This window comes from Engystomops pustulosus, chromosome 2, assembly GCF_040894005.1.
Source record: "Engystomops pustulosus chromosome 2, aEngPut4.maternal, whole genome shotgun sequence".
NCBI classification, from domain to species: Eukaryota; Metazoa; Chordata; class Amphibia; order Anura; family Leptodactylidae; genus Engystomops; species Engystomops pustulosus.
The window spans coordinates 178,579,838-178,713,360 of NC_092412.1; the positions used below are offsets into that span (position 1 = coordinate 178,579,838).

Consider the following 133,523-nt stretch of genomic DNA (forward strand, 5'->3'; position numbering starts at 1 on the left):
AGTAGTTGTAGGGAGCTGTGTGATCATTTAGGACGATGGTATGGTCAGCTACATACTCCCTCACCATCTTTCTGTAAAGATCAGCCCTACTCTGCTGAGACTGGGGACAGGTGACAGTGTCTTGCTGGGGTGACATAAAGCTGGCAAAAGCCTTGTAAAGCGTACCCTTGCCAGTGCTGGACAAGCTGCCTGCTCGCCTACTCTCCCTCGCTACTTGTCCCGCAGAACTACGCACTCTGTCGCTAGCGCTGTCAGAAGGGAAATACTGTTTCAGCTTGTGTACCAGGGCCTGCTGGTATTCATGCATTCTCACACTCCTTTCCTCTCCAGGGATGAGAGTGGAAAGATTTTGCTTGTACCGTGGGTCCAGGAGAGTGAATACCCAGTAATCAGTGCTGGAATAAATTCTTTGAACGCGAGGGTCACGGGATAGGCAGCCTAGCATGAAATCTGCCATATGCGCCAGAGTACCAACGCGCAAGAATTCACTCCCCTCACTGGCCTGACTGTCCATTTCCTCCTCCTCCAACTCCTCCAACTCCTCTTCTTCTGCCCATACACGCTGAACAGTGAAGGACTGAACAATGGTCCCCTCTTGTGTCTCGCCAACATTCTCCTCCTCTTTCTCCTCATCCTCCTCCACCTCCTCCGATATGCGCTGAGAAACAGACCTGAGGGTGCTTTGGCTATCAACAAGGGAATCTTCTTCCCCCATCTCTTGTGACGAGCGCAAAGCTTCCGACTTCATGCTGATCAGAGAGTTTTTCAACAGGCCAAGCAGCGGGATGGTGAGGCTGATGATGGCGGCATCGCCACTGACCATCTGTGTTGACTCCTCGAAGTTACTCAGCACCTGACAGATATCAAACATCCACGTCCACTCCTCATTGTAGACTTGAGGAAGCTGACTGACCTGACTACCAGTTCTGGTGGAAGTTGACATCTGGCAGTCTACAATCGCTCTGCGCTGCTGGTAAACTCTGGATAACATGGTTAATGTTGAATTCCACCTCGTGGGCACGTCACACAACAGTCGGTGAGCGGGCAGTTGGAGGCGGCGCTGCACTGCCCTGAGAGTGGCAGCATCTGTGCTGGACTTCCTGAAATGCGCACAGATGCGGCGCACCTTCGTGAGCAAATCAGACAGATTGGGGTATGTCTTGAGGAAACGCTGAACTATCAGATTTAACACATGGGCCAGGCATGGCACATGTGTCAGTCTGCCGAGTTGCAGAGCCGCCACCAGGTTACGGCCGTTGTCACACACAACCATGCCTGGCTTCAGGTTCAGCGGTGCCAGCCACAGATCAGTCTGCGCCGTGATGCCCTGTAATAGTTCTTGGGCGGTGTGCCTTTTATCGCCTAGGCTCAGCAGTTTGAGCACCGCCTGCTGTCGCTTAGCGCCACGTGTCCGTGGTCAGGTGGACCTTGTCAGAAACGGCGTTGGTCAGGGCACGGATGATGTTGTCTGACACGTGCTGGTGCAGGGCTGGGACGGCACATCGGGAAAAGTAGTGGCGGCTGGGGACCGAATACCGAGGGGCAGCCGCCGCCATGAGGTTGCGAAAGGCCTCGGTCTCTACTAGCCTATAGGGCAGCGTCTCCAGGCTAAGCAATCTGGAGATGTGGACATTTAGGGCTTGGGCGTGCGGGTGGGTTGCACTATATTTCCTTTTCCGCTCCAGCGTCTGGGGTATGGAGAGCTGAACGCTGGTGGATGCTGTGGAGGATCGTGGAGGCGACGATGGGGTTTTTGTGCCAGGGTCCTGGGCAGGGGGCTGACTATCAGCTGACACAGGGGAAGGAGCAGTGGTGTGCACGGCCGGAGGTGAACGGGCTTGGTGCCACTGAGTGGGGTGTTTAGCATTCATATGCCTGCGCATACTGGTGGTAGTTAAGCTAGTAGTGGTGGAACCCCTGCTGATCCTGGTTTGGCAAAGGTTGCACACCACAGTCCGTCGGTCATCCGGTGTTTCCTTAAAGAACCTCCAGACTTCTGAAAATCTAGCCCTCGCCGTGGGAGCCCTCGCCACGGGAGCTTCACTACGTGACACATTTGGCGCTGATGCACCAGCTCTGGCCCTGCCTCTCCGTCTGGCCCCACCACTGCCTCTTCCAACCTGTTCTGGTCGAGGACTCGCCTCCGTCTCAGAAGCACTGTGTTCACCCGTCCTCTCAACCCAGCTTGGGTCTGTCACCTCATCATCCTCCAATCCCTCAGTCTGCTCCCCCCTCGGACTTCCTGCCCTGACAACAACTTCACCACTGTCTGACAACTGTGTCTCCTCATCGTCGGACACCTCTTTACACACTTCTTCCACTACGTCAAGAAGGTCATCATCACCCACAGACTGCGACTGGTGGAAAACCTGGGCATCGGAAAATTGCTCAGCAGCAACCGGACAAGTGGTTTGTGACTGTGGGAAGGGTCCAGAAAACAGTTCCTCAGAGTATGCCGGTTCAAATGCCAAATTTTCCTGGGAGGGGGCAGACTGGGGGGGGGGAGGAGGCTGAGGTGCAGGAGCTGGAGGAGTGCCGATTTCGGTGACATGGGTGGACTGCGTGGAAGACTGACTGGTGGACAAATTGCTCGAAGCATTGTCGGCAATCCACGACATCACCTGTTCGCACTGTTCTGGCCTCAACAGTGCTCTACCACGAGTCCCAGTAACTTCAGACATGAACCTAGGGAGTGTAGCTCTGCGGCGTTCCCCTGCTCCCTCATCAGCAGGTGGTGTCTCACCCCGCCCAGGACCACGGCCTCTGACCCCTGCAGTAGTTGGACGCCCACGTCCCCGCCCTCGTCCTCTACCCCTAGCCCTCGGGTTAAACATTTTGAAAATGAAAGTTATAACTTTAATTTTTTTTTTACTTTTTTGTGTTTTTTTTTTTTTTGTGTTTTTTAGTTTTTAAAACCAAACGATGCTATCCTATTGCTATGGCTATTTTCTAGCCAAGTATGAAAGCACACTGCTATGCCAGATGAGATGACGCTGAGTTATGAAAAAATAAACGTAAAATAAAAAGTAAATGGCAGACTGTGCCTAATTGATATCAAACCCCTAATAAATTGTCCCACTTCGGTCTTTGCGATGGATATGTGCGTCACTAAGCGCTAAACACAACGGTCGCAAGTCTCACTACAAATTCCTCACAATATGGTAGTAGATGCACTACAGCAAGGACAGCCACCAGCAGATCAACCAGAAATAAAATATATATAACGCTATTGTAGGCCTAAGTAAGCCGTTTGGATTCTCCTATGGCTATTTTCTAGCCAAGTATGAAAGCACACTGCTATGCCAGATGAGATGACGCTGAGTTATGAAAAAATAAACGTAAAATAAAAAGTAAATGGCAGACTGTGCCTAATTGAAATCCAACCCCTAATAAATTGTCCCACTTCGGTCTTTGCAATGGATATGTGCGTCACTAAGCGCTAAACACAACGGTCGCAAGTCTCACTACAAATTCCTCACAATATGGTAGTAGATGCACTACAGCAAGGACAGCCACCAGCAGATCAACCAGAAATAAAATATATAACGCTATTGTAGGCCTAAGTAAGCCGTTTGGATTCTCCTATGGCTATTTTCTAGCCAAGTATGAAAGCACACTGCTATGCCAGATGAGATGACGCTGAGTTATGAAAAAATAAACGTAAAATAAAAAGTAAATGGCAGACTGTGCCTAATTGAAATCAAACCGCTAATAAATTGTTCCACTTCGGTCTTTGCGATGGATATGTGCGTCACTAAGCGCTAAACACAACGGTCGCAAGTCTCACTACAAATTCCTCACAATATGGTAGTAGATGCACTACAGCAAGGACAGCCACCAGAAGATCAACCAGAAATAAAATATATAACGCTATTGTAGGCCTAAGTAAGCCGTTTGGATTCTCCTATGGCTATTTTCTAGCCAAGTATGAAAGCACACTGCTATGCCAGATGAGATGACGCTGAGTTATTAAAAAAATAAACGTAAAATAAAAAGAAACTGGCAGACTGTGCCTAATTGAAATCAAACCCTAATAAATTGTCCCACTTCGGTCTTTGTGATGGATATGTGCGTCACTAAGCGCTAAACACAACGGTCGCAAGTCTCACTACAAATTCCTCACAATATGGTAGTAGATGCACTACAGCAAGGACAGCCACCAGCAGATCAACCAGAAAAAAAATATATAATGCTATTGTAGGCCTAAGTAAGCCGTTTGGATTCTCCTATGGCTATTTTCTAGCCAAGTATGAAAGCACACTGCTATGCCAGATGAGATGACGCTGAGTTATGAAAAAATAAACGTAAAATAAAAAGAAACTGGCAGACTGTGCCTAATTGAAATCAAACCCCTAATAAATTGTCCCACTTCGGTCTTTGCGATGGATATGTGCGTCACTAAGCGCTAAACACAACGGTCGCAAGTCTCACTACAAATTCCTCACAATATGGTAGTAGATGCACTACAGCAAGGACAGCCACCAGCATATCAACCAGAAATAAAATATATAACGCTATTGTAGGCCTAAGTAAGCCGTTTGGATTCTCCTATGGCTATTTTCTAGCCAAGTATGAAAGCACACTGCTATGCCAGATGAGATGACGCTGAGTTATGAAAAAATAAACGTAAAATAAAAAGAAACTGGCAGACTGTGCCTAATTGAAATCAAACCCCTAATAAATTGTCCCACTTCGGTCTTTGCGATGGATATGTGCGTCACTAAGCGCTAAACACAACGGTCGCAAGTCTCGCTACAAATTCCTCACAATATGGTAGTAGATGCACTACAGCAAGGACAGCCACCAGCAGATCAACCAGAAATAAAATATATAACGCTATTGTAGGCCTAAGTAAGCCGTTTGGATTCTCCTATGGCTATTTTCTAGCCAAGTATGAAAGCACACTGCTATGCCAGATGAGATGACGCTGAGTTATTAAAAAAATAAACGTAAAATAAAAAGAAACTGGCAGACTGTGTCTAATTGAAATCAAACCCCTAATAAATTGTCCCACTTCGGTCTTTGCGATGGATATGTGCGTCACTAAGCGCTAAACACAACGGTCGCAAGTCTCACTACAAATTCCTCACAATATGGTAGTAGATGCACTACAGCAAGGACAGCCACCAGCAGATCAACCAGAAATAAAATATATAACGCTATTGTAGGCCTAAGTAAGCCGTTTGGATTCTCCTATGGCTATTTTCTAGCCAAGTATGAAAGCACACTGCTATGCCAGATGAGATGACGCTGAGTTATTAAAAAAATAAACGTAAAATAAAAAGAAACTGGCAGACTGTGCCTAATTGAAATCAAACCCCTAATAAATTGTCCCACTTCGGTCTTTGCGATGGATATGTGCGTCACTAAGCGCTAAACACAACGGTCGCAAGTCTCACTACAAATTCCTCACAATATGGTAGTAGATGCACTACAGCAAGGACAGCCACCAGCAGATCAACCAGAAATAAAATATATAACGCTATTGTAGGCCTAAGTAAGCCGTTTGGATTCTCCTATGGCTATTTTCTAGCCAAGTATGAAAGCACACTGCTATGCCAGATGAGATGACGCTGAGTTATGAAAAAATAAACGTAAAATAAAAAGTAAATGGCAGACTGTGCCTAATTGAAATCAAACCCCTAATAAATTGTCCCACTTCGGTCTTTGCGATGGATATGTGCGTCACTAAGCGCTAAACACAACGGTCGCAAGTCTCACTACAAATTCTTCACAATATGGTAGTAGATGCACTACAGCAAGGACAGCCACCAGCAGATCAACCAGAAATAAAATATATAACGCTATTGTAGGCCTAAGTAAGCCGTTTGGATTCTCCTATGGCTATTTTCTAGCCAAGTATGAAAGCACACTGCTATGCCAGATGAGATGACGCTGAGTTATTAAAAAAATAAACGTAAAATAAAAAGAAACTGGCAGACTGTGCCTAATTGAAATCAAACCCCTAATAAATTGTCCCACTTCGGTCTTTGCGATGGATATGTGCATCACTAAGCGCTAAACACAACGGTCGCAAGTCTCACTACAAATTCCTCACAATATGGTAGTAGATGCACTACAGCAAGGACAGCCACCAGCAGATCAACCAGAAATAAAATATATAACGCTATTGTAGGCCTAAGTAAGCCGTTTGGATTCTCCTATGGCTATTTTCTAGCCAAGTATGAAAGCACACTGCTATGCCAGATGAGATGACGCTGAGTTATTAAAAAAATAAACGTAAAATAAAAAGAAACTGGCAGACTGTGCCTAATTGAAATCAAACCCCTAATAAATTGTCCCACTTCGGTCTTTGCGATGGATATGTGCGTCACTAAGCGCTAAACACAACGGTCGCAAGTCTCACTACAAATTCCTCACAATATGGTAGTAGATGCACTACAGCAAGGACAGCCACCAGCAGATCAACCAGAAATAAAATATATAACGCTATTGTAGGCCTAAGTAAGCCGTTTGGATTCTCCTATGGCTATTCTCTAGCCAAGTATGAAAGCACACTGCTATGCCAGATGAGATGACGCTGAGTTATGAAAAAATAAACGTAAAATAAAAAGTAAATGGCAGACTGTGCCTAATTGAAATCAAACCCCTAATAAATTGTCCCACTTCGGTCTTTGCGATGGATATGTGCGTCACTAAGCGCTAAACACAACGGTCGCAAGTCTCACTACAAATTCCTCACAATATGGTAGTAGATGCACTACAGCAAGGACAGCCACCAGCAGATCAACCAGAAATAAAATATATAACGCTATTGTAGGCCTAAGTAAGCCGTTTGGATTCTCCTATGGCTATTTTCTAGCCAAGTATGAAAGCACACTGCTATGCCAGATGAGATGACGCTGAGTTATTAAAAAAATAAACGTAAAATAAAAAGAAACTGGCAGACTGTGCCTAATTGAAATCAAACCCCTAATAAATTGTCCCACTTCGGTCTTTGCGATGGATATGTGCGTCACTAAGCGCTAAACACAACGGTCGCAAGTCTCACTACAAATTCCTCACAATATGGTAGTAGATGCACTACAGCAAGGACAGCCACCAGCAGATCAACCAGAAATAAAATATATAACGCTATTGTAGGCCTAAGTAAGCCGTTTGGATTCTCCTATGGCTATTTTCTAGCCAAGTATGAAAGCACACTGCTATGCCAGATGAGATGACGCTGAGTTATGAAAAAATAAACGTAAAATAAAAAGTAAATGGCAGACTGTGCCTAATTGAAATCAAACCCCTAATAAATTGTCCCACTTCGGTCTTTGCGATGGATATGTGCGTCACTAAGCGCTAAACACAACGGTTGCAAGTCTCACTACAAATTCTTCACAATATGGTAGTAGATGCACTACAGCAAGGACAGCCACCAGCAGATCAACCAGAAATAAAATATATAACGCTATTGTAGGCCTAAGTAAGCCGTTTGGATTCTCCTATGGCTATTTTCTAGCCAAGTATGAAAGCACACTGCTATGCCAGATGAGATGACGCTGAGTTATTAAAAAAATAAACGTAAAATAAAAAGAAACTGGCAGACTGTGCCTAATTGAAATCAAACCCCTAATAAATTGTCCCACTTCGGTCTTTGCGATGGATATGTGCATCACTAAGCGCTAAACACAACGGTCGCAAGTCTCACTACAAATTCCTCACAATATGGTAGTAGATGCACTACAGCAAGGACAGCCACCAGCAGATCAACCAGAAATAAAATATATAACGCTATTGTAGGCCTAAGTAAGCCGTTTGGATTCTCCTATGGCTATTTTCTAGCCAAGTATGAAAGCACACTGCTATGCCAGATGAGATGACGCTGAGTTATTAAAAAAATAAACGTAAAATAAAAAGAAACTGGCAGACTGTGCCTAATTGAAATCAAACCCCTAATAAATTGTCCCACTTCGGTCTTTGCGATGGATATGTGCGTCACTAAGCGCTAAACACAACGGTCGCAAGTCTCACTACAAATTCCTCACAATATGGTAGTAGATGCACTACAGCAAGGACAGCCACCAGCAGATCAACCAGAAATAAAATATATAACGCTATTGTAGGCCTAAGTAAGCCGTTTGGATTCTCCTATGGCTATTTTCTAGCCAAGTATGAAAGCACACTGCTATGCCAGATGAGATGACGCTGAGTTATGAAAAAATAAACGTAAAATAAAAAGTAAATGGCAGACTGTGCCTAATTGAAATCAAACCCCTAATAAATTGTCCCACTTCGGTCTTTGCGATGGATATGTGCGTCACTAAGCGCTAAACACAACGGTCGCAAGTCTCACTACAAATTCCTCACGATATGGTAGTAGATGCACTACAGCAAGGACAGCCACCAGCAGATCAACCAGAAATAAAATATATAACGCTATTGTAGGCCTAAGTAAGCCGTTTGGATTCTCCTATGGCTATTTTCTAGCCAAGTATGAAAGCACACTGCTATGCCAGATGAGATGACGCTGAGTTATGAAAAAATAAACGTAAAATAAAAAGAAACTGGCAGACTGTGCCTAATTGAAATCAAACCCCTAATAAATTGTCCCACCTTGGTGTTTGAGGTGGATATGTGTGTCACTAAGAGCTAAACACAACGGTAGCAAGTCCCCCTGCAAATTCCTCACAATATGGTACTAGCTGCAAATAAAATAAAAAAATGTATAACGTTATTGTAGCCCTAAGAAGGGCTGTTGGGTTCTTGTAGAATCACTCCTGCCTAACACTATTCTAATAGAACAGCCTAACGCTTTCCCTGACCAGCAGCAGCTCTCTCCCTAGCGGCATCCAGACACAGAATGATCCGAGCAGCGTAGGCAGGGGCTAGTCTATTCCAGGGTCACCTGATCTGGCCAGCCAACCACTGCTATCGAGGTGTAAGGGTACCACGTCATGCTGGGTGGAGTGCAGAGTCTCCTGGCTTGTGATTGGCTCTGTTTCTGGCCGCCAAAAAGCAAAACGGCGGGAGATGCCATTTTCTCGAGCGGACGAAGTATTCGTCCGAGCAACGAGCAGTTTTGAGTACGCTAATGCTCGAACGAGCATCAAGCTCGGACGAGTATGTTCGCTCATCTCTAGTGGAAACTATTATAGTGCAACAAAGAATTTTTCGTGGTGGTTTTTCTGAATTCAGTAATATGAAAATCCCAATTTTCACTGTCAATTTCACATAAAAAATTGTAAGTTGTTGCCCTCAAATACCAATGTGAATTACTTTGTCCTCTTTGTCTTCATTGATGAGGACCATAGTACACTATCCCCCCTTTGGCATTCGTTTCCTTCAAATATGACAGGATATCTACAAATATAAGATATTTTGAAATGGGTTCTGTAACTGACCCAATATCCACTACTATTGGATCATGGGTGGATAATTCTTTATGTACCTTAGGGAGGAAGTACCGACATGGGTATCTGTATCAATTTCTCTGTCTTTTTTTTAGATAATTTAGATTCTTTAGCTCCATCTCAGCAGTGTTTGCAAGAAGGTATGGAATATAGATGTAGGTACATAAATATCACTCTGTAGTTGTTCAGCTTCCAAAACATAATCATCTCTATACATAAGTACCATATTACCCCCCTTAATGGCAGTTTTATGACAATGTTATCCTGTAATCTCAACCAACTCAAGGGTCTACTTTCACCATGTTCTGGGGCACCATGAATACATCAAGGCTCTTACATCCTCCAGAACACATTGGCGAAACATATCAATATGGGTGCAGCCAATAAGGGGGACATAAGGTAGATCTAATGCCACCTCTAAATTCTTTAACTACATGAGTCCGGGTGGACTCTCTTGTGTCTCTGTATTGGCAATGTCCAGTAGTAAGTCAGTATGATCTGCAGCCGCATGGAAGAACAAAGTGGCAGAAAGGAAACCCAAGGGACGAATGGGACATGGGAGCTCAACCTCTTTGCATACCGCAATAGGGGCTGGGCATTCATGAAACATTTTATGAAGTTTACGAATGCCTTTAAGGTAAAGTAAATAAACCTTAAAATCTACAGGCTCGATGTCACGCCTGCGTCTGCTGTCTCCTCTTTCCGTGATGGTAGGATTAGGAGACAGATTTACTTACCCGGTCCATTCGGGATCCAGCGGCGCGTTCTCTGCGCTGGATTCGGGTGCGGCCGGGATTCATTAAGGTAGTTCCTCCGCCGTCCACCAGGTGGCGCTGCTGTGCTGAAAAGCATCGGAACGTGCTGGAGTTCAATTGACAGTTTTCATGCTGCAACACCCCTAGAGGCCAACCTGATGGTTTTTCTCTTCTGCCAGTATTTGTACCTAAGCTCAGTACACACTCACAAGATATAATGGTAAAACTACTTGGTTGATTTATTGTAAGTGAAGTAAAAAGGGGTGAGTCAAGAGAAAAAAAATGCCAAAATATAAACAGTGATACAGGCACATTCTGGAATAATGAAGTCATAGTAATGGAAAAGGAAATGCTGCATGTACCTGGTCTGGATGGCATAATAGTGCAAAAAGGTCCCTTGATATAATAAGCTATGTGCTACAGCAATGTATGTGACACTCCAACCATTGGAGCCCTGTTGCTGCAGACTATGGTGCGCTTTCTAAAATCATTGGAGCACTGAAAAGAGTTTGACCATGAAAGAAAGTTCTCAAATGTGAATCCCCTTACTTTACAATTTTACTCAGATTTATTGCTGTTTTAACTCCAATAACTCAGTGATAGTCAGTGTAAAATTCCAGTGTGGGAGGGGACTAAGCATGCACCTTATGACCCACCTAGTGCTATGAGATGCTGTGTACTGACAATGGGGCAGATTTACTTACCTGGTCCTGTTGCGATCCCGCGGTGCGTTGTCCCACGAGGATTCGGTTCTGCCGCGATTCACTAACATCGTGCGCCCGAGTTTTTGCATCCGTCGCTTCTGTGCCGAGGTCCGCCAGAGTTCACCTTCTTCTTCCCGAGTGCTGATCTTGCAACACATTTCCTTTTTTAAATTCCGCCATTTGTCCGAATCCTTCGGGTTGCCCGATGGCCACGCCCCCGATTTCTGTCACATGCAGGCCGGCGCTGATGCGCCACAGTCCGAACGCATGCGGCAAAAACCCAGGCAAACCCGGGAAAAACGGAAATAATTGTGAAACCCGACGAAAGTGCGGCGTTCGGACCCTTAGTAAATAAGCCCCAATGTGCTTTATTTAGATCATCAGGTTACACTTTCATTCAGCTTCTGAACATTCACTACTTCTGACACATAGAAAAAGAGAGATGATGAGATCCATGAGATGGATATAAAACACAATGACACTCTCAGCCCTGCTACATCTGAGCTTTAACACACACAGTCAAGACTACTATACCTCCTTCTCCTTCTTTAAAGATCTTATCTGTAGTTTTTAGAGTAAGTCCAGGTGTGGATTAAGACTGGCATGGGCCCTGGGCTGTTTGAATATTATAACCCCTACAACTTCCTACATAAGGTACTAGAATCAAGCTTCTTTGGGAATGGAGGATGTGTCCCTTCTGCCTGCTTTCAATCTGTGGTCTCAGGACCTTTGGAGGACCTTCAAATGGCTCTTGTGTGCAGGATCAGATGTACAAGGATTTCATGGGTGAAGGTCTTTCTCAGTCTTTCTCAAAATTCGGTCTTTCTCAAAATTCGGTGGGTGGTTTGGGTGCTCATGGGCCACCTAGAAGGTTTGGGCTATTGCCCAAACCACCTATATTATAATCCACTACTAAGTCTCTGCACGCCGCTTGCCGGCAGGAATTGTCTTTGTCTGAGCTGGTCTTGTAATGCAGAGGGGAGGGGCTGGAGGCAGAGAGCACAATACATCTTGCAGACAGCAGAAGCTATTCATCAGAAGAATCTGCCCTGCCTGTAACAGTGAATTAGTTCATGTGTTATTTTGTTATCTTGAGTATATTTAAGAATCTGGTCTTCTTGGGAATACCCCTTTAATGCTGTTCATCCTCTAAGGAGCAGTTCTGTTACTGATCCTTCAATGGCAGAGATATTTAACAACCTCATTGCATCAAAGGTGTCTCTACTTGGTTTTGGGTTCATTCACATGTGGCCTTTTGGTATGCTTTTAGGCGCATGTGACAAAACACATGCATTGTACATGTTACTATGCATTTGGCTGCTTTGAAAGCGTTTTGCTTCATTGCTGGAAGTGCAAGCAGCTGTGTTAACATTTTACTAGCTGCATACACTTATAGTAATGAAAGAAAACGCTTTCAAAGTCAGCTAAACGCATGGCAACATGTAAAACTGATAATACCAAAAGACCAGCTGGTAGACCAGCTTTTTGTCTAGGTGGCAGGGACAAGCAAAGCAAATAATACTGGGAAATGTAGTGCACGCTACTCCTGGAGAATAAGTATTGGTTGACTGCTCATTTTATCCTCTGCCTCACATTACCAGCACTGTACATATTATGCAGGGGTTAAAATAAATCAAAATAAATTAAGAAAAGCTCAGGCTTTAGCGCCACCTATAGTACTGATGACAAACTACAACCAAAATCCACTTATTAACAGTGAAGTCCCAACACGGCATAAGCAGTAACTTATTGCTTCCTGTTCTTCCTTATCTTTCAATCATATCGACACCCTCGTAGCTTCTCTCCAGGTTCTCTCTGTAGAAGAATGGTGGGTCCAGCAGGATGACCTCCTAAGATATTGCAGTTCTGTCAACACCTTATTGCTTTTCCCGCAGTTCCAAACAGCCAATGAAATGTTGCTTTAAAATACCGCGAAAAGCAGCATCTCTTAAGTTGCCTGGGACTGCAGGTGGATTTGGTCCTATTTAGTGAACTCTGTCCTGGGGTGATGGTCTGAGTGCCTACAGAAATTGCTCTGAGTGCCACCTGCGGCACTCGTCCCATAGGTCCACCACCACTGGCCTATAGTATAGCATCCACCCTATAATTTGTTGAAAAGAAAGATGCACATTTTGGTAACATATTATTTCTGATTTCTGATAACTTGAGGCTCTTTTATGAATATACTGATATAAAAACATATAAACATATATTGTTGCTATTAAGTCACTGCTGACAAGTTCTCTTTCCTTTGCTGCTGTGTTACAAATGTTCTCTGCATTATAAAGTATTGCAGTATTAGATGATCATTATAAATAAAAAGAAATATTAATAGAGCAACTTCATCTAAGGTAAACCTCATGTTCATCTTCATGGAGGCCTAACATGCCTTCATGTTTTTCATCTGTGTCTGATAGATCCTTCCAGAGCAGTGTGTACATCCCTGTAAAACATAAGCACACAGGAGGTCTAATGATACACTACCAGGTTATGTTATAGTTAGGCTAAGTTCACACTGATTCTATTACATAGTTATTTGTAGCAGAGTAAAATTGTGCAGGCCTGCGTATTTTTCAGCTATCTATAACGGATTCATAACGGAAGTACCATTGCAGTCTTGTATCTAATGAATAACCTTTCAGTGAGGGGAAATTGACTGGTAAGAACAGCATTTGCCAATGCAATTCTAGATTATTTCCCTCCACAACAATGTGGCTGTAATGTATGATCAGTATGAATCACCTTCTGGCCTTGCAATATCATTAGTTTTACTAATATTCCACAGGGGAGGCTTTTCTGGTCATGAATATTAATCCACCTGAATGTTTAGTGACTCCTGAATATAGTGACGTTCAATAACTTCTGTTATTGGCACATAATCCACTGTAATCTATGTCATTTTCACATTTTCAGCTTGTCAGTGTTGTATCATAAACCATTTTTTATGGCTAAGCTCCACCCACTTGTTGAACAACTCTTAACTTGTGTATAAAGTTATTCATAAACATGACACTAGACAAATACTACAGTTTATTGGTGAAAATTGCATGAGTATTCAATTTTTATAATAAATCTATCCCACTCAATATAATGGGATCACTGGTAACAAATGAAGCTGCAAGGTCCAAGGCTGAACACCAACTTTTCTTTGGATGTTTCATGTTATAATGATAAAGTATTATAATATAAGAACATAGCCTTGAGATTCAAGAGCTATAGTGTAATAAATCTTGTATCCTGCAGGTGGCACTGTTAACTAGTAAAATATAAAATTCTGTAGACAAAATGCACATTTTACTAAGGAAATTACTATGAACAACAAAATAGCTAAACTATTTATTATTTCCCAATAATGGGAAAACTGGCCAAAAGGTTCAAAAATTGTATCAAGATTACAGTCTTTTTACAATGCATTTTAATGTATGCAGCATCCCCCACTACTTCATCAGTATTCTTTGCTTGTGGATATAGTCCATAAGTCATTCTGTCAACCTGCCACAAAACGACTGGCTCTGCAGTAATGTACTCATCCAATGCAGTACCATCTGTATGTTTCTTCATATGTATGGAATTTATCAAGTGATATGGGTCAGTACTCTTTTCACATACTTAATTCAAAAGAAACGTAATAGTAATACAAACAGTTAATTATAAAAGAACATTGTGTGATGTTGACTTAATTCTTGTCTCCCTACATAAATTTCAATTACATCTGCCAAATTGTGTCCTGGGGAATGCTAAACATGTGTAACTTGGCAGCCGTCCCTTGCACTGATCACAGGCATGCGAGTCCTGCTTTATCATCGGTAAACACCTGTAACTGGAACATTAGCATGTAGAAAACAATGGCTTCTTTGACAGTCACAATAACATGGGCATTTGTAAGGTGTTCATTGTTACATCTGCTAAATGCACTTGGATGAAACTGTGTTTTACTGAAATTTCTGAGCCACAATTTAGAGTTAAGGGGAAAAATTATGGGGAGTGCTTATGCAACACCCCTGCTGATGCATGGGATAGGTAGGTGTTGCGAAAGTGTCCCTCTCCATGTCAGTAGCTACATGGTAAGACTGATCACCTCACTAGGAGTAGGAATGAGGTGGAGAGACAAGAGGAGACAGAGAGCGCTCCTATGGTGTATTACCCTTGATAATATGGATATCAGTGTTGTGGTATTCCACTCACCTCTGAGAGTTGTGCATCAAGGGCACAACTCTTTTTGATGCCTGTAACAATACTCTAAGCCGCTGCCCATTCCCGCTGTTCACTCTCCTGTAAACAGTACACAGTATTCAAGAGCATCCGAATGGGGTGCGTTGATGTTCTCCCCAAGTTTTGGGACATGAGACAGGCGCTGACTTACTCGGAAGCTTTTCCTTAAAAATGGCTTTTTTTTTAAGGAAAAGCTTCCGAGTAAGTCAGCGCCTGTCTCATGTCCCAAAACTTGAGGAGAACATCAACGCACCCCATTCGGATGCTCTTGAACACCTCACTAGGAGGTCTCTAGCATGAGAAACTTGGTAATTGCTCTAAGATTCTGCCTGGGAGGTCATGAGTTAAATTGTATGCTCTGTACTTGCTGTAAGGAAGGAGTGTGCTGGTTGGACAGTGATTGCGACCTCACAAGGGGAGGTTATAGAGCACAATTGTCAGTCTTAGTCAGTCTGGAAAGGGCTTTCTCAAGTGGAAAGTTCCAGAGGAGTCTGTCTAAGCCCAGGAAGCAGAGGTGTTTCAGTCAAGCTGCCTAATAACTTGGCCAGTCAGAGGAGACTAGGCCCAGAACCAAGGTCCACATCAGGACTCTGTTCCATCTCTGTACCAGCCCAGCCTGAAGCACCTAACCAGGCTGTGTGAGGTCCTGAGGACTTGCTCCAACCAACTTCCTCTAACCAGCTGAACCCTTGCTGCTGTTAAGGCCGTTGCTTGCCGTTTGCTGTTCCAACAAAGAACTGCAAGTTATTCTGCACCAGTGTGCCTCTGAATGATCCCTGGATCCAGCTGATTACCACCAAGGGTGCCCCCATCCTCCATTCCTTCTATACATCGAGGAGAAATCTACTCTGTCAGCCTCTCCCTCCATTTTCTTGGACACACCACCTGCTGGAGACCTGTCAGGCTGTGGACGAGGTCTCCGCTCCTGATACCAAGCCCCATGATCATCGCTTGTGCAACACCCCTGCAGATGCAAAGGGTTAAGTAGGTGTTTCGAAAGTGTCCCTATCCATGTCAGAAGCTGTAACATGGGAAACTTAGTAATTGCAGCTTGAAGATACTGCCTGGCAAGGCAACAGTGTATGTGAATAGCCAATGATCAATGCTACCACCTGACCAGGGGGAGTATATTACCCCCTGCTAGGTGAGAGCATATGATTCAGTCAGAGTGAGAGACTTCATCTTGGAATCAGACTGCAGAGGAGACAGTGTGTGCAGCACACCTTCAGTCCTGCCACAGATACCAATCCCAAAAACTGAGGAGACTCTAGCCCAGAGCTGCAGCTTCCACAACTTGGACACAGCACCACCTCAACTATACCAGTCTGCATCTACTATCAGTCTGGTGCACCATTCCTGCAGACCAGTCTCCATGACCACTCCAGTAACAAGAATTCGATGTTAATCGTGTTTGGGCCGTTGCCTATGGTTTGGAGTTCAATAAAGAACTGCAAGTTGATTTGCACAACGTTGCCTCCGTCTGATCCCTGGATACGGCTGCTTACCACCACAGGCTTCCCCATCCAATACCAAGGGACTCATCCTACATCCTGCCCCTGGGAGAAATCATTGCATCAGCCTCTCCCTCCTTATTTCTTGCACACACCACCTTACCAAGCACTGTGACAGCAGCGTGCCCTAGGCCGTACTAGCCAGCTACTCAGGTATTCTGGACCCCAGCTGCCTCCAGGCCCACAAGAAAAGGTTAGGCTCCTGTGGGGATATGTTGCACTTGGCACTAGGCCACATTGCCAGCCTCTTTGGTATTCAGGACCCCAGCTTTCCCCAACCACCCGAAAGAGATTAGGCCCCTGTTAGGGACGTTGTACTTATTTGGATCAGAAATGTGCTACTACTAGAAAAAGAGACCATTACTTAACCCCTAGGCGCACCACGACGTTATACTACGTCCCCGGGGCTAGATGTTTAGCGCACTGGGACGTAGTATAACGTCCAGCTTCTGGGACCGGCTCACGAACAGAGCCGGTACCAGAAGCAGCGGCTGTCAGCTGTCTATCACAGCTGACACCGCGCTGTAACACCCGCGATCGGAGCCGACTCCGATCGCGGGTGTTAACCCCTTACACGCCGCGGTCAAGCATGACCGCGGCGTGTAAGGGTGTTCCTGCTGTGGATCGGATCCCCCGTGCCGCTTACCGGGGGATCCGATCCTCTTCCGGGCAGCTCCGAGGACTGGCATGTGCCCCGGAGCTGCCCGGTCTCCATGGCAGCCAGACCCCTTCTGCTCAGACAGTTTACACTGCTCTACAATAAAATAGTATTGTAGAGCAGTGTATTGAACTTAAACAAGTGATCAGAGCATCACTGGTTTAAGTTCAAGTATGTATAAGTAAAAATATGCAAAAACACTTAACACTACACATTATAATAAATAAAAAATAAATACATAAAATATAAGCCCCTAAAATGTCACTTTCCCATAAAAAACTTAATAAAGTATAAAAAACATAAAAACACAAAAAAACCCTGCATATTTGGTATTGCCGCGTCCGTAACAATCTGCATAATAAAACAGAATTGTTACTGGACCCGCACGGTACACGCCGGAGGAAAAAAGCGCAAAAAACGTTCCGAAAAAAGATAATTTTTAATTAATACCCTATAAAAAATGCTCTAAAAAGTGATTTTAAAAATTTTATGCACTCTAAAATAAGCCCACTAAAAAGAACAACTGTTCTTGCAAAAAATAAGCCCCTAACAAGATTTGTCAGCCAAAAAATAAAAAAGTTATGCATATAAAAAGATGGTGATGCTAAAATGAATAAGATTTTCTCCAAATTAGTTTTTATTCAGTACAATTGAATAAAATACACACAACCCCCACATATTTGGTATCTCTGCGTCCGTAACAATCTGTATAATAAAACAGAATTGTTATTAGATCCGCAAAGTGAACCCCGTAAAAAACAACCTAAAAAAACTCTCTGTGAAAAAGATGATTTTTTATTAATGCCCTTTAAAAATGCTCTAAAAAAGTGATTTTAAAAAGTTACGCAATCTAAAATAAGACCACTAAAATGAGCTATCATTCTTGCAAAAAATAAGCCCTTAAACAGATTTGTGAGGTGAAAAATAAAAAAGTTATACATATGAAAGACGGTGATGCTAAAATTAACAACAATTTTGCCAAATTACTTTTTATTCAGTAAAAATGGTAAAAAATAAAAAATATATATAAATGAAGTATTTTCATAATTGTGGCGACCCATAGAATAAAAATAATATACTATTTTTATGGTATGGTTAACGGCCAAAAAAAAAAACACATAAAAATTTTCCTAAAAATTGATGATTTTCATTTCCTCCACCAACAAAGAGTTAATTAAATCTCACCAATTAGCTGTAGATGCCCCAAAATTACATACCAGAAAAGTGCATCTCATGTGGCAAAAGAAATAAGCCCCTATAGGTCCTCATTAAAAAAAAGAAGAAAATTATAGCCTGTACAATGTGACATAGCAAATCTGATTTGGATGGCGCCTCCTTCCCTTCTATGCCCGGCCGTGCGCCCATACAGCAGGTTACCAGCACATATGGGGTATCCGTGTACTCGGGAGAAATTGGGTATCAAACTTTGTGGAGCCTTTTTTAATTTAATCCATTTTAAATGTTTAATTTTCCACCCAAAATGAGTGTATTGTGAAAAAATATTACAATTTGCAGACTCCACCTCCGTTTTGTTTTAACCCCTATAAAACACGTAAAGGGTTAACAAACTTCTTAAAAGTGGTTTTTCATACGTTGAGGTGTGTAGTTTCCACAATGGGGTAATTTACGAGTCTCACTATTATTTAGGCCTCTCAGTGTCAATTAGAAGTTGAGCAGGTCCATCTAAGTACGGGTTTTGGCGATTTTACAAAAAATGTGAAAAATGGCACCCAAATTCTGAGCCTCATAACATTCTAGTAAAATATGTGGAATCTTAAAAAACCATGCCAACATAAAGCAGACATTTGGGAAATGTAAGTTATGAATTTATTTGGGTGCTTTGACTATCTGCATCAAAAGTAGAGAATTTAGAACGTTGAAAATAAAGAATTTTTCAAAGTGTTTGCCAAATTTTGTTTTTTTTCATAACTAAACGCAAAAGATTTCATCCAAATTTTTAAACAAATTTGAAGTACAATGTGTCACGAGAAAACAATCTCAAAATCCCCTGGATATCTCATAGCGTTCCCACGCTATAACCACTTATAGTGACACAGGCCAGATTTGAAAAATGGGGCCGCGTCCTTTAGGCCAAAAGATGCTGAGTCCCCTAGGGGTTAATATAATGTTTATAAAAGGGTAATCACAAATAATTCTCTGTAGTAATATCTATAAGTTTAGTAGTGTATATGGTTACCTAGAGTAGAAAGTTTTTGAAAGAGTTGGTGAAGGGGAGCACACATCAAGCAGCTGAACTGCTAGTATAAACAATGGTGTGGAATAAATATTTGAGTAGTTTCCTACAGGTGCTATCCTGGAGTATCTCTCTGGTAATAACCGTATAACACAGCATCAGCATGAATTTATGAGGGATCTATCCTGTAAGACTCATCTTATGTAACAGAACTAGATGTGTCAATGGATGTATGTAGCAAAGCTTTTTGTGTAAATGGGTGTATGTTTTTTGTTTTACAGTCTCAAACAACCCATTTAATTGTAGCTGTTTTTGATTAGCTTTTCTGACTCATGCCTTCTGGCTTTGACTCTTTTCCTCTCCCAGGCTGCCATTGAACCATGCCCCATTATTTGACAGCTTCTGTGGCTCTTGAAATCACTGCTCTGCCTATTTGTGCTTAGGGGTTGTCTGCTAATATTCAATTACAGTTTTATAAAGCTCATTTACTTATAGTAAATATTGTGTCATATTTTTGCGCAATGCCTTGTGTAACATTCATGACACATCATCTAAGGTCCTTTAGCCTCCTAACATTAGCAAACTGTACCCCATGTATGTATCTGATCATCTGAAACCACAGCAGCTTCCATGGAGGATGTAGAGGAATAGAAGTCCATGGAGGCATGTTGTGATTTCATATGATCAGATACATGCATGGGGTACATTTTGCAAAAGTAAAGGGTATATGACCGTAGATCACATCACTCTGGTCACAAAAAACTTCTAAAAAGTAAGGTGTCATAAGGCATAGGGAGCAGTAGATGGGAGTTGTCGGCCGAGCTGGACATGGTCCCTCTGATGCCAGGTAATTTAAGATAAAGTTGATTTATGAGAATGTAATGGAAACCATTTTTAGCTAAAGGAAGGGTGTCAGTTAATAGGGCTCCATGGGAACCTGTCACTAGCTGTACTTGTGAAAATGTGGTAACAGGTTCCCTATAAGCAAACCTGTTAGCAAGAATGTGATTTTTAGCTGGTGACATATTACATTCTCCAATGTGAATGTATAACATTGTTTAATTAGTGTTTTGTAAATATTAAAAACTACAAGCACACAAGTCATAACTACACTAAGCTCAAAGCTATAACACAAAGCTAGCTAGAGACACATCACTAATTTAAGCTAATATAGAGGATCTAACAATCTGGCTCTTTGTCCAGAACTATACCCTCTTACAATCCTTTAATCCCTTAACGACGCAGGGTTTTTTCACTCATTTCTCTCCACCTTCAAAAATCCATAACTTTTTCATTTTTCTGTGTACAGAGCTGTGTGAGCGCTTATTTTGTGTGTAACAAATTTTACTTTCCCTTACAATGCAATTGCATTTATTGTTCAATGCCATGTACTGGGAAGCAGGAAAAAAATTACAAATGTGGAAAAATGCGTCACATTCTTGTGGGCTGTTCTTACGACTTTCACTCTGCGCTCCAAATGCCACCTCTAATTTATTCTTTTGTTCGGTACGATCACAGCGATACCAAATTTATATAGGTTTTATTGCGTTTTAATACATTTTCAAAAATGAACGAAAAATCTTACTCTAATAACTTTTTCATACTTTGGTGTTCGGAGCTGTGTGATGTGTAATTTTTTGTGAAATGAGACGACTTTTTCATAGCTACCATTTTGAGCACTGTGTGACATTTTGAAAACTTTTTATTACATTTTTTATTTCATGTAAAAAGGTAAAAATGTCGCATTTTGGGCATTTGGGCGCCATTTTCCGTTATGAAGGTCAACGCTGGCAATAACCGTTTTTATATTTTGATAGATCAGGCATTTTGGGACGTGGCGATACCTAATGTGTTTGTGATTTTTACTGATTATTATGTTTTATATCAGTTCTAGCCACTGGCTCATTGTAACGGATGTTCAGAAACCATGCAGCCTGGGGTCTGACGAAAACCCAAGGCTGTCATGGCAACCGCCCCCCGATGGCATTTGGGGGAGTGATGATCTGAAGAAAGACGGCGGCGCCCATGTTTTAAGTGCCGCCGGCGACTTTGCCGGTGGCAGACAAGAGGTTAACACCCGTGATCGGTGCAAGCACCGACTGCAGGTGTTAGAGATGGGCCTTTGCTGCAATATGCTCAGCCTCAATACACATGATAGGAAGTGGGGAGGGAGCTGCATAAGGAAAGAAGACTCACACCTGCACAAACAAGCTGCAGCTAACCCCATCCCCTCGGGATTAGCTCCACGCTGCTGGCAGCGAGCCAGGTGATGTGAATTAAATTTATATAAACTACTGAAAAGAGTCAAAATGCTGACAAAGGCAATTTTAAAATCAGCATAGCATAGACTATTGGAACCTGTCACAAGCTAGAAATCACATTCCTGGTGACAGTTTCCCTTTTAGTAGAATAATGTATGCTTAGTACATGATGCAGGGAGTGACCCACCTGGAAGACAGGTGGCAAGACAATTCCAAGAATATAAGATTAAGAGCCACAGAGGTGTAGCAACAGAATAGCGAGAGGTAAGACATCATACTTGCCTGACTTATCCATTCTATTTTTGCTGAATACAAACTGGCTATGGAACATCCATAAGTGGCCATTATTACAAGACAACAGACATGGGTAACATGGAGCCACCACATGGTAGCCGACCTCATTACCACTGCAAAATATAAAAAAGTGTTAGACACATAATAAATGTTCATCATTACTAGCCATGTGCACATATACACATCTTTCCTTTATACTTACCATCTTAGGCAGGCTATATTCTTCAACTTGCATTGGCATGCTTTAAAGTAGTAACAGCTCCCTACAAGATCTACCGAACTGGGGAAAAGGAAGCACATGATCTTTATTAAGTAAATATATATATAAAAAAGGACGGCAATAAGAATATATTTTACCACAGGAAGCAACATGTATTAGACATTTCCCCATAGAGATTCTGTGGTCTAGTTCTAAAAATCTGAGATCTGTCCAGTAGTCATGAATACTAGAACAATCTTTATTGGTTTCAACAAATACATTAAACACTTAGGGTGACGGCAGACTGTCTTTCTACAAGGGATGTCCAACCCCCTAGTACACTCAGCAGTTCAGCTGCATAAATATCTAAAGTGAAAACATAGAACCATGAGGATTTAGCTCCAAAATATTTATCAAAGAGGGCTTGCTTTCAAGCCATGTCATGCCACTCTTGCAGAACCTCAAAGTTACCAATATAGAGGAATACCCTGGAATTTTGGTCCAACAGATGTTGTATTTAATTACTTCCAAATAATTAATGTATAGTTGAATACATAATGCCATTTCACTGCCAAATGTTGTGCCCAGAATAACCCAGATTTTTGGGGTGTGGCACAATTTGACACAAAAATTGGGCAGTGAAATAACATCCTTCTGGAAAAATGCAATTTGTACCTTTTTGGAAGACACTCCCAGGGTCAAAAATATCACAAAATAACATGTCTTAACCTTCTGAAGTGGAAACTGAAATGACTGAAACACTGTAATTTTTACTTTGCACAGCATTTTCACATAGAATTTTTAAAAACTCCTGTAGGGTCAAAACACTCATTACACCCCTTGGTAAATTACTTTAGAAGTGTAGTTTCCAAAATACTGCTGTGTTTATGTTTTTTTTACACTATATTTATTGGAGCCACAAGGCTCCAAGCAACAAGGCGGATTGAATGACTCCTCCTGTCTCTAACATTAAGTTATCACATTTCAGTGGTTAATCTTGTCACCAGATGTTATCATAACTCAGGTGTGGCATGAAATGTTCATTTTATAAAGTAATTAATTCCAAAGTCATATAACTGCCATAAAAGACAGCAGACTGTCATATTTTCCGAGAGTGTCTGGCTGAGAGGCTGGAGAGGGAGCCTCTCAAAATCTTGGGCTCTGATGCAGCTATAACCATAGTTCTGGTATCAGATACAAGACATGAATTTTATGTTTGAAACCATTATGTTGTCAAGCAGTTGAACAGCTTCTAGATCATGTTTGTTTCATGGCCCAGCTTGGTGGCATCATTCAGAAAATCAACTTTAAAAGTGTGATGTAAATTGGTTGTACAAAGTAAGGAAGGCGGAGAGTTTAACACTGGAGTCAAGCTCTCCCTGATTCTGAACACCTCCACCTTGACATCATGCGCCGCACTTCATGAGATCTGGTCAATGATGGACCAGGGAGAGCAGGACTTCAACTCTCAGCCTCCTTGACTTCATAAAACATCTCACTTCAAAGTTGATTTTCTGGATGATGTCACCACACAAGACCATGAAAAGAACATGATCAAGAAGCTGATCATCTGCTTAATAACATACTGGTAGTGGCTTATTAGGCCAATTTCTGATGACAGGTTCCCTTTAATGAAGATATGTGGAAGAATCTGAGAGAGGACTCCGACAGGTATGTATACTTAGCTTTATTACTACCATATAAGTGGTAGATTTCCTATAACTGTATTCTAGGTTATCAAATTGTGTAGTACTTTATCTAGATAGGCCCCTTATGCTTTCATAGTAAATTAGTTAAGGTGTGGGCAGCACTATTTTTTCGAAGGTTTGAGCTGATCTAGGTCTAGGTATTAGAAGAGTAGAATTTAGCATCTTGTATAGAATATTCCAGAACCTTAACCCCTAAACGCAAAAAGACTTTCCTGAACATCCTGTTGCGTAATGGGGGAGTATGAAGCGGGCTCACAGGCTGAGCCCTCTTCATACTCACCAGGTGTTTGCTGCACAATGAAGCAAACACCCATCGCTAACCAGAGGTGTTAACCCTTTTCTCACCGCCAACATTAACGAGCCAGCGGCATGTGGGCGGCGCCATGTTGGCTCGCATCGTTGCTTTCCTTGACTTCATCGGGGAGCAGTGATCTATTGCCATTACAGCCTCCGGTCACCCAAAGATCCGAGGCTATCCTGGTTTAGTTTTGCACAACAAATACCCGATCTATCAAAATATGATAACAGTTTTTCACTGCATTTAACCCCTTAACGGAAAATAGCATCCAAAGTCATTTTTGCCATTTTGAAAAATATAAAAAGTTCAATAAAAGTGATCAAAAGGTCGTAGAGTTCTAAAATGGTAGCATTGAAAACGTCATCAAAATATAGATACGTCATTTGGGGCGCTCAGTGAAAGCCATAAAATCTAAACCCACAAGAAAATGGCTCAAATGCGTTTTTACATCATTTTCACTGAATTCAGAATTTTTTTCCCGCTTCCCAGTACACGGCATGGAATATTAAATACCATCACTATGAATTGCAATTTGTTATGCAGAAAGCAAGCCATCACAGAGCTCTTTACATAAAAATATAAAAAAAGTTATAGATTTTTGAAGGAGGGGAGTGAAAAATGAAAACGCGAAAACAAAAAAGAGCCTGGTCCTAAAGGGTTTAATGCAGGAAGGGTAACAGACTGAGGCACTAATATTAGAGCCGGCTTTGGAAGGTAGAGCTCTGCAGCAGGCCTGATGGGGTTGGATTACCCTCAGGTGTGATAGCAACAGAAGGTTTGCCGTGTGGAGATCTGTGGTATTCCTTAGCACTCACAGAATGATCAGGATACTTCCAGCCAGAGAGAGTAAAAGAGGTACACTTCCCTATGGGAGGAGTTTAGCATCTAACCAAACCTTGAGGCAGATCAGGCCTGAAATGCATCACAACACAACAGTTCTGATTGATTTGTAAAGCGCTACAGATTATGATGGCGCTATATAAATAAAGATTATTAATATTATTATAGAAACTCTCCCTTCCCAGGCAGATAGCTGCATTAACAGTTATAAACAGTAGATTGCGCACAGAGGTGATCCAACTCTACAGACAGATACCAAGCTATAGGAGCAATATTTTGAAATGACTGCTTTGGCAGGGCCGTTACAGATGGACAAAATGTCAAATACTTCAAGGATGTCTCCTGCCACTGATCTGAAATATTGCCTGAGGAGATGGATGGACATTCAGCAGGTATTTTATTTATAAGTATTCATTTTATGTTCTAAGAGTGATATGGAACTTCCTATCGGGACCACCACTCCACTGATATCAGGATGTTGATGAATCGAAGCTGCTAAAGGCTCAATGCAAGCAACAGGAGTGACAAGGGGCAGCCCTGCCTTGTGGCGTGTCTAAGGAAAGCACGCTTTATGTGGCAGACATAAAATTATTTCATATTGATTTATGTTGAGGGTGAGAATATTTGTAAAGTGATCATTATACTAGTGCTTTTTCTATGGGATGTTTAAACTGTTGTTGTGTACACTCACTCAGTAGGAGGGATATCTGTGGAAAACATCTCCTCGTCCGTTCCTCCCAACAGCTCGGCTTTCATTCCACGTGTGCACAGCACCTGCCTACAGAAACTGCAGTGCAAAATAGAGACTTGCCTTTCCTTAAAGACTGACGCCACAAAGGACATGATGCTGCAAGTGGAAAAAATGCTTATTAACACACAGTACTTTGTTGAATATATCAGTATATGCAATTAATATTATATACAGGAAGACAGAATATACTTGGAAACTTTTTCCTTGAATGTTTTCCTTGAATAAAATGGTGATGATAAATGGTCCTCACATTCCAATATTTCCTAAAGCCAATAACAGTCAACATTATTATAGTTTTCTGTAAATATTGGGCACCTAGAACAGTTTTGCTCTTAGACACTTTGATAAATCTCCCCATAGACAAAGTGAAACAAAGTCATGAAACAAAGACTATCTGAGACAGTCGGAGACAGTCGAAGACAGTCAAAGACAAATACAGAGCAGTCAGGGACAAACAGAGACAGTCTGAGACCGAGACACACAGAGAAAGCTGAAGTCAGATACAGTCAGACACATTTGAAGACAGACAGACACAGTCAACGACACACAGAAAGGATTTGAGTCAGAGACAGAGATAATTTTTGTTGATCCATTCAATTTTGTTATTGTTAAACCGTTATTTACTATCCTGGGCAATGCCAGAAACCACAGCTAGTTTCTTCATATAACTGAAACGATGAAACGATATAACTGATAAATCCCTTAACATTCCTATGAAGGAAGTAGATTCACTGCAACAAAAAATGGGAGAGACGGCACGCACGCCCTCGGCAGGCAGCAGGAGCGAGGATGCGGCCTAGTTGAGAAGCAGGAGCGCTGGAGAGGTAAGTCCAGGCCGGGGGTGCCGGGCCACATGGAAGGGCACGGGTGTGCCCGCAATCCGTACCGAGGATCGCGGCTGCGTCCGTGATACAATTTAACTGTACGGTTTTGCCAGAAAGAAATTCTGCATGGCAAATCCACATGTAAAACATACTGTGTATAGTTACCCATATTGCCATTATTTTTTTAAATCTATTAGCCCTATATATAACACCTACTGTGTTATTGTAAATAATTCTAAATAATCTCAATCTCAAATTATCAGGTCAAAGACCTATGGTCTTGGAACCCAAATCCACCTGTCTGGATGCTCTATGAAGGGAATAAATAAAACTAATTTTTATACTTTCCTTGATGTGAGTCCAATAAGGCACATGGGACTCACATCTGCAGATCTCATATTGGCACCTCCTCTAGCAGTGCAGCAAGTGAACCCGGGATAGCAGACCGTCTTCATTGTGTACGCGCCTATGGAGCTTGCACGGTATAGGAGGGCTGTACTACGGCATCTTACCACAACATGCAGGGGCCGGGTGGAGCAAGGAAGGAGGTGTGTATTACATTTTTTTAATATGCCTGTCTAAAAAAAATCATACAGAGCCATTTGGGACATTCAAATGTGGATGTTTCAATGTCCTAAATCCCCCTGATGGATTCCCTTTAAATGGAGTCTATCAACAGATTTCACTGTATAAAGCTGAAGACAATGTTACGTAGCATCCCTGGAGATCTGAGTATCCATAACTTTGTGTGTGTTGTTAGTTGCAACAGAACTGTGAAAAATGCATTTATTTTCCTGGATTGTAGCTGGATTCTGAGCACTGTAGTGCACTGGTATATGAGATCTCTTCACAGAGCACAGCCCTCCTCTCTGCTCTGAGTAAGAGTAGTAGCAGGCTTCTGGTTAGATATTACAGCAGAGAGGAGAGACTGGAGAGGAGTTTGATACAACCAAAAAGTCTTGAGACAACTATTCAATTTTCAACACTTATGCATGTCCAAAAAATTATTACATTGTGTTAGATTAATTAGAGAATTAGAAACAGTAGCAACATACCAATAATAAGAAAATCTATTCCCCAAGTACCACTAAACAAAACCACATTGAGCTAGCACTTCCTTTACTAAAGGAAACTTCCCTCTTCCAAAACAGGAAAGTGACAGCTGACAATAGCACTGCAGGTGTCCATCGCTGACATATACAGTAACTGCTTCATTTCCGGATCACATGGGTTGTATAATGAACGATAAGTGTGACAGCTGTAGCCAGAGCGCTCATGTCAGTGTTACTGCTTACATATAACATTAACCCCTTAGTGACTCGCCTATTTTGGGCCTTATTCAACAAGTAATTTTTTGCACTTTGCTTGTCGCAAGCTAAGGACAATTAGGCGTCACAGCCTTCTATTAGGCATGTTCATGGTATACCACATGAACTATTACTATATCGCAGCTATTCTGCAAGCATCAGAAACAAGCTTTAATCGGCTAGATTCTGATACAGATCCCTCCGCAATTCTGCCACAGCGACATGCAGATGTCAACCTTTATATTGCAAAGGCTGATTTCTGAACAACAACTGTGATAAATCAGAGGGGTGTAACTAGGAGATGGAGGGCCCCATAGCAGACTTCTGAAAGGGGACCTCCTTCTCCCTTAAAAAATGTACATATTTGAAAACGCACACATGTAAGTTACAATCACACACAGTATATACACACTTTATACACATACAGCATATACAAACATGCATACAGTACCATATACACCCATGCATCACATACTCAGACAGGATACAAGATATACATACATAAGCAGTATATACACACCACTCACTGTGGTATATATCAAATACACACCCAAAACCCCAGACCCCTGACAATGGGCGCCATAGCATCTGCTATGGCTGCTACCCCTGTAGTTATGCCCCTGATCAATCCCATATATTACATAGCTACTGTATGAGGATGTCACATAAAAATTCCACATGGTAAATCTGCAGCATTCTGCAATGTATGTGTGCAGATACCCTAAAAGATATAAAAGTGCTGCATTTGGTCAGGCTAGAGGTTTATGATGAATGGTTCCATCATCACTACTTTGTCATGTATGTGACAAACATTCTTTCACTTGTGTGTGGGAAGCAGAGTAATAAAACTAGCCATTGAGAAATGACATGATGCAAAATCTAAGTAAGTATACTGATGATGTTGTTACTCTCCCAGTTGCATCATGATAAACACTATACATGATTCAATCTATTCTAGCACATTCCATTAGACGCAGCAGCATGGAAAGAGTTAATGTACCTGATTAGAAGCCACAGAGCATCCTCTACTTTCACCCTCCGAGTGGCCTCGCTTTGGTTTGAATCTCCCCCATATTATGACCTCTCCTCCCCCACTCACACTTCCTTTCTGATAACCACAATACAAGGAGAAATTCACATACATACACATATTAATATGATAAACCATATAAATATTTATTAAACCATATAACACAATGATAAAAACATTTTTAAAAACACACAACATGATAATGCAGCAGCACAGGTCAGATAAGTATACTGTATACAAAAATGTGCATGAAAGGGAAATACCTCTGTATTACTCAAAACTGCAGAGATAAATGTAGAGCTCAGAAGTAAACAATGTATGAAGGGTTCAATTTCCAAAAGACATAAACGCCAAACTGAGGAGAATAACACGAATCGAGCAAAAAGTGGAATAGAGATGGAAGATACAGACCAAGTTTGCTGGCAGTCCACGTGTTTCACGCCTCAAAGCTTCATCAGGAGTATATATATAACACTGCCGGGAGCGGAATAACTATAGATACTTCACCCTCCCCTTTATAAAGTACATATGAAGCATATGCAAACCTTAGAGTATCTGGCTGTAGAATAAGCTAACTGCAACATCAATCAGCCAGCAGTAAAACACACCACCACTACTCCCAGTGAGCAGAGAGAGGGCAGAAGTAACATTGTGCACCAAGCAGCACTTTCTGTAAGCTTCAAAAAAAGGAAGGTCAAAAATTAAACAACACTGATGTCATTGTTGGTACCGTGAAGCCCAGAACCTAGATGATACCAGAGGTCTGTACAACACATGTACCTAAGGGTACTAGAATACAACCATACATAAATAGTAAAAACATGAAAAATAAATAGAGACTGGGTAGATCAGGCATCTAGTGGTAATAGTTTATAACAAAGCAAAATAAAAAAGTGAAAAAAATTGTGAAGTGATAAGTAAAAGTGACATGCAGCTGACAAGAGAAAATTAAGTGACAAGGCTAACGTAGAACACGTGTAAGTACAATAAAGTGCAAGTGAACTCGAATACCGTATACTCGTGTATAAGTCGAGTTTTTTAAGCACAAAAAATGTGCTGAAAAAACTCACCTCGGCTTATATACGAGTCAATTAAAAATAAAAAAACTTAATACTCACCCTCCGGTGTCTGGATCGTTGGCGCGGGGCCCGATCTTCGGCGCAAGGCTCTGCCGGCTATAGAAGAAAGAAGAGAGAAGAGGAGATCGGGAGCCTTGGGGGCTGGCTTTATACTATATAGGGCTGGCTGTATACTATATTGGGCTGGCTGTATACTACTTGGGGCTGGCTGTATACTACATGGGGGCTGGCTAGCTGTATTCTACACCTTTGGCTTATATTCAAGTCAATATGTTTTCCCAGTTTTTGGTGGTAAAATTGGGGGTCTCGGCTTATACTCGGACCGGCTTATACTTGAGTATATACGGTATATATAAGAGCCAACATTATGTAGAAGAATTATGTAGAGAACAATTATGTAGAGAACATTGAATAAAAATATTACATCTGTAATAAACCAAGGTGGTATATAGTCATATGAACGTAACACAGGTTCTTCTAGTGAGCCACTAGACTCCACTTCAGCCAAACATATACTAAGAAACAGAAAAGGGAGGAGAACAATCAGCTTTGGTGAGTTTCTCCATTGTGGAATTTTCCATGACACACAATTATTTTGTGTTACAGGTAACCTTCTATCTTCAGCTCTAGGGAACCGCTAACGGGTATCTTGTGTGCCCTCATATGCTGATTTGGGAGAGAACGATTTAAATATCAAACTCACCTACATATTTTATTGTTAGAGAATGAATGGATTTACAAGGCTACATCACTTCTAAAACCTCTTCTTACACTCTGTTACATGCGATCCCAGCACACTCCAGAATCTGGTTGAAAATATCCCGAGTGGCCAGTTTTTAAGAATGTGAAGAATTTGTTCAGATGATACCCATTTTGAAAAACAGGCAAAAGATTTGGTGAACAGATTCTTAGATCTATCTAGGTCAGATGTGGGTACATATCTTTGAGATTGAAGTAAATCCTAAAGATACACTGGGATAACCTTCTGCTGGACCCTCTTTTACAGAAATGTTTAATGTTGCAACCAGAAGTCATATATCAGAGGTTGAAAAATCTAAAAGACCTTCTAGTGAGAGCTACTACCATCCTAAGACACCTTGAAAATTCTTTGGATCCAAAGGCCACAGATGGCAATGGTATGTGGTGATTGTGCTGCTTGTCTGAAAATTCTGACTGTCTTTAACTTTGGTAACTGCACAGGCGATCATGAATTTAAAATTACCTGCTCGTCTGGAGTTATTTATTATGCCACATGCCCATGTGGATTGAATTATGCACATTCTTATCTCCAGGCAGTTGAGAAGAAAAGTGCGGGAGCATTTACTTTCCATTGAAGCACCACTCCAGGCAGAATAACTTGAAAACCTGTATGACAGACACCAAATTTTACAAACTTGGGGCCCCAGTTTTAATTTTGACTTGGTCCCATTTTACCCCAAACTGGCCCTCAACGGAAAGAACCTACTAACTGTGGATGAGGAGAGGGCAGAAGAGACATCATTTGCCAAGAAACTCCTTCTACAAGTTACACACAAAGAAAGGACAGAAGCCAGAATTCTTTATCATTGGTAGGAGATCAAACATTTTTTTTACGTAATAAAATGATAATTATTATTCAAAAATCATAGTGTAATTTTTGGGGATTCTTTTAGGTTCTGTCTCTTACAGTTGCAGTGTACCTACAATAAAAATTTCAGACCTCTCCATTCAGAGCGCCGTGGAAAGGCACACAGGGGAGCACGGGTGCGGCTGTGACCCAAGACATGGGTTGCAGGGGCACCCGTGACAGTACCTTCGAACTGAAGAAACCTTTGCCAGGAGAGTACGGTCCAGGATGTTTTCCTCTGGCTCCAATGATCTTTCCTTAGGTCTGAACCCTTTCCAGTCAACAAGGAAGAACCACTTTCCTCTCACTATCTTTATTTCCAGGACCTCTTTGACCATTGGTGAAATCAGCCACAGGACCAGGCGAAGGAGCTTGCTGGGAGAAGTGGTTCAGAGTGACTGGTTTCAGAAGAGAGACATGGAAGGAGTTCGGGATGCGCATGGTGGGAGGAAAACAAGCTTATAGGCCACAGGATTGATGTGCTTCAGTACTACAAAAGGACCCAGGAAACATGGACCAAGCTTGTAGCTGGGGATCTTAGAATGGACATACCAGGAGGAAAGCCAAACATTATCACCCAGAGAGAAGATCGGAGGAGGTCTGCGTTTTTTGTTGGCCTGAGTCTTGGTTCGAACAGATGCCTGTAGCAAGGAGAGTCGAGTCTGTTCCCAGATAGACTGAAGATCCTGGACCAACTCCTCCATGGCAGGAACGACCAAAGGCACAGAAAGAGGAAGAGGAGCTGTCCACAGACGATGAAGAATGGAACAGAGCCAGCAGATTCTGAGTCCAAGAAGTTGAAGGAAATTCTGCCCACGGCAACAGAGTGTACCAGTCGTCCTGACGGGCAGAGACAATGATGGCGACAACAGTCCAGAGTCTCGTTAACTCTCTCTACTTCTCCATTGGATTGCGGATGGTACGCAGAGGAGAAATCCAGCTTCATTTTAAGTTGATAGCACAGAAATCGCCAGAACTTGGAAACAAACTGAACCCCATGGTCTGAAACGATGTGTGGAGGAAGTCCATGAAGCCGGAAGATGTGGAAGAAGAACAGGCTGGCAAGACGTGAAGCTGATGGCAAACCTGGCAGAGGCACAAAGTGGGACATCTTGGAGAACTGGTCTTTTACCACCCAGAAGAGCGTATTAGGGGGAATGATAAAGTCCATGGCCACGTGAGTCCATGGGTAGCTGGGTATTGGTAATGGCAGGAGAAGACCAGCAGGTTTTAGACAACATGGTTTGTTTTGGGCACAGAAAGTGCAGGAACCCACAAAATCCTGTACATCCTTGACCTGATCTGGTCACCAGTAGAAACGGAAAATGAGAGCGACAGAGCATTATACCCCAGGGTGCCCAGCCATACGAGAGCAATGTCCCCAAGTTCATACCCTCTTCTGAAGAGCAGGTCGGATGTCTTACCAAGAGGAAGCTGCCGAAGGTCCAGTGGAGCGGCAACAACCAGGCACGAAAGTGAATACCCAAATTGAAGCGCAAAAAGGAAAGTAACCAGCAAGCTTGTCGTGATTTGAGGCGCTGAGCAGTCTGGAGATATAGGAGGTTCTTGTGATCTGTATGTATGCAAACCGGATGGCGAGCTCCTTCCAGAAGATAACGCCACTATTCCAGGGCAAGTTTTATGGCCAGTAGTTCTCGTCTCCTATGGAGTAATTTCTCTCTGCAGAAGAGACGGTATTAGAGACGAACCCACCGGTTAGAGTTCAGCCTTTGGGCCCCTTTTGGGTGAGCACCGTTCCAACTCCTACTGAGGAGATGTCAACCTTCAGTTGGAATGGAATCTATGTGTAGTACAAAGTCCTACTGGGTGAGGCCACTGGAGTACCGCAGACAACTTGGTAGGATCCATCTGTAGACCCCTGTCAGAGATGATATATGGAACTGGAACTTCTCGAGTTTGGTATATAGGCGATTGGCCCCTAGACACCTGAGAACTTGTGGTATGTGGACCTGATGAGAATCCAGGTCAGAAGAGAACACCAGGATATCGTCCAAGTAGACAACGACACAAAAGTAAAGCAAGTCTCTGAAGATGTTGTTGACAAATTCTTGAAATACTGCAGGCGCATTTCACAGTCCAAAGGGTATGACCAGATACTCCAAGTGACCATCCCAAGTTTTAAAGGCGGTCTTCCACTCGTCACCCTCACAGATACGGATAAGTTATATGCCCCCCAAAGGTCCAATGTAGTGAAGACCTTGGCTCCACGGAGGCTGTCAAAGAGTTCCGTGATTAGGGGTAGTGGGTACCGGTTCTTCACCATAACTTTATTAAGACCTCAATAATCAATGTAGGGACCAGGAAAAACGTCTTTCTTGGCCACAGAGAAGAAACCAGTATCGGCAGAAGGGATAAATCCCTTCTGTAAATTCTCCTTGATGTAGGACGACAGGGCTGCAGTTTCTGGGAACTCGACCCTGCGAGTTTCTCTGAGAAGACATCAGCAAAGTTGATATAAGCAGCTGGAAGACCCACCACAGGCTTGGATGACAAGGAGGATGACATGGAGGAGAGTGGGTGGAGTGGCATGAGACAGTGAGACTGGCACCCGGGATCCCAGCAAAGAACCTCCCCGGTCTGCCGTTCGAGGACAGGTGCATGGTGCTGCAATCATGGAAGGTCCAATAATACAGAGTAAGTGGAACAGGGAAGTAAAGTCTCTCCTTATGAAATACCCCGATTTGCAGGCAGAGGGCCTAGTTGTGGATCGCTGACGATCTGCCCACTGACAGATGAGATAACCAGTGGCTTCTCAAAATTAAAGGTTATGCTGGGAGATCAGGGCAGCATCCTGCAGAGCCGGAATCAAGGCTACCTGTCCTGAAGCTGAGTAGAACAGGTATGTTTAGGCATGGAGAAGCTGTGCTCTCACCTAGGGACCGTGCATTTCCCAGATGCTGAGGACGAACTGGACAAGTTTGCAGAAAGTGTTCTGGACTGGCACAATAGATGCAGAGGTTCTCCTGTCTATGTCTGGAGTGCTCTTGGGAGATTAGCCGGGGTTTATCCACCTGCATGGGTTCCTCGGTAAGAGACATCGAGGGTGGCAGAGTGGGGCCTTTAAAGGACTGGAGCCAAATGGGGTAGTTGTCGGACTCTGGCTTGCATTAGTTCAGCTTGCTGTTCCTCCAAGCGTTCAGAGAAGTGGATGTCAATCCGGCTGGCCAGAGAGATCCGGCCGCTCAAGGAAGATGGCAGGTCCCGTGCAGACAGGGCAGCTTTGATCTGACCAGAAAGACCTTTTTTAAAGGTGGCGACCAAGGCCGCTTCATTCCAGTAGAGTTCGGAAGCAAAAGTGCACAGCATAGTCACCAACTAATGAGTGCCCTGGGTGCAAGTTCAGCAGGGCGGTCTCAGCCAAACAGACCCAGGCTAGTTCCTGAACCTTGGCCGGATCTTACTGTCAGGATTCAGGGGCAGTGGATCCACTGTACCACCGCGGACAATGGTGTAATCGAGATCAAGGGTGAGTGACGTGGAGGGGCACACAGGGGAGCACGGGAGTGCCTGTGATCCGAGACATGGGTTGCAGGGGCATTCGTGACATATATACTTCTGAGATCATAGTATATAAGGCCGGAAAAAGATGCAAGTCCATCAAGTCCAACCTTTAAGAATTAAATACATTTTTTTAACCCCATAACCCGTGATATTTTTTCTCTCCAGAAAGGCATCCAGGCCTCTCTTGAACACGTACATAGAGTCCGCCATAACAACCTCCTGCAGCAGAGGTCCATAGTCTCACTGCTCTTACAGTAAAGAACCTTTGTCTATGTTGATCGCCTCTCCTCTAGGCGTAGAGGATGCCCCCTTGTCCTGGTCACTGGCCTAGGTATAAAAATATATTTGGAAAGATCCTTGTACTATCCGTTCATGTATTTGTACATTGTAATGAGGTCTCCCCTCAGTCGTCTTTTTTCTAAACTGAATAATCCCAAATTTTGTAATCTGTCATTGTATTATAGTCCCCCTATTCCCCTAATAATCTCGGTTGCTCTCTTCTTCACCCGTTCCAGCTCTATTATGTCCTTTTTATACACTAGTGCACAATATTCCAAAACAGTACACAATATTCCATGTGTGGTCTGACCAGGGATTTGTATAAGGGCAAAACTATGGGGCAGATTTACTTACCCGCACTCTGAACAGGATTCGGGTCCGGACGGGATTTATGAAGGTAGTTCCTCCGCCGTCCACCAGGTGGAGCTGCTGCGCTTAAAATCATCTGAACGCACCGGAATACACCGAGCTGGACCAGGTGAAGGTAAGCGCTTCCCAAGCGACACATTTTCGGTTATTAAATGTGGTGGTTTTTCCGAATACGTTGTGTTATCGTTCGGCCTCGCCCTCCTGATTTCCGTCGCGTGCAAAAAACGCGAATCGGGCCCTTAGTAAATGACCCCCTATGTCTTTATCATGAGAATCTATTCCTCTCTTGATACTTCCCATAATTTTATTCGCTTTAGCAGCAGCCGCCTGGCTCTGGTCACTAAAATTAAGTTTACCATCTACCAATACCCCCAAGTCCTTTTCAGCTCCAGTTTTACCAAGTAATTGACTGTTTAGAACATAATTATACTTTTTGTTTCCATGGCCCAAGTGCATAACTTTACATTTATCTAAAAGTACAGATATACAACATCCACAGCGTTCCCTAGATCCAGTCTGGAACTTACCTCGTAGAAACCAATCATATTAGTCTGACAGGACCGATCACTTATAAACCCATGCTGATGATAGGGTTATGTACAGTGAGATACCCCAGAATAGCATCTCTAACAAACCCCTCAAATACACTCACCGGTCACTTTATTAGGTACACCATGCTAGTAATGGGTTGGACCCCCTTTTGCCTTCAGAACTGCCTCAATTCTTTGTGGCATAGATTCAACAAGGTGCTGGAAGCATTCTTCAGAGATTTTGGTCCATATTAACATGATGGCATCACAAAGTTGCCGCAGATTTGTCGGCTGCACATCGATGATGCGAATCTCCCGTTCCACCACATCCCAAAGATGCTCTATTGGATTGAGATCTGGTGACTGTGGAGGCCATTTGAGTACAGTGAACTCATTGTCATGTTCAAGAAACCAGACTGAGATGAATCCAGCTTTATGATATGGCGCATTATCCTGCTGAAAGTAGCCATCAGATGTTGGGTATATTGTGGTCATAAAGGGATGGACATGGTCAGCAACAATACTCAGGTAGGCTGTGGCGTTGCAACAATGCTCAATTGGTACCAAGGGGCCCAAAGAGTGCCAAGAAAATATTCCCCACACCATGACACCACCACCACCAGCCTGAACCGTTGATACAAGGCAGGATGGATGGGCCATGCTTTCATGTTGTTGACGCCAAATTCTGACTCTACCATCCGAATGTCGCAGCAGAAATCGGGACTCATCAGACCAGGCAACGTTTTTCCAATCTTCTACTGTCCAATTTCGATGAGCTTGTGCAAATTGTAGCCTCAGTTTCCTGTTCTTAGCTGAAAGGAGTGGCACCCGGTGTGGTCTTCTGATGCTGTAGCCCATCTGCCTCAAAGTTCGACGTACTGTACGTTCAGAGATGCTCTTCTGCCTACCTTGGTTGTAACGGGTGGCGATTTGAGTCACTGTTGCCTTTCTATCAGCTCAAACCAGTCTGCCCATTCTCCTCTGACATCTGGCATCAACAAGGCATTTCTGCTCACAGAACTGCCGCTCACTGGATGTTTTTTCTTTTTCGGACCATTCTCTGTAAACCCTAGAGATGGTTGTGCGTGAAAATCCCAGTAGATCAGCAGTTTCTGAAATACTCAGACCAGCCCTTCTGGCACCAACAACCATGCCACGTTCAAAGGAACTCAAATCACCTTTCTTCCCCATACTGATGCTCGGTTTGAACTGAAGGAGATTGTCTTGACCATGTCTACATGCCTAAATGCACTGAGTTGCCGCCATGTGATTGGCTGATTAGAAATTAAGTGTTAACGAGCAGTTGGACAGGTGTACCTAATAAAGTGGCCGGTGAGTGTATTTTCCCCACCACAGAAGTTAGACTCACAAGTCTGTAGTTTCCAGGATCACTTTTTGATTCCTTTTTTGTATATTGGTACCACATTTGCTATGTGCCAGTCCTGTGGCACATAACCAGTCCTCAGTGAATCTTCAAATATTAAAAATAACGGTCTGTCTATCACGGTACATAGTTCCTGCAGATCCCGGGGGTGTATGCCATCTGGCCCTGGTGATTTATCTATCTTAGTGGTTGTGAGGTGGCAGAGTACCTTTTCCTGGGTTAAACTTTTGACATTCCAAAGAGATTTTACATTATTCCTCATTGTGTTTTCCACCAGGGGATTTTCCTGGGTAAAGACAGTTGAGAAGGCGACATTCAGTAGATGTGCCCTTTCCTCACTCCTCCCACCATGACCCCCATGTTATTCCTAAGAGGGCCCACACTCTCCGTTTTTAGTTTCTTATCATTTATATACTTGATAAATAATTTGGGATTATTTTTGCTCTCTTTGGCAATATTTCTCTCAGTCTCTATTTTTGCGGCCTTTATCTGCTTTTTACAGGATTTATTTTTTCTCTCATCGCTACCTTCACGTTAGCACCTTAAAAGCCTTATCTTTCTCGCTTATTGCTTTCCTTACAAGACTAGTTAGTCACATTGGCTTTTTCTTGTTCCTCTTATGCTTTTCCCCATAAGGTATGTGTTTCTCACAGCACTTTTTTAGAATATATGAGAAAAAGTCCCATTTTTTTTGGGGGGGTGGGAGCTTTTGTCTTTGAGAATATTGTCCCAGTCTATGCCTATAAGGTCTTCCCTTAGTTGCTGAAAACTTGCCCTCCTGAAGTTTAGAGTGTTGGTTGCCCCTCCACTAAAGCTCTTAGTAAAGCCTAATACAAAATCAATGATATTATTATGATCACTATTACCCAGGTTCCCCACAACCTGTAATTTTGATACCCTATCAGGTCTGTTGATTAGGATAAGGTCCAGCACCCCCCCCCCCTCTTGTTGGCTCCAGGACTAGTTGCGACAGGTAATTGTCTTTTGTTGTTGACAAGAACCTGCTACCTTTGAAGGACCTGCAGGCTTCTGCCCCCCATACAATATCTGGGTAATTAAAGTCCCCATGATAAGTACTTCACCATGCTTTGAAGCCGCATACATTTCAATTATCAGCATTTCCTCTGCTGCCTTCATTATATTTGGAGCCTTATAACAAACCCCTAGTAATAATTTATTATTCTTTTTCCCTCCCCTTATCTACACCCATAGGGACTCTACATTTGCATTTGCGTTACTGATGTCATCTCGCAGGACAGGCTTGAGGCAAGAATTCACATATAAACAAACCCCTCCCCCTTTTTTATTTATATGATCCTTTATAAAAAGACTATAACCATCTATAGTAACAGCCCAGTCATAGCTACTGTCCAGTCATGTCTCGCTGATACCCACTATATCATATTTTCGCTCCAACACTAAGAGTTCCAGTTCCTCCATTTTGTTTGTGAAGCTTCTGGCATTAGTGTACATACACTTTATATGGAGTCCCTGAGGCACCGGAGTGTCTGGCGGAGCGTGGCCTAGCGCTCGTCTCTGGTCATAGTACTGAATAGCTGGGAACAGAGGCCTCGTCCACAGCCTGGCAGGTCTCTGGCAGGTGGAAGCATAAGAAAGGAAGGAGAGGCTGAAGGAATCAGATGTTTCTCCCTGGGGCAACCCCCATGTAGATGTAGGGATCCCTGGTGGTGGAGAATGGGGTGCCCTTGGTGGTATCACCCTTACACAGGGATCACTTGGAGACAATAAGGGGCTTTATATCAATTCCCCTTGTGAGGTGTCAAGCTTCTCATCAAATCTTTTTACCATTTAAAAACAAGGCATCTTATTGGCAGATACTTAACAGCTGCATTACCATTTCCAGACACTAGAAGTCCCCCTAGATTGATCAGGCCTAGAGAAACACTATTGAATAGAGGGAGGTTTGGATTTCGTAATAACACTTTGGCAGGGGTGTTGCATATACAGTTCTCAGTATGTGAAAGTCGGGGACTGTGTGTCAAACACTGTGATTTGTACTACAGGTGCAGTCCTGGCTCCCTTCCTCTTCACATTGCACAAAGCAGACTTCAGGTATAATTCAACCAGCTGCTACCTTCAGAAGTTTTCTGATGACTCTTCTATAGTAGGCCTCATTACAGGTGAGAACGACAGAGAGTACAGAGAATTGATCCAGAAATTTGTGGATTGGTACCAGCAAAACCACCTTAGGATAAATTCTGGGAAGACCAAGGAGATGATGGTGGGCTTCCTGAGCACAGTCCCTCCTTCTCAACCAGTGGTCATCCAAGTGGAGGACATTAAGAAAGTGAAGTCCTATAAGTACTTGGGTGTACTCCTACATAATAAACTGGATTGGGCAGAAAACAAACGCACATGAAGGGTCAGAGCAGGCTATACCTGATGAGGGGTCCTAGGACATTTGGAGGGCAGGGGGCACTTAAGACCATCTTCTTTGGCGTAGTCTGTTGGGGAAGCAGCTTTTCAGCTAGGGAGAGGAGCAGACTGGACAAACTGATTAGGAAAGCCAGCTCTGTCCTGGGGGGGGGGGGGGTCCTCTTGACACAGTGCAGGTGGTAGCTGAGTGAAGGATATTGTGTAACTTGAAATCTATTCTGGAAAATAACTCCCATCCCTCCCATGTGACTGTGGTGGCATTGGGTAGCACCCCCTTCAGTGACCAACTGTTTCACCCAACGTGTGAACCAACAAGGCCTACACGGAAGTAAGCTGTTTCCACCACCTAACCAGTCCCATCCACAGACTGAATACCAAACTGCCGATCATTGCTTGTCTTCCTTTTTTGTCTTTATGTATATTTTTTTTCTTTATTTATCTGTAATATTATTGTTCTGTCATTGTTTATACTGTTCTCTCTCTGCTGCTGTAACGCTGTGAATTACCCCACTAATAAAGAATTATCTTACCTGCTCAGTATATTTACACAGTATGGGAATTTATTAAGACTGGCAAGATGTATTCTAGTCCTTGACGTCTAGAAGTTCTAGACCTCAAGGGTGTAAAAACAGGGGTAGCAGCCATAGGGCCCACAGTGTCAGGGGGCCAAGCCCCCCCCCCCCCCGATCTTTAACACTGGTATGTTGCCCTTTAATATACATATTATGCAGCACATTGTACACTATATATCACTCACAGTAAATGTGTGTGTATGATGCATTTGTGTGTGTTTATGCTGCACGTGTACATGGTGTGTATATACTGTATGTATGTGTGTATATGCTGTAGGTATGTGTGTATATACTGCATGTATGTGTGTATATGCTTTATGTGTGTACATGCTGTATGTGTGTAGGGTGTGTATTTACCATATGTATGTATGTAAAAAAGTACATTAATGTGCGTATATGTGAGTGTAGAACTTTATGTTTGTATATACAGTATATGTGTGTGATTGTGTAAACATGTACATATTCTTAAGGGGAACAGGGGCCACGTGGAGAAGCTTGTAGTCCTTCAATAATTCGGCCACAGCACATATGAGCCATAATGTAATTTTTGCCAGGCCACATTGGGCACAGATTTCAGCCATACCAGCACAGGCGACAGTAAATTCAGCAGCTTGAGAAAGTTCCAAACAGCTCCAATTCCTGGCCATACTCTAGGAATTATGACATCCTTTTATATGCTATAAAACTGGTGTACAAGGCATGGTACCTCTGACCTAACCTGTACAGTAAGAGGACATAGAATATATGCTGTACACACATGTACAGGTGGTGCATACAGTTTATTCACATCACTGTTCTAGGTGTCATGTCCACTGCCTCCTGCTTTTCATTCTGACCCTTCACCAATCCCCCCCCCCCATTCCCAAACTACCTGAGAGAGGAACAGTTCCTTCCCCTGATAACAGCCATCTGCTTCAGAAAGTATAGGGAGATGTGTACATATCCTTCCACAGTAATGGCTCCATGCTGGCTACAGCTCAGGGCAAAGTCTCACATGGTAATATGAATGACACTATTGTGTTTCCCTTTCATGCAGTTTTTATATTATGGTATATGCATCATAATGTTTTATTTATTTTAAAAATGTTTTTATCATGTTTAATCAAGCATGATAAACAAGGGACACTTACACATAGGTCCAGGCACCATGACTGTGATAATCTTCTTTTATTTGTTATCCATTGCCCAATTTCTTCTAAAATTTACTTTAATAATTATGCTAATAAGCCTAAAGGGCTCTGGGTGTGTTTCAGAGTGCCTAAGTACTACAGCTTCACAGGTTGTTAAAATGAGCAGAGAGGTCTCCCCTCCCCCACACTTCCTGCTTATTCTAGATTACATCCGCAGCACTGAGTGTATAATTTTAAAAGTTGATTTTAGAAGGAAGGAGGATAACAAATACAAGAAGATTACCTGGATCTATAAGTAAGGATTTATGATGATGGATTTTGATGGTGAAGTTCCTTTTATAAAGCTTTATACAGCGTATCAGATTTATATGTCTATGTGATATCTGTATGCTAGTGGAAAAAGATGGGCTGGGGTGAGTCCTAGTCCCTTCTTCTGTATATACGGTAGGTGTCACACATCCCTTCACACAACTGTGTCTTCTTCACCGATTCCGCCCCTCCTCCCCCCCCCCCCGTTCTTTGATTGGCAGTCACATAAGCCGCGCCTGCCATTGTAGGCCTTGACTTGTCATTGGCTGAAGGAGATGACAGTCAATTCCTTCAGCACATGCCCCTATCTCTTGAGTGACACACATTTTTTCACTGACGCTATGCCACGCCCATTCGGATTTCAGCGTTCAGTGATTGGTTACAGCACATGCTTTCAGGGGGACGCCTCCAAGAAAAGAGCCATTGGTTTCGCCACCTGTCTGTCAGCATCTTGGAGCATTGCTATTAGTCCGCAGGGCATGAGTGGGCGGGTCTTGGGTGTTCCGTAGGGAATTGTAGTTGCAAACGGAGATCCCTGCCTGCTCTTTTCATGGACTGGACGGGATGTGAGTGAGGATGCAGAAACTGGATTTTGGATCTAGAGAAGATCAACAATAGTAACAAGCAGAGGTAACCAGGAGGGATCGCTAGGGTGAGGTAACATGCTGCACTGCAGACAAAGGGAGTGCAGGGATTTAGCGGGGTGTGTCAGGATCCCTTGTGCATCTCCTTATGTGTGGGAATGCGTGCAGGGGGTGGGGGCTCATCCTGTTGCGCCCGCACTGGACTCCCATGCTGTGCACAGCCACGGTCACTGGTGAGGGAGAACAATGGGGTAACATTGTGATGCCCCCTGGCACAGATTACCCCCATCTTTGGAGCTGCAGTCATGTAGTCGCATTCATTAGGCAGCTCCTAGATGCTTCAATGACTGTAGTGTTACCCCTCCTGGTCTTCCTAGGAGAAGGAATTGCTCATGTCTGGGCTGTCACTCAATACTAGTGATATGTGTTGGACAGTCTGATGATGGGACTGGTTTTTGTGCACAGAATTGTCTCAATAAGCTGATTCTTTCTGGTTGTCACATTATTATGCTACATCTATGGGCAGCCATGTAGTGGTGTGTTTTCACACATTTTGCTTATTGGATGTTGAGTAACAAATACTTTGCTTTGTTGCAAATCCTAAGATCCAATTTCCTGTGCCATTATCTGGTCCCTGTGATGTGTAAAAGGATGGAGCCTTTTCCTTCCTGGCTGATCCTCTCCTCCCCTTTCCTCTTACTTTCTGCCAGCTCTTCTTTTTATAAAGTTTCCCCCCCTCTCTGCTGATTTTAATGATCTCCCTGGCTGGTAATGCCAAAGCCTTGCAGGGGTCACAGCACCCAGTCCTCTCCTGCATAGATCAGAATAAAATAGGAATTTTTTAACATATTGTTCTGTGGGAGACCAAGGCGTGCACCAAGTGCCCTCTTTGTGCGCTCATGTCTTGCATTTAAGGTGGTGCTGCTTGACCGTCTCCAGGCTTTACATGCATTTATTCATGGATACGCTGAGGGAAGCCACAATGCAGATGATATCCAGTGATGGCCAGGGGGAACTGATCCATTGCAGTTGTTTATGTACAATATGCATATGCAATTTTGCATTGTTTGCTAAATGTTTATTAGTTTTTAAAGCTATAAATAGAATACAGTATTTAAAATTTTGTATCGCCCTAAAGGCCACATTATCCATTTTGTCACCTAAATTTGTCAATGTCACATCTTTTCCTATATCCACCTATTATTTGATGAAGAAGAAGCTTTGGCAGCTTTGTTACAAAATTCACTTTTACTGCTCTTTTTAATCTATTGCCCTGTTGCATTTACAGCCCAGAAAAGCCCCCCCCCCCCTCCTGACTCCCTGTCTGTGTGAGATCATTGGTGGAGGTGAAGAAAACCATGCAGTTGATGTGGGGAAGGACTTAACACTCTGTGCTGTTAATGTCTGCATTCAGGAGAGAACTGCAGGAGCCAGGGCTGCTGCTTGGGATTTGGTGCAGGGAATAAGGCCAAGACTGCTGCGTGCTGTTTGAAGGACCCACAGCTCCCGTTGTTCCTTTCAGATCCAGCCTCCAGTCCCGTAACCTCTCCATGGACTGACAGACCAGAGGATTCTACAAGAACCACACTGATTCAATCTACAAGATCTGCTCTTCAAAGCCCGGATTGTAGCAGTAAAGCCAGACAATATGACATCGCCAGCAAAATTTAAAAAGGATAAAGAGATCATTGCAGAGTATGACACCCAAGTCAAAGGTATTGATCATATTTCATTCTGTGCTGAGCTTGACGTTTATGGGGTGGATCTGGAATTTGGTGTGTTTTTCATTTAAAGACGTTGTAGGATGGGGAATTTGCTGGATAATTCTTGTAGGGTTTGGCTGTGGCGTGTTAGTCAGCAGGGCCTGAATGTTTCAAGAAATTCTTAGGCAGTAACTAATGATTCTCGGCTTTTAACCCCTTCTCTCATACAAGGGTTAATAGTGGAAGATCTGTTTTGCAATCCATCTTGTGACTCCAATGACAGCATATTCCGCATAATGCAGTGTGTTTAGCTCTTTGTGACAGGAAGTTAACCCCTTTTTATCTGTCATCCAGAGTTATAGGTTTGCTGGTATCGAGGATATTTCCACTGTGGTTCTGTATAACGAAATTTATATTCATGTGAAGTTCTTTATCAATTTTGTTACCTAAGAGTGATACTCTGTATCCTGAGTTGGTGACACAAGGGGTTGTGATAGCCTAGTAAATAACCACTGCAATAAATACAAATTTCTTATTCAGTCATGTCTATATTTTGTTTTTGTTTTGATGGTTACATTGTATGCACATAGACTGAGCATTCCTTTATAATGTGCATGTACATGTCACTTGAGGTCCTTCAGCTTATTCCATTACAATAATAATGTGATAAAGATAGCTTGGGTCTTGTTGGTAAATTTGGTTTTGACCGACGCTTTGATGGCTACTTCTTATGTATTGCCAGACTGTTATGACACTTTAAATCATTGGATTAGTCACCAATGGCTAGATCTCATTTTACCTGCATCTCTATATTTACCTAACTGCCAGGATCTAATTTAGTTGTTTATTTAAAAAAAAATGAATTTTAGATTATTCCTATCAAATCATTACTTTTATTTATGGCCTTGAGCAGTTTTTCTAGAAGGTGACATTTTCAAGAAATAAAGAAATTATTTTGGTATTCAACATCACTGGTTGCCTTCATTTAGTAGAAACAGTGGAGGTTAGAATTCCACATTAGTGCTTACTTTACTGAGTAAGGACAATGTAACAGTGTAATTTTGATAATTTTTCTATAACCAGTCTTGTTTCCCTCTAAAAGAAATGGTCCAGTGATGAACAAACGGCTATACACAGAGGATAGGGGATAATATGGTGATCGGCAGGATAAAAGTACAAGCATTCCCCCATCAGCTAAGATAAATGGGTGCCCCATTGCCCCGCCCCCTTTTATCTGGGTAGAATGGAGTAAAATACTCTCGGACACCAAGGGGGATGACTTTTCACCCCTTTCCCATGGATGGTGGAAGAGGACACGTTTAGGGAGAAATAGCCATGGCAAACTATCAATATTTTGAAACCCTGGAAAATCATATAACATTATTATAAATATGCAGCGGTAGAGCTCTGTGTGCTGGAATAAGCATTCTCCATAATCTCCCATTGATAATTATGTCTCTCTAATGTACTGTACATTAGCCTAGAGATCAGACATGCTATTTATTTAGAATACCTTTTAAATCTTGTGTAACACATAATCTATGATGAGGATTCTATTTGAAGGAAATTTGGCTATGTACTATGTGCCTGAGTGCAAAAGTGCCAGTTTTATTCCATTGCTCTCTCTGTACTGAAGATCCTACCTTTTCACTTTATTTATCTTTCTTTTTTTTTTTGTTAAGATGGTAAGACCTTTCTAATGATGGCAGTGTGAAGACATGGTTGTCATGGTGGCAGAGGTGGAGGCATTTGTGTCCTGGGAGCTTTGGTGTTGTCCAATCTTAGGTTGCTGTTAATTATTCTGCAGTCGATGCAGTCAGAGATGCACAGCTCTAATGAGTATTGCTGATACAAGCGCTCTTTATTCTCCGCTGTTGTAAGAAGGTAAAATTAGGTTGAGAATCATACTTTAATATTCTGACCTCATGTTTTTTTAACAAGGTTTTACATCGGGACAAAGAAATGATCAGAGATTTGATATGCTTCGTTGAACATTGTTAAAGTCTAAAAATGTTACTTTCTTAAGATGAGGCTTGGCCCACCTGCTTCTGCTGGCCCCCAGGCCCTCCACAATTTTCTCCATAATTACTCCCTTACTATGATTCAATCCTCCTCAACCATGTGAAGCAAACATCAAAGCGTTTCTATTTCCAAGAATTTTAAGGGGTTTCTTTGTATTCTTTGGTTAGTAGAATGCATTGTCTTTTTATGTTATATATATATATTATAATTTATCAGTCGGGTGGATATATGACATGTACTCGGAAAGAAGAATAAACATTTACTACAAAAGTGTCAATATAAAAACAGTGGCGGTTTGATATTGGACAGCCGCTGATATCAGGAATTAGATGCTAAGGGCGTGCTAAGTTCCTGTACCTAGCTCCCGTTTACTTCCCAGAATTTTAACCTGCATGAAAAGCAGGCAGTACATTTCAAATAGTTATTGGCTGAATTTCCTCATACGCATTCGGTTGAGCAGTGCTAATGTCCAAAAAGGTTGAGAGTGGAGCAAGTCGTTACCAGATACCCTTAGTGGGAGATTAACAGGAAGATTTGGCAGTAGGAATCAAGTTTCCTTTTTCTGATTGCCAGGGAAGATTTAGTTGGAACCTATACACATTAGATGGTAGTCAGAGTTGTTGACATTCTGACTGATGTCTGTAGTCCTATTAACTTTACAAGTGACTTAATGACCTGTCACCCACAAAAAGACTACCACCAAACATGCCCCCATAATCCTCTCCCCAGCCCCTTTCTATATATGCTAAATTTATTTTAATGTATGTTGGGAAAGTTGTTCCTAAAAGATCTGACCTCTTACCAAATAATAGCTCGGATCCATATATCTCCTGCGCTGGAAGTCGGGTTTATTCATGAGGGGGCCGGCACTCCACTGTATGGTCTGGCTGACACTCCATTTGGTGGGGTTTTTTTTTTTGGGGGGGGGGGTGATAGGTCCTCTTTAACTAATTTGGGTAGAACTATCTCCAAGTACGACTTTTGGGCGACTTTTCATGACGTCTACGTTCTTTTTCTCTTCTGGGCCTATCCAATTTTAATGTTCAGAATATCCCCACAGACATAGACATAATTTCAATGTAAAAATGTAAAGTTGTAGTGTGTGTGTGTGTGTGTGTGTTGCTACTTAAGTGAGTAAAAACCTTTTAATTCTGTTGCGAAAATAATGTATAGAAACTGGGTGAGTCTCTTCTGGCAGCAAAATTTGTTCGAATAATACTAATACACCCAAGTAAGGACGAGTACAGCCGCACCCACAAGCCTAAACACTGCACCCCATTCAGGATGTCTGGAGGGTGAGGTGCGTGTTCGGGTGTGATAAGAATATTCACTTGTAAAGTGCTATGTCCATCAACCGTGTTATTTTTCTCATTAACGTAGTATCAGGGGAAGACTCTTACATATGTGGGAAGTTCTTGTACGGAATATTTTAGTATTGTTTACCTTCACTTCTGTTTATCTGCGACCAATTGCAAATCTTTTATTGTGAAATATTCTCTCCTCTGGTAAGAGCACAGGAACATCCCCACAGCTGCATGGCTCCTACAAGTGAAAGCCTTAGAATTAGGCTCTGATTTATTTTTTTTGGCAGCGTGCCTAAATGACTGCATCCATTCATTGCCTGCCCTTTCTCTTTCCCCCTTGTGCTTTTTTTTTCAAGCAGTGGTTCCACTGGGATCATTTATAACTCATTCCCTTGTGCAAGATAGGGGCTTGCTGTCTCTACCTTAGCCCCACTAAATCAATACCATTTTACACTTCAGTTTTGCTACTGTGTATGGGTCAAAAAATTATTTTGCTTTAATGCAAACATTTAGTGGTTCGAACTACATCTTTACCATATCAGGGTAGACTTTGGAAAGCAGTGTGCCAGAGATTTCACATGTTAGGGTGCTGTCACAAGGTGCGTTCTTGGACTATTTTTGAACGCACTGAAAACTCATGCATTTTTGTATGGTTACTATGTGTTTGGCTGATTTTCTGAAAGGGTAAGCAGTTGTGATACGGATTAAAACCAGTCATACACGTGGTAAATATACAAAAAAAGCATGTGTTTTTGCAGAGCGTCCAAGAACGCACCGTGTGACAGCCCTCTTACTGTTAAGCCAGTTTTGTAATGTTAGTGCTGTTTGTGGTGGGTGATTGCTTGGGCCTTTCCTGCTAGGCTTAACTGATCAGGTCATGCCAATAGTACGGCGGGCACACAACAGCGCTTGGGGGGAGGAGGAGGAGGTGAGCGTTGCTCACCCCCGCCCTTCTCCATAGGAACATATGGCACACGGCGCCATATGCCTTGAAAAGATAGGACACGACGTGCGCCCATTGCCGTCTATGGGGGACGTATATCGGCCAAATATACGTTGACTGTATATACGTCTCCCATGCGGCAGTGCGAATGTAGTTTTAGACTAGATTTGTACAAGGAACATCCTAAGCACACCCTGTGGTGCATTCTCTATATGTAAACTCGACCTTTTGTTCAACAAGGCAAAGGCCACATTTTCTTGACTGCGGCTCCATTTGAGACTTTGAATGTTTTAGGTTGAGCCAAGTGCACATCGGCATTCGGTTCTGTGATACCCTTGTATTACTTATTTAGACTGGAGAGAGATTTTTTCCCACTATTATTTTTGTTGCCATAAACTCCATCTAAACTGGTCCTTAGGTTTAACGTGTTTTCCTCCAGTTAAAACCAGCATCTATATTCTTTTATACATTCTAATTTTTTATTTATTTTTTTGTAAAATCCACTGCACAAGAGGGCACACACCTGCATGTAAGTGCTTGGTTTACAATCTTTGGTCCTGGTAGCTGTCCTTTTAAAAGGGGCTGGTAGATTCCCTTTAATTGAAATGAACTGCAGCCAAAACTTTGGTACAGTAAACGCAGACATAATTTGATTTAAAATGTAATCCTCATTTTGCTAATACTGTAAAAAGACAGGACTTCTGTGAGCAACTGTGGAGTGTAGTAACTGTGCAATTGCTTAGCAAGTGTGAACATTCTGTGTTACAAAAGGATTCTGCTGTCTGAAGAGAAGCTGTCAAAGACATTCCAATGTCAAATTTATAAGGTAATGGGGAACAAAAGCTTAACCTGAAAACACTGATTTACGGTGGCTACATTTTAGAAGAACTTCGTAGAAAGCTGGGAAGTTCCAGGGAGTGTGTCCCCTTGTGTCTCTCAATAGAAGTGGTGTGTAAAATCCGAATTAGATTATGAACAACTTCCTAGCAGGAAACCGTCAAGTGAAAGCAGGCTGCGTTTTACTGGGCAGTCGTTTTTACAAGTCTTCTGTCAAAATATAAACATCAATGCGTCCGAAGTGGACCTTATCTGTGTACGCAGCAGAGGCCACCATTTTGTGGATTAAACTAGCTTATTTATTTATTTTTATTTATTTAGTTTTTTTAATTAAGTTAATTATTTTGCCTCGTTAGAACTGACTTCATTCACATGAATAATATTACTCCCAGCATTCGGGGAGAGAATACTCTCAGCAGTCTGTTGTAATTGATGTGTTAACCTGGAAGCAAATGTTAATTTTTATCCCGTTGGGGCATATTGGAAAAAGAAGCGTTTGAAGTGATTGGCCTATCTGTATAGTTTTTGGAAATGGCACTCATCCTCTGGCTAATAGAATGAGTTATGATCAGAAGAGGGTGTCCCCCTTGAATGTCCAGGAATAACTATTGATGGCCTATCCTCAGGACCCTTGGTTTCTGCAATGGGCATTCTGCAAGAGGCCGGAAACTGTTGTCCCCATGTTACAGTATGGACCGAAAACTTGTACTATTGCAATGGCACCCATTCACTTTAAATAAATGCCTCACGCCTCACTTCTACAGAGACTATAGAGCTATCTGCTCTATGCTCCGTGCCTTTTACTTACATGGCACTGAACAAGCCCCTACAATTAAATTTTTATGGTCGTTTTATCATAAATGTTAAATGGGTAGCGGCCAGATTCTGTGGTTAGGCCCAAATATCCCTAACGTAAGGGAACCAATTATTTTTAATCATGTTTTATAGGACTGGCCATTGGACACTTTAGTACAGAAAAAACTGCACAGAATTGTTTTATACTAAACTATCATATTGATTATATACAGTATATATACGATCTATATATCGGCCCACCTTCTTCTCTATAACATGCTACTGGTATATTACAGGGCATTTTTATTACACCAGGGTCCCTTTAATACAGAAACCATACTTTACATTTTGAATCGGCTATGAAACCTTAAAATATATTTTGTAACGCAAAGTACAAGTTATGTTGACCTAAACTATTAATTTGCTTTCCCCGAGTTTGGAAACTGACTTCATGAAAGGCATGTGAACGCTCGCTCAGTAGGGGAGCTGAGGACGGTCATTAACCTCTAAGGTAATCACCGTTCCCAGATTCCAGGCAGGATATTACCCTTGTCTATAACAGAGCTTTAGTTTGTGCTTGGTGAATTTTGCAGTCGCTCTGCTTGGCCAGCAAAACTCTGTTTACACATGATTTGTAAAAACCAAGTTTGCTTCTCTTTGACCTGATTATGTAAATTCCACCATGAACTGTGGCATTCCTCTCGCTGCACGGTCATAAACATACCAGATGTAACTTGTACATGTGACCAATAGTCTTCTGTAAAGTTTTCTATAGTCTCCATTATGTCCTCTCATCTTTTCATGTTGCTTGCAAAACAGGTCAAATATAACGCAGCTCTTCCTGCTGTGGGATTAAATTGGATTTCAGGCCTGTTTCACACATGTGCTCTGTATGAGAATTGAAGACAGAAGCTTGTGAATTGTCATATCTCTGTTCCCATTTCTTATCAATTCTGTATATTATTTGTAGAGATTACTAAATTGTCTGCATTGAAGTTAGAAAGTCTTAAAACTGGAAGCAGTTTTTTACACAACCACAGATAATATATTTCACTATACTGTATAGAGAACTTTGAAGTACTTCTGTTATGAGAAGTGGTTCACATTTCACAACCTTTGTATCATAAGGACACAGGTAATCTTCTGTTAAAAACTTAAATGATATGTAGTTTTACATTGTGTGACGGATATTCTTTCCTGAATACAGGCAAGCTCAGCTAGGCTGAACATGTTTACATTGGGGCAGATTTATCAATGTACTTTAAGCACTTTGTAGGCTTGCAGTTCCATAGTAAGAGTGGCATAAGTCACATTAGACAGATATATGAACAGTATGCTCCAAAAAGAAGAGTAGCTTACAACTTGTTAGAGTCTTCTCAGTTGTGTACCACAAATACTGACTTGTAGGCAAAGAACGCATCAGATGGTCAGCTGGTCTGCCAACATTGGTTGGTTAGGCCAAAATGTGTATACCTAAGCTTTTGCGTCAGCTGATGTTAAGTATTTTGGTAGCTACCATGGGAGTGAATGGCAGTAAAAAACCATTGTGATCATGAAGAAAGAGAAAAAGGTGAATTATGAACTCATTTGCTTAGTCTCTCCACACTTTCTCATTGCATGTGTATATTACTGCTGTGATATAGTTCGCATTTTCATATGAGTTGTACAAAAGCGAGTCACAATTTTCTCCTAATTTAATAAATCATTATGTATATTGTAATAGTCATATTCTTCCAAATGTATGAATAGGAAGGTTTTAAGCTATTTTTGGATGGATAGATATGGCCTCCATAATCTCATTATAGCCTCATTGTTATGAGAAAGTGATGATCTGCAAGTGGTTATTTGTCTTGATTTATGACAGCCATGTATTTCCACGTATTTTGTCTGGCATTTCATATGCCTCTTATCAGATTATACATTTTTATCATGCTTTAATGAGCCTCGTTTATAAAAAACCTGGACAAAAATAAGAATCTGTTGCCAGTAGCAACCTTTCAGATTCCATGTCTTGAATTTGCATACGTGCATTAATGATCCAACAAAAAATCTGCTTGGTTTCTTTTGGGACACTTGTCCATTTATTCTTTTTTTCTTTGTTACACTTGCCAAAATGAATCCCTGTTCTTTCCAGCATAGTCTTATTGTATGAGTTTACATTACACATATGTAGGGTCCTGTTCCCTGTGTGTTTTATCGTCCCCACTGCTGCTGCAATATATGTGCTTTCTCTAGGCTGAGCTCTATTACCATAATGCTGACTTGCTTTTCTGCGCAGCGAAGCACATTTATGCTGAATAGTAGCCTGCAATGTGCTGGTTGGAGGTTGTTTAGTATCCTGGCAGTGATCTAACACACCAGTAAAGTGCCATGTGGGAGGAGGTAGACTGCAGGGTGTATGGTTGCTATAGTGATCTCCCTTTCTTAGGTTTCTTCTTGCTTTTATCCTTGTGACAGCTGCTGACCTTCTGCTGAATCGAAGTCAGAAGGTCAATGAATCCTTCACTGTGGAAGGAGGTCAGCTTGGCTCAGACTCTGTTCTGCAGATGCCCGCTACTGGGAGAGTGACAAATGTCCAGGAACATTCAGTGGCCGGTGTGGAGATCAGACTCCAGATCCGTGACACACTTTTTCTTGGCTTGCAGGGCTTGTGTGGTTCTGCAGTGCGACACACTGCCTCCTTTAGTAGACAAGGAGTTAAGCGAATATTGGGCCCATTGCCCAGCTGCCTGATGAATTAAAGGCTGTGATTAAACAGAAGGCCGCGTGCCCGGGATCCGCCAGGAATGTGCCTTGTGCTAGCAGGATACTACCATACAGAAACTTGCCACTGGGCTCTCTGTGTATACATTATTAGTGTTACCTGGCAACTATTAAATTGGATGCATCTTAACTCTTTGTATATCCAGCGAACAGAGAATAAAATGGTTTGTTATCTTGTTGGTGAATTATTCTAGTATTTAGATTCCACTGTTTCTCATAGGTGAAACAAGACCCCAGTGGGCCCCGGTGGTGCTTCAGAATACATTTGTACTATATACCGTATATACTCGAGTATAAGCCGACCCGAGTATAAGCCGAGATGCCTAATTTTACCACCAAAAACTAGGAAAACCTATTGACTCGAGTATAAGCCGAGGGTGGGAAATGCATTGGTCACAGACCCAGCCAAGTATATAGCCAGCCAGCCCCCTATAATATACAGCTTGCCCCCAGTAGTATGCAGCCTGCCCCCCCAGTAGTATACAGCCACCCCAGCCTGCCCCCCCCCCAGTAGTATACAGCCACCCCAGCCTGCCCCCCCCAGTAGTATACAGCCACCCCAGCCTGCCCCCCCCAGTGGTATACAGCCACCCCAGCCTGCCCCCCCCAGTAGTATACAGCGTGCCCCCATTAGTATACAGCCTGCCCCCAGTAGTATACGTAGTATTTACTCACCCTCCGGTGGCCCTGATGCGCAGCGCTGCTCCCCCGATGTCATCGCGGCTCCTCTTCTGGCTTCCCTGCTCCTCTTCTTGCTTCTGCGCCGTCTTCTGTCTTCTTTAACATCGTGTTGTTCTCTCCCGTGCGAGAACAAGAACAATGGCGGCGCCCAGCACGATGTTAAAGAAGACAGAAGACGGCGCGGAAGCAAGAAGAGGAGCCGGGAAGCCAGAAGAGGAGCCGTGATGACATCGTGGCCACCGGAGGGTGAGTAAATAAGTTTTTTTTTTTTTTTTTTTTTACAAGTATTGACCCGTGTATAAGCCGAGGGGACGTTTTTAAGCACATTTTTTGTGCTGAAAAACTCGGCTTATACACGAGTATATACGGTACTCCCCAGATATGCACACATACACTATATATCCATAACACAAACCCAATACCACATATACTCCATTCACACACACCATATATAAGAAACGCTCAAATACAAGTGCAAATAAATATACCCACATACCTGTACACCACATAAATAAATAACCATCTGGGAATATACTGCACATTACGATATAGCACCAAAAAATTCCTGTACTCGATGTCTGCCATAAAGCAGATATAGACCTGCCTTAAAGGGGTATTCCCACGAAGACAGGTTTCTCGGGATACAGGTTACTCGGGATGACAAAATAATAAATTTTCTAATTCACTGTTATTAACAAAAATGTAGCATTTCACAGATACAAGTCCAACCTGTTTCTATCAGTCATGGTGTACACAATTTTAGTTGCCCCTAGACACGACCCATTAACTTCTCACTTAAGTGTGAGATCGTGCTGCTGAGTTTACTGTCGGTAGCCACGCCCCCTGGATGGAGCTCACACTGCTGCACACTGAGACACAGACACTTCCTGCCAGGAGATCGTGAGCAGAGAGAGGCTACAAGGAGGTAAGTGATCCGGGGGAAGGGGGAGGCAGGCACAGATCTGGGAGATGTAGCAGAGCTCACAGTGTAATGGTCTATCAGCCTCTGTGTAATCATCTCATGCATCTCTGGTCTGTCTCATCTCTATTTCTATGTGTTTGTGTTGGTACAATGTCAGAAGCCAGATGAAAGTGTATATAAACCCTGTACCCTAACATTTATTACCATATTGTCACTTTATAGAACTAGATGGATCATACAGTAATGTGTCTGCTAAGAGAGGCCTCACCCACACCCTGAGATCCTAAAACAACAATAAAACTGTAAAATTGTAAAGTAAGCGGTTAAAATGATCTTTATTGTTTTAACATCACTAGAGGATTGAAGTGTTAGAATTTTCTTTCATGCGAAAACCACGTGGCTCCTACCTTCTACCTCTGGTCTATCTTCATTTTGGCGGCTCCTCACAGATGTCAATTCTTCTCTATCAGTTACAGAACTATGATAACTTCTCTGGCTGTGATTTATTGCTACATAATTCACCACTAGACGTCTTCAGCTACATTCAGCATATCTGAAAACTGCCACTGTTTAAAATCTTCAGGGATTCCTTAATGACTGGTGTGGTGCCAGTATTGGAAGACCCCCGCAATTCAGTTTATCATGCTGTGGTTAACCCAAGCCATGTACAAGAATATAACTACTATAATACAGCACCCTATGTACAAAATTATAACTATTAAAACACTGCCCCCCCCAGGTCTCATCTTCCACCTCACCTCATTCAGGTAGCCCTCCATGTCTGCTACCCCCTCCTCGCACAGAACCCCTCTCCTTCCTCCACAGCAAAAAAATTCCCTTCCAGATTTGCCTCCCCCCTCCCCAGATCTTACCCAGGATCCCCACAGGTCTAGTCCTCCATCTCTTATCCCCTTCCTCACTGTAAGCAGGTCCTTTAGCCGTCAGGTTGTAGGAGCTGTATTTCTGTATAGAAATACAGCTGCTATAGCGACCCCTGCAGCCAGTCCTTGAATTATGTCATTCAAGGTCCCACAGCAACTAGTGTCTGCCTAATGTACACTTGTCTTATAACGTTTTTGCCGCAATTCATGGCAAAAACACAATGAATTCATGGCTCCAATGGCTTTAGGCGACCCCTGGTGTGTTGGTCGTTGGACCCCCACACCGGTTGACAACCGCTAACATAGAGTATAATAAGTGACAGCCAGCATTGGTTTACCAAGGGTCGAAGTTGACTTGCCTGATCTGCTTCTATGAAGAGGTGAGCAGATGCCTGGATGGAGGAGCTGTAGCTATTGTTTTGTTGGACTTTGCAAAGACATTCGACATTCTCCTTCGTAAACTCTTAATGGGTAGAATAAGGTCTATTAGCTTTGCAGGAATCGTTTGCAATTGGATTGTAAAGTGGCTGAAGGATCGTATCCAGAGAGTTGTGGTCAATGATTCCTACAGAAATAAGTGGTGTACCCCAGGGTTCTGTGCTTGGTCCACTACTATTTAACATGTATCAATGATGTAGAAGTCAGAATAAATGGCTGCATCTTATTTTTCTAGATGACGCCAAGCTGTGTGTAATATAGTATATGGAGGATGTTCATAGTATATGACTTGGACAAACTGACTATTTGTCCACTTGGCAAATGAGGTTCCATGTGGATATATGGTGGTATAGTGTATATAATCTCGGAATAGGGATGTAACATTACTACTGTACAAGGCATTGCATTGGTATCACATGGAATATGCAGTTCAGCTCTGGGCACCGGTCCATAAAAAGGATGCCTGTAAAAAGGAACAATGAATACCCACAAAAATGATGGAGTGTGGAGAAAACCAGGTTTAATCACCAGAGGCTATGCGGCTTTTTTACTGTGAGAACTGGAACTTTGTGGAATAGCCTGCCTCATGTGCTGGTCACAGTAGGGAAAGCAGAGAGCTTCAAGAAGGGTTTAGATGCCTTTTTACTTCAAAATAACATGTTGGTTTTTTTTCCTCTTTGTGTAAGCACGCTACAAATTGCCGTCTCTGACAATCCCTGTCCTAGTTCTTATGTTATGGCATTTTCTACATATTATAATAATTCTTTATTTAGCGCACAAAGCATGTCAAATTGGTCCCTGTCCCCATGGGGCTCACAATCTAAACAACCTAACAGTATGTTTTTGGAGTGTGGGAGGAAACCAGTGTACCCGGAGGAAGCCCACACAAACATGGAGAGAACATAAAAAACACTTTGCAGATTGATCTGAAATCACAATTTTCCTGTATAAAATGCAAGTAGGTGCCACTGGTAGCCACAAACTAGTAAGTCCGATTCAGTAGGGCTGATGAGCATGGTGATCTGTAAAGTAAACAAGAAAACCGTCAGTCAGCCTTGTAATTTGCCTGTGGATTCCACTGGAAATACAAATAGTGGAATTATATATCTTGATGGCATACCCTAAAGTTATTACATATATGACCATCTGGCAAATTGGGTTAAACAGTCTAAAGAAATCTGGGGCTGGGAGCAACTTTTGACTCCTTGTCTTCATGTATGCAATATAATGGCAATTTAGTGATGCTGCATTGACTACCATCACTATGGATGGTGTCCCATTATTCTCATTAAAATACTGGCCTTTTGGTTCTGATATGTGAATGTATTCAGATGAATAGCCCAGCATGTGCCTCCAAATTGGAATGATCCTCCAGGCCCCCTCTGCCCTGTGCTAGTCACACATTTTATCACTGCAGTAGAAAGCGAGAAAGGATGAAAGGAGGCTGCGCTTGTAGTAAAACTTTTCATTCCTCAGATGTGCGGTTGGATGATGTTTCTAAGCAGAATTCCGGGCCTAGTGATATAAGAGACCTTCACAACAAAACCATAGCTGTAGATCCTGGGGCTTTCCTTTGACTCATTGTATGTGTGCTTTCTGTTTCATGAATGGATAAAGGAAATCTAAGGCCACTTCTGTAAATTTCTTGGTAATACATGATGTCTTTTTTTCCCTTTGTTTAACCCTTTAACTTGTTTTTATTCTTGCTTTTATTGTCACGCTTACTTCCTGTGCCCTATTGCAGACCGCATCTGTCTCTGCAGTTAGGCAGCTCATATTTCCTCTGTGTCCTGCTTGTTTGAGCATATTGCAGTCTGGCATGTTTCACTTGGCAGGATTCTCCACTGGAGCTCAGCCTAGGAAACCCTTCTGCCTACACCTCTCCAGGATTCCTTTAGCCACCCAAACTTTTCTAGGATTCTTACAAGGGAAACAAAGCTCTGCTGTTTCCAACTCCCCCCCCCCCCCCCCCCCTAAATTCTTACAATTGTAAATTGCTCTTAGGCACTCTGAGGGTGAGATTTATTAGAAGTGTCTCCAAAGTGTCTGACTGGGGGGGCCTGGGGCCCAACAGTGACATTGATTTTGGGGGGCCACCTACTGCTACATGGCAATATTACCTGTATATTTTTAGGCTGTGATTTCATTGCATGTTGAAAGGCACAACAAATGCATCAGGCTAAATGCATCCCAAAACAAATCCGTATTAAATTCAAATGTATTTTAAGGTGCGTTTTTCCCAAATTGTTTGCAATGTGTTTTAAACGCATTGCAAACACATAATGTGAGCTGAGTGCAGCATAAGACCATGTGCACAAGATGTAATTGAGTTGCGTTTTAAAATGGATTCCAGGCACATCTGCATAATCTCCTCCCTGAACGCAGATATATTTAGATCTAAATGTTTGCATTCAGTAAGTACTGTTTGTGTTAGTGTTTTGCTGTGTTGTAAAAACACTTGTTGCTACTTATTGGACACAAGCATTGAGGTCTAAAAACCTCTGTATTAAAGGAAACCTTCCACTTGTAGTGGCAGGTTTCTGATGGCAATACCGAGCACCAACTCAGGGTGAGCTGGTGCCGGAGCTTATTTTAGTTAGTGTTTTAAACCGCGGTATCGCGGTTTAAAACACTTTTTAAACTTTATAGCCGGCGCAGGCAGGTACGCGCTCTGCGCTTACCGTGCGCGCGGCTACATAGGAAGTGAATGAGAGCCGCGCGCATGGTAAGCGCCGAGCGCGTACCTCCCTGCGCCGGCTATAAAGTTTAAAAAGTGTTTTAAACCGCGTTACCGCGGTTTAAAACACTAACTAAAATAAGCTCCGGCACCAGCTCACCCTGAGCTGGTGCCCGGTATTGCCATCGGAAACCTGCCACTTCAAGTGGTAGGTTTCCTTTAAGGGAAGCGATTCTCCAAAGGAGGGTGAAATGTTTTTTAAAATGTAATTCAATCGTGTGAACATAGACTTTGGTCCTAATTAGTAAAAAATAATCAGTGCCTCTGCTAGCTCCTGTTATGACCCCTTCATCTCCCCCACACCCATCTTTTGGCCTGTCTTTTATCCTTCTTTCCTTGTTTCAAAGTAATCTTAAAAAAAAAAATATATATCTTCCCTAGCAGCTCTCCTCTTCTTCCTCTTGGATGCAACTATGTGCTTTGATGCTGGCAGACGTGATGGCATGATCAAGCAGGGAACAGTGATGATCCGAGCTGATGGCTCTCTGCACCATCATGTTCTCCAACTCTATGCACTACAGCTGAAGTTCCGAAACGAGCAGTTAGTGGTGACAGGGTCATCAGCTGGGGGGAGCAAAATATATCGGGGATTTCACCAAAATATCGTTGGACCATTCCAACCCTGTGTCTTAGAGCAAAGCTGCTTTGATTTTATAGACCGTTGTGGGAAAATAAAATTTGAGCTCTGATTGGTTGCCATGAGCAAATAGAACAGCGTTGTTCTTTTAGACACTTCTGATAAATCTCCTCCTCTATGGTTTTTAGGAGAGAACAAAGTCAGTCTTGGACCTCATGCAAGTGGTTTTCGTCCATGTGTCTGCTGAAGGTTAATGCGAAATTCTATGCCTGGCAGATACTGCGGTAGAATTGTCAGGCAGCGCAGCCATCTGATAAATTAGGAGGCCAGAAGTCGCAGTAGAGAGTCAGGATTTACATCATACAATTTTGATTGACTGATGAATGTGGTCTGAATGAATCTAATATTTGTAGTCAACTCAGAACAGGTCCTATTCCTGCATGTGTTTGCAGCGTGAGCCATCCATATGTCATCTGCATGTGGTCCATATTTGTGGTGACACAATGATTTGATCTTTCAAGAGGATAGAACAAGCTACGGACATTTGCCTCTTGGCTGGGTTTTTTTTTTCTTTTTTTTTTTGGGGGGGGGGGGGGGAATTACACAGACCTTTTTACAGTTTTTGCAACATAGCTTGCCATTGAATTACACCCTGATGACAAATAAGCCACAAAAAGGGACCACAGATCTGTTTTGCAGCCCGAGAACAGCAAATGCTCTTGTGCAGGTATATTTATGGACCAATCCAGAAATTGTGCTTACTACCTCATAACTGCTTATTTTATGTAACCCTTATGCACCATTGCTGAATGAATGAAGGGAAATGTAGTATACAATGGTATATACAGCATAGGGCCCCTGTATGTGATTATATATGGGCCACCTGCCCTACAGTTGCTTATAGAATATCGTATGGCCTTACTAACAATCTATCATTCATTGTGAGCAATGTAATTCTTTTTGTTCCATAGAGTGATAAAAATAGTACATTTTGAAGCATATAAGATGATACCCGTATGAGGGTATCTGTATGAGATGGCCAGGTTCTCATTTATTCTTTTAAATTTTATGCTTTATTAATCTTTATAGTGCCATAAAATTCCTGCAGCACTTTACAAATCATAGGGGACATGATATGAACACATATGTATACATTACACAGTACAAGCAGTCATATGGAATAATAGGAAAAGGGCCCTTCTGTACTTTTCCAATTGGCATTAGCTGCCAAGAGACCTGTAAGTTATTATCTTTTTCATTTTTACTTCATTTATAGTAGTGTTCTATCTGCAATGGGAGTATTCATGATAATACTGCTATCTGCTACACACACTGTGCACCAAGGCTTACAGTTGTATTCCTCTTTTATTGCCCTTCCCCCTCCTCCTGTAAAGCAGCCTGATTCTCTTGCAGCTGGTTGACAGTGACATGTATTGTGGAGCATCAAGGCCTATTGTTCTTTCTGCAAGATAAAACATAAATTCTAAAAGCTGGTCATAGATATGAGTCTTCATCTGATATGGCCTACAATGAGTCCTTATAATAAATGTTGTGCCTATAGTGCTAAAGGTATCGGCTATGACCTGATAAAGATTTCTAAATAATAAACATTTCTACTATTTTTTTTATGTTGTTAATCCCAATATGGACAGATTATTTTGGTTGTTTGATGTGCTATGAAGCATGATTCACTGTCTGATATCTTAAACCGTACTTTGTATAAATTTGTTGTGGCTATTGAATCATTCTATGTTGTGGTCGCTGTTGATTTTGTGACACTGAACAAAATCTATCAGGATATTTATAAATTCTGACAATAATCCTTTTGTCTAACTTTATTCCATTTTTCTTTTCGAATGTGTCATCAGAAGACTCTTAAATAACGTCTTTTTGGAGGAAAAAAATTATTTAGCGTAGATCATGCAGCTACATGGAACAAGGAGCCTTTATGTTAATGTTTTCTTTCTCCCATTTCAGAGACAGATTAAACCCTTGAAAAATGACAGCTGTTTCTGCTGCTGAGATTTCCTTACTTTTTTCATTTGAAACGGGGAGCTGGTTTTGGCAGAGAGCGGAGCAGACAAAACAGCGTTTTGTAATTTAAGATATCTATGTCCAAGGCCTCTTTGCCATTATAGAAAGAAATTTCTAGAAAAGTTGGCTCCGAGTATACCTGCCTTCTATTTATACCAGCCCTAGTGTGTCATAGTGTAGACTGTAAGCTCTCATGGTGCATCTTGTTTGTTGTCATTGGAATCTGCTTCATGAGTGACATCACACAATCATATGGAACAAATAATGCTGTCACTTACATCAGTCTTTTATCCTTGTAGTTCACTTTCTATAGACACACATAACATGTCTATCGGCCAATATAGCCAATTACAATGGGACCTGCATATTGTTCTTGTCCATGTGCTCTCCTTTGATTCAGCATGAACATATTCATTATGTCACAAGCCCCTATTACGTTAAATAAATAACAAACCTTAATAAAAGAATATGGAACACATCACAATTGTGGTGAAATATCCACCCCCCCCCCCCAAACAAAACATTGCAAAAAATCTTCTGAAAATTGAAAATGTGCGGCAGCAGCACTTACCACTAGGTGGTTATGGTAGAGCTTTTTTTTCCCAAGAAGGTGAAGGGACAGAAAAATGTATTATAATACAAATTGTGCCTCATCCTAAGAAGCATAAAAAGGGAAAATGCTAGTATAGGGGCCCTAAAGCAACCAAAGCAACCATTGAAATTATACAACCCTTTACATTAAAAATCTGCATCTACACCATTTTCTTTAATTAAAGTAACATATTATAAATGCATATTATAATCTATTTATTTCTTCTCCATTGGTCTGTGTGTTTACCCTGTCTACATTGTACGGTCTTTTCAATATTTTCCTTTCCATATGATTCCTTTACAATAATACGTTTATTCTGGGTCACTCCCAGCCATTCTGCTGTTTTAATAAGAAGTAAAGATGCAGCAATCTTGTTATCAGCTCTGGTACCCGGGAAGTGTAAAGGTTTCCATGGTAACCTCCAGTCCGCTCTGAAGATGCTAGTCAGCTGAGACTGGAGCGCACCGAGGCACAGACACCTATTTCCAGTGATGCACTCAACTTGCCTGGGGTAAAGGGATACGTGCACTCTCCCCCTCCATCATATCCCAAAGCTTAAGAGTAGAAAAGGTCACATAACATATGCAGCATTTGTAAATGAAAAATCCATATGTAAAGGTCTAGAGTGGGATATCTTCTTCCAAGTAAGGGAAAGTGACAAAGGGTATATACTGCCTATAACTAAAATTACAGTAATATTGTCTTGCACAGATGTGTAGTATATAAAATATACCGTAGTTAAGCAGGATACAATAAGAAAGCACTCTGATCATATGAGCTTACAATCTATAGGTAAATTGTTCAGCTTTTTGAAGACCCTTTTTAAACTGTTTAATAGACACAAAGCAAATGTACAACCACTTTGAATCATATGCCTTTAAATACAGGACATGATGAAAAATATCTGATCCTTAGAAGGACTTTAAATTGTAAATCTACAACCATTAATGACAAGTCTACTTTCAGCACTCTCTCACATCCTTCTAAGGAATTTTGGCCCACTCTTCATTACAACACTGATTTAGCTCATTGAGGACTGTGGGCATTTGTTTGTTCATCGCTCTCTTTACCTTTACAGGGGTTGTCAAGAAGTACAGTTTTCTCACTTCAAATTTGGCTTTCTACAACTAGTTTACTAGTTTACATAGCTGGATAATAATTCAGCACTTAAGTAAAGCTATCCATTTCTCAGAGCATCCTCTGCTAGTGCGAGGAGAGCTTGACTTCAATCCTGAACTATCTGCCTCCATGACTTTAAACCACTTTATAATATATAACACTTTATATATCACTATACATGGCACTTCAAAGTTGTTAATACTTTTAGCAAAAAAACGTGATTAGGTGCTGACAAGTCACATTGTGGAATCTGTTGTGGATTGCTGGTCATCGGAGGTTGAAGTAACCTAATTTGAAGATTTTGAAAAATAGATTTTTTGAAATGATTTTTTTTCATGTATGTAAAACCGTGGGAGGGGAAAAAACAGACCGCCCCCCCCCCCCCCACCCATCAGAGATATCCATATGGCATATGCACATCTATAGTATTTACAAATGGGGGCAACATTCATGTGAAAGTTTCATTATTCTTTCATCAAATAGCCATGTGGATCATTATGTATCTAGGAAATCCAAAGCTCTTAGTTTGTCTCCTGGCGTTATCTTGATTTATAGTGATTTTAGCCAAACACCTAATTGGGTGAATAACCATTTTTTCGCCATTATTTTCCATTATCTCTCATCATCTGCTGTTGATTGGCCATGGTTGGTGACATTGTTTTGTGTCAAGAGATCTTTACATTTTATCTGGGTTTACAGGTATCTGTATTTACCAGGTGTGACATTAATTTTTAAGGGTTTTTCTAGGATTCTGTTAATATATTATCATTTTTAATGAAAAGATCAGTAACTTTTTTATTTTTTATTTATTACTTGTATTGAGGGGTGAAAGGTTGTGACTGTGTTCTGCTTACACAGCTGTTGGGTTTCGTTAGTGTATCGTCTGCCCTAAACAAGCCCAGCAGCAGCTGTGTAAGCATGGATCATCAGGATGGGGTTGCAGTGTCTCATTGCAAACAAGAATGTTTCCATTCACTGAAAGCAAGCAAGCTTTAATTACGGTGTTGTATGTAGTATTTTCCTTTTTAAACGTTGCTTCCCTATTTGGCTTTTGATCCGAATGGTAAGCATTTTCCTTTTTATATATAGAAGTTTTCATTAGAATTGCTATTTGGTCTCCATTTTTTTTTCTCCATTGCCTGGAGCTTCTTGCTTTAGATCATGATCACTTGCCTTCATTTTTATTTCTGACTGTTCATAGTGGCAGCAGATGGTGATGGGGAAGTGACCATGTGCCAGACACCACAGCACCCACACCCCACCTCTCTTCAGTCTTAATCCGTTCCCTTCCTCACTGTCATATAGCTCAGCATGATCTGCAGCCGTATTCTACACCCCCTCTTCTCCCTATTCTGCCTGCAAGGAAATGACACTGTTGGAAATAACATTTCATGCACAGTTCTTTGAAATCCTGTTTGAGGAAATGAGCCATATGATTTTCACTACTGACTAGAGCAAAAAACAAAGGCATTTTTGCATGTTGAATCATCAAACCTGTGGTGTCCATTCTAGTATTAACAGTCTAACATATGACGTTGTAGCAAACCTATTGAGAACAACATGATGATGATATAAAATATAGTTGTATAATATTGATGACATTCATAATACTGCAAATTCCATGTATTATATCTACAGCATGACATCTAACCTTGCACCTAGCCCCCCTCCCCCCCCCCCCATTCTGTAATTGTATTCTTATCTGGGAATTGACATTTAATGAAATTCATCTACCAAATACATATATTTCTTGAATTCAATGTTTGAATAAAATGTAATAATAATTAATAATGCCTTTATTTATATAGCGCACACAGATTATGCAGCGTTGTACAGAGCTTGCCAAAACGGTCCCCAAAGGGGCTCACAACCTACCAGTATGTTTTGGAGTGTGGGAGGAAACTGGAGAGAACATACAAACTCTTTACAGATGGGACTTGAACCTGGGTTACCAGTGCTGCAAGTCTGTAATGCTAACCACTAAGCCACCGTGCCGCCCCTGGCCTTACAATAAAATCTGTATCTACTAGAAAATGTGAAATCCTGCAGCAGCTCTCTATGTCAATATTAGAAGGATGTCCATTTAACCACCATTCTCCCAGGAGCCCTGACTTTCTATGTAACTTGTACTTTTGGCTCGGCAGTCAAGTTTAGGTTCAGGCAAAATATATATTTAGTATTCTGTTCTATGTTTGTGGTTGGTCTTGAATATTTAGTTTTTTATAATGCATTGGTATTTCAGTATGAAGAGTTTTCCCGATTCCTGTTTATGGTTTACTCCTTCCAGTTACAGGCCTACAATTAGGTTAATGAGACAAAGCTTCTTTCAGTGAATCAATTGGTGAAGTTAGCAGAGCTCCGGCTAATTGTTTTATGGGTCATTTCCTGCAGATGAGTCTCTAGGGAGTCCCAGGGAATCCTCCCTCCTGGCATAAAGTCCCGGGGTAGTGGGGAAGAGGTCATGGCTGTCACCTCACAGCAAGCCGCTGCTGTTCACAAGCAGTTGAGAACAAGGCCAGAGATGCAGAGAGTAGGCGTTAATGGCTGTCATCTCAAGCACATGGACAATATGTGTTACGCTGGTTAGATTTATCCACCCAAGTGTTAATTTCTATCTTTCTGGTTTAATTACTCTCCAGTGACTAATAAAACTGATTGTTATGGAAATAGTAGCTTTTCTATGTAAATTGGGGTGAAAAATGTTTGTCTTAATCCTGAGGTTCAAAGAGTGTTCCCACTGATGGCAATGTATGTCTAGAATATATGTGGCTAATAAGCCAAAATTAAATATTGAACAATTTGTCTTTTTATTCTTTTGAATAATTTTTTTTATATTCTTCAGTGATGGGTTCCTTACTTGATGCCCACAAACTATTGTTTGCAAAATTCGTAAAATTTTGATAATTTCATTTTTTAAAAACTTTTTATACACTCTTTACCTTCATCAAAAATTACTGATATTAAAAGAAGCCTATTTTGGATCCAGTTCAGACCTTGTGACTTTACATCTTTTTTTTTTTATATTGTTAGCCATTACCAGGTATGAAGACTATGCAGTGATGAGGTATAATGGAAAGAAGTGCATCTCTTTGTGTTCAACCACTTAATGACAAAGTTTTCTACTTTGTCATCCTTGATATTTATGAGCTGGACACAGTTTATGTTTTTAGTTTGCATTACATGTATTGAAATTTTGTAGAAAGGTGACTTAAACATAGCGGTGGAAAATCGGAGCAGCAAAAAGTGACAGTATAGCAGCACTTGTTTTGGATTAGTTCCACTTTACATTCCACTCCACATGCTGTTGGAAATTCCTGTTATTTTATGAGCGAAGATCACTGGAACTTTTTTGCTTTCATGTTCGAAGTGAACATGCCAACAGCCCTGTTTTCCATGTTTATTAAAGCAGCTATGAATCCTATGATCTATAAAAGTTAAAAGATTTTATGCATTTATCGTATATACTCCAGTATAAGCCAACCCTAATATAAGCCAAGGCCCCTAATTTTGACATAAAAAAACTGTGAAAACCTGTATAAGCCTAGGGTGGGAAATGCATTGGTGACAGCCAGTTTATAGTCGGCCCCACTGCCCCAGTAGTTGGGCAGCTAGCCCTTGTTTGCCCAATTCCTAAAAACTCAAAAGTCAAAACTCCGCTTCCCGCCGCACCGACACCAGCTTGCACGCTGGCCTGCCACTGCCAGACCGAAGAAAATACCTGCGTGGGCGCCAGTAAGGTGGGTCTGTTTTTCAGCACATTTTTTGTTGTTTCTTAAAAAATAAAGTAATATGTAATAAAGACATAATGCAGTAGCTGCAATTTCCTTAGAATTCAGCAGAAAATACCCAGAAATGTGCACTTTTTTTGTCTTGTCCATAAAGGGGTGTAGCATGCAAAGGAGTGCATTGTACAAGGCAAGCACACATGTGTGTCACTGTGCTGTTGCCGGAAAAAAGATGGAGTGTGCTTTCTATTTTTGCCATAAGAACAGCCCGTGAGCACACCACCTCCCTATTGAGAGGGGAAGGGTGATCACACCTCTCCAGCCGATTGTATGCTACACCCGGGACCGATTACTGTGGATCCAACACCATTGCAAATGATAACCTGTGAATGAAATGTAAAGCATGCCAGTTCTCAGTAAAATGTCTGAATGGAGTCACTGCAGCTTACCTACCATTGAAATTATTGGAAACTGATCTACAGTAACCTGGTTGACCACTACACAGGGACCCATTTTTTAGATAAATTAAGCCCTGGAAACCCCTTTTAAAATCTCTTGAGTTTTATTGAAATGATCTTCTATAAAGGCTTCACTGCAAAAAGGGTTAATGTGAAAAAAGTAATAGCTTCATTTAGTGTGTGAGACCGTAGTAAAGGGAGGGGGCCTGCCACCTTCTAATTACAGGCCGTGCTAAGGACTCCTGTCTGCTTTGTAAAATTGCACTAGAGAAAGTTGTAGGAATCACTTCTTTTGTCTAAAATTAGAAATAAGAGGGGAACTTGGATCGTGTGTGTATGTGTAGACCTTGGTGGTCACCATAAATCTTTAGGCTATTAGGAATTATTTGTAGAAAGTGGTTGCATTGGATTAATGCGAGTGTGAGAGAACTGAAGTGTGGAAACTCAATACTTCCTGATTTTGGAAAAATCAAGGGGATTAGACTTTTTTTTTTCTTTTCCCTCCCATCTCACTGCGAGACGGATGTCCTACTGAAAGCAGAAGGAGCAGCTTTTTGTCACTTAAGAAGAACATGAGATCTATAGATATTTTGTCTTTGTATAACCGGAGAAAGAAAGGTAAATGATGGGTATTTTTTAACATTACAACGGTATAACAAGTTGTCTTATACATGGGAAGTGAGGAGGGTTCCGCACTCTGGTCAAAGGCTCAGACAGCACAATTTTATTTCTCCTGGTGTCCTTAAGCAGGGGACTGCCTGTATACATTGGAAGGGATTTTGACTTGTATGTACAACTAGAGGTGAGCGGACTTTAACTTTTAAGTTTGAGTGTGTCCAGAGCGACCCGAACATGTTGGACACCCCTGGTCAATCACAAGCATTTCTAGTAGCTAGGGGCATCAATTTGCCGGATGGCTGTACAGCCACCTATCTGGCAATATGTCTGGGACGTGCCCAGATGCAAATCTCGGGTCCTCTTTTCTCTACATGCAACAGAATACGGTAAAGTGCTGTACAATGGTTTGTACCTGGTCAAAAATGTGAAATATTTGTGTCATGGTGGATATATCTGTGGATTAACACTGGTCACAGTGGTCGTGTTAAATCACTGTGGGTGCTTAAAACTGGAGTTTATGTGATGTAAACATGCAGGGTAATATGTGGCGGTAGTATGGCATCATGATTACTGTGTTGTGCACTTTATGGCAGTCAGCCTGATGTATGGATACTGATTACTGCACTGCATGGCATCTTGAATCCTGTATTGTGCACTGTATGATGTCATATTAATGGCGTATTGTGCACTGTATGACGTCATATGAATGCTGTATTGTGCAGCTGCGATTAGGAGAAACTCCTCCCTAAGCCGCTTGACTTGTATTTAAAAATGCAGTGTGTGAGTGTGGCCTCAAAGGCTTAGGTGTGCTCCAGCAGCCACAACCAGATTTTTGTGTGTTTTAAGAAACATTTTGAATTCGGATAACATTATTTCATTTTTTTTTTTTTTTTGTAAAAACTATTGTATTGAGCACTGGGATACTTTTCCAGGCTTCGATTTGTACTCTAGGGTCATAAACTAGGGTCAAGGGCGTATAACTTGGTCCTACCGTTTCTTTCACACAGCTGACCCGTTATCTTTGCCACTTGTGTTTTTAATTGGCAATATTCCCCATCTGTTCATCCATTTTTTCCTGGCACTGTAATATTACATTTCAGATACATACTCAAATCTTTCAAAGTAGGTGGTCAGTTCTCCCCTTCATCCTCTTTATCACACACTTCATCCTCTGTATGGCCTAGCCATAAAAGTAGAAGTCCCATTTTGGCCTGTTGCTAGACCAATGTTGGGGCCATTGTCAAAACTTGTTCATACTTCAACCATGTGATTTTTTTTTTTTTTTTTTATTGATATTTTAAGTCTGAACATTCTGTAAGTCAAAATTGTGTAATATACTAATGACCTTTTTATATTTTCAGAATAGCAAGATGTTTTAGAGAATACATAGTAATGGCCCCAGAATAGGGGAACGATAAATGAAGCGATGTAATTCTTGTGCAGAGTCATATTATTTAAGTGAATAGTTAAAAAACAGTGTCTGAATTTACTCCTTTATCGAGATGGTAGCCTTGCAAGAATTTCTCCCCTGGAAACCCATGTTGGATTGTGCAATGTAATTATAGTGTAATGTAATAAAAGACTAGTGAAAACAGCACTTAGCAACTGTAGAAGACACAAAAGATAGCACTTATTTGGCGTATTGCTATATTTCTAGATAGAGGTGAGTTCTCTGTGTGTGAAATTGCTTATTATGTAAAATCGAAGTGAAGCTTCTTTTTTTCTTGTTATTATTGTCTAATGAGTAATTTTTATTAACGCATAAAAATCAGTGGGCCCACCTTATTTTTGGGGCTCCTGGCTCTCACTGATCACAGGCCGCCATGAATTCTTGGTAGGACATCTGGTTGCTGTGGTCATTCACATGTCCCCACTGACAATAAGTTGTGCACATCAGTCTTAAACCAAATGCCTCCATAAAATCCTCCTGAAAATATTTATTTGGCATGAGATGGGCATGTTTGTTGTGGGGTTGGAAGCTGTTTGTCTAGCGAGCTCTCTAACACAATGATAAACATTTCCTGTGTAAGTCTCTTATCCCAGAATCCATTTGACAACCAGCCAATGCAGATAAAAACGTGCTTCCTCCACTAAATGGACTGCAACATACAATAACTTTTTTAGATTTTTTTTTTTTTTTTGGGGGGGGGGGTGAATTTTAACATGAAATTAAATTAGACAAAAGCATTCTGCTAAATGTATTAATGTTGCCATAAACTCTTTATCATGGTATCATAGTTTATAAGGCTGGAAAAACACTCCATCAAGTCCAACCTTTAAGAAATACACAAATGCTTTTTCCCCATAACCCGTCATATTCAACATCCACGTCCTTCCACAGGTCCAGTCTGGAAACTGCCTCATGTAAGCCAATCGTATTAGTCTGACAAGACCGATGCCTCATAATCCCATGGTGATGCTGTGTTATAAGGTTATTTACCGTAAGATCAGGGGGGCCGATCGTGGAGGAAAGACACCCCCCCCCCCAAAGGCAGGTTAAATGCCGCGGTAGCACTGACCGAAGCATTTAACACTCGCGAGCGGAGCTCACTCCATAAGCCGGTTCAGCTCAGATCTTGAGCTGAACCGGCATCAGCTCTGCATCCGATATGATGGATGTAATGGATTTATCCCACAACAGAAGTTAGACTCACAGGCCTGTAATTTACAGGATCGCTTTCTGCTCCTTTTTTTGTATTTTGGCACCACATTTGCTGTGCGCCAGTCCTGTGCGCCAGAACCTGTCAACGTGGAATCTTTAAAATGTTAAATATAATGGTCCGTCATTGTACATAGTATACACCCGGGTACTGAATGAACTATCTGGGCCTGGTGATTTGTCTATTTTAGTGGTTGTGAGGCGGCCCCCATTCCTCTTCCAGGGTTAAACTGTTTGCATTTAAAAGACAATTTACATGGTAACACAAAGCACATTTATGCAACAAACCTATTTTAATGCTATATAAATTAACTAAGGAATAATAAGACACAAGTCTTATTTCCCAACCAATTTGGGGAAAAAATGGCCGCAATGATTTATAATTGGGTAACCAAGGAAATAATTAATTAAACATTTTTAATAATAATTAATAATGAAAACAGAATACAGGCAGTCCCCTGGTTACGTACAAGATGGGTACCATAGGTTTGTTCTTAAAGGGAACCTACCACCACAAATCTACCTATAAAGGTAGATCGGGTGGTAGGTGGATCAATGGGACGTGAGGAGAGCCCTTTTAAGGGCTAATCCTCACGTCCCCGCACTTTTTAGTAACTTTTATTTGACTTCGGAGCAGTGACCGCGCAGGCGCAGGCCTGCTGTTCTGCGCCTGCGCAGACTGCAGGATCGTCGGGCGAGGGCGCGCAACTACGAGAAGCTGCGCGCCGAAGATGGTGAGTAGGAGGGGTAAAGTGGCTACCGGGGCGTGGAGTAGCCGCCTCGTGTAACCTCAGATGCTGCTACTCCACGCCCCAGTAGCCCCATAAGAAAATTAGCATAAAAGTTACTAAAGTGCGGGGACGTGAGGATTAGCCCTTAAAAGGGCTATCCTCACGTCCCATTGATCCACCTACCACCCGATCTACCTTTATAGGTAGATTTGTGGTGGTAGGTTCCCTTTAAGTTGAATTTGTAAGACAACTTACAGCTGATTATTGCAGTCTGGCTCTATAGTATAGCATTCAGAGAGCTTCACCAAAGGTCACATTGGGAGTGAGGTCCATCTCTAACTAGGGGTCGTCTGTAAATCTGGGCCCGTCTTTAATTCAAATTACATGAAGTGTTATATTATTAGGTTTTATTTATCTCCCCAGCCTGAGCCGGGAGACAAAACCCCCACTAACAAGCAATCGCGACAATAGATGGACAGTCCCCAGGTTACGTACAAGATAGGTTTGTACTCAAATTGAATTGGTATGCAAGTCAGAACTGTATACTTTATAATTGTAACCCGATTTTTTTGGTCTTTGTGACAATTGGATTTTAAAAATGTTGGATTGTCATCAGAACCAGGATTAACAATAAAGCTTCATTGCAGACACCACTGATAGCTGTTACAGCTGATCATTGTAGCCTGGGACTAAATTACCAACATACAGAGGGCCGTTTGTAACTAGAGGTTGTCTGTAAGTCGGGTGTTCTTAAGTAGGGGGCCAGCTGTAAAAACATTTATTTGTAAAAAGGGAGGGGTGGGCGGGTTGCTGCACACCTTTTCTTTCTGAAAATTGGCACCGTGACCCAGCTGATAGACCTTTTATATCTGTAAGTGAGTGTCGTCAGCTGACCTCTGACAATATTTTGGCTAGAAACCATTTCCATTGACCCAGCTGTTCACCAATAACAGCTGACCTTACCTACAGCGAATCAACATCTCTGACAGGAAAAATGCGGAAAGATGAAAAAAAAATTACCTCAAAGAAATTAGTCACAAAGTAATCTTAACCCAATCACTGCCAAAATAAACTATGGTTATCCTTTTTTCCTGGGTAAAGACTGTGTTGAGAAGGCAACATTCAATAGATTGGCACTTTCCTCATCTCCCTCCAACATGACCCCCAGGTTATTCACCTCCTTTCACTAAATCCCACATCATGAAGTTTCCTGTAGGCTTGAATGTTTAGTTTTTTTTAAATAGATTTTCAGATTGCATCCTGCATTTGATTGACTCTACTATCCATATTCTGTTTCAAAAGTAGTAGTGCTATGGTTGGAGTAAAAAGTGCAGTAGTCTTGTGTTTTCTCAAACTTTTTTTTCCTTTGTTTTGCAGATTTTGGCTGAATACTTCTATAGCTTTATTGCTTGATGTGGCTTGTTACAATAGCAGCTATTTAAATAAATGATGCGTTATTATAAGCCTCTGGGCACAGGAATTCCTTTCATTGTTTATCCTATACAAACCTAAATGTCACATCGCATACTGGTGTGCTGGCGTTTTTTGATTTTATCTGTTGATGCTGTACGCCCGCCGTGGTTACTGGTGCTGCTGGATACTTTTTATGGGGGTATATATTTTTTTTTCATTATTATTATTATTGGGTGTTAGTGACTGTGCAGATCTTCACATGTTTTTCCATTTTCTTAGGATGCCAATGTAGCAGAATCGATTTAGATATTAACACATATGTGCAGTGATAAAGATTTGTCAGAAATGTCCTCAGCACATCAGGAGTTAACGTCTGTGCCCTGACTTTTGAGGGCACATGGGATGACTGTCTGTTGCCCGGGGAATTGTGGGCTGTCAGGAATCCAGGCATTGTGGGCTCGGCACAGCTGAACAAAGCAGTATTGAGCCCCACTATGTTCTGCAGCAATGAAATCTGAGTGGGTCAGGAAATTCCTGACATTGCTGTGGGAACACTTTGAGACCCACTGCTACTGCTACACTAGTTGTGCCGCAGACAATACGTAGTCATCCCACCAAGGAAAATGAAAATCAGGGTTTCACACTAAAGGTTTCCACCCATGGCCAAGTCCAACCTTGCCTTAACTATTGGGTAATTGCGACCAAATTATAGACTGACGGAGGAAGCAGTGAAACATTTGAAAGTTGAGCAATCTATTTCTGCTATTTTAATGATGGCGTCTAAAATCAAAATTGTGCGGATCACTCGCTGTTCTGAAAAGATGAGCCATCTGAAAACACTAAAAATCTTTTTGTAGGATATTGTCTGGCAGCGGTCTTCAACCACCGGGCCGTGGCCCATAGCTGGGCCGTGGAACAAAAAAAATAAATTTGTCCTCCCCTCCAACTCTCCACTTAACCCGCGGCCTGACTTCTTCTCATCTTAGATTCCTGGCAATGCGGGTAGAGGCACGTCTATGCTCTCTTCCCATGTGCACTCACTATGATGATGTCCTCAAGCGGTGACGAGGCCGTGCCTCTGCCGCCAATCTGAGGATAGACAAAGTCGGAGCCACTGGGTGAAGTTGAGTGGTAGATGTAAGTATTTTCTTTATTTTTATGGGGTCTCCGCAGTTGATGGGTGCTGCTGGACATGTTAATGTTATTAGTCAGAAAGGCAGCGGCTGGACGTGTTGGTGAGGGGAGGCCGCTGCTGGACACTTTATTAGTGATGGGAGGCTGCTGACAGATCTTGTTGCAGTGAACGCGGCGGCTTATTTTGCCAAATAACCTACTTAAAAGGAAACAGAAAAGGGAGTGTGCAAGCTTTTTGGTGAGTGTGCATTGCCCCTAGGTGTGTGCAGTGTCCAAAGTGGGACTTAGTATTAAGGGAAGGAGTTCTTTTTTTGGATCCAACAACAAATGGGCATTTAATTTTTTTCATATTGATATTCTTTTGTGTGGATTTTATTCCCAGAGATGGCAACCCCAAGTAGATCTGAAGGTATTTTACTTTCATAATACCCTGTGGGGTATATTATTGGTTAAGTCTTCACATTCACCTTTGCTTATCTAGATGGGATAGCAAAGGTGCTGCCTAATTAATAACTGGGCGTGGCCATCTAATTAGCAGTCATTATATACTTTTGTGGTCAGTTTCGTGGTTTGCAGACAGATTTTGTTGCAGTGAACACAGTGGCTTATTTTGGCATATTAACCTATTTAATAGGTTTAAACAGAAAAGCTAGTGTGCATTGATCCATTGACAGCATAGATGGGGAACTGGGAAGAGTCATAGTAGCAGCGGGATGAAGGGGGGCTGGGTTAAGATCAGGGAATAAAAGCCAGTGGAATAAAGATGGGGAAACGCATTTAATGTGCATGTACACAACTGCCAGAAGCTTCAGACAAAATGGAGGAAATGGAAGTCTTAATGTTGGAGTGCAAATATGATATAGTGGGTATCAGTGAGACATGGCTGGACAATAGTTATGACTGGGCTGTTACTATAGCTGGTTTTAGAAATTATTGTATAAGTAAAAAAGGGGGAGGGGTTTGTTTATATGTGAAATCGATTTCATCTCGCAGGACAGGCAAGGCAAGGTGACACAAATGAAAATGTGGAGTCTAACGAGAATTATAAACTTGAAATTTGGAAGTGTTAATGTTTAATGTTGTACAAATTATGTTTGTATGGAAAAATGCTAATAAAAACTATTTTGCAAAAAAAAAAAAAAGAAAAAGAAAATGTGGAGTCCCTATGGGTGGAGATAACCTTCTGAAGAATAACCTGGGGGTCATGGTGGAAGGAGATAACCAAAGAGACAATCTACTGAATGTCAGCTTCTCGACTGTCTTTACACGGGAAAATCCACTGGAGGAAGACACAATGAGGAATAATGTAAATTCTTTTTGGAATGTTAACAGTTTAACCCAGGAAGAGGTACGGCGCCGCCTCACAACCACTAAGATCACTGGGGCCAGATGGCATACAACCCCGTGTTCTGCATGAACTATATACCCTGATAGACAGACCACTATTTTTAATATTTGATGGTTTCCTGAGGACTGGTTCTCTTATTGTGGCAGCAATATACAAAAAAGGATCAAAAAAACGATCCTGAAAACTACAGACCTGTGAGTCTAACTTCTGTTGTGGGGAAAATATTTAAGGGGTTTGTTAGATTCTATCCTGGAGTATCTCACTGTATATAACCATATAACCCAGCATCAGCATGGGTTTATGAGGCATTGGTCCTGACAGACTAATCTTATTGGCTTCTATGAGGAGGGAAATTCCAGATTGGATCTGGGGGATGCTGTGGATGTTTCATATCTGGACTTTTTAAAGGCATTTGACACAGCACCGCATAAAAGGCTGGTACGTAAAATGAGACTGCTGGGACTAAGGAGAAATCTGTGTATTTGGGTAATTGGCTTAGTGATGGAAAACAGAAGGTCGTCATTAATGGCACATTCTCAGATTGGGTTGACGTTACCATTGGAGTGCCACAGGAGTCAGTATTGGGGCCGCTTTTTAAAAATATTTTTATCAATGGCCTTGTAGTGGGTTTACACATTAAAGTTTCAATATTTGAAGATGATACTAAGCTTTATAAAGTAATACTGAGGTCGATAGTTTAGCAAAACTGGAAATTGGTGGATATTACACTAAATTTTAGTGACCAGAGCCAGGCAGCTGCTGCTAAGCAAATAAAATTATGGGATTTATCAAGAGAGGAATAGATTCTCATAATAAAGACCTAGTTTTGCCCTTGTACAAATCACTGGTGAGACCACACGTGGAATATTGTGTACAGTTTTGGGCACGTGTGTATTAGAAGGACATGGTAGAACTGGAACGGGTGCAGAGGACCACAATCAAGATTATTAGGAGAATTGGGGGGGGGGGGCTATAATACAATGACAGATTACTATATTTGGGATATTCGTTATAGAAGAAAAAGACCTCTAAGGGGAGACCTCATTACAATGTACAAATACGTGAACGAGTAGTACAATTATCTCTCCAAAGATCTTTTTATACCTAGGCCTGTGACTAGGACAAGGGGGCATCTTCTACGCCTATAGGAGAGGTGATGCTACCATCGCCATAGACAAAGGTTCTTTACTGTAAGAGCAATGAGACCTCTCTGCCCCGGGAGGTTGAAATGGTGGACTCTTTGTACATGTTCGAGAGGCCTGGATGACTTTCTGGAGAGCAAGCATATACTGCTTATGGGGAAAAAACATTTGTTTAATTCTTAAAGGTTGGACTTGATGGACATACCTCTTTTTCCAGCCTTGTATACCATGATACTTTTAAGATTTTATTAATGAGAAGGCAGCTGCTGGGACGTTTATTAATGAGGGGAGGCTGCTGGACATTTTATTAAAGAGTAGCAGCTGCATTTCCCACTTAGGCCTATATTCAAGGGCAAGTTTTCCCCTTTTTTTTTTTTTGGTAAAATTTACACTGTGGTCGGCGTATACTTGCATAGATGTGGTATATATATTTTCTTCCTTCACAGTGAAAAGCCCAAAGACGGGGGGCATTGTGTGTGTGTGTGGGGGGGGTTCTATAGAAAAAGGGGTAATGTCCCCTTTTCTGTAGCAGTGTTCTTATCAAAACATTTAAAGGGGGCTATAGAAAAAAGGCTGCTGCAGGAAAGGAGGCATTTTAGCCCAAGGGCTGCAGGAAATAGCACATTATATGGGTTGGGGTTATATATTGATTATTTGCGTGGCACACAATTTCATTTTCCTGTGACCCTGGTAAAAAATATTTGGATGCAGCTGCGCCCCCATCCCCCCCCCCAACAAAAAGGTTGGGGAACACTGGTCTATGAGATCTGTATCATAATTGTATATAGCATCAGAAAAAAAGTTGGCAGCCAAAGTTTCTACAAATTTTCTGGAGCTGCTGAACTTGTTTTTCTTTTGGCCACCAGAGGCATACAAATCAGACCTTGGCTTGCAAAACACCAAGTGGGCCTCTTTAGCAGCAGTAAATTTCCATCCTGACCTGAAGGTCATTCTGCAAGATACCCTAAATTTTTTCAGTTAAAGACATAGTCTAATATTTTATGTAGCCTTGTATATAAAGGAAACCAGATGTATCTTTTATATTTGATTTTCATGGTGACCATGTTATATCTTCATCAGTCATCTCCAACTCATGAACCATTGATAACAGTAGCCTTGAGCTGAGAAAGTTTCAGAAGCTCAGGTACCACAGTGAAGGAAACACATTTTCAATTGAGCTATTTTTTGCAGGCGTTGTGAGGCTTTCACTGTGCTGTCTAATTTACACATCCACTTTATTTCTGTGATCATACCGACCACAAAAATACATTTTATATAGTTTTTTTTATGATACAAAGGCATTAAAACATATTCTAAATTGTGTGCAAAAATAAGGATTTTCTTCATATTGCCTTATTCAGTGTAGAGTGCTGTGCAAAGGATCAATTTTGGTATTATCAGATTGTCTTTTCTTTGAATCCACTTCAGGAAACTGCCTTTTAGATCACTCTTTGTTCAAATTGGGTAATAGGATTACTTAAATAGATTTCTTAAAAATGGAGGTTGAATTTCTGTGTTCATACATATCTCTGCCAGACCCTATATCTTTGCCTCACCACTTTCTTTGTCTACAAAGGTGTTTTATATTGTTGTATATAGTGTTGTATTTAGTAATATCTAAAATACCAACTCATTCAATAAAACTTTTTGAATGTCAAAAAAAAAAAAAAAAAAAATGGAAGTGGACACTCCCTGTACATAATTGTCCCAGTGATTGCTTGCTGCCAATATTCACTCCTCCTGCTTTAAGGGGGGACATGACGACATATCCGTGTGATCATACATGTATGATCTTGGCCTTCCCTTGTAGGGACATATTGGGAATCCACCTGATGTATCCTTAAAACGGAGGGCAAAACTGCGATATGAGCATAGTCTGAAATTGGTTATATTTTGGTTAAAATAAGTAACGGGGCTTATGAGCATTGTCCTCAACTTGTTCTGAATCAAAATAATAAATTGAGAGTGTGGGTCAGGCCATTCCAGGAGTTTATTAGTCATTGCATTCTTAAAGTGCCTTCTTCTCTGAACTGTCATGTATGCAACCCTCCAACTTTCATGTACGATGCTACAGTATAACTACTTGTTTTTTGTTTTGTCTATAGAGATCCGAGCCCAGTTGCTGGAGCAGCTGAAATGCCTGGATCAACAGTGCGATCTACGCACACAGCTTCTTCAGGACCTGCAGGATTTTTTCCGTAAAAAAGCTGAGATTGAAATGGATTATTCCCGTAACCTGGAGAAACTCAGTGAGCGGTTTCTTTCCAAAACTCGTGGAGCCAAAGATCAGCAATTCAAGTAAGATAAATGTGTATATAAAAAAAAAAAAAGATAATAATCAATATTTTATTGTTGTAATATAGATGCTGCTCAGGGGCTCCTATATCCGAGTCAGCCAAGCGACTCAAGTAGCTTCGACTTGAACAGTCACCCAAATTAAATATTCACTGATCAGTTGCACTTTCTAGGAATTTAATTACACATTACCACAAACCCATAATCTTGTTCATGGAAATTAGCATTTTGTTCCAAATACAAGACTACAACTGAAACTGAGTCTTAAATGGGTTTCTATAAAAAGCAACTATGTACTGGTGACTTCACATACAGAAATACTGTAAATAAAAGTACAGTAAAGAATGTATGCATCATGTCTAGCATTAAAACAACATATTACTGAAGACAAATAATGAATTTGTTGTAATGTTAATTTTAATGGTTATGGTGAGAAAAGAGCCGTCACACTTTCCATCTTTGTAGGCCAGAAAAACTCATCCCTTCATTGATTACATTCGACTTTTACAAGGTCTTATGGTTCTTTTTTAACTGATCAGCCTGGTTCACGTCATGTTTTCCATAGGTTGTAACACATCAGGCGGATGCTAATACAATGTGGTACATCGGCTGGTGACTCCTCTTCCTCAAACCCCCCCCCCCCCCCATGTGGGGAGTGGAGTATATAATGCCAGCAGTTGGTGATTGGCTGCTGCCGATGTACAGGGTCTTTCCCCAGTGATGTCACTGTCCTTATATGGACAGTGACATTACCAGTGTCCTCTCTCCTGCTCAGCGATGTGTCCACTCATTGAGGCTGGAAGAGGTGTGCAATACCTTACATAGGCTCCTATTGCTTCTGCTGAGGGTATTGTGTCGGTCAGCAGGATATAGCAGAATGGAAAGACATGGCTTATTTTTTTCACAGTATATGTTGTATAATGGTCAGACGGAGGCAACAACTATGACTCTCTCTGCCAGTAAATGTCCCGATGTATGCGTCTGGAGCTTTCCTGCTGAACATATACTAAAAATGACAGGAACCCAGCCTTACTAATTGGATCGGTTTTAAATTTTAAGTAATTGATTGTTTGTTTGAGGTTTGCTCATACTCGAGTTTATACGGTATGTCATATAGTGAGAAGCAGAGTTTTTCGGCAAAATTTTTGTGCTGAAAATTCCCCACTCGGCTTATACTCTGGTATATAAAAAAAATTAGACTGAGTACTCGCCATTCCGACGCCCCAGGCGGCCCCTGTCTATCTTCATGTGCGCAGGCACCGGCAGTGCCTCTTCTTCACGCGCCTGTCCGGCGCACAAATGTTGCTGCTGACATCACAGTCGTTCGCCAGCCGGGCCGTGCGCACGGAGCTGTCACAGACCTGCAGTGGTCGCACATGAACAAAGAAGAGGCACTGCCCGCAGAGGTGTCGCAGACCTGGAGGCGGTGCCCGCGCACGTGAAGAAAGAGGGGGAGCTGTCCAGGGCGTCGGAATGGTGAGCACACAGTGAGCTGGCGGGCTATATACTAGGGGCGCTGTGACCAATGCATTTCCCACCCTAGGCTTATACTCGAGTCAATAGGTTTTCCAAGTTTTTGGTGTCTAATTTGGGTCCTTTGGCTTGTACTTGGGTTGGCTTATACTGTAGTATATATGGTAACTCGTTTTTATGGAACATTTTTGGACAAATTTGTGCTTGATATATGCTCATAACCCATCTCTGTGTATGTTGACAGGTCACACACCTTTAATGCAAGTGTCTTCCCATGCAAATGTATTTTATTATGAAAGCCAGAGACACAGTGCTTAAAAAATACAAATCTGACATGCTTGTGTTGTATAATACAACACAGGCCATGCTCTTCAGGAGGGGCCAGAATATAACTCCGCTGCACCGGTATCTGGCATATGTCTCTTCCTGACGATTCTAGTAAACAGCAGATGTTCTGTGCAGAGGCTGATGGAATTCCTAAAATTCCTGTAGTAACGGAGAACCAAAAGGTCAGGCTGTTTTTCACAGCACAGTTTTAATGTAGGTCAATCTTGTCATGAAGTGGAGAAATTGTGGCCAGCGCACTCACATAAATGTACATAGTATTGAGGATTAAAAAGTCACATCCCTAAACATCCTGTTTCATCATGTTCCATCTTTCTCTATGTAAAAGTTGGATTTTACCACTGACATTTTTTTTATATAACATACCCATGACTTGAATACACTTTGTCGGCTGATCGAAATGCTGTCAGCAATAACACTATTCATAAACTATTGAGCAACCTTTTATTAACCCGTTGCTAACCAACACAAAGCATATTTACATTCTCTATAAAAAAAATGCATGGTGTTTAGAGACCCTATCATGGTCCTATCAGGACTCATAGACTACAAAAATGGATAGTCTGAAATATTTCAGCAGGTCTACCATGCACAACACCAAGTTTATATATCTGTAGTTGACTTAAGAGTCACAGCTTTGGACATATAGGGTTACATACAAGATAAGAACAAACCTAAGTTGAGTTTGTATGCAAGTCAGAACAGGTATATTTTCTAAGTGCAACTCCAGACAAAATTTATTTTTGTACCTAGGACAATTGTATTTTCAACATTTTAGGTTGCCATGGGAACAAAGATTATCAATAAAGCTTCATTTCAGATATCTTTGATAACTCTACAGTTGATTATTACAGTCTGGGGTAAAGTTCAGAAAATCGCCAGCTTCCAGAGGTCCGTCTGTAACTAGGAGTGGTCTATAAGTCTGGTGTCTTTAAGTCGAGGACTGCCGGTATCTGATGAGGATTTTCGCCATCATGCACATTTGGGCATAAAATAACATAATAATCTTTTATTTAAATAGCTACAATCATATTCCGAAGTGTTTTACAACTCATAGGGACACATACAAATAAACTAGTACATTACAAAGTCATATGGAACCCTAGGAGAGAGGGCCCTGCTCACAAAGGCTTACAATCTATGAAGATAAGGGGCTGACGCATGAGGTATAAGAGCTTGTATAATGTCCCAGCCATTCTTTATAAGGGAACAGAATAAAAAAAATTAATAAATGAAAATGCTGCTGCTTGAACTGACCAGATGTATATTTCTGTATCAAATATCCTTCATTCTGTGAAATCCTAATGCATTTGTGTTGCTTCACATTTTATGTTTATTTGATGTTGGTAATGCTGTAAACATATGCTGTCCAATCGAGTGCTTTACCTTGGGCCTTTTTTATATAGCGACATCATATTCCGCAGCTCTGTACAAAACATAGGAAACATATACAAATAAAACCAGACCGTACAGAGTAATGACATAAATAATAAGAAAAAAACCTGCTAGCAAGAACTTACAGTTCATGATATTTATATGGACTCTGAATAAAGGCATAAGCTAATGATCTCTGGTTAGGCCTCACTCAATATCTCAAAATAATTTTGTGTTTTACACAGTATGTCAGGAAGATCTGGAACATATGTGATATAACAGAGATGCTGCTGCCTTCTCCGTAACAGCCTCCTATAGCCTGAGGCCTTCTGCTGATGGAGAATACCCCTGGGTAACAGAACAGGGTGTCCCTGCGTGATCATATTCTTGCATCACACAGTGGCAATCGCTTTCATCAAATAGACATAATGTATTGAAGCTTTTGTTTACTAACTACCCTTTAAATAATGGTTAAAGAAACCCTTCTGGCTAAGCAGCTACAATGTATGATCCCTAGAGGTGGTGCATGAAATAGATTGACACCACCAAAGAGAGGATCCCTGTATAATATTCTATTTGCGCCCCTTTTGTCCTGTGCCATGTATAAAATGTTATCAGTCCTGCCAGTGGTTTATGCTATAAAATAATTAATAATAGAAGCTACTATATGAGGATAAGGTGAGTATCGCCCTAATATGACAACATTGGATGCTACAGAGATTTCAAAAGTATTGGTACTAATGATTTAACACCCATTAGGAAGCTGTGTCTAGCAATTGTGTGTGGGGATTTCTATTGCAAATGGACAGATATTGGGTCAGTGTTCCTTGCTGGGTTTTTTTTATTTATTTTTTTTTTTAACTCAACCTGAGGTACTTGTCTTTGTATTATGCTGCCATCACATATATGAAACTGATACTGTGGGGCTCATTTACTAAGGGTCTGAACGCCGCACTTTCGTCGGGTTTCCCAAATATTTCCTTTTTGTGCCGAATTGCCCCAGGATTTTGGCGCACGAGATCGGATTTTGGAGCATCGGCACCGGCTTGCACGCAACCAAAATCGGGGGAGTGGCCGTCGAACAACCAGACTGATTCTGACAAACCGCAGCATTTAAAAAAGGAATTGTCGCAAGATCAGCACTCACTTGCACCGGGAAGAAGAAGGTGAACTCCGGCGGACCTTGGCGCAGCAGCGACACATGCAGGATCTTAGACGCACGATGTTGGTGAATCATGCCGGACCCGAATCCTCATCAGACAATGCACCACAGGATCGCGATGGGACCGGGTAAGTAAATCTGCCCCTGTATGTGCCCTTTGCACATTGTCTGTTTTGTATTTGGGTGCCAAGTACAGATTATACAGGACAGACCAAAAGTTTGGACACACCTTTGAACTATAAAAATAGTAGATTCACACTAGACATCGCAGATGTCCGCAATCTGCAATCTGTTCTGCAGTGTTCTTTCAGTGAAAACATCTGCACTGAACAGTGCTCGTTCAGTTTGTAATTTTACTGAAAAAGGCTTGGGTCTCCCATTGATTTCAATGGGGCTCGTTACTCGAAACGAGCACTCGAGCATCGGGAAATGTTCGGCTCCTGTAAAGAGTACCCGAGCATTTTAGTGCTCGCTCATCTCTAGTTATTTTGTTATCCCGAGTATATTTAAGAATTTTGTCTTCGTGGAAATGCCTCTTTTAAGAAGGGGTTATTTTTTTTACTATTAGCTTGGTTACTGTTAAGCTTTGTTAAATAATGTGCAAATGGCTTCTCATGGACATTCTAAGTGTATGTGAGACCAAACAAGGGGAGGAATGTGTACCTTGTGAAAAGCAGAGCACACTCTGAGGAATGACACACGCACATTTCCTGACTTTTACATGCCTTGGTATATTCCAGACAAAATTTGTGGAGAAACAGAAGCTGGGTGGATACAAGAAATTTGCCAGGTTTTTGGAGGTTTTGTTTTATGGCAAAACAGTTAATCGAAGTTTGAAATGCGGGCAGATATATAAATGTATTTACACCTGTACGACATTTTGGTTGAATACCATATTCTTGAAGACCTGTTTTAATATCTGTTTCTACTTGGGTCCTATTTGTTTTACATTTTATTTCTTAAAAATTTGCAAATAAAAGACAGACTTTTCTTCACATATCATTTGAACACGTTTCATCCCACAAGCTTGTATATGGCTGTAAAATGAGGGATATTGTGCTGATCAGTTTGGGTGCCAGTGGTGGGACTTTCATCGGACCACAAGAACCGAGTTGTTACCCCCAGTAGAGCACCTCATAGTGTTTATGATTTGCAGTGCATTTCGTTAAAGCAGTTTCGGTCGATGTATGTTTATCTTTACACATTGATGGACCTTTCCTAATCTGCATCCTACAAATGACCTTAAATCTGTTCTCAAACATCAGAATAAATCCCAAGCAGTTTAATTCACTCTTGAATTCATGTGGGGGTTGGAGAATATTACAGTCCAATATAACTCAAATCCATTTAATCCCACCTCCCCTCCAAGGTGCTTAGTGTGAACTTTGTCTCTAGTTGTCAGAGGTGGGATTAACCCCTTGCAGAAAAGAGCTTGTATGAATGAGAATGAATGTCAATCTGCAAGATTCTTCTTGGTAACTGTGCATATTGTGGTGATGATTTAGACTTAATGGGGTTGTCCACTTTCAACCAATAGTTGATATTGTTAGTGTAATGAAAAGTTAAACAATTTTCTAATATACTTTCTGTATCAATTCTTCAGTTTTCTCAATCTTTGCTTGCTGTCTTTCTATTGGAAGCTTCTATGTTAATGATAAATTTAATGATAAAAAAAGTCTTGGCTCATTAGTATAACTGAGTAATCACAGCTGTGTGTAATAACGAGCTGTGTATTTGTCACATGACCAGGGCCAAGTTTTTATCCACCTTAACTCTATTCGGAACGCCCGCTGACTTTAGACCTCAGGATGCGCAGGTCTGGAGTCTGCAGCGATATCTTTACACTTTTCTGCAGTTCTTTGCTGCTCCCGCGCTAGCCAGACCTGGTCTGCGCTTGTCGGAGGCACCTGCAGACACTAGGGAGAAGGGAGATGCAGTTTGTTACCGCTTCTCCCTTCTCCTCTCCTCGCAGCATCCAGCGAGGAGCAGAGCTGGCACGGCCATCGGCTCCAAAGACTCGGCGGTCACATGACCCCCTGGTCTATAGGGGTTAAACAGAGCTGCTGGGTCTAATTAGACCCAGTGCAGCTCTGATCAGCACCACCAGTCACAGGTGTTCATTTCCCCTGTACCTGAGGCTCTTATAGATGCCTCAGTTACAGGGGAAAACTTGTAACATTAAAAAAATAAAGTAATATTTAAAAAAAGTTAAAATGTCCCCCAGGGGTCTTTTATGACCTCATGGGGGACATATAAAGTAAAAACACAAACAAAAAAAATAAATATAAATATTCATAAAAATACAATGATATTTCCCCATATACAGGCAGTCCCCGGGTTACGTACAAGATAGGTTCTGTAGGTTTTGTTTTTTTTTTTTTTGTTTTTTTTTTTTTTGGTCCGTGTGACAATTGGATATAAAAACTTTTAGGTTGTCATAAGAACCAGGATTAACAATAAATATTAATTGCAGACGCCTTAGGATACAATTATCAGTTGTAAGAGTGATCAAAGGCTAAAGTACAGTAAATTACCAATATCCAGAGGTCCGTGTGTAACTAGGGGTTGTCTGCTGTCAGACTTCACCATTACAGTGGGACATGGGTAGCTTCTGAACACAAATGTGTTTAAAGAGGAACTTTTGTGTTCATAAACTAGCAAAACACATGTTCTCATTCCTGATCATTATCGTTTAGGTCTGAATGCAGATGCAATCGGGTGCAGCTACTCTCCACTGGGCTTGAATTGCGTTTCCACATATACGTCACACTTAGCGGAGCTTATATCAGTTTCTCCCTTGTGGGGGGTTGTGTTACTCTTTAATTATATGTATGATTTTTTTTTTTATTTCAGGAAGGATCAGAATGTTCTTTCTCCGGTGACCTGTTGGAACCTGCTTCTCACACAGGTGAAGAGAGAGAGCCGTGATCATGCCACATTAAGCGATATCTACTTGAATAACATCATCCCCCGATTTGGTCAAGTCAATGAGGACTCTGGGCGTCTCTTTAAGAAGGTGAAGCTTTAGCCTTCAAAATATATAGTGTTTTGTTTGTGTAAACATGACCTAATAACATCTGAACCTCCTTGGTTACGCTTCTCCTCCTGTTTCATGTTCCAGAGGCTGTTCATCAAACAATGTAAATATTTTCCAAAGGATCACTACCTATACAAAGTTTCTGTACTGTCCTAAGAATTGAAGGGAATGGCAGCTAGAAAGCTGATAGAGCAAGCATCCATAGGTCCCCCAAATTCTTCTCACACATCTAGCGCCCATTCTTCTCGCACATCATGTTTTCCTTCATATCAGATAGCAGTACGCCCCCCCCCCCACGCCCATTTAATTCTTCAAGTTCTGATTATCCTTCTCACTTGGCCCCCTATTTAGCAGCCAGGAGAGGTTTTACCTTACCCCCCAGGCTAATCTCCATTTGCCATGCTTTCTGGTTGCCATGGGAAACCGTATAGTACAGGTAGAGATGAAGGAAGGCTTGAGAGGGGCTGTATGGCCTGTAGTGATGTCACAAACATGCTTCAGATCGGCCAATTACAAACATGCTGTCCCGTTCTGGCTTCACTTTACAGTTACGCTGTCATTTGTTGTCATGTACCAGAAGAAAACCTATATTTTCAATGTCTACATGTTGGTGGTATACTCAAAATATCACACATTCTTCATTTTTCCAGATTCAGCCTCTGTTCTTTTTTTTTTGTTTCTTGTCTTCATTATTTAACCCCCAATCTTAATTCTCTCGTATCTATTTTTTTTTTTTTGTCTTCTTGACTTTGGATTATTGTATTAATTTGATGACCACTGTTGGTATCTGTCTCTTTTTAGCACTATCCATTGAACATTTAGAATTCTTGTCACATATTCCATCAATTTCAGTTTGTTTGTTCATGTCAAATGCTTCAGTAATTGCATCCACATTTACATATGCATTGGTTCTGGATTGCATTTTTTACATTTCAGTTGGCTTGTATCTTGAAGAATCAGCAGCCAGGATGATGGTACTAGAACTTCATAGCATAAGGGAGTATTTATTGATATCCAACAGTAACAAAACAGTCATATTCCTTGTTGACAGCACCACCACTTTTCACTAGAAGCATCTTTACTTGCCTTCTAAAAGGACTTTTCTAACTGTAGACACTTAGCACCTTATTCACATTGTTAGGGATATGTGCTTTATGAGATGAGCAACGAGTGAAGAATTTTATGAGATAAAATAAAATGCCAATTCTCTTATTAACCCCTTAAGAATGTGTAACGTCACACGTCTGCTGCGGGTGATTGGAGATGTGACGTCATTGGGGAGTGGCGATCTGTTATGACAGCCTCTGGTCATACAAAGACCCGAGGCTGTCTCGTTTTACACCATCTATTACAATCTGCAATATAATGATGGTTATTCCCTGCTTTGAACCCTGTAATGGAAAATACCACCATTTTTTGCCAAATCAAAAAAATGTAATAAAAAGTGATCAAAAGGCTGTACAGTCATCAAAATGGAAGCATTAAAAACTTTGAAAATTTGGTATCCCTGTGTTCGTACCGACCCAAAGAATAAAGTAGACTTTTCATCTGGGGCGCACAGTGAAAGCTGCAAAATCCAAGCCCACAAGAAAATGGTGCAAACGCATTTTTTCACCAATATTAAATACAGTCACTATAAAGTGCAATTCGTTACGCAGAAAACAAGCCCACACAGTTTTTTTTCATGGAAAAATAAAATAGTTCTGGATTTTTGAAGGTTGGGAATGAAAAATGAAAACTCAAACAAAGAAGGGTTCTGGTCGTTAAGGGGGTTAACTTCCAGTTTTTGCGGGCATCTTAAAGGACACCTGTCATCAGGTCTGTGTCACTAGTCTTGTCACTACTACCTGTTGGAGCAGCTCACAAGGATCCCATCCCAGTCCTTATCTAGTTATTTCATACATTAATCATTGTAAAATCATCTATTCTTTATTATGTAAATGAGGCTGGTCACATGGTCAGAGGCAGGGATGTCACCCGTTACCCCTCCGCTCTCCTCCCCCTGCTCATGTCTGTGTGTAATGTATAGTAAAGTATTGCTGGTATCTGTGCTGCATCTGCTGACATGCTGCATCCTCCTAATACACAGAGACACAGACATCAGCTACACATGAATCTGACATGTTCTGCTGTAACATGGCTGCCTGGAGCTGCTGTATCTCTCCTAAACGCACACACATGCACACACAGGCTGCAGGGGGCGTGGCCACCAGCACCAGGAAGCACATCATTATACAGCCTCACATCATTATACAGGCTGTCAGTCATGCACTGGGGGTGTGGCTGTGCCTCCCACTCATGAATAGAGTGGACAGCTTGAATATGCTAATGCTTCATTGGACATTTCACAGGTCATTTGCATACAGCTTTAGGACCTCATTGCTTAGGTTTACAGGCATGTAGAGGGACAATGAAGGGATAGAGGCAATGCTCTCTAATGGCAGTTTATGAAAATATATTTAGTTTAGGGGGGTTATTTTGCATGACGGGTTCTCTTTAAAGATTTTCTTAAGGCATATCCAGTCGTATTGTTCCTGTTTTTCCATTTTAATGGTTAAAAATTCCGTAGTGAAATTAATTAGTTTTTGAAAACTGATAAAGAGAACTTTTTAGTTGCTGGTAGAATCCAATTTGCCACCCTTTTATTTTCCCAGAACAGAAAATAGAATGCAAAGACCTTCCTGTACAATGCTATTGCAGAACAGAAACTTATTAAATACAATATAATATAATTATGTGCTATAAAAGCAAGTGTTAAATCCTAAGGCAACAGTGTTAATGGATGTGAAAAATATAACTTTACAAACACAACTACTAGTTTTGGTATAACAGAATAATCACAGGATAAACACAATCCAGGAATCCAACACATCCGTACCCTTCTCTGCCAAGATTAAAATAAAAATGTTCCATCGTTTCCAAATAATAGAAGCATGTGAGCGTTTTTATAATTGGTTACTAGTACAGAAAGTTGGATTGTTTGCTGTTTTACAAAGGTTGATTTGTAGCCAACTACTATATATGAGATTGCATCTCTAATCTCCGCTCTGCCCCTCCCTCTTGGTGTCTCCCATGGGGACAGTCGAGTTAAAGAGACATCTCAGCGTGTGGTCTCCTTCCTGGCTTTGTGACTGGGTTACATGAAAAGTCTCATAGGAAAAGTTCAGCGGGATAAAGGTATTAACAATTAATATACCAGCAAATGCTCCCTCCTGTGATAGAAGGCTTTAGAAAAAATAACTGCATGAATTAATGATGGCAGTCGTGGAGCCCGGATTATAGAGGATGTCTGACTGCTGTCTGCCTTAAGGATGACAAGTATGTGCCTTACTAAACCTCATCTGTTCCTATATTACTACCCTCTGTAATGTAGTGTAGCATACTGGGTGTTACAACACATGCTTTGTGTATATGCCATATATCTGTTTTAGCCTGGCCTGGAGAACAGGCAGGAATCCAGCTCATTTTGTGTGTGAAGTAGCCTGTCCTGCACCCATCTGGTGTCAGAGCTCTTCAGGGTCTCTTCTCCTCATGTTTTCTTATCAATTCTGCATCACCTCCACAGTGTTCCTCTCCCCCCAACTATTTTCCCTTCTGTTCCCGTCTGTCGCTTCCTCATGTCGCTAGTGTCCCTTGTCTTCTGCCTGCATTTTTCCAAATAATGCTTCTACAGTCAACCATTAGGATTGTTTGTTGGGGGTTGGGAATAAAAATTCTTTGTTTGATTTAGCTATTTTTTTTAGAAAATTACATAGGGAACCAAAAAGCCTACATATAGAATCCTTTCTACACTGTAGCACAACTTCGAACAAATCTGCTTTTATAGAGACTGGCCACAGAAATGGAAATCTTTTTCACCATAACTTTGAATCCGGACACGTAAGAGGTGCTTAGAATCCTAATGTCCAAGCTGTATTCTCCAACAATACATTTTGGAGCCATATCTGAGATGTTGCTAAACAATAGTAGCACCATGTGTACTGTACTGTGGATATCATGTGCTAATTTTTTATTTCAGAGACAAATACTATATTTGGAGTTGTGTACCGTATTTTCCGGACTATAAGGCGCACTTAAAAGCCTTGGATTTCCTTGGAAATCCAAAGTGTGCCTTATAGTCCGGTGCGCCCTATATGAGGGCAGCGGACCCTACTTACATAGGTCCCCGCTACCGGAGACAGCAGATCTCCAGCGGGAACTGCAGACCACGCGGCACGAACAACTTCTGCCGCGTGGTCTGCAGTTCCCGCTGGAGATCTGCTGTCTCCGGTAGCGGGGACCTATGTAAGTATGGTCCGCTGCCCTCCTCCACCTTCCCCGCGTCGCCGCGTCTCTTCTCGGCGTCGCGTCCCGTCGGGTCTCCGCTCCGCCCCCGGACCTCCGCCACGCCCCCGACCCTGCGCCTTATAGTCCGATGCGCCTTATATATGGAATTATTACATATATAAGGCGCATCGGACTGTTGCGCCTTATATTCCGGTGCGCCTAATGGCCCGGAAAATACGGTAGTTTACACAGATATATTTATATTATATATATTTTTTTTAATATCTGATAGAAACTATTACGCTCTTTTATAAACTTGCAGTATATAGAGTCCACTAAACACTAGCCACAAGTGAACTGTCTTCATATAGTCACATAAAGTTTTAGAGTCTGTCCTCTATACTACCATTTGCAATCACAAATTATATATTTTAATGAAGTCCAAAAGGCTGTCCTGATGAATTTAATAGTGTAACTTTATTAGGGTCCAATACTGAAAAAAATCTACAACCTTCTGTTCTTCTCAGAGCTGTAGAGGTGCAGCGGTCATTCTACATAACTTTTTTTTTTTTTTTTTTTTTTACCAATTGTTTTTATTACGTTTTTCAAACATTGACTCATGTGGTGTAACTTAGTTTGGATTTGTACTTGGAACTACTCGGAGCGAAACCGTTACAACACTGACCCCAACAATGGTAATTCCATTAGATCACAGCAGAAACTGGTGATCAGAAACGTCTTATCTAAAGTTGTGATGTGTTCTTTATAATTGGTCTGCCCTATGAAGACAAGCGTACTGACATAACCTATAAATCCTTGATTTGACAACTGGCAGTGACCACCAAAGCAACGGTGGTAAAAGGGCTTCTTTTAAATTCTACAAAGCTACTTTGGACTGTTTTCCTAAAGATAACCAAAAGTTATTTGGTCATGGGAACTCATGAGGCGATGGGCTGCTCCTCTCTTATTGGTAATCGCACCAGACCCCAAATCTTCCATGCCCTTTAAGGGAAGTGAAACATTAACATTGTACCCATTAAAATCTGTAAATTGTCCATGCAATGCATAGATGTGTGATAGGTTAAAAAAAATCCTCTCCTTTGCCTCTCAATACCAGAGTTGTGTATATAAAGTTTCCTGTTCTTAAAAGGAAATCTACCATTAAAATCCAGCATAAAACAGGGGTACTTGCTAATGGATCCAGACACCATGACTGTGGTAATCATCTAATATTTGTTATCCATGGCCTCCTTTAAAGTTATTCTAATGAGCCTGAGGGGCTACCCTAGTCCCTCAATGATCTCACTGTAAGGACTGTTGTGCTGCATAAGCAGGGGGGAGGGTGAGCCAGTGTAACAGTCTGTATAGCCAGATCATAAAAGGGTTAGGGTACAACTTCAGGCTCATCAGAACATTTTTAAAGTTGATTTTAGAAGCAAGTAGGCCATGGATAACAAGTATAAGAGACTTCCTTTACACGCATATTATCATGTATCTTTTCTGTAGAGCAATAAACTGAAAAGAAAGTATATTCTTCTACATGTGCAGTCCATAGTTTGAATTGTTATTGATAAGGTTGCTCACCCTAGATGAGTTATTTTTTATTATTATTATTACTACCATTATGCTTGCCTCATCTTTGTAGTGTATGTCCTTAATATATTTTTTAATATTGTGTCTTTGTAGAGTAAGGAGATTGGTCTGCAACTGCAGGAAGACCTCATGAAAGTGTTAAATGAACTGTACACGGTAAGTCCTGGGGATTTGTTTCATGGTTATGAAATTCTACCTTGGAATATATACAGTTATGACATTACCCTGAGGATCAGTGTCCACTAGGTCAACTTGTGTAGGTGCTCACAAAAGGCATTTTTTTCTTTTTCATCCGCTTTCCCTCGGCTCGGAAATCATTGAGATTGCAGAAGATTTAGTTTGATCTTCGTATAATGACAGCAGCACTGAGTTGCATCATGAATAATAATCATAGAACCATTCCTCTTTATTAAATCACCCATAAGCTCTCAATATTGAAATGTGGAATTGAACTATAAATTCTTGGTTAACATGGCTAGAGAAATGCCCTCTAATTCCTAGTTTTCATTGTTCCCCATGTGTGACAGACAATCATGGTCTAGGCCTGTTTTTTTAACATCAATTATTCAATTATTTAATTATTCAATAGAAGGAATAACCGATTAGACCATTAACTGCAGACTCACATGGGACAGGGTGGTATTTCTGGAGTACATGTTAGCACTTATTTGAATATTACAAGTTTATATTATATTGTATGTTTTATATTGTATTATATTTAGATTGTATGATTCAAAAACCTTGTGTGAATAGGGCATAATTCCTAGGACACTGTTCATTTTTATGTTTTTAGGCCAAATTCACACAGGGCATTTCTGATGTGAAGTACATATTATATTATTTGGTTTTAAATATACTTGGCAGTTTTGAAATTGTAGCATTTATTTGATGTCGTAATAGGGTACCTTTTTAGCACATCAATATTAAAGGAAAAATTTAAAAATTTTAATTTGGATATGTACACATTATTGAAAGACCCTTGCCTTAGTAAGGCACTTTTGATATCTCATCCATAACCAAAGTTCAGACTCCTGAATCCTCTGAAATATACAGAAACTGGGAAGGGTGAAGGAAGGCCAGATGAATCAGTCAGCCCATCCTTGTACTTTAATAATTGCATGGCTACAGACCCCAAAGGCTAGGTAGAGATGGACTGGTCCAAGAAACATCTTCCCTGCACTTGCTCATATCAAGGAACAGGGGAGTCCGAAAGGAGAAAGCTGATATGATCTGCTTCTTGGCTATCTGTAATCAATGTGCAGACGTACAAAACCAAAGGGTGAGCAGCCGACAGTCTTTTGGTCTTTATATGTCTTAATTTGTGTGTGCTCAATCTGCAGACATAGTAGAAGGAGTGAGTATAATCAGCTCCTGCAGATTCAAATTGAAAAGAGGGAGCTATGGACAAAAGTAGAGAGTACTGTAGTGCTACTGTGCTGACAGACATTGAGAGTGAATTAGCTGGGAAACCACACAGAAAATGCATGTGGGGAGAAAAGTACTGTGGACTGTTTGGAGCCCTTGTGTCATCAGCAAGTGATCTCTGCTCATGTGCCTATGACAACAGAAAGGCTGCCCAAGTTTCCGACAGTGTCACAAACTCTGCAGGAATGGGTCCTGCTCTATAATTTGTAGCACACTCCGAAAACCTGGTGTGATCTTGTACTTTCTGATGTGTTTTATTTTATTTTTTTTTATCTTAGGTGATGAAAACATATCACATGTATAATGCAGATAGTATTGCAGCACAGAGTAAGCTGAAGGAAGCAGAGAAGCAGGAGGAGAAGCAAATGAGCCGGTCAGTGAGGCAGGAAGATCGCCAGACTCCTCGCTCACCAGACGCTGCCACTAGTGTCCGCCTAGATGAAAAGCACATTAGGCGCAGCTCTGTTCGAAAAATTGAAAAGATGAAAGAGAAGGTAAAAGTTTCAAAATTTGAAAACCTTGCATTTAATAACTTTGCCCTGTCTTTCTGGCACTGTTACCAAGTGCCTTTTATCATTCTAAGTGTATAGGCCTCAGTCGCAAAATTACAGTTTCCTTTTTTTGTTTTGTTTTTTGTAATTCCAGCGTCAAGCCAAGTACACAGAAAATAAGGTGAAGGCTATCAAGGCGCGTAATGAGTATATACTGGCACTGGAAGCCACTAATTCCTCTGTCTTCAAATACTACATCCATGATTTGTCTGATCTCATTGATGTAAGTATCATTGGCGGTCCTGAGCTATGTGACACTCTGGTTTAATTGTGTAAAGGGAATCTTTTGCCACCTTTTTCAGAAATTGAGCTAGTGACAGGTTCCCATAGAGCCCTATCAACACTATGGCACCCTTCTTTTGCTTAAAAAAATGTATGCCTCACAACCCGGCTGGATGCCTTTAGCGGATGGGGTGGAGTGTAAGGGAGTGAGGATGCTAGGGACTGCTGGACCCAAGGAGGATTACTGCTGGATTTGGATGTATGCCAAGTAATAGCACACAGTTCATTTTATTGGTGTGTGAGGCAAGCATTTTTTAGGTAAAAGGAGGGTGCCATTGTTCTATGGGAACCTGTCACTAGCTGAATTTGCGAAAAAGGCGGGTACCGTTACCCTTTAAAACAACACTTGGTGGTTTATGTGTTTAGCAGTAGGGCATTTACATGTCAAAAAAAAAAAAATAGATGGAGAACTGCATTTCATTAAAGCAAAGACTTGTATATTGCTGTTGTGGCAATAAAAAGTCAGTCACTTTGTCCAGGAATAGACAAAAAATATTAATAATTTTTGCAATAAATGACTAGTGGACATGTAGGGTAGTTATGGACATAGTATAGTACAGGATGCTAAATTCATTCCATGATGACCTTATATTGGACATTTCAACATTAACATGTGCTTGTAGCTTTCTAGAAATGTTTTTCGTTTAAAAGCAAAGTAAAGCTAGGTAAAGCTGGCTAGATTTCAGACTGGACAAGGCATCATGATGCTTGGAGTCTACTCTTCCCGAAAAATAGCAGTGCTAAACTGTCATCAAGATGTACCACACTAGTCAATTTCCCACCAGTCACTATCCCTGGAGCAGTTTTCTACCAGGTCCAGTTGTACCAATTCATTGTACTAATAATATAGAGTTTTTGTATAGATGTATTATATTATGCTGTTACAGTGCTGTGACCTGGGCTATCACTCAAGTTTGCATCGTGCTTTGCGTACCTTTCTCTCCGCCGAGTTTAACCTGCAACACTCAAAGCAAGAAGGATTAGAAGCCCTTGAAAATGCAACTGAAAACCTAGATGCTACTTCAGACAAGCAACGTCTTATGGAATCCTCCAACAGTGTCTTCTGTCCTCCTGTGAGGTTTGAGTTCCAGCCACACATGGGGGATACAGTGAGTATCTTTACATTGCAGTCTCAGTTATAAAGAACGTAACAATTACAGTTCATAAATAGACATGCACATGTGGGAGCTGTAACACTTATGCATTCATATTATGTAGTTCTCCAGGGCTCCACTGCCTGAGGATTTGTTGTTGCTTTGGTGCATCTCTTCTAGTTGTTGGTTAGTCAGTGACTATTCCTTCTATTTCTCTAGTTCTCTCACCTGTGTGCACAACAACCTCTGCAGGGAGAGTTGGCTCAGAGATGCCAGCAGCTTCAGTGTCGCTTGTCCACATTACATATAGAAAATGAAGAGGTATGTAGTCATTTCTACCCAATATTTTTTGTCTATGAGATGTACTTTGCTCCAAACTCTTCTGTAAATCTATTGGTGCTTCTAAGAATCTGACGTTGATGTGATAGGAAAAGGTGTTAGTGATACATTAGAGAGAACATGTATATACTACTCTGCTGTGTACAACTCATCATATTTTCTTCTCCAGGAGCAGTCAAATCCAAACACAGACTTGTGTGAATCTGAATGTTACATGGGAAAATACGTTGATTTGTACACATTGAACAGTGACTTGTGCACTTCTATGCCAGGACCTTCTAGCCAAACTTATTTTGAATGTGGCAGAAGCAACTCCTTCAAAGACCTATAAAGATTCCTCTCAATTACTAGTGACTGGTGAATAAGAAGAGGATCATCAGAATTTTGAATATACATTTTATAATAAAAATAATAATAAAACTCTATATAGCGGCATCATATTCCACAGGACTTTAAAAAGTAATGACATGGGATCGAGGGTCTTACCCCTTTTCTCTAAGGAGACGGGGGTAATTCAGGAGGTGACAGCGCTTGTATAGTTGTCCAGTTTTCATAAGGGATAAAATGCATACAATTCAAACATACATACAGGCGTTCCCCTACTTAAGAACACCCGACTTACAGACGACCCCTAGTTACAAATGGGTCTCTGGTAATTAGTACAGACAGTCCCCGGGTTACATACAAGATAGGGTCTGTAGGTTTGTTCTTAAGTTGAATTTGTATGTAAGTCGGAACTGTATATTTTATCATTGTAACCCCAGCCAGAACTTTTTTGGTCTCTGTGACAATTGGATTTTAAAATCAATATCCAGAGGTCCGTTTGTAACTAGGGGTCGTATGTAAGTCGAGTGTTCTTAAGTAGGGGACTGCCTGTAATTTTAATGTACTTTAGCCTTGGGCTACAATAATCAGCTATAACAGTTATCAGGTGTCTGTAATGAAGCTTTATTGTTAATCCTGGTTCTGATGACAATACATTTTTAAAATCCACTTGTCACAGAGACCAAAAAAATGTTGCCGGGGGTTACAATTACAAAGTATACAGTTCCGACTTGCATACAAATTCAACTTAAGAACAAACCTATAGAACCTATCCTGTATGTAACCCAGGGACTGCCTGTACTTAAAAAAAAAAAAAGTAGCACGAGTCTGAAGAGTAACCTGTATAATGGTATTGACATGAGGAGTACACAGGGTTGGTTAGTGGAAAGAGTCATAGTATCATGCAGTAACAGAATGTGATGGGTTTCTCCTCTGCTCCAAAAATCTTAAATTCTTGTGGATATTGAGCAGCCTAACAATAATAGATGTTATTTAGAGGTTTTCATGGCTGTCTAATTATTGGTACCATTCGAAGATAATATAAAGTATCTTTGCCATCAACTTGATGTATCTTATACTGATCTTATATTATAGGTTTTTTAAAGTGTCTATAGCAAGAACTGTTTGACCCATTTCACACCTGCATCTGGGCCTTCTATTCACCTTCCATTTCCCATAGACTTTAATGGACCCTCCATTATGCATCTGTTTTTAATAGCAAGTATGCACGATGCTGTGCTATTTTTTTCGCTATTAACTGCATAAGTAATGACACATGCAGAATGCAGATGTGAACTAGGCCGAACTGAAATTCCCAACATTCTCTACTTGTCCATGTTTGAGGTCATTGTTCTTCGATTATACATTAACCTGATTTTGGAAGTATTCAAAATTTCCCAGAAAGATAATTGCTTTGTGAATATCAGGTCAGAAGCTATGTATATGGAGTCTGGCAGCTAGATTCTAGTAGTAACCTGCTGGATGGCGAGTGCAGCTTGGGGCCATCATTCAGTGTAACTCAAGATCAGCACAAGATAAGTAAAGTGAAATATTTGCAGAATAGTTTCATAGTTACTTAACAGATAGTATCTGTGTGCAAACTGAAATCATGTTCAGAGGTGAACTTATTCTTTGTCCAAATTGTTCAGTAATAGTAGACCTGCTTATAGCAGTGGTAATAGCCCCAGAACAAATGTTATATAACAGGCTGTTCTGTTTCAAACATACAAGGTATTTCCATAGATCTGGGTCCACATCTATTTGGAGAATACATTGGAGTGAGAGTACATTGCACAGCTCTCTCCTCACTTGTATGAGATTGCCAAGAACAGTCTCTGCTGGTTAGACATTTTCCCTAGAAAAGAATGATCACTGCTCATGTGTGGTGGCTGCTCGACTGTAAGGCCAGCATAAAGGCCTACACCCTTTTTCAAAATCATCTATGGGACCATATATGGACCCATTTAAGCGTTATTCATGCCATGTGAAATATGGAGAAAGGGGTTGTATTCCCTGACATATACTTCTAATGCAAATCTCTTTACAGTACTTTGGCATGTGTTGGCTTATACCAGTGGTGGCGAACCTATGGCACTGGTACCAGAGGCGGCACTTGGAGCCCTCTCTGTGGGCACCCAGGCCATCACCCCAGAATGAAGTTCACCAGACAGGACTCGAAGAATCTTCCTACAATGATAGGCAAATGTGCCCTCCTCCTTTCAACTGCGTTGGTGTCTTTAGAAGGCTGAACGATTTAAAGTTGTCAAAGAAAAAGGGGAAATAAATTACTGCTTTAATTGCTGTGTTGGCACTTTGCAATAAATAAGTGGCTTTTGGTTGAAGTTTGGGCACTCAGGCTCTAAAAGGTTCGCCATCACTGGCTTATACGGTTTGTACAGACCTGTATATAATTACATCACTACCAGTGGTCTCCTTATGGCCATGTTCAGCGTATACAGCAAATTATCATAAGAGCTTTCCTGTTGCATACCAATAAAGTAGTTCAATTCCGAGGATGTGTGGAGATGGAGATGATTACTCCTGTTACATGGGTGCCATCAGCTGAAAGATGACCTATTGTGCTTCTCCCATACCTGTTTTAGTAACTGTGCATTCTCCATATTGTACATGTTCCTACGCAGGCATTACAGTATTGATGACTTGCTGTGTGTGTATATATTATATGTCCTTGTAGATTACAGATTATTTAGAAGCACATTTGTGATTTGATCATTTATGCTGTGTCTTGTAAGCAGTTCAGATCTTTACTTTGAAGAGATTCATGAGGATTGCCTAGTAAGCCATAAGTACTGAGGGACATATTTTTTACCATGTGGCGGCAACAAGGGATGTAAATCATTCTGAAAGCACAAAGACTTCTGTATTCTTTCCTGGAACACTTCAAAACTTGTACCTAGCATGTTGCAAGCACCTTACATCTTAATGTAATTGATAGGAGTTGGGAGGGGGTTACTGTTTCTCCTTCTGGAGACTGCCTTGACATAGAAATTAAAGCAATAGGCTTCACAGGGATATGAAAGGGGAAAATGGGGGATATTAATCATATGCTGGCCATGACTCGCTGTGTCCCGCCGGATAAATCGAGGCATAAGCCTTCTGTTGTGGCCGCTGGGAGAAACTATGTTAGGTCCAACCTGGCGTAGTTATGTGTAAAAAAAAAAAAAAAATTAAATAGTATGCTGGAACAGTAATGCAGGAGCGCCCTGTGCCTGTCTACTTGTGACGTAGTTGCTATCATAAATGCAAATTTTTGAAGTCTGCAAGAATTTGCGATTATAGCATTGATAAATCTCCCCCATGTTTGTGCCTGTATAAGATACCTTTAGTCACATGCTGGCTGATCTAAGACAGTGGGGCACATTTACTAAGTGTCCGTCAAATTTCCCGACTATTTCCATTTTGCGCCGCATTTAACAGGGGTTTTTGGCGCACGTAATCAGATTTTGGAGCAATCGCGCCAACTTTCATACGACACAAAGCAGGGGAGTGGCCGTCGGACAACCCGACTGATTCGGACTGAGCGCGGGATTTAAAATTCTAATTGTGTCGCAAGACATGCACTCACAGAAGAAGGTGAACTCCGGCAGACTTGAGCAGGGAAACCAACACATGCAGGATCTCGGGTGCACAATCTTGTTGAATCACGGCAGACTTCATCCTCGTCGGACAACGCACCTTGGGGATTGCGCAGGGACAGGGTAAGTAAATGTGCCCCAGTGTGTGTTTTTTTTTTTTAATCAAGACTATTTAAACATAAATCTTTTCCGTAGTAACAAAGTATTCTGTAAAAATCTAATGGACTCTAGTTAAAGGAAACTTATCACCAGAGTGCCATTTTAATCAGGGGACATGTTATATAAATGTACTGTATATGCCAAATATCTTTAAAAAAAATGTCTGTGTTATATGGTGTTTGAAATAAAGTATGTGAAACTTTTACCTCAGATGCTTCATACCAAATCTCAGAGGAAAATTTCAAATGACATCTGTCTGCTCTGTAAGAAATTTACTGCACTGCTCGTCACTCCTGGCACATAAGATGATCTGTAAGGCACTGCAGAATATTAATGTGCTCTATGAATAAATATTTTTTTTAAAGGAAAGAAGCAGTAGTACAGTACAGGTGGTTCTGTACGCTGTATTCCACCTCATGTTTTTTTACAAATAAAAGAATATTCTTCTTCATAAAAAATGCTATTATTTATAGTCCCAAGAATTTCAGATTTACATTGGATATATTTAATTTACTTTAAGGTTAAAAAGACAATGGAAGCTACATTACAGACCATTCAAGACATGGTGAGCGTGGAGGACTTTGATGTATCCGACTGTTTCCATTATAGTAACTCTATGGAATCTGTGAAGTCTACGGTATCGGAGACCTACATGAGCAAGCCCAGTATAGCCAAGCGTCGTGCCAATCAGCAGGAGACAGAGCAATTCTACTTTACTGTAAGAAAAATGGTCTTACTAAATTTACTCTTGATCAAGTAGTACCTTTTTGTGAATAAATTACAAAATACATTGTTACACGGGATGACTGTGTTCAGTCTGTGAATCGCAGACCATGCACTGGCCAGATATCACAAAGTGACGACAATGCAGATAGTGATATATTATCCCGTGATTTGTCTGTGAGATCTGGCCAGCTAAAGGTCTGCGTTTCACTGTCCCTGTTCTTCTGGTCTTAGGGTTACTATACTCTTCAACTTTCTCTAAGTAGTTGTGGTATACAATAACATAATATAGCATAATTTGAAATTTCAAAAATACAATATGCTTTAATGCCACAGACACAAAAAACTACTAACTATAAGTTTGGAATAAAAGCACATAGAGGAAACCAGCACCAGGAGTGTCACATCATTATACCGTCTGTCAGTCAAGCACTGGGGGATGTGGCTGTGCCTGACACTCATGAATAAGCGGGACTGCTGAATATGATAATGACGCATTGGACCCATCTCGGGTCAATTTCATGCAGCTTTAGGACCCAATTGTTCAAGTTTTCAGACATGTAGAGGGACAATGTAGGGATAGGGGCAATGTTTCTAATGGCAGTTTATGAAAAATATATTTAGATTTGGGTGGTTAACTTGCCTGACAGGTTCTCGTTAAGTTGCCTTTGCTACAGTATCATCTGATACCTTGATGAAGTTTTCAGGAAAGTGCATCTGGCCAATATAGAAATTATGCCACATATTTCTTTGATGTTTATACCAGCTATTCAGGACACCACTTTTTGCTGACCTCTGTAATGGGTGTGGGTGGAAACCCCCACGGGATCATCAGGAGTTACTATATGTATCAGGTTTCTGTGGGTGCTTTTTTATGAAATTTTGATGTTTATGACATTGACCTGGCTAAGGGACAAGTTGAGTAATTTCAAGGGAAGGGACCTTCTACTCATAATTTTGAGATTTCCCTATCTTTATAACCACATGACTGAATACATGTAATTTGTAATATGGTGATAAATATACATTCTAATACTAACAATAGACTTTGAAGTAAACCTGAACTTCAATATTTTCTACCCTATTAATTGGAGATCTTTTGGATGTCTAGCCGCCAGGCCTTTGTCAGATATGTTTTGGTACAGGATGAGGGTGAATACTTTTCATTTTGAAGATGATGTTTTTCCAATTCTCTTATCAAATTAGTCTCTGCCCCCTGCCTTCCTCCTGGGAGTCCATTTCAAGATTCCACCATGCTTTCTGAAAGGAGATCTGCTTGATTTTCTCACCTGTGCATACTTATTCGCCCCAAAAATATAGAATTTTACAAATGTTATGCGTTGCCTTAAGTGCAATCCACGTGAGTGTATTAAAGCTTTGAAATTAATTAGAAATTTCTGGGTCGCTGTAATAGCTTTGGGCTGCATGAAGAATCTGATTGGAAGTTGCTGATGAATTATTGCTTCTTTGTTCTCTGTAGAAGATGAAGGAATTCCTGGAGGGACGAAATTTGATTACAAAACTGAAAGCCAAGCATGACATGTTACAGAAGACCCTGGGAGAGTGTGAGTCTGGCAAAAGCAATTTCTTCTGTTCATCTGGGAACTGGGTGGGGAGTTGTGCCCATTAGTCACCTTGACAAGGTCAATGATAATCTAGGGTGACAATCTGTGGGAGTTATCTGGTCACTTATTAATAACTGGATTGTCAGAATCTCCTCAAAATCAGTGTCCACAATATTTAATAAACTAATTCAATGTTTGTCGATTTATCAATTTATTTTTTTAATTAGATTCTATGCCAACTATTATGTTATCGGAACTACTTTCTGTTCATTGATGTACCTGTATATTGGACATATTTATCACTGTGTCCTATAGTTTAAGTAGTAGAAATGTTGTGATCAAATTGACTATAGATGACTGTACATCATTCATTGAAAACCATTAATACACATATTTTATTTGGTAATGCTTATTCTAGTTTCATAGAAAGAAAATCCATATATTGATATTCTATCGATATGGTGACCCCTGTGCTTTTATACATATTGGAACTTCAACATTGAGATTCCTTGATCCTGAAGCTGGCCATGCACATATGATTAATGGCAGTCAAACCTTCCAGAAATGGACATCCATCTAATGTGAATTGACCCTTCCCCAATAGGTTCAGGCTTTGGATTTTAAGATGATCAATCCTCTTATTAGGAAGCTACAAGTAAATTTGTGTGGTGAACGACAGCCACCTTTCTTATTATTGTGAACACACATATATAAAGAGATAAATAGCTGTCGCATGGTTTCTAATTTTTTTTATTAAGGTTTTGGGCTTGCTTGTTTTATCTTAGTATCTGAAATGTGTTTTTTTGAGACTTTAAAAGTTTCAAATGTTTAAGGAACCCTTAATGTGAATGTACCCTAACTGTGAGCAATAAGTTAATTTAGTATTTATAATCTTGGGCAGACAGGTCAGGGTTCTGCACATCTGAAGAGGTCCTAAACATAGGAAAGCGTTTGTTTTGTATATGTTGGTGATGATACCTTATATAGTATACTTCCGATTCTGTTTTCTTGCATAAATGCTTTTACATGCTTTAACATAATGTTCTTTATTAATTGTTCTGATACATTATTTTGTCAGCTCAACGCACAGACTGCTCTGTTGCCAGGTCAGTATTGGCACATATATGGTTTCATTCTGGACATCCATTAGGACAAATTATTTTTTTAACAATATGTTTTTTGTTTTTTCCCAGTGGTCGAAGAATGTCTACTTTACGCAAGCAGGTGAGATTATGTGAAGTTATTTAAGTCTCTTGTGCTCTTTTTAGAACTGGTGCCTTTCCTTAATCAAGACTAATTTGTTATCTTACCTGTAACCAGATCAACTGCTTGTTTCTATAATACACGACTCCTAACATGCTGTTTACTGTAATAGGATCTAGTAAATCCATTTTGTGTGGGTTGAGTAGATTTGGTTTATGATGGTGGGTTGACATTAGCCATTTAAATGTCTTCTATATACTGCATATATGATATCTGTCTTTATATAGGAACCATAGCTTTCATATTGCACATATAAAATGTGATCTTTAATTTGTTGCTGTATTTTCCTTCATTTTTATTTCTTTTTTTCTAGGACCTTAAGCAACCTATACCATTAGTGGTTGAGAGTTGTATACGGTTTATCAGTCGTCATGGTATGTATGTTGTTAAAAGTGTAAAGATCTTTCTTTTGTGAAACTCGTCTTGCTCTTGTGTTACTCTCTTACTGAACCCTTTTTTTCCCCACGAAGGTCTTCAACATGAAGGGATTTTTCGAGTCTCCGGATCCCAAGTGGAAGTAAATGACATTAAGAATGCATTTGAGAGAGGTGTGTGCCACTTTTTGAAGCATGTTTAGTATTTATCTTGTGCCCTTATACAGTTTTAACCCCAATATTATGTGCTGAGTGATATTAATATATCTTTATAAATGGTAGCTCATTACTTTAAAAAATAAATTCTCTATTTCTTCAGCTGGCACCAAGAGGAGTTTCTGAGATTACGGCATAGAAGTGTATGCTGTAGTAAATGCTGTATATAATCTCCCCCTAGTGGAGAAATTATTGTTGAAGGGAGAGCAGAGCTCTAGTTACAGTAATGATATTAATAAACCTGAACAGGATATTGTCATAAAGAAAAAATAAATAGTTTCATTGTGGTCATGGGTTGGCTTACCATAGAAGGCATCTCCAATGAAGCCTCAAGGTCATGAAGGTAAAGCCATGTCACTATTTATCCTAACCACACATCTTGTATGTAAAGAAGAGTTTGAACTCTAGTTATCCTAGGATCACAATTTATATTCAAGGGAATCGGTGGGTAGCCTGCTGGTAAACAAAGGGCTTCATGGAGTGCTGCATAGAGTACTGCCTTCAAGTTATCAGCCTTTTCCCCGACCATTTCCAAAAGTCTAGCACACCTTGACCTGTGTGGAAGGATTTTCTCCTGGAATTTTACCCTATGACAGTTTACGGACACTACATTGCTTTGCGAAAGCATTTTTAGTAAATGGAGGGGGGTAAACAACTTGCCTTACCTTTCTTAGATTGTCTTCAGTAATTTATTGGTCCAGGTATTGACCTGCCCTGCACACAACAAATGCATGCAATTAGCAATGTGTTTGAAATGGACCATTTATTGTACTGCATACATTAACTAAATGAAAAATGAAATGCGGCAACAAGTTCGAGTTTCTGGACTTTCTGCTTTATATATTTTCAAATGTCAGGTTCTGAATGTAAATTATTTTTAAGGAGGAAATGCTTTTTAAATACCGTATGAGTAAAATGTGCCCTGTATTCAGCTACTGTGTAATATAAGAAGATTATATTAATGCATTCACGTTTTCTACAGAAAGAACCAATTATAATACTAGATTTTATGTTTTATGGCAGGAGAGGACCCTCTAGAAGAAGATCAAAATGACCATGATTTGGATTCTGTGGCAGGGGTTCTCAAACTTTACTTTCGTGGACTTTCAACACCTCTCTTTCCTAAAGAAATCTTCCATGACCTCCTAAGCTGTGTCTGTAAGGATTCACATAAACGGTTTTCATAGTTCTTGTGATAATTCATTTAGTGTAATGTTCTTCTTTGGGATACAGTACTTGGCTCGAATTCTTTTGTTAGCAGAGCAAAAATAAGAGTGCTAAAGAAAACCTGTCATCTTTAGCTTGAATTCTATAAAATGTGTATTCTTGACCTATTTAAGATGTCTGATGGGTGAATAGAGAGACCTTGATATGTTTAGTCCAACAAAAAAACTTTGGTGTGAAGGTGGCAAATATTTGACATGTAATCAATAGTTTAGTTGTAAGGCGGATGAAGACATCCTTTTATACCTGCAAAATTGGTTGTTTGTGCCATTCTTTACAGGAAACCTACCACCACTGATCTACCTTAAGGTAGGTACAGTGGCAGCTTCCTTTAATGTAGAGTAGTTTAGCCATTTGTAGGGCTAATTCATTTGTGGCCCAGAATTTTTATACCTTTTAATTCCCCTAATGTGCAAATGTTCTAAAGTGGTTACTGGGCCGTGGAGTAGCCGGTTACACGTCCCAGTAGCCTCTTCCATTTGGCTACCAATGCATCTGGAGCTGCGCAGACTCGTCTGCGAAGCCAAGTTCTGCACATGAGCAGCGAGCAGGCCGCCAGCTGTGCGGTCTCGGCTCTGAAGACTTAGTTACTGCTCATGCGCAGAATCCGGCTTCACAGACAAGTGTGCGCAGCTACCAGGAGCTGCGCGCTGAAGATGCATTGGTAGGCGGAACGCAAGAGGCTACAGGGGCGTGGAGTAGCCGGGCCGTGTAGCCTCGGCTTCGGCTACTCCACGCCTCCTTTAGCAAATTTGCATATTAGGGGAATTAAAATGTATAGAAATTCTGGGCCACAAACGAATTGGCCCTAAAAAGGGCTATACTACTATACATTAGAGGAACCTGCCACCGGATCTACCTTAATAGGTAGATTGGTTATGGTAGGTTTCCTTTAAACACATCAGGACTCCTCATGACATGGCCATTACATTCGCACAAAATCTAAGGCTGTGATTATACCATCTGGTTGAATTGCATTTTAAAACATCAGCACGGCGAGGGGCTTGTCCCGATTTGTATATCAGGGAACTTGCATTTCATGTTTTTTGTGCATTGCTTTTTGCAATGTTTTGTATTTGCGCACCATTTTGCATTGTTTACAATGCAAAATCACATGTATTTCAGTTTCAAGGCACAATTCAACCAGAAACTGACTGATTTGGCAAGCTCTGTGTAGCGCTGCGTAATCTGTGTGCTCTATATAAATAAAGGAATTATTATTAAATGTATGAACACAACCTAACACAGAAACACGATTGTATACCAGCAATGCACTGGTGTCACATGAATATGATCAAGGCCAATGTTTTAGTGTCTGAATGTAATGTGGAGCTTCCATCACTGGCAAGAAAATTAATTTGAGCACAACACATGTTAGAAAGTTGTATATATTTTTTTTTAGCCAGCAAGTAATCATTATGTATATAAATCAGTAAATCTAACACCATGTACTGCCTGGCTGCTATACACAAAAATGATGAACTACAGTAAAAGAGTTAATATACACTTTTCCTATTAATGGGTTCTACAGGTCATTCCTCTAGAGAACTGAAATGACCTAATAAGCATGATGTAGTTTCGGATGGGGGAGGGTTGCTGGGAAGAAAGTAAGCCAAGTGATGACTCCATGAGCCAGGAAGCTTATTGAAGTGGGAATGTCTCATCTTTCTGTATAATTGAGGAAGTTGCTTGATGTGGAGATGCATCACCAGGAACATCTCCCATGTGATAATCTATTTCTGGGTGCATTTAACTGTTTCAGCAATGATTGTTCATAATCCTCTAGTAAATGCTGTGACTAAATGATTTTGTTCTTTGCAGCTATGGACAACATGCAAGAGCGCGCTGCTCACATACATAAAGTTCTTCTCTGCCTCCCTTCTCCCACCATCGTCCTTATGAGATACCTTTTTGCCTTTCTAAACCAGTGAGTGTTTCATGACCCACATGTGTATAAATTCTTATGAATCTGCTCTGCTTATGTATCTGATGCCATCCTGAGAGCTGGAAAACTGGTGAATCCTGTTGATGATTCAAAGTTATTAAATAAATAATTAGGAATAATTCTTAAGGAAAACGCAGATAAAGCTGCTACTGCTATTACAGCTTTAATAAGAGTTGTTCCTCATCTTTCCCTGGTGCGTTAAGGAATCAGAAGCAAACTTCAAATATGATGATAATGCCATGATGATCTAAGTATACCTAAGCAAAAGATACTTTGTAAAGCGCTGCGTTATCTGTGTGTGTTATAGAAATAAAGGAATTATTATTATTAAAAAAAATTTCAGTCACCTGCAGTATGCTAATTAAGTGTCCTGTAGGTGTAGTTTTTGTTTCTTAAGTGCCCTCCATTATAAATGGCAACTCTGTCTATTACACTTGAGTGATGCATCCTGGAAAGGTCATCAGATAAGTCAAGAGACTTTTGTCAGGAGCGGTGAGGAGGAAGATCAGGAGGGGTTAAGATGACACTTCAGAAATGAAATAATACTCTGCAGATACCTTAAAGGTGTTTTTCTGGTATTTTAGGTTAACTATCTGCTATCATTTATGAATGTGGCTTTTACATTAGGAGCTGCTCCATTAGCTTACGTTGGATTACCTAAAGCTAAAGGTCCTTCAATTACCCCACTGTATACTAGGGACATATGTTAACATACAGACTACCACAGCTATAGCCAAGGATCTTGATTATAGCACACAGACAGCCACAGCCTAGTTTCACCTCAAATCCTTCCATGGGCCACTTTACATGCCCCCTTACAGCAGGGCAGGACAGAAGCGGAGACATGACCTTCTGCTCCACCAGTCCACCTCTCTGATTGAACCACAGTTTTCAACTTGAGTTTCTCATCTTAGAGGCACCAGCACTCTTGTCATTTTAGGTACAACCGTTCCAGTTAAGGCTGGTACATAAGAGTTATGTCTCTGGCGCTGAAGGGATAATAAATGGGTCCCTCAAAAAGCCCCATATAAAATTAAGCCTCCAGATTGGCCGATATAAGAAAATACATCAAACTGCTGTTGTAAAAAATGCCTATTGGATATCAATTTATAAAAGGATACGCCTATAATTGTTCTATTACACAAAGTGTTTTTCATAACTGTATACCCCTTATTAAACCAATTCATAAAAGCTTTCCCCCTTAAATGGCATTCTTTTCTTACTGCTCTCCATGTTCATTTGTCTACTGCCTTGAAGGCGGAATTCCCTCCGATTAACAATTTTCTCTCCACGCTGGTGGTTGCTGCTTGGAGAGTAAACTGCGGCAGCCATCAACATGGAGATAGAACTTAACCAGAGATTGATTCTGTGAGTGCTGCATGTAAGAGCTGAGACCACAAAGTCGGATACTAAAAACGCAGCTTAGTGTTTTACCTACCTAGGGCCTGGTAAGAAGGCAACTGGTATAGTCAGGGTTGATTTATGTTTAGTTGGACCTCAAAATGAGCCTGTGCTGAAGAAAAGCTGTACTTTTGCTGTACAGTCCTGTTTTTGTAAAAACTTTTCTCTTAAAGCCCATTTTTCTACCTCGACCAAAGCTAATCCTCCACACTGTGTACCACAAGTTTATTAGGCCAGAAGAACAAGAGCTGCTTTCAGCACCATCATTCTCCTCTGAATAATAGAAGGTTGTCAGTATTCTCTAATTCATCAGGAAACAGATTGGAGATTTTCTAAATGTTTTGTTCTATTTTTAGTGTTTTTTTTATTTTCATTCCTTTTTATCTTTTGCACCTAGCCTCTCTCAGTTCAGTGATGACAACATGATGGACCCCTATAATCTTGCCATCTGCTTTGGCCCAACCCTGATGTGTGTACCTGACAACCAAGACCAAGTTTCTTGTCAATCACATGTCAACGAATTGATCAAGACCATCATCATGCAGCATGAGAGCGTCTTCCCTGGCTCACGTGAGCTGGATGGACCTGTCTACTTGGTTGGCATAGTTGGTGAAGACTGGTATGATATTTAATGAACATAATATGAAATTATTAATTCCATTTTAATGCAGTTTATAGTTTTTTTTTCCCCGGGTATAGTGTCTAAACATGCAGTCTCTGGGTTAAATACAAATTCAATTTAACAACAAACCTACAGAACCTATGCTGTACGTAAGTCAAGGGGACCAATAGCGGTTCTTTGCAGACACCTTTCTTAACTCCCAGTAAATTACCAGCATCCATAGAGCTTTCCCAGAGGTGCAGGTTGTTGTAACTAAGGGTTGTCTGTCATTCGGGTGTTCTTAAGTTAGGGTATGCCTGTAATGTCTTCTGTATTACCCAATGTAATCCACAAGTAACCCAATACAGTACTGAATACAATATGCATATATACATCATTTTATATATGAAATTCTAATCATAAAACATGACAAAGAAATTTGTGAATTAAACTTTTATAGAACATAGACTTGTCAGGAAAAGAGATTCTTAATGTTAAATTCCACAAAAAATACATCCAGCATAAGGGTGACAAAAGATCATGCTTATCTATTATGTTTCTATATCATATCTCTTATGCTTTGCTGGCACACATCTTTTTGTCCTCCTCATGCTGGATATATTTTCTGTGGATTTTAGCATTTGAAGTTTTATAGTAAGAAGCCTGTCTGGAGCTGGGTCCTTTTCTATCCATTGAATTTACTGCATGTGCCTGAGACCCAGTTTGGTCCCTGCTCGTAAGCTATTGTGCAGTGGCTGACACTAAACAGATGCACTGACTTTTCCCCTCTTTGTAAGCTTGTTTTTTAGGAATACAACCAGAACCAAGGTTTACTATATACAGTACCAGAACCCCTCTCTTGCTTCATTGATCTAATACCAGAAACAAAATAAATAAATAAATTAAACATGTCTACTATTTCCACAGCTTTCATGCTATAAACTGCAGCTGGTTGTCATAAACCAACTAGCTTTATTAAATAGAAAATCTCGATTTGCCGAATCACAATTGCAAACTGGAAGAAATCTTTCAGGATTCAGGATCCTTTTTTGGAGCAAAATAATCTGCTCCAAAAACTGTGTGTGAACATACCTTTAAAAGTAAAAATAAAAGTCATATCATTGCATGCCATGCTCTTAATCTTATTTTAATTGTATTCTCCTCTCTTCACTCTTCATATCCATTTTTTATCCTTAGTGAGAGCTCACACAGTGAACCAATTTCAGTGGAAGACTCTGTTCTGGATATGACATCTGAGATGCACAGCACTGAGGACGGTAAGTATAAAAAATGTGTATAATAGACAGCCCATTCTGCCAGTGTTGCTTGGTTGCGCCTGTCTTTGCCAAACCACTGTGTACTTTATTGGGAATATTTTGTCCTTCACACAGGATCCCATCCGAACAGCATTGCATACAGCAGGCGAATAACAGCCAGTGGAAGGTACTGTGTCCACATGTTATTTGTTGAAGTTCTAAAAGGGCAGACAAAAATATTTTTTCCGAATTTATTACTACTTTTAGCAACCCTGTCTCTAACTTACGGATAATAGGGTAAATTGTAATGTTTATTAGTTTTGTAATCTTTAAATCTATGCATTATTTGTTAATGATGATACAAAGCCATCTCTGTATGTATTCTGGTTTCCTGGCAGTGATGACCCCCCTAGTGAGAGATCCAGTCCACGATCGGACCCAGAGCAGAGTTCTGATCCCTCGGCGGAGGAAAAGGTCACGGCCAGAGCAAGCCTCAGCTGCCCCACAGGGAGCCACGTCGCAGACATTTACCTCGCAAACATTAACAAGTAAGACCTGTTAATAAGAGCATGAATATATTAACATTGAAACGCAGAAATCTTATAATAGATTTTGGGAATATTTCCTCAAAAGGGTTGTCAAAGTTTATTGGATATTGGGAACTCACCCTCTAAAAGGTTTGCCAACACTGCCCTAGGGAATAATTTGCAAACTTGTTACAACTCTTTAAAGTGTTTCCTAGCTGCATAGAACACCTTAACAGAACTGGCAAAGGTCAGTCTATTATAAGGGTGGCCAGAGCGAGATTTGCAGCATATGATCCTTTTTTTAAATATTGATTTATGATGTTCAAATAATTAAAAAAATATATATAAAAAATATGTTTACTATAAGAAAATTGGTTACATAATAAGTAATCTTTTGATGATGCGTTCCCTTTTAAGGTTTTGCTTGGGTTTCTGATCATGATATTCTAGACAATGAATGCCATATGTGGTGTCTCAGGAAGGCAGTGATGTGCCTGTACTGTTTAGGATATTTTTGGGGTTTATGATCTTAAATTTTTTTTTGAGAGAAGATTTCTTAATTTCAGGCAAAGAAAAAGACCAGAATCTGGCAGCATAAGGAGACCATTTAGACAGAGTGACAGTGTCTCCAGCTCTGATACTTCAGAACCAGCGTCACCAGGAGCTACTGTACGGCCAACATCTCAGCCTGTCATGAGCCAGACGTTCTCCAGAGAAGCTCCAGATCGCTGCTCCATCAGTGGACATGGCACGGTCAGCAGCATCAGTCGACACTCATCTCTAAAGAACAGGATGGACAGTCCTCAAATACGCAAAGCAATGGCCGCTGGGAGGTCTAAAAGCTTCAATAATCACCGCCCACTGGACCCAGAAGTTATAGCTCAGGTTACTATTACCCTATACCCTGCATTGTTGATCCTGCTTTGTTCCTTGTAATATTAGTCCAGCAATTACATAAGGCGTGTAAATAGAGCTACAATATAGCAGTGGCCAAACTAGTTCTCGAAACCTGTTTCATGCTTGGCTAAATTAGTCAAATGTTGTTAATCCATAGTTATGTTACTTGTTCTCACACAGATTAATTAACATGTCTCAAATCCCATTGATTTTGTGGCCAAAAGCTATGGAATTATCTCATCCCAGAGGTTCATGTTTTCTACATTTTGCTTATTTTAAACTGCTCTCCAGAAGTACTGTGTTCTGTTGATAATGAAGGTTCCTCTGGACTACAAGTCCTTCTATCATTCATTGCAGAGATATGAAGAAACTGAGGGTTTAATACAAATGGATATTATGAAAATGAAGTAAAGTTTGCATGTCTCAGAGTCCTGCATGTGACACAGCCTCTGAAGTGCAGGAAACAATTGCCACTTTAATAGTCTTCAGGTCCTGATTGGCTGGGAGTTTTACCAAACTTTTTTTTTAAATGATTCCTAAACAGTGAAAAGAACCAAATATCTTAACTTCTTGCTGTCACATATGCTAATTGCAGATGTATATTAAAATACTACCCAAGATCTTTGAAAATCAGCTCTGTGTTATCCTGTCCAGACCCTGTTAAAAATCTAAACATGGCCCTATTCATGGTTAGGGGCCCTACTGTCCACGTTTTTTGATGTCCCAGAAGTCTGATCCTCGGAGATTTGACCTTCATTCACTATGCTGTGGATGGTTTCAAAGTGGCTGGGGCAAAACCCATTTTATGTTTAGAAGACACGAAATGCATGCTCGGTCTCTGTTACAGTGCAGGCGACCAGTGTAGTGAATAAGCGGTTTTGCTGTGATTGCTGACATAATTCCCTACCACTTTGTATCAGAGACAGGGAGTCCCACTGGAGCTGTAATGTTGGAAACTAGGTTTTTATCTGATAGGAACCTGATATTATACTGTCATAAAAACAAAATCATTGGACTAGCACTTTAAATCCTGTTTCATAAATGTTCAATATAGGTTTAAAAAAAAAGTATAAGTTGAAGTAAAGTTAAAAAGCAAAGTAAAAGTTATACGTTTTAACAAGAAATCTGTAAATACAGAAATAAGCAAAAAATGTTGTTTTTATTTTTCTTTTCTGATTTATTTTCAGGATATTGAAGCAACGATGAACTCGGCGCTTAATGAGCTACGGGAGCTTGAGCGCCAAAGCAGTGCAAAACATGCCCCAGATGTGGTGCTGGACACCCTGGAGCCCCTAAAGACATCCCCTGTGGCTGCTCCAAATTCTGAGCCTTCTAGCCCTTTGCATGCTCAGTCCTTACGAGACCAAGAACCTGGTTTTCAAAGAAGCTCTAGTTCTGCTAGCGATATCCCTTGTTCGTTCCGTACTGCAAAATCAGTACGTCTACCCCCATCAAGGCCTCCAGCTACACGTCCCAAACCAGCTATGTTTCCAAAATCCAATCCCCCTGGACCTGGTGGTGTTGGATCAGCATCTGGTCAGCAGCCACCTGACAAGTCTTGTCCGGTGTGATCCAGGTGACATAGGGCCACCACTGTGAATACTATGCTAGAAATCTTCTGTGTACATACGGACTTCTGTTGAGGAGAATGTGGAAGGTGATGGAAGTAAGAATTGTAAACTAAAGGCTGGAAGGAGAAATCTATGGAGGTTCAGGACCAAATGGAAACAAGAGATTTTTAGTTTGTTTTTGGTTTCACGGGTCCCATGTAGGATCAATAATATCCTGTCTTGATAAGTAGTGGCCCATCTTATGGGAATGGAGCTGTCTCAAGGTAAAATCCACTGCTGTCAACGTTGGTTGGTGTTTTCACAAAGGGCTACTGTTTGTCTAAGCAAGCGTTTCTTGAGTTACTTAACTAGAACACTAAAACCCGTCTTGGCAATGAATTGTTTGAGGTTCTGCTTTTACTTCCACCTTTTTCCAGTAACTAGCAGTATTGTGTATGTTACATACATCATAGCACATATCTAGGAAGCTTGCAGCAGAAAAGCTCTTCATTTACATGCATGAGAAGAGCACATGTGGCACAATGTGGAAGGAACAGTTTCCAGGTGTAAATAAAATACAGATTTCTGTTACTTTTATAGGAGACATTCCAATGGTAATTTCTCAATGAATATTGACTTGATCTAAATTATTAATGGATATAGGAAGAATTTTCCAGGTATATGGTAAATATTTTTTTTCTTGTAGCATAGGGTAGGCAATAGTTCTATATGCGTAATAAATCTGCACCATTTATTAAGGTAAAAGACTGTTGAATATGTCACTTCATGCTGATCCTCTGAGGGATATTTGCTTTACTAGTCTATAATCCTCCTTTGCACTTGGAGCATCATTTGGGAGAAACAGTAGATTGTTTGTTTTTACCCTATTAACATATTTTCTGTGTACAATGGGTAGGTTGTTGTAAGCTCCCTTTTGTGGAGGAGGAGTTATTTTTTTTCCCATTTTTCCGTTCCAGTTCTAATAATCCTATGTGAGATTAGGAGCTTCCATGATTGTTTCAATTCCTTTCTAAATAATTTAGCACACAATCCAGCCCACCCATCTGTGTCTTTGGAGTACTCTCAGTGGAAGTGATCTTTACTCCAAAGACAGCAAACTGGCACATAAGTATGCATGAGATATGGGAATGGGAGTAACCCAAGTACCAATGACTAGATGGTATATTACCAAGTAAAATGGCTAGCCAAGGGCACTAACCTAATCAGTATTTACCCTGCATAAAGTCATAGGGGGAGATTTATTGTGCACCTGCATAAGATGGAGGCCACGCCGAACGCCTTCCTGCGGTGTGCAAAAAATTTCAATTATTTTAGCGTTTCCAGGTCAGAAACTGGCATAGAAGAGCTGATAAATCTCCCCACACAGCCCATATATAACTTTGATAACTAACACTTTCTAAATTTGGGGCAGATTTAACAAAATATCTTTGTTGCTCTTAACAACCAGCTACAGTGCTACTTTCATTTTAGATTGGTTTGTACAAGCAACAGAGGCTGTAGTAATAAATTGGCCTTAAGTCATCCCTTGCATTTGGCTATAACCCCTGAACTGCGCTGATTCTTTATTACTGTATGTTACATTTGGCAGTCCAGACCAAGGTTAAAAAAAAAAAAAACACTGAAAAATTATGCTAAAACTGGGCAAAGGTCTTAATCTAGTGGGGTAGTACATAATCACTTTTAATGAATAACATTTTTGTGAATAGTTTAAGTTGATTATATGAATCCATACATAATACCCATGTATAGTAAGTAACTAAAGGCACCATCCGGAAGGAAAAACCTGAAGTAGTAGTAATGCTTTCATTCCCAGTGTGCAATGGCCGTGCAAGCTACAACTTTGACTTGACAGTATTTTAATAGCTCTTTCTGCATGGTCCTTCCTGCATTACGTAGCATGCAATTCCTGCTGGGTAATTGCCAAAGAGTGTATGGAAGAAGCGAAGCACTTTGCAGCAATACAAGAACATCCAGTTCATTGATATGAAGTGTCTTTTAGGACTTTATTATTATGATTTTTCCCAAATAACGAAGTGTGAGGATTATTTTTATGCCTGTGGCATATTCGGTAGCCTTTTTGTATCTCGTTCAAGCCTTTACTTTACCCAGAAGATGAAGTGTGGTGAAGAGCTTTGTGAACTTTAGCAGTCCTAGAATGGACCTTTATTGTAGCAGGACATTTGAGTGTGTGCTATCCCTATCTACTTCCAGAGAGGACGCGCCTCCCTCTGAATACATACGGGTTGCAAATCAGTCTCCTGTGTAATGCAGTCTTGCCTGTTCTTGTACCAACTCTTTGCTGGTGGGATGGGCAGAATGAAGCGCTACTCTTGTGCCGCCAGCAAAGGAGAGAAGACCAGCCTTTTTATTGTGTATGTTTGTGTGTGTGCATTTAGGATAACAGAGCACGGACCTAATACAGTGCTCTCTTGCAATAAGCCAGCACTGTACAACTGCTTTTCTTTTGTTATGGCACTTTGACCACTGATACTAGAATAAATGTTTATGGACAGTGTTTCTCTGGGAGCTGTGTCAGATATACTCATGCTGTCTAGGAGAATGTATGCATCACATAGGTAACGCCACATGTATAAATTGTCATTAAAAGTGGTCTCCTTTCCTCTCAACTACATGTTATAGAAAAAAAAACTAAGCAGCATTTTCACAACTGGAATAATGTATGTCTGTTTTTTGTGCTTTGTTTTCTCCAAAATCCCTGACGTGGGGAGGAGAATTTAATGTGGGACTCCTTAATAAATTGTGTTTTTTAGATAACTAGTGGGTGTGGTTGTATTTCATTTTGTAATAATGCTATTTATCTTGTAGTTTATATCTGTGCTTCTTTTGAACTGTAGAATGACCCCCTATAATGGATCAGTGTTGGTTCTTGTACACCCAATTTTAGAAGAACCCAGTAGAATACTGCTTTTTGCCTTTTGTAATACATTGTTTAACCATATGCAAACACACATTTAATGAAGCTTTGTGTTAAGTTTTTGGGGTTTTTTATGGCCAACACAGGCCTCATTACTTTCTACATGTGCATGCACTGCGTCGTGGGTGAGGCCCGACTGCCTGTGCTGTAATTTATAGAGTAGGTCCTGTTCCTGCCGGTATTTGTGACCTAAAGAAAACCATGCCTCTTTTTCTACCATGTGAGGCAGCCCCCCTACCATCAAGTATGACTTTCAAGAAGCCTAATGACATGTGGGATTAAAGCCTAACCAGTATATCTTTTCCAGAAGGAACAGATTCCCAACAATAGACAGCACTGTTTCAACCTGGTTGTGTCTCTTATGTAGGGAACCAGCAGTCATTTTCTTTTGAAACTGGTGTTGTGAGCGGCTGAAGTCTAACAAGAGACCAAACCTGCTCCTCAGACCAGGTATGCTTCTCACTCCTCTTCTCTCTTCAAAAGCAGCGGTCATGACTGTGAGGGAATAGAATCCATTTTCTATTGTGTTCTCCCTTTGTGTCTTTTTCTTTGGCTCTATTGATAGAAAAGACCCCTATGCTTAGTACCATCCCCTCGTGTACACAGATCATTTTACACTGATACCTCCTGTTGAAGGCTATTGGAATATGGACATGCTCAGTAGGTTCCTTTGTCCCAAGAACCTATAAAAACTGTCTGATACCTAAATAAATTGGAATTCTCTCAAACATGTGAAGGTCTGAGTGATTCACCGAGCAGCTCGTATTATACAATAATTTGGACCCACACATCACAGAGATGGGGATATTTCCCTAACAATGACAATCGTTTATAAGAATCTAACATGCAATGTTTTATCTGAAGATAGTGAAGCAGAAGGTCACTTCTCCCATGTTGTGCTAGACTGCCCTGGTGGCATGTTTAGTATTTACAATGCATATGCAACAAATGGCAACCAACAGCCATTTTCTGACTCCCTAGTGGGTTGCCTCCTATTAGATCCATTGCATATGAAATTATTGGGTGGGGATCTCAATATGGTACGTCTGCATCAGAGGATCACTATCCAGCCCTCAGCCAATCTAAGAAAAGAAATGGAGATGGCTCCTTGAAAACTTGCTACTGCCCACACAGGCATGATTGATGTATGGTGCTATAGTCACTCCCTGGAAAGAGAATTCTCCAACTTTTCACATTCTCATAACTCATGGTCAAGAATTGATTATATGTGTCTCAGCGACCCGAAGGGCTGGAAGAATGTTCGGAGATTTCCGACTTTTCTATTAAGAAACTAATGCTTAGAACTAATGGTGACAAATGGGAACCATATAACAGACCACCATTTTTTATGGTCAATAGCGAAGGCGATTACCTGTGATAAACTGATGGCACAAGTGGATATTGTGAAACGTCAACTAAAAAATCCCTGGATCCAGCCCTTTTGCAAAATAAAACCGCCTTTACTGGTGAACTGATGGCATCCATATTCAATATACAGGTATGCAAACGTTTTCTAAAGTATGATGAGCAACTTCACCTTAGATGAATAAAAAAAATTCAGCAAGATACAGCAAACACGAGTGGTTTTACAAGTTAAACATAGACAACAATGAAGCAGAATGTCCAGGTAGAAATACGCCCAGAACCAGTTACATCACTTCCTTAGAAGGCGGGCATCTACAACATACATTTTTTTTAAACAGACATTTACGGTAATACTGTATATTAAAATTAAATCATTCCTAGTGTTCAGACCGTAAGGAATAATGGCATTTAGTAACAAAATCCAGAGACCTTGCCTATTTAAAAGACAACCTCTGTTGTCTCCACCTCTTGAAGGGAAGAACACCCTTTCAATGATAGAAAATTTTAGGGATGAAAAATCCCCATTATGGACACCATGAAAATGGAAAGAAGCACCCAAGATATTCCTCTTGTTTCCATTTGTAATATCGTTTCTACGTTCTCCAGTGCGCTTCTTCAACTTTCGGCTGTACATCCAATACAGGCAGTCCTCGGGTTACATACAAGGTAGGTTCCATAGCTTTGTTCTTAAGTTGAATTTGTATGCAAGTCGAAACTGTATATTTTATAATTGTAAATCCAGAAAAAAAAATTTTTGCCCCAGTGATAATTGGAGCTTCAAAATTTTTTTGCTTTAATGGGACCAAGGATTCTCAATAAAACTTTGTTACAGACAACATACAGCTGATCATTGTAGCCTGGGACTATAGTAAAGCATTCAGAGAGCTTCACCAGAGGTCACAGGGGGCAGAGGGGTCTGCCTGTAACTAGGGGTCGTCTGTAAGTCTGGTGCCCTTAAGTAGGGGACCACCTGTACATGCCAAATTACATACAGAACAATCTATTCTATACAGTAAATAATATTGCACAACTTACAATTAATAAAAGATTTCATAGGAAAGACTTTATCTTGTATTGCAGATGTTAAATTGCGGATTTCGTTTGCAAATGTACAAACAACCCACTGTCTTGCACCACATCTGAAAAAAAAGTCATATTTAGCCACATATTTACATTGGGTTGTTTTAATCTGGCTGAGAGATAAAGTGTTCAATGTTGGTGCTTTTTTGTGGAAAATCTACAGCCAGATGCAAGTATATGTTTTAATTTACTCTTGTAAAATGGTTAAATATTTACATATAATACTATTATGAATTTTGTAAAATTCAGCACTGTAAGAAATGACAAAAATGGGACAATTAAAGTTATTTTTCTCTTTATTTGCAGTATTCATATTAGAATTTGCCTGTAATAAGGTTTCGCAATCCCTATTGTCACAAATATCCTCTTTTAGAGTCCAGTTTGGCCAATTTTTTATTTTTCTCCTTTTGATAATTTTCCAGGCTGGAACAATTTCAGGTATGCAGGTCAAAGTCAGGGCGTTTCCAGCACTCTTACGTGCTCTTAGTCGTGCTCTGTATGTTGCCTATAGATGCCATGAATTTCCCAATAAAGGGGGGTTTATTTTGCAAAAGGGCTGGATCCGTGGATTTTTTGTTTGGAATTGATGACCAGCAGCAGGGAGGATCCGTACACGCAATGATATGGCCGTGAATTTAGATGAGCGGGAAAATATTTTTGTTTAATTGTGAAACATCAGGCTAGAGAAAAACCTACGCCCAGACAAGTGCAGCCTGGCGGGCAGCTAAATCTTAATTCGAAACCTGAACCGATAGAAAGGAGCAATATGCTAGAACACAACAGGAGGTAGAATGTAGAAGGTTTTGACTCCTGCTGGCCTATTTGGTCGAAGGTAAAAAGCCAAATTGACATATATAGGCAGTATCAAATCTTTGTATAAGACCATCCCGAAAAATCCAGCACTATTTAATCGGAGGTTGGTCAATTACTACGCACATTTATACACGGATGTACCATAGGATACAGGGTATACCTTTTCTGGACAAAGTAACACTGCCCCATCTGTCCCCATTTCGGCAGAGGAGTTACAGATCGTAATTATGGCCCTACTAAATGTATAGGCCGCAGGCCAAGATGGCTATGTTGGGGAATTTTACATGGTAACCTTTTTAACACTGTCACGAAGATGACGTGTTACCTCGTCACGTGACTTGGGATGCAACTGTACAGGTTAAATTATTCAGCCCACTCAAACATGCGCTTACCTTTCACCCAGGAGACAAGTTGAGCATAAATCACACCTCATACAGTTCTCTTACTCCATTAACCCCTTACAGACATGTGACGTAATAGTACGTCACATGTCGGGTCCCGGTACATGGAGAGGGCTCGCGGGCCGAGCCCTCTCCATAGCCGGTAAGTCTTTGCTGCAAAAATAGTAAAAATAAAAATTAAAAAAAAGTTAAAATAAAAAAATTATAATAAAAAAATCTAAAAATTCAAATCACCCCCCTTTCCCTAGAATTGATATAAATATATATAAACAGTAAAAATCATAAACACATTAGGTATTGCCGTGTCCGAAAATGCCGATCTATCAAAATATGATAACGGTTTTTCACTGCGTTTAACCCCGTAACGGAAAATCGCGCCCAAAGTCGAAAATGGCACTTTTTTGCCATTTAAAAATTTTTTAAAAATTCTATTAAAAGTGATCAGAAGGTCGTACAGTCCTAAAAATTATAACGTTGTAAACGTCATCAAAATCCGCAAAAAACGACCCCACCCACAGCTCCATACACCAAAGTATGAAAAAGTTATTAGACCCAGAAGATGGCAAAATCCCCCCAAAAAAAATTTTGTACAGGTTTTCATTTTTTTAAATGTATGAAAACATTATAAAACCTATACAAATTTGGTATCCCCGTAATCGTACCGAGCCAAAGAATAAAGTAGACATGTCATTTGGGGTGCACAGTGAAATCCGTAAAATCCAAGCCCACAAGAATACGGCACAAATACGGTTTTTTACCAATTTCACTGCATTTGGAATTTTTTTCCCGGTACACGGCATGAAATATTAAATACCACCATTTTGAAGTGTAATTTGTTACGCAGAAAATAAGCCATCACACAGCCCTGTACATGAAAAAATGAAAGTTACAGATTTTTGAATGTGGGGAGTGAAAAATGAAAACGCAAAATCGAAAAAGGGCCGTGGCGGGAAGGGGTTAAGGGATCCGCTGCCATCAGTTATTAAATTTATACTGGGACCAATAAGGATGCCACTCTACATCTGCTCTTGCCTCAAAACCAGACATCTTTTCACACCATTAGATATGCACACTTGGCACTCTAGACATCACACAGCTAACCAAACTTTACAAATGCAGAGCATACAGGGACCAATATTAAAGTGAAAAGCTTTCATTACAAACCGGAGATCTGTGCTTTCAAACAGTTTCTTTGTTCCCTAGTCCTGATGTAGGGATGGGGTAGGTGTGAAAAAAAGATGACCAAATGTCTTTTGAAGTCTTCAGGTCCGAGTTTATCAAGCTGTAAAGACCTCTAGGATGTTGTAAAAGCTGCCTGGACACTTCAAGAGATACTTATTGCCCTATAGTATATATATTGAAAAAAATCTTACGTGTTCAAGATTAATATTTACATAAATGTCTACAGCAGAGCACCCCCTTTAATAAAATGCCCACAGCAGTGCCCCCCTTTAATAAAATGCCCACAGCAGTGCCCCCCTTTAATGAAATGCCCACAGCAGGGCTCTTGCCTTTACACACATGTCCATATAAGATCCCCTTGAAATAAACCACTATACTCCCCTTTGAGTTCTTCTCCACATGGCTCATCTCCTTTTCTGGCCTGCACGCAACACTGACGTCACCCCACCATGTGCATGCACGCTGGCTGGAAGAGGAGAAGACCGAAGCGCGGGGAGAAGCCAGAGGTGAGTATAGCAGTTTTGGGGGTTTTTTTTAACCTGAAGCTGCAGAAATCTTCATATAGGGCGGAAGCCAAAGGCTCTGTGCACCTGCCCATATTGCCTGTAGGAGATGTTGTAGATTGATGATGGAAGATAAATATGAAATATGAATTGGAACTATTTCCCTAATAATGTCATCCAAGAAGATTTCTGAAATAACCCCCCCCCCCCCATTTGTCAAACAAATGTCAGGGTATTAAATGCAGATATTAACCCCTTAAGGACGCAGCCATTTTGCAGCTTAAGGCTCAGCTCCATTTTTTGGATTCTGACCTGCGTCTCTTTATATGGTTATAACTTTTGAACACTGTTACTTATCAAAGCGATTCGGAGATTGTTTGTTTGTTTTTTCCTCACATGTTGTTATTCATTTTAGTGGTAAATTTTGGCTGATAATTTACCACTAATTGGCTGATGAATTTTTTGAAAAATTAGCCATTTTTGAAATTCGAAACCATTGCGTTTACAATTACAACAATTGCTGAATATCATTTTCCATATGTCTACTTTACATTTTCATAATTTTTGAAATGTCTGGATAATTTATTTGATGTCAAGCGGCTTACAAATCAAATATCGATTTTCAGAATTGACTATTTTGGGGATAAATACTGTTTTAAATGAAATTTAGCATCAAAACCCCCTATAAAACCAACCCATTTTCAAATCTGCACCCCTCAAACTATCAGAAACAGCTTTTAGGAAGATTGTTAACCCCTTGAGATCTTCATAATAATTGAATCAAAATGGAGGGGAAATTTAGAATGGGCAAATGTTGACGGTTATACGTTCATTTAGCCCTAAAATTTACACATTTCCAAAAGCTAAAAAGAGAAAATCCACCATACAATTAGTTCTACAATTTCTCCTGAGTACAGAGACCCCCCATATGAGGCCAATACTTGTTGTAGGGGCGCACAGTCAGGCGCAGAAGGGAAGGAGCACCCAGCAGCTGCCAGGATTTTAGTTTCCTCATTTCCCCTTTTGTAGGCTATAAAATTTTAGCTCTTGCGTTAATGGGGCCATGGGGCCATTTTTTTTGCGGAATGAGATGCTTTTTCTCCAGTGTTACAATTTTGGGGTTAGTATCCCCTATTGTTGAAAATGTAAGAACTTTTTTTGAGAGCAGGAGGAGAAAAGCATCAATTCTGTACTGGATTTTTAACTTTTTTTTTTTTTTTTTTTGGTGTTCTTCGTAAAGCCTAATAATCATATTATCTTTATTCTATGTGTCAGTACGATTACGGGGATACCATACATGAATATTTTTTAAATTTGTCAAATAAAACCCTAATGTGGGAAAAATCTATAATTTTTCTATTGCCGTCTTCCAAGTGGAATAACATTTTTTGCGGGACATGTACTTTGCACCAGTATCATTCTGGAGTGCATATGTTTTTTTGATCACTTTTTATTGCATTTTTTGTGGGATTGAATAGGTAAAAATCATAATTTTTGGAGGGTCTATAACAGGTTTTTTTTAATGGCGTTCATCGTGCGGGTGCAATAATTATTTACTGTTATTCTACGGATTGTTACGGACGCGGTGATACTATATATGTGTGGTTTGTGTTATGATTTAGACACTTTTTTTTTATTTTTTTTATACAGTTTCCACCATGGAACATGAACAAGCAATCATCTGATTGCTTGTTCATGATAATACTCTGCGATACTGATGTATTGCAGGGTATTAGCAGAGCAGGCATAGGCACACACTCTGCCTGTAAGATGACGTCACTGACGCCATCTTACAGGCAGTTCTTACAGGCAACTCTGGGGTCCACATCGACTTCCCCCGAAAACGTCTCAAGGGGGGAATCTATCATCATGGGGGAAAGACCCCCCAAAGCCAAGTTAAATGCCGTGGTCGCACTGACCGTGGCATTTAACGGGTTAAACACCCTTGATCAGCAGCCGGCACCCCGTGTTTCCCGGTGCCGGTTCAGCTCAGGTCTTGAGCCGAAATTAAGGGGTTAATATCAAAGAATTTGTGATGGCAATAATTTGCAATCAGCTTAAGAAATGTCCCTGACGACGTGAGCCGAAACTTTGCTTTGGACACTGGGTGAATAAAGCAGCTTAACTTTTTTTTTCATGAGAGGTTTGTATTCCAATAACCCATATATACCCCAGCTACACATATACACATTACTGCTATATACAGTCATGCTCCTGTGTAGGTGCAGGACAGGAATAAGTTGTTGTGATTTGCTATTTTGCTTCGGCCCCAGTCAATGAGAGGGGTGGTTTCCATATTCATAGAAGACTCTTTTAATTTCAGAGCTCAGAGGGTGCAGTCACACGTTGCAGTTAAAACTGCATCGCAATTAGTTTTGAGGCGGTTTTAGTTGCAGTTTTGTCAATTTCATAGGCGAAGGACATGAAATGAACGGGTGGATTTGATTTTGAAGGAGAAAACTGTTCCACAAATGTCATTCACCTGTTGATTTCATGTCTTTCACTTGTTAAAATAAGTAATAGCACCTAAAACCACCCCATAACTAATAACAATGCAACGTGTGACCTCACCCAGAGTCTCATCATGTCTCCCAGCAGTAGCACCTGTCTGCATGATAAATCTGTTGTAGTTTAACCCCTAGACGACTTTTTAATTTTTCTATTTACATTTTTGGCTCCCCACCTTCAAAAATCCATAATTTTTTTTATTTTTCCACGCATGAGCTGTATGTGGGTTTGTTTTCTGCATAACAAATAACAGTTGCCGTGTACTGTGAAGTGGGAAAAAAAATCTGAATGTGGTGAAATTGGTGAAAAACCACATTTGCGCCATTTTCTTGTGGGCTCTGTACTTACTTTTCATTCAAATGACACTTCCTCTTTATTCTTTGTTTGCAGCAAAGTTAATTGAAGTTGGTTGCAGGCATTAATGAAAAAGTTATTTTTATATACATGGTAGGCTGTGTTTTCAGAAAAAAAATTATCAAATTTGACAGAATAGTAGTTTTTTTACTTTGTGCAAATATAGAAAAACCAGCGCTTCAGGAGATATCCAATAGCGTCATTTTATTCATGTCCAATAAAAACATATAGCACGGCAAGGTGCATAATAATACATGGCATCATCAGGGCAGAAAAACCTATGCGTTTCACTCAAAAGAGCTTAATCATGGTGTGCCTATACAAAGAATCCATAGACTCTTGGTGACTTTTTTTTTTCACTTAAATATTAAATATTAAATTTTAAATATTTTAAAACACATTTGCAGATTGCAACCAAAAATTGCATGGTTTTTGTTTTTGCATTTTTGGGTGTGTAAATTCTTGTTGATGTGGTATGTTGTGCTATATATAAATTTACTCACTTGGTCATATTATTTTTATATCCCTATTTGTTTGTGATCCTTAACAATTTTGCATGATGTTAACCTAGTGTATAACCTTTATCTACATTAATGACCTATTAAGGTCATTAATAAAAATATTAAAACAAATGTCCCCAATACCAACCTCTGTGGCACCCCACTGGCAACATTCACCCAATTTGACAATGTGCCGTTAACAATGACCTCTGTTTTCTATCACTTGGCCATTTGCTTACACAACAAATGTCTATCACTATAGACAAAGGTTCTTTACTGTAAGAGCAGCGAGATTGTGGAACTCTCTGCCGCAGGAGGTTGTTATGGCGGACTCTATGTACATGTTCAAGAGAGGCCTGGATGACTTTCTGGAGAGAAAAAATATCACGGGTTATGGGGATAAAACATTTATTTAATTCTTAAAGGTTGGACTTGCGTCTTTCTCCGGCCTTATATACTATGATAGTATGAAATACACAGATTTTTCCCTAGTCCCAGTAGTCTCATTTTATATAACAACGTTTTATGCGGCACTGTATCAAACGCCTTAGGAAAAGTCCAGATACACAACATTCACTGCCTCCCCCAGGTCCAGTCTACAACTTACCTCCTCGTAGAAGCGGATCAGATTAGTCTGACAGCAATGTCCCTCATAAACCCATTCATTCAATAGCTTGGACCCTTCCTCATCCCTCTTCACCATGACCCCCAAGTTATTCCTCAGTGGGCCCACACTCGATTCTTATTTTTTTTACAATTCATATATTTGTATAATAATGTGGGATTATCTTTACCTTCCATCTTAATTTTTCTCTTTATAATCCTAATGCCCCATTGCTACCTTTGCATTTTAGTAACTTAAACACCTTATCTTTCTCATTCATAGTCCGCCTTACAGTACAAGTTAACCACAATGTTTTTTTCCTGTTTATATTGTGCTCATTCCCATATGGTATATGTGTTTCACAGGGATTTTTTAGAATATATTTTAAAACATCCCATTTATTTTTGCTGGTTTCAATTTTTTGAAAACAATGTCCCAGTTTATGCTGTTCAGGTCCTCCCTTAGCAGTTGAAAATTTGCCCTTCTGAAGTTCAGATTTGCTGTTGCCTCTCTTCTGAAAGTCTTATTGAAGAATAATTCAAAGTGAATGATGTGGTCACTGTTATTTAGTTGACCCTCAACCTGTAATTGATACCCTGTCAGGCAGTGGCATAACTACGGCCGTAGCAGCCGTAGCGGTTGCTACGGGGCCCGTGAGCTTCAGGGGCCCGGGCAGTGGCACAATCACAATGTCTGCAACTGCGCTGCATTTCCGTACCGGGTCTGAACGCCGCCCGGGCCCTGCTATACGGCGCATTAATTTAAAGATCAATCCCATGGCCCGCCCCCTCTTTATCCCGCCTGCCCCGGAGTTTCTGACCCATCCGGCCCGCCCCGCTGCTACTGCGGCCACCCACTACGCTGCTCCCACGGCTGCCGGCCGGTACGGCCTGACCGTTCGCAACGCTGTTTCCGCGGGTGCCCAGTCCTCCCCAATGCTCCCGCGGCTGCCTGGCCGGCACGATGCTCTCGCGGCTGCCCAGCCGGCACACTGGTCCGGGAGCTGCCCACCGGTCCTCCACACTGCTTCCGCGGCTGCCTGGCCGCCACGATGGTACCCTGGTTCCGCGCCCGACACACTGCTCCCGCAGCTGCCCATCCGCCCTCCACACTGCTCCTGTGGTTGCCTGCCCTGCATAATGTACTCATGGCTGCGCGGTCGGTAGCCTGGTCCTAAGGCCACGCGGCCGGCACACTGCTGCCCGGCTAGCATGATTCTCTCACGGCTGCTCGGCCGGCACACTGGTCCGGGGGCTGTCCGCCGGCACTCAATGCTGCTCTCGCGGCTCACCGCCCTCAATGCTGCTCCCGCGGCCGCCCATCCTGGCACCCTGGTCCCGCGGCCGCCCTTCCTCCACACTGCTTCCTCGGCCGCCATGTTGCTGCCGTGGCTGCCCGACCGGCACACTTCCTAGGCTGGCAGGATGCCTAACCGACCCACCCCACTACACATCAGCCGGTCTGCAAGAAATGTAAGTCCCTAAATATGTGTGTATAGTTAATGATTGTATGCTATATATGTGTATGTGTGTGTATATGCTGTGTGTGTACGCTGTGTGCGTGTGTGTGTGTATGCTGGGTGTGTGTGTGTGTGTATATGGTGTGTGTGTGTGTATATGGTGTGTGTGTATATGGTGTGTGTGTATATGTTGTTTGTGTGTATATGCTGCATATACTGAATGTGTGATTATATGCTGTATGTATATGCATTTTGTGTGTGTATATACTGTATATATACACAGTATATGGTGGGTGGGTGTGTATATGTGTGTGTGTGTGTATGCTGCGTTAATGCTGTGTGTGTGTGTGTATATGCTGTGTGTGTGTGTGTGTGTGTGTGTGTATATGCTGTGTGTGTGTGTGTGTGTGTGTGTGTGTATGTGTATATGCTGTGTGTGTGTGTGTGTGTGTGTGTGTGTGTATATGCTGTGTGTGTGTGTATATGCTGTGTGTGTGTGTGTATATGCTGTGTGTGTGTGTGTGTGTATATGCTGTGTGTGTGTATGCTGTGTGTATATGCTGTGTGTGTGTATGCTGTGTGTGTGTATGCTGTGTGTGTATATGCTGTGTGTGTGTATATGGTGTGTGTGTATATGCTGTGTGTATATGCTGCATATACTGAATGTGTGATTATATGCTGTATGTATATGCATTTTGTGTGTGTATATATACACAGTATGTGTGTATATAAACAGTATGCATGCAACTTTGATGCATATATACTGTATGTATGTACAGGGAGTTTGTATATACTGTATGTATTAGTGTATAAATGTATATATGAGTATATAAATGTGTGCATATGAGTGTATACGTATGTTTGTGTGGACGAGTGTATAAAAGTGAGTGTAGAATGTTATGTAGAATGTAGAATGTTAAGTGTGTAAATGTTAGTGATTGTATAAACGTGTGTGTATGTATGAATATTTTTAAGGGGGGCCCAATGCAAAAATCTGCTATGGGGCCCTGCTTCTCCTAGTTACGCCACTGCTGTCAGGTGTATTAGCCAAGATAAGGTCCAGGAGTTCCACCGTCTTGTTGGTTATGGATAGTACACGTCACTCAACATTAGTCGTATTGGGTGCTGTTGTTGTAGATTACAACATCATCCGGGTAATCTTGGATATATTTTGTTCAAGTGATTGTAGAACGACAATCCAAATCCAGGGGAGGGGGGCAGGAGTTGTCTGTGGACTGGGAGGGGAGGGTGCTGTCTGTGGACTCAGGGGGTGGGCGGGGGCTGACTGTGAGCTGGGGGGCGGGGGCTGACTGTGGGCTGGGGGAGTCTGGCTATGGACTACAGGGTGGCTGGCTGTGGACTGGGGGTGTCTGTGGACTACTGAGGGGTCTGGCTATGGACTGGAGGGGGTCTTTTGGTGGACTGGAGGGGGGCTGACTGTGGACAGGGGGGCTGTCTAAGGACTGGGGGGGCACGTGCTAGAAACATATATATACTGAGTGAGCACATACAGAGGGTATCTATATACTGAGGGGTCACATGCTTGGGTTATCTACATACTGAGTGGGCACTTACAGGGGCTATCTACATACTGAGTGGGCAATTGCAGGGTCTATCTATATACTGAGGGGACACTTGCTTGTGCTAGTTATATTCAGAGTGGGCACATGCAGGTGCTATCTACATACTGAGTGGGCACATGTTCCATCTGGCTATATACTGAGTGTTCACGTGCAGGGGCTATTTATATACTGAGTAGTCATGTGCTGTGGCTGTCTATATACTGAGTGGACATGTGCTGGGGCTATCTATATACTGAGGAAACATGTGCTGGGCCTATCTATATATACAGGGGGACACATACTGTGGCTGCCTATATACTGAATGGGCACATGCACGGGTTAGCTATATACTGAGTGCGAACATGCTGGGGCTAGCTATATGCTGAAAATATAATTGGCAATCGTACTTTTACACATCACAATTATTTTGGGGGGTAATGGCGCCTAATCATCCATCTATGGCGCATAATGAGACTTTAAAGGAAACCTACCACTTCCGATGGTGGGTATAAGCTGCACTTCGTGCACCTGAATAGGAAGTGGTGGCACGCATGGTGCGCCCAGCGCGGACCATGGTGTGGTGCAGCACTGTATATAAAGATGAATAAAGCATTTAAACGCTTTACATCGGTTTACTAACATAACGAAAATAAGCGCTGGCCCCAGCTCACCCATCTGAAGAGGTAGGTTTCCTTTAATGTGACCTCTGACTGTGTGTATAGTTTTTGATGAAATATTGGGTTTCAATATTAGCTCTATGTTGCCATCTACTGACCACACATCATACATCATAAAATTGGTTGCACTGAAGGCTATCATGCATAAATGTAACCAGGGACGGCTCCAGGTTTCAGTAGGCCCCTGGGCGACAGAGCCTCAGTGGGCCCCTTTGCAGTAAACTCAAATACTAAAACAATCTCCTGTTCCCTGAAATATTCGCCAATTCATCATCCCAAACAGCCGTCTCACGGTCCGGGCAGTTTTGAGGTCATTTAACCAACAGGGCTAACCTAAAAATTTGTGCCCCTCCCCTCTGCCAAATAATAAAACTGAAACTGCTGCAGAACCTCAAAATACACACCTCAGCTGCTGCAGAACCTCATAATACATACCTCAGCTGGTGTGGAACCTCATAACACACACCTTAGCTGCTGCAGAACCTCATAACACCCATTCTAGCTGCTGCAGAACCTCATAACACACACCTCAGCTGTGGCAGAACCTCATAATACACACCTCAGCTGCTGCAAAACCCTTTAATACACACCTCAGCTGCCGCGGAACCCTATAATACACCTCAACTGCTGTGGAACCTCAAAATACCCACCTCAGCTGCTGCAGAACCTCATAGCACACACCTCAGCTGCTGCAGAACCTCATAACACACACCTCAGCTGCTGCAGAACCTCATATTACCCACTTCAGCTGCTGCAGAACATCATAATACACACCTCAGCTGCTGCAGAACCTCATAATACACACCTCAGCTGCTGCAGAACCTCATAACACACAGCTCAGCTGCTGCAGAGCCTCATAACACACCTCAGCTGCGGCAGAGCCTCATAATACACACCTCAGCTACTGCGGAACCTCATATTACACACTTCAGCTGCTGCGGAACCTTAAAGGGGTATTCCGGGAATATGAACGTCTGACACAAAAACCCTTCATGATATAAATAAATGAATACAACAATACTCAATGTCATTAGTCACAAAACGGAGCTAAAATAATATGATTTTATGATTTACAAAATTTATGGCCTCTCTAAAGTAGGTGGAGTTATCACTAAGATGGCCGCCACTGGAAACTACAAGTTCCATGATCCTTTAGTTCTCAGTAACTCCTCCTTTCACTTATGCTCTGCTAACAGTGATGATGTAACAGGTTTTCTTGCTCTGTTACCATAGTAATGATGTGTAACTGCCGTCACCACAACACTGGCCATACTGGCTGCACTGCAACCAACCGACTACAGCCAAACATAGTGATGATCACATGACCCTGCCCAGGCAGGTACAGGACATGTGATGTGGACATGTGACCAGCGGCCATCTTCTTTTCTGCGACGGACCGCGCGGAGGAAATTAACGGACCGATTAAAGGGCCGGTAGCATTTTAATTCTTCATTACAGTCTATGTCACCAGCATTTTCTGCTAAGGGGAGCAAAATTTTAAATAACAACTAATTACACATTGGCTTATATTTTGAGTGCCCACTTGTATATGAATTATGCTGATTCCTGGAATACCCCTTTAAGCTGCATTGCTGCTGCGATCTGACGAGAGCAGGCACATTTAGCTTAGAATGGCCGATGACAGCAGCTGCCTAATTTCTACCTTCTTTTACTATCTCATAGAGAAACTAACACAGCTTTCAGGTTGAAAAAGGTCAACGGAACTCAGCTGCTGCGGAACCTCATAATACACACCTCAGCTGCTGCAGAACCCTTTAATACACACCTCAGCTGCTGCAGAGCCTCATAACACACACCTCAGCTGCTGAAGAACCTCATAACACACACCTCAGCTGCTGCAAAACCCTTTAATACACACCTCAGCTGCGGTAAAACCGACAAAATTAGACCATTCAGCGTTTTATCTCCATTTTAATTACTATGAAGATCTCAAGGGGTTAACAATAGCTTTTCTGAAAAGTTGTTTTGATAGTTTGACGGGTGCAGATTTGATAATGGGTTGATATATAGGGGGGTTCTAATATTATATATTTCAAATTTTATTAAAATCAACAATTACCCCCAAAAAAGTCAATTCTACAATCTCCTTGAAAATATGGAAAACCGATGTTCAATTTGTAAGCTGCGTGACATCAAAATAATTTTTCCAGACATTTCAAAGATTATGAAAATGAAAAAGCAGACATATGGGAAATGTTATTCAACAACTTATTTAGGTGGAAAAACTACCTCCCTGAAAATGAGATGGTCTGTATATACCTGTGTATGTGTCCATTGTCCTCTGTTATTCCTCTGGGTAATGTGCAATACTTGTCTGTAAGCAAATGCCTGGACTGGTTCTGAGGACTAGACCTTCCATACCTCTATATAGGTTACTGTGATTAATTTAGGAGGCCCTATTCTGTGTATGTTGTCTTTTTAAAAGGATTTGTTTTAATTGATCTAATAAAGTGTTGTTTTGTGCATTCTACATTTAGTTTTTTCTTTCCTCTTTTTTATGTGATTTTATATGATTTTGGAAACAATCACTTTGATATGATGGGAGTACATTGTGTCCGTGCCCCCTATTTCTTGTATTGGTGTTTCTTTTACAATATATGTTACAACATATCAACAGATCACCTTCTTTTATAGAGCTTTACAGTTTCTTTGCTGCTTTTCTATTGCAGCGTCTGTTTTAGCAGTTGTAGTCACATGACAGCTGCAGGGAGGGTATGTTACAATGGGAAATTCCCCACAATGCTATTCACAGGTTCTGCGGGTTTAAAGCAATAGTAGATTTAATGTTACTACCTTCCTGTTCTTTTCTGTGCAATAGGAGGAAGTATTGCAACAAAGACTTAACTCTTCCTTGTCATTTATTAACCGATGGGAATTTCGGCTTCTACAAACCAGATACATACCTCTCACCAAATTTACTGGATATTTAGCATTTTTCACTTGTCTCTCATATTACCACAAATAAAACCTAACACTTATAGGCATATGTCAAAAAACACTGGTTGTCTGAGAGGTTACAAGTCTGTTGACTGAATTCACGATCAGCCTGGTTTATTGCCTAGTTTTATTCTGTATCTGACGGATTTTATCACATGATTATCTGAAAGTCCACAAAATCACATTGTCAAGCTGACTTCCCTAGGCCATCTTTTTATGTCGCCACGTTTAAGGCGTATTCCCACTAGTAAGCCCTTGACATCAAGATAGGGTCATAAATGTGTACAACATATAACCCACATAACATATATTCAACTACCGGTACACAAAGACCAAGATTATCTCAAGCTATCCATAAAAAATGGAGCTGGGTTCATGTGCCTTGAGAGAAGACAGCCCAGAATATTATTGTAGATTAATTATTTTTTAAAGGCAATTGAAAAAGTTGTATGTATGCATTTTCCTATAGTTGTTGATATGATCTGCTGATGTATAATTCTTCTCAGCTGTAAAATACTATGCAGGGATGATGTTATTTTGATGCAGTTTTTTTTCTATTTTTTGCCCTTTTTGGCGCATTGGAGTTATGGTGTATTTTTTCCAACTTTTTTATGTGCACCCCAGGAGTTTGCTGTGTATCAGTAAACCTGGTTTGCTCCTTTTTCATCTTTGTATTCCGTCTTCTAGTTTTCCTGTCAGTCTAGTTCCTCCTGTGTCTTGTTTCTTAGGCTGCATTCGCACGTGCTGTTGTGAGGACGTATATATCAGGCCTCAAATTTACGTCCCCAGATGCCTATGGCGACCTGGCGGCTGGTGGCACATGTGCCACTGTACCATACATGACCAAAAGCTAGAACATGCTCTATCATTCCCTGTGTCTACAGCTGTGTGGCGATATCTCCTCCTCTCCAGCTCGTCGTTGGCCGAGAGAGCACACGTTCTGCTACGTTTGTGTGAATGTAGCCTCAGATTGCAAAGTTGGTTGTCCTGCTTCTGTAAGAAAACCCAGGGCTTAGGTACAACTTCTAATGGCTGTGCTTTTTCAGCAATTTTCACTGCTGATTAGTCACTCTTATAACTCTCATTAAAGTATTTAAAATGGGACACTGTGTAACTATATACAATTCAATGTATTTAAAAACACAGCTCTCAAGCTATTCTACACAACTCCTATTTTCCATATCACATGTGGGTAGATAACCAGAGGATTGTATGGATTATACTATTGTAACAATGCAGCTTAAGTGTCTGTCTCTATGTCTCCTCTGTACTCACATCTACTCTACACCCTAAACATAGAGATATCATTGGTGCTGTGTGTGCTCCTTTGCTGCTTATTGACACGTTACAAAGACCCCTTTCCTACATAATTCGCCACAGATGTGGCTTTCTCATGGGTGACTGGGTTATATATATGAAGAAATTATGGGTACAACTTCTGTTTCCTTATATCTTCCTTAAAGGTTGTGTCCAACCAAATACATATGATGACAATGATGAC

General features: G+C 41.0%; 2 protein-coding genes and 2 long non-coding RNA genes across 8 annotated transcripts; 1 reads left to right on the forward strand and 3 right to left on the reverse strand.

Annotated features, from left to right (window-relative positions):
• Positions 1-12,780: 12,780 nt before the first annotated feature.
• Positions 12,781-29,532, reverse strand: FAM72A (family with sequence similarity 72 member A). Its single transcript, XM_072133121.1, has 5 exons — positions 29,318-29,532; positions 25,686-25,841; positions 22,151-22,228; positions 21,937-22,061; positions 12,781-13,261 (listed from the first exon to the last, which is right to left on the reverse strand). Exons 2-5 carry the CDS (start codon positions 25,835-25,837, stop codon positions 13,161-13,163), a joined length of 456 nt encoding a protein of 151 aa, XP_071989222.1. The 5' UTR covers positions 25,838-25,841; positions 29,318-29,532; the 3' UTR covers positions 12,781-13,160.
• A 13,017-nt stretch (positions 29,533-42,549) lies between these two features.
• On the forward strand, positions 42,550-114,747 carry SRGAP2 (SLIT-ROBO Rho GTPase activating protein 2). 4 transcript variants are annotated; one of them, XM_072137426.1, is made up of 23 exons: positions 42,550-42,735; positions 43,956-44,382; positions 78,349-78,541; positions 85,746-85,908; positions 91,882-91,944; positions 93,492-93,707; positions 93,859-93,987; positions 94,934-95,155; positions 95,360-95,461; positions 100,079-100,276; positions 101,762-101,846; positions 102,925-102,952; positions 103,040-103,070; positions 103,423-103,483; positions 103,580-103,657; positions 104,723-104,857; positions 106,745-106,850; positions 108,667-108,888; positions 110,068-110,147; positions 110,262-110,313; positions 110,525-110,674; positions 111,220-111,538; positions 112,738-114,747. In XM_072137426.1, the coding sequence occupies exons 2-23, from the start codon at positions 44,316-44,318 to the stop codon at positions 113,119-113,121; spliced, it is 3,084 nt and encodes a 1,027-aa protein (XP_071993527.1). In that variant the 5' UTR covers positions 42,550-42,735; positions 43,956-44,315; the 3' UTR covers positions 113,122-114,747. The 4 variants fall into 4 exon arrangements, with proteins under 4 accessions (XP_071993527.1, XP_071993526.1, XP_071993525.1 ...); XM_072137425.1 differs by having other exon boundaries at positions 42,550-42,713; XM_072137424.1 differs by having other exon boundaries at positions 42,551-42,713; positions 44,190-44,382.
• Positions 45,978-52,739, reverse strand: LOC140116658 (uncharacterized). 2 transcript variants are annotated; one of them, XR_011852888.1, is made up of 3 exons: positions 52,522-52,739; positions 50,996-51,159; positions 45,978-46,241 (listed from the first exon to the last, which is right to left on the reverse strand). It is a non-coding gene; the product is annotated as an uncharacterized lncRNA (long non-coding RNA). The 2 variants fall into 2 exon arrangements; XR_011852887.1 differs by lacking the exon at positions 45,978-46,241 and adding an exon at positions 47,818-47,934.
• Positions 56,510-61,499, reverse strand: LOC140116659 (uncharacterized). Its single transcript, XR_011852889.1, has 3 exons — positions 61,304-61,499; positions 60,621-60,732; positions 56,510-56,978 (listed from the first exon to the last, which is right to left on the reverse strand). It is a non-coding gene; the product is annotated as an uncharacterized lncRNA (long non-coding RNA).
• Positions 114,748-133,523: the final 18,776 nt, after the last annotated feature.

Bases quoted from the DNA above. Each gene is read 5' to 3' on its own strand.
- FAM72A (XM_072133121.1), bottom strand. From the start codon at position 25,837: ATGTCCTTTGTGGCGTCAGTCTTTAAGGAAAGGCAAGTCTCTATTTTG. The intron at 22,229-25,685 runs GTGAGTGTACAC...CCTTTTCCCCAG, and splicing joins ACAGATATCCCTCCTACTGA to TTCGGTAGATCTTGTAGGGA. The intron at 13,262-21,936 runs GCAAGTATGATG...TATGTTTTACAG, and splicing joins AAATAGAATGGATAAGTCAG to GGATGTACACACTGCTCTGG.
- SRGAP2 (XM_072137426.1), top strand. From the start codon at position 44,316: ATGACATCGCCAGCAAAATTTAAAAAGGATAAAGAGATCATTGCAGAG. The intron at 101,847-102,924 runs GTGAGTCTGGCA...TTATTTTGTCAG, and splicing joins ACAGAAGACCCTGGGAGAGT to CTCAACGCACAGACTGCTCT. The intron at 103,658-104,722 runs GTGTGTGCCACT...GTTTTATGGCAG, and splicing joins TAAGAATGCATTTGAGAGAG to GAGAGGACCCTCTAGAAGAA.